Source organism: Microcebus murinus, chromosome 18, assembly GCF_040939455.1.
Source record: "Microcebus murinus isolate Inina chromosome 18, M.murinus_Inina_mat1.0, whole genome shotgun sequence".
NCBI lineage: Eukaryota > Metazoa > Chordata > Mammalia > Primates > Cheirogaleidae > Microcebus > Microcebus murinus.
This window is the reverse complement of record NC_134121.1, coordinates 14,942,587-15,056,575: the sequence shown is the minus strand read 5'-3', so window position 1 is coordinate 15,056,575 and position 113,989 is coordinate 14,942,587. Positions and strand designations below refer to the sequence as shown.

At 49.8% G+C, this 113,989-nt stretch overlaps 8 protein-coding genes across 23 annotated transcripts; 3 read left to right on the top strand and 5 right to left on the bottom strand.

Moving 5' to 3' along the window:
• Nucleotides 1–9,931: 9,931 nt before the first annotated feature.
• Nucleotides 9,932–16,710, top strand: CHRNE (cholinergic receptor nicotinic epsilon subunit). The gene is made up of 12 exons (XM_075994199.1): nucleotides 9,932–11,160; nucleotides 12,310–12,621; nucleotides 12,747–12,791; nucleotides 12,914–13,023; nucleotides 13,152–13,307; nucleotides 13,608–13,708; nucleotides 14,091–14,291; nucleotides 14,366–14,480; nucleotides 15,773–15,887; nucleotides 15,957–16,143; nucleotides 16,231–16,337; nucleotides 16,431–16,710. Exons 2-12 carry the CDS (start codon nucleotides 12,358–12,360, stop codon nucleotides 16,626–16,628), a joined length of 1,599 nt encoding a protein of 532 aa, XP_075850314.1. The 5' UTR covers nucleotides 9,932–11,160; nucleotides 12,310–12,357; the 3' UTR covers nucleotides 16,629–16,710.
• C18H17orf107 (chromosome 18 C17orf107 homolog) lies at nucleotides 14,601–15,755 on the bottom strand. The gene is made up of 4 exons (XM_075994197.1): nucleotides 15,525–15,755; nucleotides 15,177–15,386; nucleotides 14,805–15,083; nucleotides 14,601–14,723 (listed from the first exon to the last, which is right to left on the bottom strand). The coding sequence occupies exons 1-4, from the start codon at nucleotides 15,588–15,590 to the stop codon at nucleotides 14,625–14,627; spliced, it is 654 nt and encodes a 217-aa protein (XP_075850312.1). The 5' UTR covers nucleotides 15,591–15,755; the 3' UTR covers nucleotides 14,601–14,624.
• A 551-nt stretch (nucleotides 16,711–17,261) lies between the features above and the next one.
• MINK1 (misshapen like kinase 1) lies at nucleotides 17,262–74,241 on the bottom strand. 11 transcript variants are annotated; one of them, XM_012779393.2, is made up of 34 exons: nucleotides 73,952–74,238; nucleotides 34,746–34,811; nucleotides 32,962–33,018; nucleotides 32,746–32,871; nucleotides 30,963–31,073; nucleotides 30,417–30,507; nucleotides 29,842–29,972; nucleotides 29,470–29,524; nucleotides 29,255–29,333; nucleotides 28,825–29,000; nucleotides 28,320–28,389; nucleotides 27,706–27,919; nucleotides 26,049–26,165; nucleotides 25,537–25,623; nucleotides 25,111–25,329; nucleotides 24,718–24,891; nucleotides 24,129–24,389; nucleotides 23,155–23,240; nucleotides 22,892–23,002; nucleotides 22,641–22,753; nucleotides 22,299–22,387; nucleotides 22,054–22,077; nucleotides 21,767–21,930; nucleotides 21,270–21,375; nucleotides 21,049–21,186; nucleotides 20,733–20,841; nucleotides 20,119–20,286; nucleotides 19,870–20,013; nucleotides 19,511–19,645; nucleotides 19,216–19,316; nucleotides 18,983–19,132; nucleotides 18,737–18,896; nucleotides 18,487–18,626; nucleotides 17,262–18,118 (listed from the first exon to the last, which is right to left on the bottom strand). In XM_012779393.2, the coding sequence occupies exons 1-34, from the start codon at nucleotides 74,006–74,008 to the stop codon at nucleotides 18,035–18,037; spliced, it is 4,113 nt and encodes a 1,370-aa protein (XP_012634847.2). In that variant the 5' UTR covers nucleotides 74,009–74,238; the 3' UTR covers nucleotides 17,262–18,034. The 11 variants fall into 11 exon arrangements, with proteins under 11 accessions (XP_012634847.2, XP_012634848.2, XP_012634852.2 ...); XM_012779394.2 differs by having other exon boundaries at nucleotides 21,270–21,372; XM_012779398.2 differs by having other exon boundaries at nucleotides 24,129–24,329.
• A 4,217-nt stretch (nucleotides 74,242–78,458) lies between these two features.
• PLD2 (phospholipase D2) lies at nucleotides 78,459–91,040 on the bottom strand. Its single transcript, XM_012779409.3, has 25 exons — nucleotides 90,607–91,040; nucleotides 90,300–90,406; nucleotides 90,080–90,210; nucleotides 89,837–89,979; nucleotides 89,345–89,450; nucleotides 89,187–89,252; nucleotides 89,003–89,061; nucleotides 88,770–88,862; nucleotides 88,526–88,678; nucleotides 87,914–88,063; nucleotides 84,757–84,840; nucleotides 84,544–84,622; nucleotides 83,670–83,780; nucleotides 83,319–83,489; nucleotides 82,838–82,964; nucleotides 82,529–82,647; nucleotides 82,324–82,437; nucleotides 82,085–82,189; nucleotides 81,806–81,894; nucleotides 81,584–81,697; nucleotides 81,376–81,425; nucleotides 80,964–81,098; nucleotides 80,587–80,740; nucleotides 79,495–79,609; nucleotides 78,459–79,238 (listed from the first exon to the last, which is right to left on the bottom strand). Exons 2-25 carry the CDS (start codon nucleotides 90,403–90,405, stop codon nucleotides 79,014–79,016), a joined length of 2,799 nt encoding a protein of 932 aa, XP_012634863.1. The 5' UTR covers nucleotide 90,406; nucleotides 90,607–91,040; the 3' UTR covers nucleotides 78,459–79,013.
• Nucleotides 91,041–94,213: 3,173 nt separating this feature from the next.
• Nucleotides 94,214–95,332, top strand: C18H17orf114 (chromosome 18 C17orf114 homolog). Its single transcript, XM_075993932.1, has 2 exons — nucleotides 94,214–94,295; nucleotides 95,039–95,332. Exons 1-2 carry the CDS (start codon nucleotides 94,223–94,225, stop codon nucleotides 95,203–95,205), a joined length of 240 nt encoding a protein of 79 aa, XP_075850047.1. The 5' UTR covers nucleotides 94,214–94,222; the 3' UTR covers nucleotides 95,206–95,332.
• Nucleotides 95,333–98,236: 2,904 nt separating this feature from the next.
• Nucleotides 98,237–100,660, bottom strand: PSMB6 (proteasome 20S subunit beta 6). Of its 2 annotated transcripts, none has more exons than XM_075994195.1 (6): nucleotides 100,497–100,660; nucleotides 99,993–100,060; nucleotides 99,521–99,652; nucleotides 99,277–99,406; nucleotides 98,576–98,720; nucleotides 98,237–98,472 (listed from the first exon to the last, which is right to left on the bottom strand). In XM_075994195.1, exons 1-6 carry the CDS (start codon nucleotides 100,596–100,598, stop codon nucleotides 98,408–98,410), a joined length of 642 nt encoding a protein of 213 aa, XP_075850310.1. In that variant the 5' UTR covers nucleotides 100,599–100,660; the 3' UTR covers nucleotides 98,237–98,407. The 2 variants fall into 2 exon arrangements, with proteins under 2 accessions (XP_075850310.1, XP_075850309.1); XM_075994194.1 differs by having other exon boundaries at nucleotides 98,237–98,452; nucleotides 100,497–100,658.
• Nucleotides 100,661–107,520: 6,860 nt separating this feature from the next.
• GLTPD2 (glycolipid transfer protein domain containing 2) lies at nucleotides 107,521–109,136 on the bottom strand. Of its 4 annotated transcripts, none has more exons than XM_020281222.2 (4): nucleotides 108,954–109,136; nucleotides 108,799–108,863; nucleotides 108,372–108,538; nucleotides 107,521–108,275 (listed from the first exon to the last, which is right to left on the bottom strand). In XM_020281222.2, exons 1-4 carry the CDS (start codon nucleotides 109,057–109,059, stop codon nucleotides 107,738–107,740), a joined length of 876 nt encoding a protein of 291 aa, XP_020136811.2. In that variant the 5' UTR covers nucleotides 109,060–109,136; the 3' UTR covers nucleotides 107,521–107,737. The 4 variants fall into 4 exon arrangements, with proteins under 4 accessions (XP_020136811.2, XP_075850306.1, XP_075850304.1 ...); XM_075994191.1 differs by having other exon boundaries at nucleotides 108,372–108,472; XM_075994189.1 differs by having other exon boundaries at nucleotides 108,799–109,136.
• On the top strand, nucleotides 108,115–113,093 carry VMO1 (vitelline membrane outer layer 1 homolog). Of its 2 annotated transcripts, XM_075994193.1 has the most exons (5): nucleotides 108,137–108,245; nucleotides 111,013–111,134; nucleotides 111,995–112,203; nucleotides 112,297–112,412; nucleotides 112,711–113,093. In XM_075994193.1, exons 3-5 carry the CDS (start codon nucleotides 112,018–112,020, stop codon nucleotides 113,006–113,008), a joined length of 600 nt encoding a protein of 199 aa, XP_075850308.1. In that variant the 5' UTR covers nucleotides 108,137–108,245; nucleotides 111,013–111,134; nucleotides 111,995–112,017; the 3' UTR covers nucleotides 113,009–113,093. The 2 variants fall into 2 exon arrangements, with proteins under 2 accessions (XP_012634880.2, XP_075850308.1); XM_012779426.3 differs by lacking the exon at nucleotides 111,013–111,134 and having other exon boundaries at nucleotides 108,115–108,245.
• The last annotated feature ends 896 nt before the right edge of the window (nucleotides 113,094–113,989 follow it).

Genomic DNA, 113,989 nt, shown 5'->3' with positions numbered 1-113,989 from the left:
TCACCCAGGCTAGAGTGCCATGGCGTCAGCCTAGCTCGCAGCAACTCAAACTCCTAGGCTCAAGCAATCCTCCTGCCTCAGCCTCCCTGGTAGCTGGGACTACAGACACATGCCACCATGCCCAACAAATTTTTTCTATTTTTAGCTATTTGGCTAATTTCTTTCTATTTATAATAGAGACGGGGTCCTGCTCTTGCTCAGGCTAGTCTCGAACTTCTGACCTCGAACGATCCTCCCGCCTCGGCCTCCCAGAGTGCTAGGATTACAGGCAAGAGCCACCATGCCCGGCCCTGGACCATAGCTCTTTAATTTTCTTTGGTTCCTTAACCTGTCTTTATTTTTTTATGGCTTAGACATTTTTGAAAACTATAGTCCAGTAATTATGTAGAATGTCTCTCAATTTGTCTGCTGTTTCCACAAGATAGGATTTGCCTTACATTTTTCTGGCAGGACTATTATGTAAGTGATGTTGTATCTTTCTTGGAGCATTGTATCAGGAAACATATCAATTTGGTCCATTACTGGTGATGTTAATGGTCACTTGGTTAAGGTGGAATCCACCTCATTTCTCCACTGTCAAGATTCTATTTTTCCTTTTGTGACTAAGAAGCACTTTTGTGGGGAGATACTTTGATACTATGTGAATATCCTGTCCCTAATCAAACTTTGGCCGATAGGTAGCGGCATGATTGATGATTCTTGCCTGAATCAATTACTAGGATGATGATTAAAAAACTGTCTTTCTTTTTTAGGTGATTCAAGTTTATTCCTTTTTCCTTATAACCAAAAGTTCCAAACTAAAACAAAATTTAGAATCAGAAGTGGGGTTTTAGCCAGGCATAGTGGTGCACACCTGTAGTCCCAGCTATTAGGGAGGTTGAGGCGAAAGGATTGCTTGAGCCCAGGAGTTCGAATGTTTCTATCCAGTATTTACATGGCAAAGCCACCACTTAAGCTGTCACCTTGGGTCTCTTGGATTCTAAACATGGGTGCTCTGTCAGTGAGGCTTTGGTGGATTGGTGGCTCCAGTTCTGGATCAACTGCAGGAGGGAAATTGTACTTTGAGCTCTTTAGACTGGATTAGTTACTGTATTATAAATTCCTACTGCACCTTGCCAAAGCTATTGTGATACTTTGTTTTAATGTCTGTCTGTCGCTCTAGATGGGAGACTTTGGGACAGCAGGCATTCAGAAACATAGCCCATGATCCAAGGGGTGGAAGCTGCTCCATGGATCGAAAGAGGATTGAAAACATTAAATAAGATACCTTAAAGATACATTAAATAAGATACGGGCTTCTCTTTATGTGTCTCACTTTTATAAGCTTTCCTCTAATGTCTTGTTATTACAGTCTTACAATGATCCTGCCAAAATACTACTTTTACATTTATTGAGAAGATGCTACTTTTATTTATTTATTTTTTATTTATTTTATTTTTTTTTTTGAGACAGAGTCTCACTTTGTTGCCCAGGCTAGAGTGAGTGCCGTGGCGTCAGCCTGGCTCACAGCAACGTCAATCTCCGGGGCTCAGAGATCCTACTCCCTCAGCCTCCCGAGTAGCTGGGACTACAGGCATGCGCCACCATGCCCGGCTAATTTTTTTGTATATATATATTTTTAGTTGGTCAATTAATTTATTTCTATTTTTGGTAGAGACGGGGTCTCGCTCAGGCTGGTTTCGAACTCCTGACCTTGAGCAATCCACCCGCCTCGGCCTCCCAAAGTGCTAGGATTACAGGTGTGAGCCACCACGCCCGGCTGATGCTACTTTTAGAAGATAAGCTACCCCTGCTCTGTTGCTCAGCAACGCCAGTCCAGGATGTTTCTGCAGGGATCACAGTATTGTGTGCCTTGTTCACTGTGGTAGCTCCAGTGCCTGACATGGTGCCTAATAAATATTTCTCAAGTGAGTGAAACAATGTAAGCAGAGTAGGCAAACAATAGTGGGAAAGGGGCTGTGTGATGTCTTTGGTTAAGCAAAAATTTTTAATTTTAATGTATTCAAAGCCATCAATGTGGTACTGTTTAGTAAGTGACAAATAAAACAATGAAACTGAATGGAGAGTGCAGAAACAGCCCACGTACATATGGAAGCTTGATACAGGATAAAGTAGCATGACATCAGTGGGCAAAGGTTCGATTAGCCGGTAGAGTGAGTCGTTGCCTCACTCTATGGAGAAAAAAGAAATAAAGCTGTATCCCTACCTTGCACCATATGCAAAAGTAAAGTCCAGATGAATTAAAGACTCTCAAATAAAAGGCAAACCCATAAAGCTAACAGGAGAAACATTGTGTTTATTGTTGTTTGTTTTCTGTGGCTTTTGTGATATGTTTTAAGATCTGCAAGGTGATTCCTTCCTCTTTTCTTTTTCAAAACTGACATGGCTATGCATGGACCCATATACATTTTAGAATAAGTTTGTCAAGTCCTTAAACATTTAATTTATAGATTACTTAAGGGAGCACTGACATCTTTGCAATATTAAGTTGAACCATCCAAACAAATATCTATTTATACTTTTATGTTGTCCTTTAACAGTTTCAGAGTTTTCTCCACAAACGTTTACAATATCCTTTATTACTTTAGTATCCATTCAAATATCCAACAGCTGCAAGGAGAGATATTTGATTACCACTTCACCTCTAGCTATTCTTTGAAACTGCTTCTTTCTGCTTTGGTTTATTGATACTGCCTCCTTTTTTGTATGTATAAAGTAGCACTTCTCTTTTTTTTGAGACAGAGTCTCACTCTGTTGCCCAGGCTAGAGTGCTGCTGTGACGTCAGCCTAGCTCACAGCTACCTCAAACTCCTGGGCTCAAGCGATCCTCCTGCCTCAGCCTCCCAAGTAGCTGGGACTACAGGCATGTGCCACCATGCCCGGCTACTTTCTTTTTTCCATATATATTTTTAATTGGCCAATTAATTTCTTTCTATTTATATATTTTTTTTTTGGACGAGGTTCTGGGGCCCCAAGAGCGGGGCCCCGGAAGTCGCCCACTTTCTATTTATAGTAGAGATGGGGTCTCGCTCTTGCTCAGGCTGGTTTCGAACTACTGACCTTGAGCGATCTGCCTTTGCCTGCCTCAGCCTCCCAGAGAGCTAGGATTACAGGCGTGAGCCACCACGCCTGGCCAGCACTTCTTTTTAACAAACAAATGGATAACATATATCACACAATTGCCTATATGCATCCAATTAAAGAGAAAAATAAAATAAAATAAAAATAAAGAAAAAAATAAACAAATGTATAATAAGCCCAGCCTTGGTATAAAACAAAAAGAATTTCCTTTTTCAGATTTTTGCTCAATAAAGCCTCTCATCATCATTAGATGCTGGGAATAAAGAAATCATAATCAAATATGGGAATATGCTTTCTCTATATTTAGACCAGATCAGGAAAATTAATGTAACTTTGATCATATTCTATTTAGACCATATCAGGAAAATTAATGTAACTTTGATCATATTCTTTTTTTTTTTTTTTTTTTTGAGATAGAGTCTCACTTTGTTGCCCAGGCTAGAGTGAGTGGTGTGGCATCAGCCTAGCTCACAGCAACCTCAAACTCCTGGGCTCAAGCAATCCTTCTGCCTCAGCCTCCTGAGTAGCTGGGACTACAGGCATGCGCCACCATGCCCAGCTAATTTTTTTTCTATATATATTAGTTGGCCAATTAATTTCTTTCTATTTATAGTAGAGACGGGGTCTCGCTCTGCTCAGGCTGGTTTCGAACTCCTGACCTTGAGCAATCCGCCCGCCTCAGCCTCCCAGAGTGCTAGGATTACAGGGGTGAGCTACCATGCCTGTCCTTTAATAGACTTTAAAGTTTTTGTTTGCTTGTTTGTTTTTTAGAGAGGTAGTCTTGCTGTGTTGCCCAGGCTAGTCTCAAACTACTGGCCTCAAGAGATCCTTGCTTCAGCCTCCTCAGTAGCTGGAATTACAGGCAGAAACTGCCTTCTCCACTTACTTTTTTTATTCTAGTGACCGGACTGGAGCACCATGGCGGGGCCCGGCCTCCACTTACTTTTTTTTTTTTTTTTTGAGACAGAGTCTCGCTTTGTTGCCCAGGCTAGAGTGAGTGCCGTGGCATCAGCCTAGCTCACAGCAACCTCAAACTCCTGGGCTCAAGCGATCCTCCTGCCTCAGCCTCCTGAGTAGCTGGGACTACAGGCATGCGCCACCATGCCCGGCTAATTTTTTATATATATATTAGTTGGCCAATTAATTTCTTTCTATTTATAGTAGAGATGGGGTCTCGCTCTTGCTCAGGCTGGTTTCGAACTCCTGACCTCAAGCAATCCGCCCGCCTCGGCCTCCCAGAGTGCTAGGATTATAGGCGTGAGCCACCGCGCCCGGCCTCACTTACTTTTAATATTAATAATATGAATAAGTATTGGTAGCAAGAGTATGAAGTTGGCGAGCCTGTAGTCCCAGCTACTCCCTTGAGCCCAAGTGTTCAAGGCCAGGCGGGCAATATTGGGAAACCTGTCTCCTTAAAAAAAAAAAAAAGTCAGTAAGAGTTTAGGAGGATGAACCACTGGACCTCACATCATTTTATAATTCCTTCTTGCATCTTTTGTGTTTGGGGATTCCTACCTCATCAAGCTGTTTAGGAAGTGGGAGTTCTTAGCAGCTTTTTCTCTGACTCTGAATCCTTTTCTCCTAGACTTTCAGGATCAGCCGGATCCTCGAGGTGGTGTTTATAGTCGTGTCACCTTCTCCACCACCATCTTCTCACTTCTCACTTGGCTTCTCTGCAGCCGAGCCCTCAACCTCATGGAAACTTCCCGTGAATTCTGCTGATATGGAGACTCCCCTTCCCATCCATTCTCTTGTCTTCTTCCTCTTCTGAAGTAAGAAGTTGATTTGAGATCTTTTCTAACAAGGTGACCAGTATGACTTTCTTTCCTGTACTGGTAAGTCCCAAGGACTTTTGTTTTCTTTCTTCTTCACCCAAGTTGGTAAAGAGATTGCCACCACGTGGGGAGGGGACACTTCGCCCTGGGCCTGAGGACTCCCTGGCTGCCTTCAGCATCACCATGCCCCTCTCTCTTTGAAGTTATGAACTTCCATCATTTTTGTTCATCTCTTTCCTGGGTGCCAGCCACCCTTCCGGCGGGCTGTTTCCCTCCAGAACCAGGACTTCCTCTCTTCCCCGGGGAGGTTTCTCATACTTGACAACAGTGCGTGTATTGATACATTTGCTGCTCTCTAGATTTGCGTTTTGAGGAAGGAACCAGCAGCCCAGGTTGTTCACCATGTTGTCAGTTTTTTATGGCTTTCTATGAGCACTTTATATTTTATTATTTTTTTAAGGGATGGGATCTCGCAACTATGTAGTCAAGGCTGGTCTCCTGGATTCAAGTAATCCCTCTGTCTTAGCCTCCGGAGTAGATGAGACTACAGGTGCTCGCCACTGCCCCCAGCCCTATAAGGACTTTATATTTGCGGTCCCCAACCCCCTGGCCAAGGACCGGTGTCATATGTTAGGAATTAAGCTGCACAGCAGGAGGTGAGCAGCAGTGAGGCAGTGAAGCTTCCTCTGTATTTACAGCCATTCCCTGCCTGAGCCCCGCCTCCTGTCAAATCAGTGGTGGCATTAGCGTCTCATAGGAGTGCTAACCCTACTGTGCGCTGCGCATCCAAGAGATCCAGGTTGTGCGCTCCTTGTGAGAACCTACTGTCTGATGATCTGGGGTGGGGCTGAGGCGGTGATGCTAGCGCTGGGGAGTGGTTGCAAATGCAGATTGTCATTAGCAGAGAGGTTTGACTACACAATAAATGTAATGAGCTTGAATTATCCCAAAACCATCCCTCTGCCCCTCAGTCCGGGGAAATATTGTCTTCCATAAAACCAGTCCCTGGTGCCAAAATGGTTGGGGACCGCTGCTTTACATAATAAATAAAGGAGGTAAGCCATTGGTTGCAGATATTTTTTTCCCAGCTTGCCATTTGCTTATCTTTGGCTTTATATTTTTGGCCCTTCAGAAATTTTATATATTTTTTTCTTTTTCTTTATGGTCTCTGATTTGGGGCTCTAGGGAAGGGAAGAAAGGCTTTCTTATCTCCGGAGATAATGAATAAGCACATTGATCCTTGTTTTGCTCTAGAAATTCTTTGGCTTCATTTTACATTCAAATATTTGGTCCTCCCCTAAAAGCATTTCTACTAAAAAAAAATAATACAAAGATGTAGAAAATAAAAAAAAATTAAAGAAAATTTTTTTTTTTTTTTTTTTAGACAGAGTCTCACTTTTGTTGCCCAGGCTAGAGTGAGTGCCGTGGCATCAGCCTAGTTCACAGCAACCTCAAACTCCTGGGCTCAAACGATCCTCCTGCCTCAGCCTCCCAAGTAGCTGGGGCTACAGGCATGTGCCACCATGGCCGGCTAGTTTTTTTTTTTTGTATATATATTTTTAGTTGGTCAATTAATTTCTTTCTATTTTTAGTAGAGATGGGGTCTCGCTCAGGATGGTTTCGAACTCCCAACCTCGAGCAATCCGCTCGCCTCGGCCTCCCAGAGTGCTAGGATTACAGGCGTGAGCCACCGCGCCCGGCCTAAAGAAAAATTTAAAAAATAAAGCAAATATTTGGTCCACCCAGTGGAAGTAGAGAGATGAGGGTTTGCTTACTATTTTTATGATTGGTTTTCCAGTTGTCCCAACAGTATTTATTTAAGCATTATTTTCTACATTAATGTAATATTTTATCTCCATTGTATAGCCAATTCTTATATACTGGAATAACTATTGTTTTGTTCCATTTATATAAAGAGGCAGTTTTCCAAAAAAATAAATATATATGGTTAGTACATCTGTTCTAAAAAAAAAAAAAAAACTCAATCACTCTCATCAAGATGTGTAAATCAAAATAATGAGAAGGCAGTTTTCACCTATCCTTTGGCAAAATTAAACAGTTTGACAATACTCTGTCCTGGGGAATGAGGAAACAGGCAATCTCATACTCTGTGGGTGTGAATGTGAGTGAGTGCACGCTTTTTGAGAACAGTTTGGCAAAAGGTGTCCAGGTTTTTTTGTTTTTTTTTTTTAAATGCATGAACTCTTTGTCCCAGCAATTTTATTGCTATGAATTTACACTATGGATATATTTGCAAAAATATGCCGAAGTGAAATACATAAATATGTTCACTGTTGTAGAGTATGTAATAGCAAAACCCCAAATGGTTGCCATCTGAAATGTCTGTGTGTTGGGAAGAGGATAAATTAGCTCAGGTGCCTTCATGCAATGGAATACTATGTAACAGTTAAAAAGAATGAGGAAGATTTGTTGCCTGATATGGGCCAATCTCTACAATATATTAAGTGAGAATAAGTTGGAGAACAGTAAACACAATCTGATGCTTTTTGTACACACACACACACACACACACTAGATCTCAGTCTAGAAGGATTTACAAAAAGCTATTAATCTTTGGGGAGAGGGACTGGCTGGAAAGAGGAAAGCTTTTAATTTTCATTGTGTCTTCCTGCACTCTTTAATTTTTCTAGGGATAGCAAGTATTACTTTTTTATTGTCAGAAGGATTTTTCTGGGTATTGTGTTATGGGACATTTTTTATTGTCTTTATGCTATTTTCTCTCCTAAAAATCCTAATATTTTTAAGCCAAGAAAAGGTTTTTCTTTTTCTTTCATTCTTTTTTTTTTTTTTTTTTGGTTTTGTTTTGAGACAGTCTTGTGCCGTTGCCCCAGCTAGGGTGCAGTAGTGTGATCATAGCTCACTGCAACCTCAAACTCCTGGGCTCAAGCAATCCTCCTGCCTCTTCCCTCCTACCCTCCCGAGTAGCTGGGACTACAGACGTGCGCCACCACACCCAGCTAATTTTTCTATTTTTGTAGAGATGGGGGTCTCGCTCTTGCTCAGGCTGGTCTCAAACTCCTGAGCTAAAGTGATTCCCTGGCCTTGGCCTCCCAGAGTGCTAGGATTACAGGCGTGAGCCACTGTGTCCAGCCAAAAGGGGGATATATTTGAAAGATGCTGAGGTACATCATTCAGTCAAAGGATGTGCCGGGCAACTAGCCCGTAGAAGGAATCGAGCACAGCTGGATCTCCGGAATTTCTGGGACCAGGTCTGGAATGCTGAAGGCCCTTTCTTGCCTCTACTTGTCTTTGCGTATCAACTGCATTCTCTCTCACTCCACATAAAAGGCAAGGAATGAATATGGCTGCCTCATGCATCTAAATTTCTTATCTTGTGGTAGCAGAGAGAGACTGCCTTCCTGAGTTCCTGCTTGAGAAAATTCCTGGGAAGGACTTTCTATGGCCTGGCTTGGTGTCCTCCTCAAGACCAGTCAACTCTGGCCAGAGGGCAGGGTCTCTAAGTACCTGGTAGGTCCTATGGGGCCACATGACTGGAGAACAGTTCTCAGTAGGAGGGAAGGTGCTGGAAGATAAAGCACTCATTCCTTCATTCATTCTTTCGTTCATTTGTTCACTATTTATCAAGCATCTATTATGTGCCAGGCTGTGCACTATGTGCCTTGAATGTAGACCAGCAAAGTTTTAGCAGTCAGCTTGGGTTCCTGTGAGAGAGGCAGTCTAGAAATTAGTGACTACTATACCTCCCTGTCCTGGCTCGGCCAAACCCACTTCTGTTCACGAAAGGAAGAGCAGCTCTTTGTGTCGAAGGCAGAGGGGGCCCTCAGCAGGCCAGCCTGGGGATATCTCCACCGCGAGGGTGGAAGGCTAAGACTCAGCAGCCTGGCAGCCTGGCCGCTGGGGGCGGCTGCAGCTGTTCCGACGTGCTAGCCAAGAGCCAGTAGGTGAAGGGAGTGGCTTCCTGTTGAGCCGAGCTCTTTGGGTCGCGCCTGTATGTCAAGGCGTCCCCAGAAAAAAATTTGTCAGGCAGCCTGCTAAGGTTCTGTGGAATTTCCATTATAAAAGTACAAAACCCAGGCCTGCCTGCCTGACTCCGCCAACGGGGCAGGAAGCCTCAGCCTCCCAGGCATCCTCACTGTGGGCAAACCCGACCCAGAAAAGATGGTGTCTCAGCCCAGCTCCCAGCACTGGCGGGGGCCGGGTGGGGGTGGGTAAAGCCCCTCCTGGAGACTCCTGGGGGAAGGATTACTGATGTGCTGGCTCTGCAGGAGAATCCCGTGGGGTCCACTGGTCTGGGCGAGACCTCCACCCGCAGGTTACATCTCCAGCCAGGGGCTCCGCAGCAAGGTGCTCACCTGTAGACTGTGATCCGTGCCTGGGACCATGGAGGGATGAGGGTTTCTACTCGCTCTACCCCCCACCCCGAACTTCTTCATGCAGGTTGTTGGTCCAAATGTAGTTTTGCCCACTGCTGCATTTTTGCATGTGGTGGTGGTGGTGGGAGTGTGATGGATTCTTTATACATGATGTCCTGATGTGGTTTAAGTGAGGATTTACTAGCACTCTGGGAGGCCGAGGCAGGCGGATTGCTTGAGGTCAGGAGTTCGAAACCAGCCTGAGCAAGAGTGAGACCCCCGTCTCTACTATAAATAGAAACAAATTAATTGGCCAATTAATATATAGAGAAAAAATTAGCCGGGCAGGGTGGTGCAGGCCTGTAGTCCCAGCTACTCGGGAGGCTGAGGCAGGAGGATCGCTTGAGCCCAGGAGTTTGAGGTTGCTGTGAGCTAGGCTGACACCATGGCACTCACTCTAGCCTGGGCAACAAAGTGAGACTCTGTCTCAAAAAAAAGTGAAGATTTAGCCCATCATTTGGAGAATGAATGGAAATCACATCTGGGCAAGACTGTACTTAAACTAGAAGACCCTGGACTCTGTGTTAGAGTTTTTTTGAAGGGCCCCTGCCACAATCACTTTTGGAAGCAAGATTTCAAGTTTCAATCCTGCTGGGGAAGACATGGTGAATTTTCAGCTGTAGCAGTGAGCATGGGATCATGACGGGGTGTCCTGGGAAGTAATTACGTAGGAGGTGGGCTGGGTTGGTAGGGGATGGTAGGCACCGGACATGTGGCCAGTCATAGGGCCTGCCACACCCCACCACCCTTGGTAAATGGGACAGTCTCAGGCCAACCCCATGACCCTTCAGTGTTTGCACCCCCAGCCTTCATGGCATGGGGCAGGTAGCGATGGGAGCAAAGCACATTGGGTGCATCTGCAGAGAGAAGGCAAGAAGTCCATTTGGGGCAAACATCATGGTAAAATGAAGCAGAAATGACACAGTCAAAAGAGGACACACAAAGTAGAGAGAACAGGCATGCTGGCCGGTAGTGAGAGGGCAAAAGAGCAGCAGATACAGGAGAGGTGGGGGCAGCTGGTCCCCAGGACGGCCCTGGACATTGGTCCGGCATGTGCCAGTCCATATGGAAGATTCCAGGAGACCTCTCTTTCCTGAAGACAGATCTGAGTGGATCTGATTCCCCTGCCTGTAGCTTCCACAGCTCCTGTGTTCTAATCTTTTCCCAGTTCTGGTGTCACTGGCTGTTTATGGGTCTTCCTTATTAGATAACTCCTTGAGGCCCATCTTGTTCATCTCTGTAACCACAGCACCTGGCCTGTGAGGGGAACCTTGTTGGTGCTCATTAATGTTTGAATAAACATTTGTGTTTATCACAACTCTTGACCCAGTGGCTGTGGAATGAGTAGCAGCAAAGATTTGAGAGTCAATCCATGTACCAGCCACGTGCAAGGAGGTGAGCTGGGTCAAAGAGATCCTTTCTGGGGGTCTGGACTGGAAGACATGAGATGACAAGGCAGCTGGCAGTGGAAGCAGAGCCTTCAAGGACGTGTGGGAAATGGACAAGGAGCTACGTGGACACTCTGGTCTTTGGTGTTCTCACTAGTAACATGGAGATGATTACGTGGCACCTCACAGGTAAAGACAGGAGACCCCAAACTGATGCACATGTTTTGTGAAAAATGTGTAAAATGAACACAGGTGTACATGATCGATATAGTTGATTGATAAAGCTCATGAATTATTGCCAACTTACGTGTGTGACCTTGGACTTCACCTTAGAGTCCTCTTTCATGCATTCAGGACAATGATAATTGCTTTGCTGGATTGGTGTGAGGAAGTGAAGTGTAAGGCATAAAAAGTGCTTAGTCCAGCCCTTCCTACCCCATGAGTAACACCTGGGTAGCTTCCTAAAAATACAGATTCCAGTCTGAGCAACACCGTAAGACCCTGTCTACTCGGGAGGCAAAGGCAGGAGGATCACTTGAGCCCAGGAGTTTGAAGTTGCAGTGAGCTATGATCACGCCAATGCACTCTAGCCCACATGACAGAGCAAGACCCTGTCTCCAAAACAAAAAAACACCCGATTCCTAGCACTCCGTCTCCCTAAATCCGGATTCTTTGGGGATGGAGCCTAGGAATCTCCATTTTAAGTAAGGACTCAAAGTGATTGATTAGAGTGATTCAAGAAGACTTTGAGAAACACTGAAAGGGTCAATGGGGGGAGATGGTCAATGTGTTTTGGGCAGTGGGGTGTGGAAGATAGTATTGTCATATGTGGCCACAGGGTGGCAGCAGGGAGCAGCATGGAGAAACAAGTGTGCCAGGTGTACACACCTAGAGGGGCCGACAGGCAGATGTGGGGATCAGGTGGTGGAAGGAGGTGAGCCCTGTACTAAGTGTGGTGTCGTTTGCCAGGCGGAGTCTGCAGGCTAATCCCCTGTGGCCACCTGTCTTATTCCCAGGTCTTTATAGAGACTGCTTCTTGCCAAACTCTGCCAACGGGAACGGCATTACTGTGACTTGGCCGGGCTGCGGCTAGTGACAGTGTGTATTCCACATGGGTGAGTATGGGACGCAAGGGGTGTGTCACATCCCCAGATATGTTCATCAGGCAAAGCCCTTTCCACAGGCAACTTACTCAAAGGACACCAGTGCATGTTGAAAGCAGTGTCCCCATTCCCCGCTGCCGGGCTTGTGGTCCCAGGTGCTATTAAAGGCCTGCTTTTCTCATGAGGATCAAGTCTGTGGCTGGGGAGCTGGCTGAAGCCCAGGCAAAGGATGCTGGGATGGGGTGGGGGCAGGGGACAGGGAACTCAGGATAGGGCAGCTGCCCCTTGAAGCAGCCAAAATGTCCCCAGTTGCAGCGGAGGTGGGTAGAGGATTAGGTGACAGTCCCCTAACCCAGCCCGGAACTAACACCCTCCTCCCCCTCACACATGCACCCTGGCCTGCCCCTCCAAGCCTGCCAAAGCTCAGAATAACCCTGAGAACCAGACAGCAGGATGGCGGGGGTTCTGCCTGGTGCCCTGCTCCTCTTGGGGCTCCTTGGTACGGACAGGGGTCAGGGGAAGCGAGTAAACACACAGACAGTGACATAAGGGGACAAGGAGAGCAAAGACAGATCAAGGCGTAATCTGGGACAAGATATTTGGTCCCCAGGACAATATGGTTGGTTCAGGAGACAGACACAGAAAAATACACAGCCTCAGAGCCCGGTGCAGTCCCAGAGGAGGGGCGCTCCAGCCCCTTCAGCTCCAACGTCCCTTCCTTCTCGACCCTATCCCAGGCAGCGGCCAGGGGAAGAATGAGGAGCTGCGTCTTTATCACCATCTCTTCGACAACTATGACCCAGAAAGCAGGCCAGTGAGGGGGCCTGAGGACACTGTCACCATCACCCTGAAGGTCACCCTGACGAACCTCATCTCACTGGTAAGATCTCCCACCCTCACCCCAAGCCTAAAATCCCACTTCTGGCCCCAGTCACTGAGCTCTGTCCTCAAGCTTCCTTCCCGCAGTGAAATCCCACTTCAGTCATCCCAATCTCCCCTCTGCAGAATGAGAAAGAGGAGACTCTCACGACTAGCGTCTGGATTGGAATCGTGAGTCAAAGCTGGGGAACAGTGTGAGGTCCCGCCCAGGGGACCCCTTTCGCCCGGACCTCTCCGGGGTAGCATCAGGTGGGAGATGCAGGGCGACACCTCCTTCCACCCCCGCCCCTTAGGATTGGCAAGATTATCGCCTCAACTACAGCAGGGACGACTTTGGGGGCATAGATATCCTGCGGGTCCCTTCGGAGCTCGTATGGCTACCGCAGATCGTGCTGGAAAACAAGTGAGGACCAGGCTGGACGCCAGGCTGGAGGGAAGCGGCCCGGGGGGCTGGGCTGGACCTGGTTGGGGCAGCAGGTGCTTGGAGGAGGTGCGGGCCCGTGCAAAAGCTCGGTTTCCCCGAGCCCACAGTATCGACGGCCAGTTCGACGTGGCCTACTACGCCAACGCGCTGGTCTACGAGGGCGGCGCCGTGACCTGGCTGCCCCCGGCCATCTACCGCAGTACCTGCACCGTGGAGGTCACCTACTTCCCCTTCGACTGGCAGAACTGCTCGCTCATTTTCCGGTGGGAAGAGTTACCCAGAGGCCTGGACGGTTGTGGGAGGGACCCGGGGCGGGGGCGGGGCCAGATGGGAAAAGCGGCATCCCTGGGGCGGGGCTTCGCGCTGGAGGCGGGGCTTCGCGCTGGAGGCGGAGCCAGGCCTGGGAACGGGTTCCAGGCAGGGGTGGAAAGAGGCGTGCAGGCTGCGCCTGGGTAAAGGCGTGACGCCTCATTACCCGGCAAGGTCCACGCTTCCAGGGCTGGGCTTGAGGCTGGGGCCCAGGTCCGAGCTTCTGGGGTGGGGCCCGGGCCCCGGCTCCGCAGCTCTCAGACGTACAATGCCAAAGAGGTGGAGTTCACCTTTGCCGTGGACGACAATGGAGAGCCCATCAACAAGATCGACATCGACACTGCAGCCTTTACTGGTGAAGCCCCCTGCTGCTCCTAAAAACCCGCTTTTAGATGGGGTCCAGAGAGGGGAATTTCAGAGTGGGATTGCTCCAGACCAACGATACGGGGATTGACTTTGGCAACCGGGCTTTTTTAGCTTGCCCCTTTCCTGAAATCATTCTCGACTGTCACTCTAGTCCTCCCTTCTCGCTCGAGGTCTTTCCATACCCTCACCAGGAATGCCCTTTTCTGCCCCCGCCCCTCCACATTGAGGGCCCGTGGCCCAGGCAGGCCACCCTGGCCCAGACTGCCGCAGCCCAGAGCTACAGGTGTGCGCGGTCGGGTGTGCGGCCAGAAAGCGGCGCAGGGCGCCACCTCCGGGGCGGGCTGACCGCGCTTCCCCCTTCCCTCCCGCAGAGAACGGCGAGTGGGCCATTGACTTCTGCCCCGGCGTGATCCGCCACCACGACCGTAGCTCTGCGGACATCCCCGGGGAAACCGACGTCATCTACTCGCTCATCATCCGCCGGAAGCCTCTCTTCTACATCATTAACATCATCGTGCCCTGCGTGCTCATCTCGGGCCTCGTGCTGCTCGCCTACTTCCTGCCGGCGCAGGGTGAGGGGCCGCCCCAACCCCAAGCCGGGCTCGTTCCCGGAGGCGGGCCCGCTCTCACTGGGCGCTCCCTCCAGCCGGCGGCCAGAAGTGCACTGTCTCCATCAACGTCCTGCTCGCCCAGACCGTCTTCTTGTTCCTGATAGCCCAGAAAATCCCAGAGACGTCCCTGAGCGTGCCGCTGCTGGGCAGGTGAGGGCGCTGTGGGTCCCGGCTGCCACGCGCGGGGGCGTGGCCAGTGTGGAGGGCGGGGCCAAAGGGGTTGCCCGCGGAGGGGCGCCGCCGAAACCAAACGACTCTAGGAACAGCTCGGGCTGTCTCGTCCCCTCCTGGGCTTTATTTGGACGCGGGGTGGGACTGGGAGGGTGATGGGTCTTCCGGTCCCCCGTCCTCTGCGCTGTTGCTGGACGCCACCTCGAGGTCTCCCGAGTTTTTCTGTTGGCGGGCGGTCCGGCTCAGCCCCTCCCAGCCTCGCTGCCTCTGGCCCCCGCAACAAACCCCCCATCCTGAGCTCACCTGTTCCCCGGGGATTCCGAGGCCCAGCTGCCGTCGCCACTGCTGCAGGAATGAGGCAGACCCCTGCAGGCCCCGTCCACACAGGCACAGCCTCGCCCCCTGGACGAGGAGCCGGGCGCTGGCGCCCGCCGAAGCCCCAGCGTGCAGAGCCCCCTGCCCGGCGGCCTGGGCTACCCGGGCCAGCGCTCTACCCGGATCCCCGGCGTCTGGGGCTGGGCCCGGGCTGCCGTCGTCGCCGTCCAGTCGCCGCGCCTTCTGCTGCAGCCACAGGGCTGAGATCTGCATTGGGGGTACAGGGGTTAGTGGAAGTTCGGAGGTTCCTGCTCCCCCTGCCCTAGCCCCCCTCCTGGTCTCCTTCTCTGCCCGTCCCACCTCTAATAAGGTGGCGCCAAAGCTCACGATGCTGGCCGCGGCTTCTCTTAGCACCAGCCCCAAGGTGGGCTTCGGGGCAGGCAACTTCCCCGACTCCTTCGGCTGCCGGGGCTCCAGGGCCCTCAGCTCTCCGAACCTCTGCTCCAGATACTCATGGGCTGCGGCCACGGAGAGTTCCAGGGAAGACAGGAGCGGGGGCTGGAGAGCCACCTGGAGGAGGAGCGGGGGCAGTGGAGCCATCAGGTCACAGGGCAGGGGGCACGGCGCAGGGAGGAGGAGGAGCGCTGGAGACCTACCCAGAGGGTCTCGCGGGGCCGCCCTTGCGCGGGGCCGTTGGCGGAGTCTCACCTCGGTGGAGCTGTGGAAGTGGTAGACCCACAGCAGGGTGTCCAGGGAGCTGGGGGTCCCCTTCATGGCCGCCACGGGTGGTAGGACGGGCAGGAGGGCCAGGGGGCGCGTCTGGCCTCGCCAAGGGTCAGCAGATGGGGGCGACCCCAGCCCTGGCGGAGGTGTGTCTGTGAGCTCAGACGACGGGTGGCGCCCTCTGTGGCGGGCGGAGTGGGGAGCTGTGACGTCACGCTCTCGGGGCTACGCAGGTACCTTATCTTCGTCATGGTGGTTGCCACGCTCATTGTCATGAATTGCGTCATCGTGCTCAACGTGTCTCTGCGGACGCCCACCACGCACGCCATGTCCTCGCGGCTGCGCCACGTAAGCGCGGGGCGGGGCGGCCCTGGGGGTGGGGGCGGGGCTTCGAGCTAATCCCCGCCCCGACCCCAGGTTTTCTTGGAGCTGCTGCCCCGGGTCCTGGGCTCCGGGTCGCCCCCAGAGGAACCCCGGGCCGCCTCGCCCCCAAGGCGGGCGTCATCAGTGGGTTTATTGCTCCGCGCGGAGGAGCTGATACTGAAAAAGCCGCGGAGCGAACTCGTGTTTGAGGGGCAGAGACACCGCCACGGGACCAGGGCCGGTGAGCACAGTGGATGCAATGGGCCAACAGGGGCAGCTGCAGCGGGGGAGGCTCCTACTGACCCATCCTCGGTGTTGCCCCTGCCAGCTGCCCTCTGCCAGAGCCTGGGCGCCGCTGCCCCAGAGATCCGCTGCTGTGTGGATGCCGTGAACTTCGTGGCCGAGAGCATGCGAGACCAGGAGGCCGCCGGCGAGGTGGGCACTGCAGAGGCCCCCACGCTCCTGGGCCTGCTGCTGGCTCTTGCAGCTGCCCTTTTATGGACTCAGTTTGTGCTATCCCTTCCCCAGGAGGTGTCCAACTGGGTGCGCATGGGGAAGGCCCTTGACAACATCTGCTTCTGGGCCGCCCTGGTGCTCTTCAGCGTGGGCTCCAGCCTCATCTTCCTTGGGGGCTACTTCAACCAAGTGCCGGATCTCCCCTACCCACCCTGTATCCAACCTGAGCCCGCACCTTCAATTTCTCCACCCATTTCCAGTAGGAAATAGACTCTGAAAAAAGCTGCTGCCACCACCGTATTATGATCCTTTCCCACTGCTGATAAATTTGTATGTTGTGAACTTCCCAAGAGCAATGGTGTGTGCTCATGTGCATACGTCTGGCCCTAGGCCAGAGGTAAACAGTGGCCCTAGGCCCAGGGGTCAACAGGAGAGGGCAGATGGTGCAGGTGGGCTCTTGGGTAACAATCCTAGAAAGCAAGGATTGCCCTCCTCAGACACAGCCCTGCCCCCAGGTGACTCTGGAGCCCGTCGGCTTCTAAGCTACTTTGTCCATTAGATAGCCAGAGAGGACAGACCTCTTTGCAGGGCTTGCACACAGGGAGGCTGGAGCCAAGAAGCCCTGTCGTCCTCTGGCTTGGCCCTGCTGGAGTGAGTGGGGACCAAATACCCTTGATGCAGGTGGTCTTCAGGCCCAGAGTTTAGGGCTGAGGATGCCCTGGCCCTCCTGAAGTCATTTCTTATAGGTTTTCTTGGTCCAGCACTGCCCACCCCACTCCACCCCCATAAGACTCACTCACTGCAGATCCCACCCTGCCCTGCCCCTTTCCTCCCACTCTGCAGGTTCTCTCTGGCTAGTATCCAGGATTGTAAGAGAAAATAATACAATAGGGTCTGAAAGGGTAGGAGCTGGTTGAATTGTCTTTATTAACAAACGGGATATCCAAGGCCACTACATTGAGGAGGGGTGAGGGAGGGAGGAAAAGGGCTACTTGCTGCTCACACTATATACAGATGCAAGCAAGAGGGGGTGGAGGACGAGAGCATCCTGCTTCCTCACTCCACCAGGGAAGGGCAGAGGCAAAGAGGAGGGGAGGGGCTTGGGAAGGGGGGAATGTTTTGGCTGGCGGGGTCCCCCCTCCATTCCCTGGGGTTTGGGGGGAGGGGAATCATTAAAGTGCTTTCAGAAAATGAAGAAATGGTCCCTGCCCCTGGAGTGGCTGGTGACCCCCCAAAGACCTAGGGCCCAGTGACCCCCCCCAGGGTCTGGTACATTCAAGGGGGGAGCCGGCTCCCCTGACGTGCAAATAAAGGGGTCCAGGGCCCTGCCCAGTCAGCAGCAGTGGGGTAGGGGGTCCAAGCCCCCAGCACTCTCCTCCTCTTAAGTGGAGAAAAGGGGGGAGGGGCTAGGCCCACTCGATTCCTGGTAAGGGAAAGCTGTGTCCCTCCCCAGAAGTTGGGGACAGGCACAGTTTTGGGGAGAGAACATGTTGGGGGGAGAGGATGGTCACGTGATCACAAAAGCATTGGGGGTCAGAGGTCACGTTCCCAGCAGGCTCCAGTGAATCAAACCAGTAAAAGCAAAAGCCCAGGGAGGGGAAAGAGGGGCGGCCCGGGAAGTTGGCTGTGGGGGGAGAGCTGGGTCCAGTGTGGGACAGCCCCAGCCCAGGGCCCCGTCACCAGTTCATGATGCAGTTACGGTTCAGAGTCATGAAGTAAACTTGGCTGCTGCCCCCAGAGCGGACCGAGGCAAAAAACACCTGGGTAGGGTGTGAGAAGAAGTCAGTGAGGGTTGGGCTCTCAATTAACCGGGCAAGGGAAACTGGGACAGAGGGAGTAGGGGATAGAGAGAGAGAAACTGTAGAATGACCCTCAGAGTGCCTGCCTCATCCCTGTGAAAGGCTGAAATGTTGGGGAAGAGAGGACACACTACCACACCCCTGGGGTGAAGGCATCTGCAGAGTTCTCAGGAACTGAAGGCAGGGAAGGGCAGAGGGGTGACTGCACACTGCACCCCCTTTCAGGAAGATACCACCACCACGCCCTCGCCCCAACCCTGCCCCGGGGCCTCGGGTCATAGGAGCCAGCACAGCACAGGGGCCCTTTCAAAAGGGAAAGAGCCTCCCACCTTGTCATTCCGCTCACACAGGAACTTGAGTCTCTGGGCTCGTTTGTGCATGAAGACCCCGTCCAGGTGGCCTGTCTCCACAGAGCGGATCTCAATGGCTTTCTCACCCCAGCCCATTATCTGGTTGGAGCAGATGTAGGCTGTGGGGAGAAGCAGTTGAGGGCTGAGGGGCTGCAGCCCAGCCCCTCTCCCAGGATGCGCTCCTGGGCCACCTCAGGGGCACGTGGGTCCGTGGCGGCACATCACTCACCCACAGAGGTGGGCATCTCTCCCCACTGCAGCACCACGTCTTTGATGATCCGCCCGTACGTGTTGACGTAGACGCCCTCGTCCTCGTAGCACAGCAGCATCTCCATGCCGTCGGTGTTGGGGAGGAAGATGATGGCATGGGGCGTGATCTGGCTCTGGATCTGGGCAGGAGAAGGTGGGCTGGAGTCCCCTCATCTGGTGCCGAGACTGGGGGGCCCCACCCTCCCTGCAGCCCTGCCCAGCTCACATGCACAGGGATGTAGATGTCATAGCTGTTCCCCGAGTCAACGTCCACTGCGTGAAAGCCAGCACTGGAGCCGTAGATGACCTTGAGCCGCTGCCCCTCCTCTACCGTCAGGTCGACCAGCAGAGGGCGGTGAGGGAGGTCAGCAAAGGACTGCAGAGGAGAGAAGGGCTCAGCGGGGACAGGGAGAGGAGCTGAACCTTGGGGCAGGGCTGGCAGGCTGAGGCTGGGATTACCTTGAAGGCCATGAATTTGTGGTAGGGTTTGGGGGCCCAGGCGTAGACTTCCACGGAGTTCTTCAGGGCAATGACCAGGAACTTAATACGCTCATATTTCACTGGGGACAGGAGAGAAGGAGGATGCAAAAGCTGCCCTTCTCGGGCTGCCAGCCCCTCCTGATGGTCATCACCACACTGCCCCATCCCAGGCCCCAAGTCTCTGGCTTCAAGGCTTTCTTAGCTATTCGGCCCAGGACTGCTTTCTCCTCTCATGAACCAGCAAGCCCTGGCCACCCTTTTGTGGCGTCCTCACCGACTCGGTAGTGCCCGCAGCCCTCCATGTCCCCCACGGTGGTCCAGCCCTGCTTCTTCTCCACTTCCGGGTCATTGTGCAGAATCTTGTTCCGAAGCCATGACAGGTAATACACCCGCAGTTTGTTTCTTTTCCCTGAGGGACAGACAGACAGACAGACACACACACACACACTCTCATCTTCATCAGAGGCCCAGCTGTTGCCTTCTGGCCATCCTGTCCGCATACCACAGGGGTGAGACAGTGTGGCCCCCCACTGCCCAGCTCCTGGACCAAGGCTGCCCTCCTCCCAGGGGGAGATGGTGACACAATGCCAAGGAGCCGAGCCCCTCCCTGCCCCGCACGCTCCGTTCGTGTACCTGAGATGGTGATGAGCAGGTTGAGCCCCTCCAGCACATCCATCTGCTGGAAGCGTCGTCGCCCAATGAGTCCGTACACCTTGCCCTGCCCGCTCCGGTCCAGCAGCATCAGCCCGTTCTCCGTGCCCACCAGCAGGTTGACCCCTGCAACAGGAGCCCTTTGGCAGGTCAGAGGCCAAGCCAGGCCTTCACCTGACCAGGAGGGTGGGCGTGCGCCAGACCCCTCTCACTGTCCCAGCCCCAGCTTACCCCAAAGGGCTGCACAGAGGATCTCGGAATTGAATCGCTTCTTGTACTTGCGAATCTCAGGGGTTTCACTGTGGGCCCGGGTGTTGGTGGGGTTCACATTGACCACAGAGCCCTTCCGCACGTCGTACTGTAGCTGATCGAGCCGAGTACCCTCTCCACCCACTAGGGCTGCCAGGAGGAAGAGGAGGAGGGAGGATAGGCTGCAGCCCTCTTACCCGTGTCTCTCTTTACCCCCATCCCCCTCCATCTGGCCTTCGATCTGAGTAGTCTCAGAACACTCAGAAGAGAGGGGAAAGACAGAGAACAGAGGAGGTGCAAGGAAGATACAACAGAGCACTGGACTCCAAGTCAAAGGTCTGGCTCAAGACCTAGTTCTGTCAGTTATTAGTCTTGAATCTTTGCCCAGGTCCCTTGGCCTCTCTGAGCATTTTTCCACTTTTGCCGAGGGATCTCACAAGCCCTTCCTCGCCTCTGTGCCAGGGCAGGTGCTAAGGCCCACAGGAGAGGGGCTGTGCCTGCACTTTGTAAAGCTATGTCCTCAGAGGAACACGTGCTCCCCCTCCAGGCTGCCTCTGGATCCCAGCCCCACAGCACATCTGTCCTCCCAGCCTCACCTGTGATGGGGATGGTGTCCCCACTGCCTCCAGGCTGGTAGATCCCTAGATCCACAAACATCGTGAACGAGCTCTTGACTGGGGCCTTTACTAGCCCACGGGACTGGTACTGTAGGGAGGGCAGCAGTCAGGCAAATCAACGTGACCCCAGCCCGTGGCCCTGCCCTGCTCTTGTCCCCAGGCCCCAGCTCCCCCACTGGAACCCATGGCCGTGCAGCTCAAGGTGCTCTGCCCCCCCCCACAGGGGCCCAGCACCCCGATCCCCTGCACACTGCTGGCTCTTCTCCCCCCATGGATCTGCCTCCAGCCCACTCACATCGCCGCCTCCATCCTTTGAGGGTGGGCTTTGACCTTTGTTGTTCTCGGTGGGCGAGTGGCTGGGCTGGACCACGTCAGGCAGGTTTGGGTAACCATTGCTGTCAGCGTGCAGCAGGCTCCGCTCCTCTTCAGGGGTCTACAGGACAAAGGGCAGGCTCAGCGCTCGGGCTGAGGAGGGCACACCGCAGGCACGGGGCAGGGGAGGGGAGGCCCACTCACACGCTGGACCACCATGGTGCCGCCCCCATATGGGGGCTGGGTCCCGGGGATCTCCTCGACGTCGTGGACCACCATGGTGCTAACGCTGTCTGTGTCGCCATCGCTGCTGTGGGAGAGAGGAAGGTGAGGGCCCTCCAGGTCCTGCCCGCCACACGAGTGCCACAGGAGGCAGATGACAGCCAGAGACTAAGGCTTCAGCCTCTATTCAAAACGTGACCTGCTCAGCCCTCACCGAGCAGCCCCGCCCTGCTCCACTGTGAGGTGTGGCCTGCATGGGGCGCAGGCCGGGTTGGCACGGGGCAGACAGGCACCTGAAAAGGTGTGCTCCACAACAGGACGGCGGGAGACAGGACACCAGCACCCTCACCCCATTCTCTGGAGAATGGGAGCTACTTTCTTCCAGACTTGCCCACGGCCCCGTCCCCCCTCCTCTGCCCACATCCTTCCTCTCACTAGGCCCCGAGCAGGAGGGCCCCGTCCCCAGGACGCTGCCATACCGGCCCCCAGGGGTGTCTCTGCTCCCCTCTGATGGCTCGCCATCGCCTTCCTCCTCCTCCTCTTCACTGCTCTCCACTTCCTCACTGGACGACGAGTAGTCCATGGCCTTCTTGGGAGGCCGGGGGGCCTCATCCAGGGTCCGCTCTTTCAGCAACACGAAATCCTGCAGGGAAGGAGATGCGTGAGGGAGGGCAGAAGGCGGGCTCAGGTGGGGGCGGTACGAAGGAGAGGAAACCAGGCAGGGTAGCAGGAGAGGGCTCCCACCAGCAGGCCCCACCTCACTAACCTCACCGATCGCTCGCTTATAGCTCTGGCAGGGGCCGCGGGGCAAGAAAGGCAGCCGGAGAGGCAGGAGAGAGGTTGGAAAGGTTAGTGGTGTGAGCAGTGCCAGCCCTGCCAGCCCCACAGTCCTTCTCAGCAGATTAGTGGGGGCCCTGCCCCTGCCTCCCAGGGGCTCTGGAAGCTCCAAGTCCTGCCCCTAAGCCCTGAACCAGCATAAGGCAGGGCCACGCCTGCCACAAGGGGACTCACTGCGGGCCGGCCTGGCCGTGAGCGGTGGTCATCAGGCTTGGCTTTGTTCCCAGGGGACAGCACTGGGGAGCTGTCCAGTTTGGAGGAGGCTGGACAAAGTAGGGAGGGAGAAGGGAGGTCACTGATACCTGGACAGGGGATGGTCTCAAGCCCACACCTGAGTTGACCTTCCCTTGATCCTGAACCCCAAGCTCAGTGCCATGTTCCATGCCCTCCCAGCTCCTCCCTGGCCCTGCACCTGCAGGGTGCAAGTCCTGGTCCAAAGCCACCAAAGGCAGGGTCCATCCTGATCAAGACCACAGCCAGGCACAGAGTGGGCTGCCCCAGCCCTGGCTCACGTACCTCCCACACGGTTTCGCTCCAGCGAGCCAGCCTGGGGGAGGTGCCCGTGAGAGGCCGGGAGGACACTGTCCGAGCGCTCCCAGCCAGGGTCACTCCTCCTGAGGTCGGGGTTACTGTGGGGGGGCAAAGCCAAGGTTAGGGGACAGGTGCTCCCCTCCCAGGGGCATCACGCTGCACTGCAGAAGGAGCCATCACCAGGGAAGCAGGTGGCAGAAGTGAGAGGTGGGCCTGAGTGGGGAACACCCCATTACCTAGAGGCGTTGGGCGGGCCAGGGGGCTGAGCAGGGGGCCCTGGAGGCTTGGGGGTGCCCCGCTCTGCCCGCCTTTGCAGATAGATTTGCCAGGCGGAGTTGCTGCGAGGTCTGTGGAGCGAGCACAGGGACGCGGGGGGGGGGGCACGGGGGGCTGCGGTGATTGGGTTGGGGCTTGCCCACCGCTAAGTGAGTAACCTGGTACAGTACCCCATACCCCGCCAGACTCCCTAGGCTGCCCCCGGACCCCACCCAGGCGTTACCTTGCCCGGACAGCCTGGGCTGGCCGGGACCCTCCGGCCCCACTGGTGTTAAGGGCAGTGGCGATAGATGAGGTCCTCTGAGGTACCTGAGGGGAGGAGGAAAGAGAGAGGTCAGCGTGCCATGTGTCAGCACTGTGCCGGGCACTCCCTGCACCTCTAGAGGTATAATCCCCCATATTTATGGATGAGCAAATTGAGGTTCAGAGAAGTTAATGAACACGTCACGGGTCATGAAGCTGGGAAATGGCAGAGCTGGGACCCTAACCCAGAGAGCCTGCCCCGTAGCGCTCCTGACACGCCCTGGGCCTTCTTCCATCCCTCACTGCCCGTGGGAATCCGGGCACCCCCATCCACTGCTGGGCACCCCTGCAGGGCAGGCACTATGCAGACACCTTAGCTTTTTCCTCCCTTCCCAATCTGAACGCTGTCTCCACCTTCCCTGCCCCTCCACTCTCCTTCCTTGTCCTCCTGTTACTACCGTGTTTCCATGAAAATAAGACAGGGTCTTATATTTATTTTTCCTCAAGAAGACACCCCTAGGGATTATTTTCAGGGGATGTGGTATTTTTTTTTAAGTACGGTACAACAATCTACATTATTCAAATAGAGTTAAGTTGTCTTTTTTTGGAACATCATCATAACTCTCCAAACCCCGAATTCCATCCTGAATTTCTTGTGACTCTATTTCCTTTAGAACCATTGGCCCCAATCTTTCATGTCGAGGAATAGAGCTCTCATGGGGCAGATGAGAAGGGCTGCTCGTCTTCTTTACTGCTCCGAAATGAGATGCACGGGTTGCACAGATACGCTGCGTAGCCACGCCCATCACTAGGTCTTATTTTCGGGGTAGGGCTTATACTGCGCAAATGCTTAGAAATCCTGCTAGGGCTTATTTTATGGGTAGGTCTTATTTTCGAGGAAACACGGTATTAATATTTCTCCATTTTTTCCTGGTCCCTCAGGGCTGTTCTTACCTTGGGTGGGGCCTCACTGTCTGGCCGGACCCAGGCTGGGGGGTTCGGGCTGGGACCAGGCCCTTCAGAGGTGGGGTCTGAATTCTGGCGGATGACAGCTCCCCGGGCACTGGGCGTGGCAGTGGGTGTGGGGATGGCAGGATCAGGGTCGTGGGAGGCTGGGAAGGCAGCCAGGTTTCGGGTGGGCTGGTCCTGCAGGGACTGGGATCGGGGTACAGGTGCTGCATATGGCTTCAGTGGGACCCGGTGTGCTACCAGGCTCTGCAGGGAGAGACCAGGGAGGGTGGGCTGCCCGCTCCATGGCACATCCCCACCTGCAAGTCGGGGTCTGGGCTGGGAGGGAGAATTACTTGCCCCTTCCTCCATCCAAGGACAAGGGATTCCTAGAGCCCAAGAACAGGTAGGACGAAAGAACAAACACATGCAGCAGCAAGCAGGTGACTATCTCTGCCCACGTATCCTGTGGTCCCCAGTCCTGGCTAAGAACTGAGTGAATGTGCGTGTGTGTACGTGGACGCACACAAGTACCTGTGCTTTGAGTGAAGCTCCCTATGCCTATGAGTTAAGACGGGAATGGGGAGACACTCACCTTGTGCGGTCCCTCCTGGGGCTCCACGGGCCTCTGCATAGGAGGAGTTTGGGAAAGAGGTCCTGGGGGGCCAGGGGAGGCTTGGGGGATGGAGGGCTCAGGCCCTGCGCTGCTTGGCTTGGTCTTGGCCAAGGGAGAGTTCTGCTGCTTGTTCATCCTCGTTCTCTCTTCTACCTGTGATGCAAAGGGATGCCAAGCAGGCCAGTTCTTGCCTCCCTGTTGTCAGAATTTAGGTCCCCGCCTGCCCCAACCACACCAGCCCTGCAGCCTGTGCCGTGTGCTGCTTTCGCCTTCTCGGGGCCTGATACTGTGGAACAACAGCTTCTTGCAACTCGCCGGGACTCGGGCAGTGGATTGGGAAGACGGAGTGTTGGCAAAGGAGGCAGTGAGTACCTCTCGGGCCCAGGCTGGCTTGTCGGCGGGATTAATGCCCCGACCGTAATGATACAGGGGCTTCCTATCCCCGGGCAGGATCTGCTGCTGCTGCTGTTTCTGAAGCTGCTGCTGCTGCTGCTGCTGCTGCAGGGACTTGAGGTAGGCATGCTCCTGCTGCAGCTGCCTCTGCAGACGTTCTGACTGCCGCTGCTCCTCCAGCTGCTTCCGCTTGTATTCCTGGGCCCAAGGGTAGGGAGAGAGGGTTCAGCAGGGTGTGGCCCTGGGAGTCAGAGCAGGCATGCCCTTTCTTTTCTCCAACTGCCTAGAGAGATGTCTTCCCTTGATGGGCTTGGGTGAATCCCTTCCCTTGACGTGTTCCCATCCCATTCCAGCAAAGCAGCTCTGGAAAGCATCTTCCCAGAGGATGGCGAGGGACCCCGTTACCAGCAGCAGGGCCTGTTCCTGGAGCAGCTGTTGCTGAAGGATCTCGAGCTGTCGCTGCTCCTCCTCTAGCCTGTGACGAATATATTCCTGGGGGACGGGGGTGGGTGGGGGGCAGAGGGCAGGGAGAGAGGAAGAGGCGGAGGAGGGGGGCAGCAGCAGCGAGTTGGAGTTGGAAGAGGGTAGGGGAGCAGGGGAGAGTAAGAGAGGGGGTGGGATGAACCCCAAGGGGGCAATGCGGCCCATGGGGAAGCCCAGGAGGAAGGAGGGTGGGGCCGTGAGGGAAGGGCAGAGACGGAATGAGGCACAGAGACAGGAGGGCGGGAGCCAGGGTAGGGGTTGAAGGGTGGGAGAAAACAGAGAGAAAGAGTGAAGCTAGAAAAGATAGGAGGAATCTGGGAGTGGGGAGAGAAGGGGAGGGCACTGGGCAGCAGGGGAGGCAGGCAGCAGGAGCGGGCGGGCGGTGGCAGCGTGGCCGGAGTGCTGAGTGTGCGGTGCGGGGCTGTGCCGGGTACCTGCTCGCGCTCCGCCTGCCGCCGCTCCTCCTCCCGCCGCAGGGCCTGCATGTCCTCCAGCCGCCGCTGCTGCTCCTTCTCCTGCAGCTTCCGCTGCTCCCGCTCGCGCCGCTGTTGCTGTGGGGAGAGGCAGGTGGGCTTAGTGACTGTCCCAGGCGCTGAGACTGCACAGCCCCGGAGGGGGGCCTCCGTGGGCAGTGAGGGCAGCTCTCCTTGCTCCCTAGGGAGGGTGGCGAGAGAGGACGGCTTCAACTTGGTTTCTGCAAATACACCCACCCCAACAAGAGAGCCCACAGGCAGCTGGGGACGAGAGAGGTTGCCAGGTGACTGCTGCCCTTGGAGTGGGCTGAATGAGACAACACCTTCCCCTACTCACACTCCCACAGACCACAAAACCAAGGGTCAACAACAAACCCACCAACACTTGTGGCCCCAAATCCACCTCTGCTTAAGTCCGAATAGAGTGGGCTGTAGTGATAGTCTTTGGCCACAAGAGGGCACCAGACACCTGCCTGCTGCACAGCCTTTGGATTTAAGGAAACTTAAAAAAGACATCGTGGCCCCTTCCTTGTCAGCCATCGGTGCCCAGGGTGCACTTTATTTTCACCATATTTCTGACCAAAGAGTCTGCCCTCTAACAACAACAACAAGCCCTGCGGGGGCCTTACATTTGAAGGAACTTGCACCTATTTCTGTGAAGTTGCTGGTGGCAGGCCTTCTCCAGGAAATGCCTAGTTAGACATGACTATTACTCTGCTGTCTGAACACTGTATTTATTTTTTTAAAAAAGCTCACACAAGGCTCTTCTGAAGTAGGCTCTCTTGCAAATTATTCTTTGTTCAACAAAGATAGGGGCCTACTTTGGGGAGCAGCAGATGGACAGTGTGGATGCTGGGGTCTAGTGCCTTATTATTCAGACAAATTTTTTGTTAAGTCCAGCTCATGAACTTTCAAAATCATGTAATTGTTTCAATAAAAATACCATAATTTAAAGCCATTTAATAAAAACAATCAATACCTATCCTTCCCTACCATGCCCTCCTACAAAATAAACTTTAAATATATATATCTGTATACATATATATATTTTTAACTGGTGATATTTAAAAAAGAAAAACACACTTATTTAAAATAAGATTCTGAATTAATTGAAATGACTTTCTTCCACCCACCTCTAATTAGTCCAAACTGACAAGACTGTACTTTACCAAAATCTGAGCCAAAATCACCAAAAGTAAAAGCAGGGTGTTTAAAAGGATCTTTCTCGCATGCAGGCCAGACAGCTGCTTGATGGAGCCAGACGCACAGGTGCACTGAAGCGTCTGCGCACAGATTCCCCGGCTACGGGGACCACAGGCAAGGGAGCTGGAGCAATGCGAGTGGAGGTTTATACGCAGAAACCAAGACAGGGACAGTCTTGTGATGGGGAATGGAAATGCCTCTGCTCTCAAGGGATGCTGATGGCACAACCACGCACACAGCTGGGTGGCCAACCAGGGCCTGGGGAACCGACCCCCGGATAACAGAGGCCTTTCCATAAAAGCCTGAAAGACAGCTCGCTCCCTGTCTCCCCGGGGCCCTGATGGGACCAGCGATGGGCCAGGTCAGCAGGAAGCTGCGCCAGCCCTGGGCCCAGGCCCTTCCAGGACAGCCCCACCTCCTCCACACGCCGCCGCTCCTCCTTCTGCTCCTCTATGCGTCGCTGCCGCTGGTGCAGCAGGTGTTTGATGTGTGCCTCAGGGTCTCGCTGCTGCTGCTGCTGCAGTTGCTGCTGCTGCTGCTTTAAAGCCTCTGAGTTGCTCTTATTCTCCTGCTGCAGCCGGAGAAACTCCCGGCGCAGAGTTGACTCCCCCGGCACGTTCATGATGGAGCTGGGTCAGAGTGGCACAATGAAGCGTGGGGTCAGAGCCCTGCTGGTTCCCAGTCTCATCCCTGGGGCACCCACCTCAGTGGGTGTTGTAACTGGACCAGTCTGCCCCTGGCCACTCCCAGGTGGCTGGAGATTTATCCTCCCTCTGCCCAGTCGTCGGCCTGCCCTCTTTTGATATTCTTGCCCGCACCCCACCTTCAGCCCTGAATCACCCTCTCCCCACCTCTGGCTCATTCATCTACCCCACTTTTTAGCACTCGGGGATTTGGTTTATACGGGTTTGTTGCTACCCCTCTGTGCCCACCACCCAGACTGAGAGTCCCCAGAGCTGAGGACCAGTGCTGTCCCCTCAGACAGTGAGTGATGGCCCTCACCCTCCCACCTTTGTCTCCTAAGCCCACCTTGGCTCTCCTTCCTCCCCGTGGCTGTCGTCTTCCTCCTCACTGCCGCTGTACTCATACTCTGTCTCCTCTGCAGGGGGGAGATCAAGGCTGTTTCTTCACCCAGTGCCCGAGACCCCACCCCGGGCTAGAGAAACCTTAGCTGGGGATAACCAATAGGGTCCATCTGGATGACCAAGTGTGAGGGTCACCACCCACCTCCTTAGAGCAATTGGAAGACAGTGGGTCTCAGGTTTGGGCCTGGACAGAGACTGGGACTCAATCCCATGGGAGGAGGGATGCGGCAGCACAATGCACGCACTTACAGACATGCGCTCAATATGGAGCTTCTGTGAAGATGTGAAAAGGCGGCTCTCACCGGGAAGGCCGACTGGGGGTTGGAAGTGTAGGAAAGGAGATCTCCTTGTGCAGGGATAGGTGGGAACCAGAGAACTCAGGGGAGCCACGTGGGGCAGGGCTAGAGGAGGGGGCCTGGCCAAAGTGTCTCCTAAGACTGCCCACTGACCTTTCTCGCCCCGCTTCTTCCGGGACCGGTCGATGTGGTCCTTGAGCTGGATGCGGACCTGCCGCTCCGTGGGCTGGTCTCGGATGAAGGGAAACTTCAGCAGCTGCTCTGTCGGTGGGCGGCTCAGGTAAGTCTTGATGAGACACGTGTCGATGAAGTCAATGAACTTCTTAGACCTGTAAACAGTGGTGGCTCACACTGGGAGGGCCCCCCTCAGAAGGGGGCTTGCAGGAGGAAGGGTGGATCATTCGTCCAAAAGCCACCTCAACTTCCCTCCTGTCTTCGCCATATCCCAACACCAGTCACCACCCCCAGCCCCCCGGCACCTCTTCTATGGTGCAGATCCAAGCCTGAACACAGACGGCATTAAGGTGAGAGTGGCCTTGTCCAGAGGCCTTCCGTCCCAGAGACCAAACTCTCAGAGACCTACCATTTCTTGGACTTGAGCCTGGGTGGAGGGTTCCGAGGGATGAGGAAGAGGGCTCGCATGGGGTGCATGTCACACAGAGCTGGGCACAGAAGAGACGCCATCAGCCCTGTTCACCACGCTGAGAGCCAAAGGGCCCCTCCTCAACAGGACCTCCCTGCAGCTGCTCTCTGGGCCCCCCTTCTCTCCCATCCTACCCCAGCAGACTCGGCACTTACGGGGGGCTCCCTCTGCCATCTCGATGGCTGTGATTCCTAGAGACCAAATGTCACTCTACAAAGGGGAGAGAAGGGACAGGTGAATATTTCCAACAACTCTGCCCAGTAACCTCTCTTCACCCAGCATCCCTGGCTTCTCCGAGACCCCTTGCTGGGCCACACCTGTTTCTGAGGCCCCCTCTTCCCACCCTGCACTGTCCTCCAGCTCACCCCGTCTTCCCACCCACACTTTCCTTGCCATTAAATGCTCCCCAACCCCATTGGCTAACAGGCACTAGACCTCCCTTTGTTCCCCAGCCTGCTCAAGCCCCGCCGTCTCCCTCTTGCTAACTGCCCTCGGCGGTCCCCATGCTCTGACTTTCCACTTCATACCCTGTAATCGTAGGTGGCGTCAGGGTTCTCATCACAGGCGATGACCTCAGGGGCCATCCAGTAGGGGGTCCCAATGAAAGTGTTCCGCCTGCCCACCGTGCGGTCCAGCTGAGCACTCACCCCAAAATCCACTGTGAGGATGTGGAGCAGGGTCAGTGCGGGAGTCACGCTGGCCCTGGCCTCATGCTACTGCATGAATGCGCACGCCTCACCTGAGGCAGCTGAGGTCCTGCCCCACCCAGACACCCCCGCATCCTCTTCTACCCCATTAACATCCTGAAGAACCTGATCCAGTCTTCCTATATCTTGGAGAAAAACCAAGGGGCAGCATCCCAGGCAGGAGGGGTCATCAGATCCCACCTCCCCAGAAGGACCTGCACAGCACCTGGAGCACAACAGGTGGCAGGTACAGATCCTGCGGGATTTTCAGCAGGAGAAAGGACATCCCGGGGGAGGAGAAGGGAAAGGGAAGGGAGGAGACCTCCGCAGAAGGCAGGTAGTTGGACTTGAGCCACCAGAGGGGAAAAGGGGCCCTTTATTCTCTGTCCCGTTGGCCTCAGAAGGAACCAGCGCACCTAGCTTGACCTCGGCATTCTCTGTCAGCAGCACGTTCTGCCCCTTAATGTCTCGATGGATCACCTTGTGGGCATGGAGATGGGCCAGCCCCTGGGACGGAAGAGTAGGGAAAATTAGCTGCGGTGTGGAGGGAGTGGGAAAGAGCAAGGAGGTGGGAGTGGGTTGAGAGGAGCAGGAGTGTCAGTCTGGACAGGGCTGGGACGAAGGAGCAGTCCCTTCCCACCTGGAGCCCAGGTCCAGGCTGAGCTGTCTTGGGGGAGCTTCCTCCAGCAGAACAGGGTTACAAGTGAACCCCCAGCAGATACAGGGTTACAAGCAGAGAGGTAGCAGAGCTTGAAAAGAGAGGGGCTTGTTTCCTCCAACAGCCTGAGAATTCCCAAAGTTGGGACCCTGTCTCCACCCGTTGCCCCATCAACCTTGCTGCTCCCTCCAGAGAGCAGCTGCATCTCCTCCCAGGTGCAGCGAGGGGCTCTGCCCGAGGAAAAGCTTCGGCCAGTGCAGCCCAGGACCAGGACATGGGGAGACGGGGAGGGGCCGGAGCTCACCCGGAGGATCTCCCTGCAGATGTAGGCAATGCAGTCCTCCTTCAGGGCGTTCCCCTTTGTGTTCTTCACCAGGTCGGTCACAGAACCAGCACCACAGAACTCCATCACCAGCTACAGCCCCAGGAAGGTACCGGAAGGGAAAGTATCAGTCAGGCAAGGCCTCCCTATCGCCTCACTAGACGCCTGGAGGAGGAGCAGAGGCCTTGGGGCTAGACCTGGCATGAGCTGGGGAGCAGGGGCCACACGAGCCCTCACAAAGGCCACAGGACCTCTGAGATCCAGAGAGAAAGGAAAAGGAGGTACAGCAGGGGAAGAACTGGCAGGGTCTAGAGTGTGAGTCCAAGGAAGCCCTGAAATTGTAGACAAAATGATGTGGGTATGTGCATTCTCCTTGAGGAAAGTCTAATGCTTTCACCAGATTCTCAGTGGGACCCGAAACCCCAAAATGTTAAGAACTATTGCTCTGTATCAAGGGCCAGCAAATGACAGCCACCCAAAGGCCTGCTTTTGTACGGCCAGCAGGCTGAGAGTGGTTTTTACATTTTCAAATGGTTGGAAAAAAATCAAAAGAAGAATCATATTTCATGACACATGAAAATGATACAAAATTCAAATTTTAGTGACCTAAGTAAAAATTTGGGGATACAGCCAAAGTCTTTCGTTTATGTATTGTCTATTGCTGCTTTCATGGAACAACAGCAGAATGGAGTAGTTCTGACAGAGCAAATATGTCCTGCAAAGCCTAAAATATTTACTACCTGGCCCTTCACAGAATAAGTTTGCCAATCCCTGACTCAGAGGCAAGAAAGGGACAAAGAATCAGCACTTCTCCAGGCCTGCTAGAGACAAACAGAGCATGGAGTCTAGACAGCTGCAGACCTGGGCAGGCCTTGGGAGAAACCACTCAAGCACAGAGAGTGATAAGGCCAGGAGGGGAGGAGAGCTAAGGTTTGCAGCTCTAGAGAAGAGCTGTTGAGACCCAGAGGCTGGGGCCAAATGGGAAGATGGCTCCAGCCAGTCTCTCCGAAAATCAGCAAGCCTGCCCAAGTTTTCACTAAAGCCACACATCCAATGCAGGAAAAAGCCGGAGGGGACATATATTTGCATATGCAATAGAGTAATTTGTATGTGCCTGCTCTTTGGACAACACAGCACAGTGGGAGGAGGGGAGGACTGTGCCCAATACATCCAGAAGAGGGCGCCCGCTCACTGGCGCCTACCCTCTAGCCCTCAAAGATCTCCCACTGCACACACCCCGCAGGTAAACCCACCTGTTATTCGTGTGTGTGTGTGTGTGTGTGTGTGTGTGTGTGTGTGTGTGTGTGTGTCCCCCAAAAGCCTAAGGGCCTTGGAGGCTGGGACCATGGCTCGTGTTTATCTGTGTGGGGTATACAGAAAGCGCTTAATAAGTACTTGTTGTTTGCCATGAGATCCTAAACTCCTGACAGCCACTGCCACCCTCCCTGCAGCTCTCTCTCCTCTGGCTGGGCTCAGTACCACAAAGGGTGAGGCTGGGAGAATCTGCTGGCACCAAGGCCCAGGCTAGGGAGGGGAATGACTCTTATGAACATTTTGGGCCAGGAGGAATTCAGGGGAGGCCCAAAAGAGCTACAGCAGGCCCTGCTTTGAATAAGCATCAGAACGGTGTGCACTGCAGGGAGGGGGTCTGGCAGGAAAAGGGTCTGGGCACTGACAGACATAGAACTCGGAGGAATCCTCCGAGTTCCTCAGGAGCAGCCTGGACACAGGGAAGTGTGGAGAGGGCAGACGGGGCATCTCTCACCCAGAGCTGGTCGTCATTCCCAGGGGGGCTCTTCTTGATGAAGGCTCCATAGTAGGTGGCAATGTTTCGGTGGTGAGAATACTTTTTCAACATGTTGATCTCCTGCTTGATCTCTTCCTCCTCGTCCTAGGTGAATGGCAGGAGCTGAGCCCTTAGGCTCCCCCCACACCCCCCTTCCCAATGCTCCCTCTCTCTCCACCCAGCTCCGCTCCCTACCTCTGTGACATCCATGACCTTGATGGCAGCCAGCTGCCCAGTCTTGACATGCCGACCCTGCAGGACAGAGAGCCGAGCACAGAGGGATCTCAGGGGGCAACACACAGAGGGCTTGATTCTGGGAGAGGCCTCGTCTTTTGGTCATTTCCTATCTTAGGAAGTGCCCATCACTGTGGCTAGACACCTTGGTCTATGTGCTGGCCACAGGAGGGGACCGAGGGAAAGTTCCTGAGCCATCATGGCTAACAGAAAAATGACCTCAGCTGGGCTTCCCAGCTATAAGCTCAATAAAGATGAACAGGATACATTAAAAACTTTCTGCTTCCATAAAAAACTTCCATAAAAATTCAAGAGAGGCCGGGTGGTAGCTCATGCCTATAATCCTAGCACTCTGGGAGGCTGAGGTGGGAGAATCACTTGAGATCAGGAATTCAAGACTAGCCTGAGCAAGAGTGAGACCCTGTCTCTACCAAAAGTAGAAAAAATTAGCTGGGCATCGTGGCGCGTGCCTGTAGTCCCGGCTACACAGGAGGCTGAGGCAGGAGGATCGCTCGAGCCCAAGAGTTTGAGGTTGCAGTGAGCTATATGATGCCACCACTGCACTCTACCCAGTGCGACAGAGTGAGAGTGTCAACAAAACAAAACAAAAACACAAAACAAAAAAATCTCAAGAGAGACAAGTGAGGAAAAGGGTCTGGGCACTGGCAGGAAAAGGGTCTGGGCACTGACAGACCTAGAACAATTATGTTCTGTACCAGAACAATTATGTTCTGTTCCAGCCCCCTCGGCTTGGACTTTCTACAGCATGAAAGTCAGAGTGGGGAGTAAAAGATACTTCTCCATCCTGATGGAGGCTGGAGGGACAGAGGAGGGGCACGGGGACTTCTGCCTCTCTCTCATCTCCTAAGCAAGACAAAAACACCGAGCGCTGTAGACAGGAGGCCTCTCCCACAATCAACCCTACCCCCAAAGCCTTTTATTGTTGCCAATATGGGAAGAATAGAGACAGAGCCGAGATTTTAGGGAACTCGGAGAAACAGAGGAGCCGCTGACAGTCCTAATGAGAAGAAGCTTCCACTTCTTGAGTGTGTCCCTGCCATTCCCCACTCCCCCACCATCCTTCTGCAATTCCTAGCAGGAGCCATCTAAGGCATAGACAGGAAAGTCCAAGCCTTCCTGGGGAAAGCAAGCTGAGGGAAGTCAGCCCCTTGTGGGGGGGGACCTGGGTTTTGCCAGCCCATGGATTATTTTTATCCTCAGCAGCTATTCAAGACCCCAAGCCCAGAGAAGCAGGAGCACACAGAGCTACTATTTCCATGGTAACAACTAGGCAAGAGATGGGGGGGAGTGCCTGTTTCCCCAAAGCTCACAAGGGAAGGAGGGTAGCAGAAAAGCGAGTGTCCCTGGTGATCCAGGAAACACAGGGCCACAGAGACGCAGGGGACTTGTGAAGATAACAAGCACTGTGTCTGGAGATGGAGAGGCAGGCTGTGTGTTCTAGGGGGCCTCCACCTCAGGGGCAGCACCCACTTCGAACATCCCCACTCCCTGTTGTGGTCACTTCCCCCCATCCAAGTGTGAGCAGTGGTAAGGCCACGTGACAGGGCTGGGCCAGGGTAAAAGCTATAATCAGTGGCCGAAAAAATGTCACTTCTGTGGAGTAGAGAGGCAGTCTTAAAAGCAGAAAGCCTGAGCTCTGGCTCCAGCTCTGCTGCAGGCCAGTCGCAGGAGCTCAAGAAAGCCACTCTCCTCTGCAGAAGGTCCCACCACCACGCGAGTCTCACCTTGTACACCTGTCCGTAGGTTCCATTGCCGACCACTTCCACCAGCTCAAAGATCCCAGCAGGGTCCTGCGGGGAGAGGGTGGGAGGGAGACAGAAAGAATAAGGCATCAGGACTTCGGAAAAGGATTATGAAGCTGGAGGGGAGAAGAGACGTGTTCAGTCAGTATACGAGAGCGAACACTAGTGTATTAGGAGGGGGCTTGCAGTAGGAACCCCGGTGGCCAGCTGCTTTTTACCTACATTGGTTCAGAGTTAATGCTCTATGGGAAAAGTTGGAAGGAGGTGAGTAAACATAGAAGTCAGAGCCCAGATGGCTCTTCGAAGACATGTTTTAAACTTGCTGATAAACTGTGTGTCTGTATGCTCATCTGCAAAGTGAGGATTCCCCAGCACCTGCCTCTGTGGTTCATGTAAATTTTAAGTGAGGAAGTGACCATAAAATGCTTAATGGTACCTGGCACAGAGCAAGTGCTCGATAAAAGTTAATTACCATTATTATTATTTTTTTAAAAGCAGAGATGAGGAAAGCTAGCAAGGAACAGGAACTTAAGAGCCACCATCCTTATGTCCTTCTCTGCCCTTCCCAATCCTCCTGAGATTGAGGGCTTTCAGGCCAAGGTTTGGGGGCAGCAGGGACCTCCAGGGAGGGAGAGACCAAGTGATGGTGAGAGAGGGCCTCTGGGAGAGCAGAGGAGAAGGGAGAACTTTACGTTCCTACTGAGCCAAGCAGTGCCAGGAGGAAAGGCCCTGAAGGGCTTGAACAAAGCCTCTAAAGAGGCTCATCCTCCCACTGGGCCACGAGCAGGCAGGCCTGGCCTCAGTAACACAGCTGCTGTCAGGAAGCCACCCACACCCTCCTGGCGAAACTTTTTTTTTTTTTTGAGAAAGACAAGTTGGGAGGTAGAGTTGCAAGCTGGAGAGAGGCATGGCCCCAGTACTGTCCACGCTCCTGCACCTCTTACAGAGTGACAGTTCTGGCATTTCATAGGGCTGGCCCCCTCCCCCCCAACTGCTGGGACAGAGAACAGAGGCAGAAAGTGACGAAGGCACTTAGGAATAAACTCTCCAGGCCTCTGTACTGATAATCCTAAAGGCATATCTAAAATCCCTTTCTCCCTGATGCTGAAAACCAATACAGGATTTCTGGGCACAGGAGAAACCCACAACCAAAAACCCCCACAAACAAGCCAAAAAACTTCCTTCGTTCACTGAAGTAAAAGCACATAGAAGGTGACTTGGGAATGTTGGAGACCAAGGAGACACTAGCCCAAGGCTTTTTAAGAACATCTTCACTGAGCACGGCCTGCCCATTTCTCAGAAAGGAACTGGAGGACGGGAAACGTACCCCGGCTCCCTGTACACGCCTTGTCTGAGCATGTATCACAGTGCTCTGTGATTGTACACTGACTTGTCTGCAAATGCCCTGGAGAAAGGGACCGAGCCCTCTTTGCTCATCAAGTACGTCCAGCACCTCACCCAGGCTGGGTGCACAGCAGCTTAAGAGCGCATCCCAACCTGCTCGGAAGGCAGACTCGGCAGACTGAAGAGAGGTTCCCTCTGTGTGCGCCCGGAAGAGGCCTGGGCTGACCAGACCAAGAACTTTGTGGGTTTATGTTCAATTATTCATCTCCAGCTGAAGCTACTAAAAAAAATCTTCAATAGGCCTAAAAAAACCAGTAGGACCCACAGGAAAGGGCGGCATTGTCACTGCAGGCGGGGCTAATAAAAGGCCTGTCTGAACCTGAGAGCTGCAAGGAGGCTGGAAGAATTCATCTTGTCTATGTGCAATTCTAGACTGAGAAGCTCAAAGACAACAGAGTTCCCTGAAGATCTCCCCAAAAGAAGACCTCATCCATTCTGGGGACTCTTAACTCAGACTGTTGGAAAGTCTTTTCTTGGATCTAACTTTAGTTCATTCTGAGATGGAGGGTAGACAGAAAAGGGATTTATGGCCATGACTTTGGTCCATCTTCTGGATGCTTCCTAAACTACAAGGGAAAACATGATGAGCCTATTAGAGTCATAATGATCTGCCACTATCAACTCAAATCACTACAAATACATTTTCATTCTGTAACCTTAACTCCCAGTCTGTCTCCTTCCTACATGCTTGGGAGGGATGAGAGCATCATCTTTGAGGTCAGGCACACTGGGTTCATATACCGACATCTCATGGGTTTCAAGCCCACTTCCTGACCACACCTCCTTAAAGGGCGATTCGGGGAATCACTCTGTGGTCATGGTACCTCACACCCTCCGCAGACGATGCCACACACAGGCCCCACCCTGCTCTACTCTGCAGCAGCACCATTTCCCCATCGAACTCCTGCCTCTGCATCACCCCTGTGCTCGTCCTCCTTCCTTCTCCCATCACAGCCACCCTGTCCTTTCCACCTTCAAAATGCACCTGCTCCACCTCTCCTTCTGAGTACCAGAAACCACTGGCTCAGCCCAATCCCTCTGTCTCCTTCCTAGAGTTCCCACCTCATCACATCTTCCTTCTGCTGCCACTGCTTGATTGGACCCTCCTACAAACATGCTTTCTCCTGGCCAAGAAGCTGCATGGCTCCTGATGCTTAGAGAACAGAGTCCGAACTCCTCAGCCTGATATTTAAACTTGCCCCAGCATTAACCAACCAATAAATACCTTCTGAGTGCATGCCTCCATTTGCCCTATAACAGGGTCCGCTGTAATAAGGGACTATCTATCAAGCAATCTCATTGTGTTTCATCCATCTCTTAAGTATCTACTGAGAGCTAACTATGTGACAACTCCTGAACTAGACACAGTGGGGAGCTCAATGATGAATGAGAAACAAATAACCTTATCATTTTATGGATAGGTCAAGTACCCAAATATGGATATGCAGGAGTGTATGATTATACATCATAAGAACAACTGAAAGCACTAAAGCCATTAAGAAACTGCTCGGTATGGTGGAAAGAACATTGGAGAGTGGTTTTCTAGTGAGAACTTTGGCATTAGTTGTGTGTCCCTGAGCAAATATTTAACTGTTTGGGGCCTCATTTTTCTCCCACAAGCTGAGAGGAAGCTGGATTGGGTAAAACATCCATTCTATAGTTTCAGGGGACAGAATGACATTCTGGGTGGGAATCTCAGGCAGGCTCCCTGGAGGAGATGGTGTTGGAGCTGGTAAGTTTCTACCTGGTGATAGAAATTTAAGAGTGAAGAAGGCCATGCCCTACTGAGGGGCAGCTGTTTGGGTTTAGATGTTGAGTTGGAGATGCTGGGTGGTGCACAGGAGTACATGTCTATCAGGCAGTCAGAAGTAAGGATCTGGAGATCAAACTGAGAGACATTCATGAGTGTGAGTGGTGGAGACACAGACAAGATATTCAGGGAGAGTGCACAGAGAAAGCAGAAAAAAGAAGCCAAGGTCAGCCTCTGAAGGGTGGCCATATGCCACATGTTAGAGGGCAAGAGAACAGACATCAAAGGAGGAGATGGTCACAAAGGCCATCCTTCAGGAAGGACAAGGTGATGGTGGCCTCAAATGCTGCAGAGTGATCAGAGGGCACTGAAACAATACCACTGGCCTTAGCACCTAGGAACCCACTGGAACCTTTGTGGGAACTGCAGTTAGGAGAGCAGAGGGCAGACAGCAGGGGCTTGGGGGAGACAGGGGTGTGATGAGGAAGAGGAGGCTTTGGGGGAAGCACCCTCGCTGGAGAAGTCTAACCTTGAGAGGAAGTGGGGAAATCAGATGATGGCCAGAGGAGACAGCAGGGTCAGACAAAGGGGTTTTCAAAATAGGGAAGATCTTTTACTCCTGTGAAGGGGAAGAAGCCAAAACGGAAGGAGGATGTCCGAGGAACTGATTTTTTTAATAATATATATGTATATGTGTATATGTTTTTATTTCATAGAATATAAACTATGTCTTCCACTGGTTTACAGTAGTGATAAAATACAATAGGGCCTATTTCTATTATACACATATCCGAGAATTCAGAATGCCTAGAGATATGTAACACTGTTCCAATGTGACTTGTGCATTGATCTGGCACAAATATGGGCCCTTCAAATACTGTGTCTTTGTTCTTGGTCACCCTCAAAGAGCCGCCTCCAGAGGGAGGTGCTGGGCCCCTGGGGAGCCACGGACGGTCCTGGCACAGCTTTGTAGTACAGTGTTGTAGGCCTTCTCCGGCTCTTCCTCATGGAGCTCAAATTCTTTGTCCTCAGCAGTCTGGTTCTTGTCCAGCCAGCTGCTAGAAGATGGAAAGGGATGGAAACAAGGGCACAGGTAAATAAAGACAGGAGGGAGAGAGGAGGACAGGAAGAGATGGAAACAGTGGTCTGTTGAGGTAAACAGGAAGGAAGATGAAGGAATGTAATAAAATACTCAATGACCTTGACTTTGATGATTAAGTCAGAGGGAAGATCATCTAATAAGTAGGAGTGGGGTCTGAATGAAGTGGCAAACGTTGGGAACAGACGCTATACGGGGTGCTTTATGGTGGTGGCTCTCAAACTACAGGGTACCTAAGACTCACCTGGGAAGCAGACTCCTAGGATCTGCCTCCAGAGAGAGATTCTGATTTAGCAGCACAGTTCTGTGGTGAGGAGCAGGAATCTTTTTATTTACCAGATATCCTGGGTGATTATAATGCTGAGGGTCAGTGGACGGACCCACTTTGAGCAACTGCTCTGGAGAGTTACTAGGCAGGTGAAGGGCAGGTGTAGGACTACCCAGGAGCACTGGGCATCTGCGTGAAGTCCAGCAGCCTGAGAGCGGCAGGCTGACAAGCGCTACTGGCCAACCAGCTCTGGGTGATCGACTACTACTCTTCCCTAAGGCAGTTCTATAACACTTCTGTGCTCACTGACTCCTTTCCCAGGCACACGACTCATGTCCATTTTTTTCTACATTCATGTGACCAACTCTGCTTAAAAATGACCTCTCTCCAGTCAGCCAGGCCAAAGCTTCACTGTTTTTCAGGAATTATCCCCTAGCTACTCTAGTCCATCACAAGCTATCTTACTCATAAATTTCCACCTCAATTTTACATATTAATCTCATCCTCATCATGAGTTTAAGTTTTTTAAGAATAGGACCAAGTAGATATATTTTTTAAAATAATCTAACGACAAGACAAGAATGTCCACTCTTGCCACTTCTATTCAACATTGTATTGGAGGTGCTGGCTAGGGCAATTAGGCAAGAAAAACAAATAAAAGACACATGGTTTAGAGACGAAGGATTTCTATCTCTATGTGTACATAATATGATCTTTTTTTTTTTTTTTTTTTGAAACAGAGTCTCGCTTTGTTGCCCAGGCTAAAATGAGTGCTGTGGCGTCAGCCTAGCTCACAGCAACCTCAAACTCCTAGGCTCAAGCAATCCTGCTGCCTCAGCCTCCCGAGTAGCTGGGACTACAGGCATGCACCACCATGCCCGGCTAGTTTTTTCTATATATATTAGTTGGCCAATTAATTTCTTTCCATTTATAGTAGAGACAGGGTCTCGCCCTTGCTCAGGCTGGTTTTGAACTCCTGACCTCGAGCAATCCTCTCACCTCGGCCTCCCAGAGTGCTAGGATTATAGGTGTGAGCCACCTCGCCCGGCCCATAACATGATCTTGAATGTAGAAAATCCTAAGAAATCCACTAAAAATCTATTAGAATAAATGAGTTCAGCAAGGTTGCAGGACACAAGATCAACATACAAAAAATCTACTATATTTCTATACACTATAGTGAATAACCCAAAAGTGAAATTAAGAAAACAATTCCTAGCCAGGCGCGGTGGCTCATGCCTGTAATCCTAGCACTCTGGGAGGCCGAGGCGGGCAGATCATTTGAGCTCAGGAGTTTGAGACTAGCCTGAGCAAGAGTGAGACCCTGTCTCTACTAAAAATAGAAAAAATTAGTCGGGTATGGTGGTGCATGCCTGTAGTCCCAGCTACTTGGGAGGCTGAGGCAGAAGGATCACTTGAGCCCAGGAGTTTTAGGTTGCCATGAGCTACGAAGACACCATGGCACTCTAGATGGGGCAACAGAGTGAGACTCTGTCCAAGAAAGAAAGAGAGAGAGAGAGAAAGAAAACAATTCCTACTGCAATAGCATCAAAAAGAATAAGTTTAACCAAAGAAGTGTTAGACTTGTAAACTGAAAACTACAAAACAATGTTGAAAGAAATTAAAGACCTAAGTAAATGGAAAGCTATCCCACATTCATGGATCAGAAATAATATTGTTAAGATCTACAGAGTCAATGCACTTCTATCAAAATCCCAGCTGGCTCTTTTGCAGAAATTGACAAGCATATTCTAAAAATCATACGGAAATACAAGGGACCCAGAAGAGACAAACAATCTTGAAACAAGAACATTGGAAGACTCATACTTCCCAATTTCAACACTTACTACAAAGCTACAGTAATCTAGTGTGACAACAGCATAATAATGGACATATAAGGCCGGGCATGGTGGCTCATGCCTGTAATCCTAGCACTCTGGGAGGCCGAGGCAGGAGGATTGCTCAAGGTCAGGAGTTCGAAACCAGCCTGAGTGAGACCCCATCTCTACTAAAAATAGAAAGAAAATAATTGGCCAACTAAAAATATATATACAAAAAATTAGCCGGGCATGGTGGCGCATGCCTGTAGTCCCAGCTACTCAGGAGGCTGAGGCAGTAGGATCGCTTGAGCCCAGGAGATTGAGGTTGCTGTGAGCGAGGCTGATACCACGGCACTCACTCTAGCGTGGGCAGCAAAGTGAGACTCTGTCTCAATAAATAAATAAATAAATAAATAAATAAATAAATAAATAAAGGACATATAGATCAAAGGAATAAAACTGAGAATCTAAAAATAAACCCTTACTTTTATGGTCAATTGATTTTCAACAAGAGTATAAAGATCATTCACAAATGGTGCTGGAATAACTGAATATCCAACAAGCAAAAAAAAAAAAATGAAGTTAGATCTCTACCTCATACCATATACAAAAACTACCTCAAAATGAATCATAGATGTAAAAATATAAGAGCTAAAACCATAAAAATCTTAAAAGAAAACATGAATATTTGCTTATGGTAGTTCTCAAGAAAAAAAAAAGAAAAATTAAAATAAAGAAAAGAAAAAATTGAAAAAAAAAAACACATGAGTAAACCTTTCTGACCTTGGATTAGATAATGGTTTCTTTTTTTTTTTTTTTTTTTTGAGACAGAGTCTCACTTTGTTGTCCAGGCTAGAGTGAGTGCCGTGGCGTCAGCCTAGCTCACAGCAACCTCAAACTCCTGGGCTCGAGTGATCCTTCTGCCTCAGCCTCCCGAGTAGCTGGGACTACAGGCATGCGCCACTATGCCCGGCTAATTTTTTTTTTTTATATATATATCAGTTGGCCAATTAATTTCTTTCTGTTTATAGTAGAGACGGGGTCTCGCTCTTGCTCAGGCTGGTTTTGAACTCCTGACCTTGAGCAATCCGCCCGCCTCGGCCTCCCAAGAGCTAGGATTACAGGCGTGAGCCACAGCGCCCGGCCTAGATAATGGTTTCTATTTTTTTTTTTTATTTTTTATTTTTTTTTTTTTTTTTTGAGACAGAGTCTCACTTTGTTGCCCAGGCTAGAGTGAGTGCCGTGGCGTCAGCCTGGCTCACAGCAACCTCAATCTCCGGGGCTCAGCGATCCTACTGCCTCAGCCTCCCGAGTAGCTGGGACTACAGGCATGCGCCACCATGCCCGGCTAATTTTTTGTATATATATTTTTAGTTGGTCAATTAATTTATTTCTATTTTTGGTAGAGACGGGGTCTCGCTCAGGCTGGTTTCGAACTCCTGACCTTGAGCAATCCGCCCGCCTCGGCCTCCCAAAGTGCTAGGATTACAGGCGTGAGCCACCACGCCCGGCCTAGATAATGGTTTCTTACATGTGACATCCAAAGTGGAAGCAACAGGGCGTGCGTGGTGGCTGACACTTGTAATCCTAGCACTCTGAGAGGTCCAGGCAGGTAGATAGCTCAAGGTCAGGAGTTCGAAACCAGCCTGAGCAAGAGCGAGACCCTGTCTCTACTATAAGTAGAAAGAAATTAATTGGCCAACTAAAAATATATAGAAAAAATTAGGCCGGGCGCGGTGGCTCATGCCTAGTAATCTTAGCACTCTGGGAGGCAGAGGCGGGCAGATTGCTCGAGGTCAGGAGTTCGAAACCAGCCTGAGCAAGAGTGAGACCCTGTCTCTACTATAAATAGAAAGAAATAAATTGGCCAACTGATATATATAGAAAAAATTAGCCGGGCATGGTGGCGCATGCCTGTAGTCCCAGCTACTCGGGAGGCTGAGGCAGAAGACTGCTAGAGACCAGGAGTTTGAGGTTGCTGTGAGCTAGGCTGACGCCAAGGCACTCTAGCCTGGCAACAGAGTGAGACTCTGTCTCAAAAAAAAAAAAAAAAAAAAAAAGCAACAAAAAGAAAAAAATTGATAAATTAGACCTCATCAAAATTTAATACTTTTGTGCTTCAAAATACACCATCAAGAAGGTAAAACAACTGTAATCCTAGCACTCTGGGAGGCCAAGGCGGGCAGATTGCTCACGGTCAGGAGTTCAAAACCAGCCTGAGCAAGAGCGAGATCCTGTCTCTACTATAAATAGAAAGAAATTAATTGGCCAACTAATATATATAGAAAAAATTAGCCGGGCATGGTGGCGAATGCCTGTAGTCCCAGCTACTCGGGAGGCTGAGGCAGGAGGATTGCTTGAGCCCAGGAGTTTAAGGTTGCTGTGAGCTAGGCTGATGCCACGGCCCTCATTCTAGCCTGGGCAACAAAGCAATACTCTGTCAAAAAAAAAAAAAAAAGAGAAAAGAAAGAGAAAAGAAAAGAAAAGAAAAGAAAAGAAAAGAAAAGAAAAGAAAAGAAAAGAAAAGAAAAGAAAAGAAAAGAAAAGAAAAGAAAAGAAAAGAAAGGAAAACAACAACCCACAGAATGGGAGAGAACATTTGCAAATTATGTATCTGATAAGGGACTTGTATGTGGAATATAAAAAGGATTCCTACAATTCAACAATAAAAAGACAAATAATCCAATTAAAAATGGGCAAAGAATGTGAATAGATATTTCTTCCAAGAAGATATATATACAGTGGCTGGCCAGGCATGGTGCATCATGCCTGTAATCCTAGCACTTTGGGGAGCCAAGGCAGGAAGAGTGCTTGAGGCCAGGAGTTGGAGGCTGCAGTGAGCTATGATGACATCACTACATTCCAGCCTTGGTGAAAGAGTGAGACCTATCTCTATAAAAGTAAAAAAATAAAAATAAAATAAAAGGATATATACAGTGGCCAATAAGCACATGAGAAGATGTTCAACATCATTAGACATTAGGGGAATACAAATTAAAACCACAATGAGATACCACTTCACTTCCACTAGAACAGCTAGAATCAAAAGATAGGACAATAATGAGGGTCGACAAGACTGTGGAGAAACTGGAATCCTGATACACTGCTGATAGGAAGGTAAAATGGCGCAGCAACTTTGGAAAACAGTTAGGCAGTTCCTTAAATGCTAAACAGAGTTAGTACATGACCCAACAAGTCCACTCCTAGGTAGACACTCAAGAGAATGAAAAACTTACGTCCACATAACAATCTGTACATGAATGTTCACAGCAGGAAGATTCATAGTAGCCAAGAGTAGAAATGACCCAAATGCCCATCAACTAATAAATAGATAAATGTGGTGTATCTACACAATGAAGTACTATCGGCAATATAAAGGAATGAAGTGCTGCTAGATGTTACAACATGATAGAAGCTAGTCATAAAAGGCCACATAGCACGTGGCTCCATTTATGTGCAATGTCCAGAATAGGCAAATCCGCAGACACAGAAAGTAGATTAGAGATTGCCAGGGACTAGGTGGAGGGGGGAATGGGTTATGACTGGTAATGGGTACTAGGTTTTATTTGGAGATGATGAAAATGTTCTGAAATTGGGGTGATGGTTGCACAAGTCTGTGAATTTACTAAAAATCACTTTAAAATACTTTAAAAGGCCAAATTGTATGGTATGTGAATTACGTCTCAATAAAGATATTATTAAAAATAATAATCCTTCAACATCACGAATCATGAGGGAAATGCAAATCAAAACCACAATGAGATATCATCTCATTCCACTTAAATGGCTATTAGCAAAAAGCAAAAAAATAACAGATGCTGGCAAGAATGAAGAGAAATGGGAACTCTAGTACATACTGTTGGTGGGAATGTAAATTAGTATAGCCATTATGGAACAGTATGGAGGTTCCTCAGAAAACTAAAAATGGAACTACCATATGATCAAGGAATCCCACTGCTGGGTAAGTACTCCAAAGAAAGGAAATCAATATATCAAGAAGATATTTGGGCTGGGCGCGGTGGCTCACGCCTGTAATCCTAGCACTCTGGGAGGCCGAGGCGGGCGGATTGCTCGAGGTCAGGAGTTCGAAACCAGCCTGAGCAAGAGTGAGACCCCGTCTCTACTATAAATAGAAAGAAATTAATTGGCCAACTAATATATATAGAAAAAATTAGCTGGGCATGGTGGCGCATGCCTGTAGTCCCAGCTACTTGGGAGGCTGAGGCAGGATTGTTTGAGCCCAGAAATTTGAGGTTGCTGTGAGCTAGGCTGATGCCACAGCAGTCACTCTAGCCTGGGCAACAAAGTGAGACTCTGTCTCAAAAAAAAAAAAAAAAAAAGAAGATATCTGTACTCTCATGTTTATTTATTTTTTCAATAAAGCCCTTTGTAAAGCATGATGGCATTCCCACGTTTATTGCAGCACTATTCACAACAGCCAAAGTATGAACTCAACCTAAATGGCCATCAATGAATGAATGGATAAAGAAAATATGGTGTATATATATGATGGAATATTATTCAGCCATAAAAAAGAATAAAATCCTGTCATTTGAAGCCACATGAATGAGCCTGGAGGAGACTATGTTAACCCTTTCCACTCGGATGTCGAGTGTGGATAATGTGGAGTGGATAATGAGAAAAAAGCAAGCGAGTGCAAAGGGTTAAGTGAAATAAGCCAGACACAGAAGGGCAAATATTGCATGTACTCTCTCGTATGTGAGAGCTAGAAAGAGTTGGTCTCAAGAAGGTAGAGATTATTCAGCAGGCTGAGGCAAGAGGATGACTTAAGCCCAGGAGTTCAAGGTTGCACTGAGCTATGATTGCTCCACTGACATCAGCCTGGACAATAGAGTAAGACCCTGACTCTAAAAAAAATTAATTAATTAAAATAAGAAGGTGGAGAGTAGAATGGTGGTTGCCAGGGTCTGAGAAGGGTAGCGGGCAAGGAAAGGTCGGTCAATAGGTACATAAACACAGTTGCATAGAAGGAATAGATTCTAGCATTCCATAGCACAGTAGAGTGACCACAGTTATCAATAGTTTATTGTATATTTCAAAATAGCTAGGGGAGATGTGGAATATTCTTAACACAAAGAGATGAAACATGTTTGCAGAGATAGATATCACAATTACCCTGATTTGATCATTACACATTGAATACATGTATCAAAATTACATATATCCCATAAATATGAATAATTATGTATCACTTTTTTTTTTTTTTGAGACAGAGTCTCGCTTTGTCGTCTAGGCTAGAGTGAGTGCCGTGGCGTCAGCCTAGCTCACAGCAACCTCAAACTCCTGGGCTCAAGCGATCCTTCTGCCTCAGCCTCCCGAGTAGCTGGAACTACAGGCATGCACCACTATGCCGGCTAATTTTTTCCATATGTATTAGTTGGCCAATTAATTTCTTTCTATTTATAGTAGAGATGGGATCTCGCTCTTGCTCAGGCTGGTTTCGAACTCCTGACCTCGAGCAATCCACCCACCTCGCCCTCCCAGAGGGCTAGGATTACAGGTTTGAGCCACCGCGCGTGGCCGATGTATCACTTTTAATAAAACATTAAAAAATAATCATAAGAGCACTTACCACAGTACTCAATAAACTATTGTTGATTAATGACAGCTTCACTCTAAGAAAGCTACCCTAATAACATGAAAGGAAACCTATAAAATGTTTCTGGACTAATAACATATGAAAGAGACAAACATGGAAAATAATAAAATACAATAACTCATATGACTAAGAGTCAGATCAATTTGGTTTATTTATTTATTTATTGCCTCTGCTGCTAGCAGGCTGTGTGTTTTGGGGGCAAGTCACTTAAATTCTTTGAGTTCCTGTTCAACAAGATAAGGAAACTTTCCAATTCAAACTCTATGACTCCAAATTCTCAGGTCCACACTCCATGAAGCTGCCAACCTAATGACTATTTATTTATTCCTTCCTTATTGTGTGCCAGAAACTGTGCTGGGCTGGGGAATAGAACAGCAAATAAAATGGGGCAGTCACAGCCATGCTGCTGTTTACATTCTGATGGGAGAGGCAGGCATTAAATAACTCTACAATTAATTGTTTAATTATAGCTGTGGCAAGTCTTAAGTGGTACAGAGAAGTATAGGGCGCCAAGAGAACACACGCTTGACCAAGTCTGGGGAATCAGGGAAAGGCTCTTCTGAAGACATATGTAAGGGGCAGTCTAAAAGCCGTCTCAGCACCCTCCTGTGAACAACGAGTGCCATTGTGTGTCCCTTCCCTCTGGCCCTATCTTTACTATCTTAGGAGACATACCATATCGGTGTCTCAGAGATCACTCCCATTGCCCACTCTCCCACAGCCCCTTAATAATTACAATAGCTAGAAATTGTTTTTATCATTTTCTTTGCTCCTGGTACTGCCGAGCACTTTGGAAGTATAATCTCACAATAAACTTTGAGGCAGATACTACTGTCAAACTCATTTCACAAGGGAAGGAAATATACAGCAATTACATGACTTGCCCAGGGTTACACACAGCTTGGAAGTGGTGGAGCCAAGATTTGGCCTAAGAAACTTGACTCCAAGGCCTGCAGTGTGCTCTGCCAGACTCATAGCTCCTGTTACCTGAGGGATCACATTTTCAACTATTTGATCCCCTTTCTTGCCCCAGCAAGAACCCAAGAGATGGGGTCCTGACCCAAGGCAGCCAGTCCAAGACTGAAGGGAAAAGAGGACCCAGGGCACATATCCCCTTCAGCCATTCCAACTAAGCGGGAAGATGCCAGACAGTGAGTACATGGAGGGGCAGGGGTGGAGAGGCCATTATCTCAGGTAAAGGAAAGAGGAGCCTTTAGGGAGCAGAGAGGTCCAGACTATTGACAGAGAACACAGCAGACACGGAGGAGAGGGGATGAGAGCTGCAGAGGAGACAAAGCGTGAGAGTGACTGACTGACTCCAGCCATCCCCTAGTATTACCATGAATCCAGAACCATCTATGGTTCTAGTTCCAAGGAACTATCTATGCTGTAGTTCCGGTGCCCAGATTCCTACAAGAATCTTGACCTTAAATAAAAAAATAATATTGATAGCCAGACACTGTGCTAAGTGTTTTACACATACCAACCAATTCAATCCTCACATAACCCCATGAGGTAGGTAACTATTATTCTTCTTTTGATTCACAGTCTCACTTTGTTGCCCGGGCTAGAGTGCCGTGGCATCAGCCTAGCTCACAGCAACCTCAAACTCCTGGGCTCAAGCGATCCTTCTGCCTCAGCCTCCCGAGTAGCTGGGACTACAGGCATGCGCCACCATGCACGGCTAGTTTTTTCTATATATATTAGTTGGCCAATTAATTTCTTTCTATTTATAGTAGAGACGGGGGTCTCGCTCTTGCTCAGGCTGGTTTCGAACTCCTGACCTCGAGCAATCTGCCCACCGCGGCCTCCCAGAGTGCTAGGATTACAGGCGTGAGCCACCGAGTCCGGCTGGTAACTATTATTCTTCTCACTTTACAGATGAGGAAACTGAGGCTCAGTGAAGGAAAGTAACTGACAGAGCCAGGATTTGAATGCATGTAGCCGGCTCCTGAGTCTGTGCTACAACTATTCCTTTATTTAACTAGCTAGAGCAGGTTCCTTGCAGTCAAGCAAGCCAGACCACAACATCACTACTTGACTTTTCAAGTGATTATGTTTCATCTCCCCAAGTAGAGCAGAAGCTCTTTAAGAGGGGCAGAAACCATGTCTAGGTGGTACCTGGGTAATACATAGCATAAGAGTTATGCAGTCTTGGACTGAGATGGGTGCCTGAATGAAAACAGCAGTATTTTTCTAAATCTGTTACATACACAAAACTACTCTTGTTGCACAGTGAACATGTGGGGTAACAGTCTGTGGCTGCTTTCTTTCACTCACTAAGCTTTTCTTATCTTCCCATATTTTACATATATTAAAATTTTATGAAGCCTGTTGTCGATGGAGAAGCTTTGGAAGGCATCATAAGTGTTGGGCGCGGTGGCTCATGCCTGTAATCCTAGCACTCTGGGAGGCTGAGGCGGGTAGATCGCTCAAGGTCAGAAGTTCAAAACCAGCCTGAGCAAGAGTGAGACCCCGTCTCTACTAAAAATAGAAACAAATTAATTGGCCAACTAAGAATATGCAAAAAATTATTTATAATTTTAAAAATTAGGCCGGGCGCTGTGGCTCACGCCTGTAATCCTAGCTCTTGGGAGGCCGAGGCGGGCGGATTGCTCAAGGTCAGGAGTTCAAAACCAGCCTGAGCAAGAGCGAGACCCCGTCTCTACTATAAATAGAAAGAAATTAATTGGCCAACTGATATATATATAAAAAATTAGCCGGGCATGGTGGCGCATGCCTGTAGTCCCAGCTACCCGGGAGGCTGAGGCAGAAGGATCACTCGAGCCCAGGAGTTTGAGGTTGCTGTGAGCTAGGCTGACGCCACGGCACTCACTCTAGCCTGGGCAACAAAGTGAGACTCTGTCTCAAAAAAAAAAAAAAAAAAAAAATTAGCCAGGCATGGTGGCGCATGCCTGAAGTCCCAGCTACTTGGGAGGCTAAGGCAGGAGAATCACTTGAGCCCAGGAGTTTGAGGTTGCTGTGAGCTAGGTTGATGCCAAGGCACTCTAGCCAGAGTGCCAGACTTTGACTCAAAAAAAAAAAAAAGTCAGAGATGTTACCTGGCACTGTGCTCTGCACCACATGATGTCGTTTACAATGTATAATTACTCCTGTTGTTTTTTTCAGACGTGAAGAGACAACAGTGATGTTAACTGTAAAAACTCTCTTGCAGACGTAACTCCACATACCCCATGTGCAATACGAGACCACGTCTCGCACGCACATCTAGTCCCAACCAGCATGTAGTCAGCGACGTGCAGCTCCTTTGGGACCTTATCCTCGCCTCGCTCAGGAACTGCCTGTCATCTGTTCCCCTGTTTCCCTTGAAGCTCTGGGTATGTTTCCAAGTATATACGAGGTACTCAAATGCTCATCAATTTAATATTTAAATGCTAGATGGAGCAAGGTAGAGATCAAGGGCTTGGTCAGGGAACCTTTTTGGAAGAAGATGAGGCTCATGGGCTGGAGGGAGAGAAGAGGCACAAAGCTGGGCACGGGGAGAGGAATCCTGCGACCTGGGCGGGTAAGGGACAGGAGGGCATGAGCTATCCCCTCAGACTCTGCTCCTGTCTCAAATCCCCCTTTAATTGTTTCAAGTGTGTGAGTCCCCCAAGTGACAGCCCCCCCAACTTCCTGAAGGCACTGCCTTATGCTTCAGAATCTCCCAGCATTTGGGGCCTGACTGGTGCTGAACAAGGATTAGGCACAGCGCCTTGATCCCTCCCTAGATACTGACTTACACCCTCACTATGGACTCTGCTCCCTAGAAGTGACCAGGGGAGAACCAGGCACAAACCAGACTTGAGTACTTTCTTCCTTGCTGTTGGCCCTCAAGGGATCCTTGGACTTTTTCCATAGTCACACTAGGAAAAAGAAAAAGCTCTATCCCTGATGCCTGGGGCCCATCAATTAACATTTTCCTTTCCCTTCCTTGAACTAAGAAGTCATTTGAATGCAATAGTAAAACAGATTAAGATTAGAAACAAAGGCTTTGCCTATTTCCAAGAGAAAATGCAAGTGGGTTTATGGATACATTGTTTTCAGACTACCAAAACAGTCTGGGCTAGAGGCTGGGATAGGGTGGGGATGGAGGCTCAGTGCCCAGGAGCGAAGGTTGTAGGACCAGGGTAAGAAAGGAGGAGAAAACCCCACGACACCCTCACAATGAGCATGTGGAAACCTGGAAATGCATGGGAGAGGGCTGGAGTCATAGTGGACTCTGGGTTGAAAGGAGTGGATGATAGAATGAACAAAAGGAGGCAAGCACCTGAGGTTTGGGGTAAAATTTCCTGAAAGTGGCCCAGAGTTGATAGGTTGGAACTCTAGTTGCCAGTCCTCATTCCAGTAACAATAACTCCTCTAACAACATGCCCCTTCCCTTCGTACTCGATTGCCCGTCTCCAGATGGTGAAGGTAATACCTGCTATGTTGGCTTTCATGTAGATGAAATCCCTTGAGGGGTAAAGTTTTTTTAAACAAATGCAAACTGTTTTATCAATATTAGCCAGCATCTTTATTAAATGCCTGACAAAGGACACCTTCTTAAAGCCTGGCTCTGCCTTCTGGGCACTTATAAATCAGACACCAACATAAAGAAAAGAGAATTAACATCCTAAGCTGCATATGCTAAAATATAAAGGGTAAGATTGCTTGTGAAGCAACTGCAGGAGAAGCAGATAGGTTAGGAAAATGTATCCCCCATTTTTTTTTTTGCTGACTCATGAGTCTTATAGAATTGCAGAGCTGGAAGGGTACATTAAACATTCCAGGAGATTCTAGGAAGCTGCTAGATGGTAGAAAGAACTGGGACCACAAAGCCTGGGGAACAAATGAAAGTCCTTGGGCAAGAAACATAAAAAAGCCAGTGGTAACAAGGGAAGGACTGGTCTCTCCTGTGCTTCGAGCCCAGCAATGATTATTCATTCAGATATGCCCCGGCAGGTCCTGCTGCTGCAGCCAGGCAAGGTGCCATCCTACCCCAGATGGAGGAACAGTGCCAGGAGGCGCGGCTGCCCTGCGTGTGGGGGGATAGGAGGATGAGGCAAAGTAAGCCAACTGCCAGGCTGAGACCAGACTGGAGTTGGGGGGACCCTCCTATCCTGGGAAAGACCCCTCCTCTCCCATCTCACACTTACAAAAGGCAGACTTCCTCTTATTACCAGCCACACAAGGACCACACATAAGATGAGAGAGACTCAGAGAAACCTGTGACAGAGAAAAAATGGGGAAAGGGAGAGAAAAGAACTAGGGGGGCCACTAGGGAAAGAATGGGAACTTGTGGTCTAAAGAAGGAACCAAGAAGAGTTGGCATAATAAAGTCCCAAGCCAAACAACTCCCTTGCCCTGGAGGAGCAGGGCTGCCAAGGCCTTGGAGCCTCTATTTATCTGGTACCATTTCAGAGGAGAGTGAGCCTGGGCTGGGCGCAGAGGCCCTCCCTCCCTCCCAGATGAAAACAATGGGCCTGTTTCCTGAGCTCTTCCTGTAATCCAGAAGGGCCCACACAAAGAGGAAGAGGGGGGCAAAGGCAGGCCAGTATCAAGGGACAGCTTGGGGGAGGGGGCTCCAACCTCCCCTCAACTTACCAGCTCTCTCAAAGCCACCCCTACACACTAACAATCTGAGTACTAAAACAGTGACTGCCATGCAAATGCAGCTTTAAAACCCATCCCTTAGTCCCATTACCAACCAGATTACTAACCCTAAACCCCTTCCACAGGGTGGGGGTAAAGGATTTCCAACAAGGACTCAAGTCCCACAAGGATGCAGGCCTTACCCAGTACTGGCAGAGATGTGGAAGGACGGGGTGGAGTCTTAGATATCCTTCGATTAGATGTAAGTAGCTAAAGGATATGTGTGTGTATTGCACACGCACACACACAAAAAGAAGGGAGTGTGTGTGAGGGAAAGACAGAACGTGAGTGTGTGTGTAAGAGAGAGAAGATGGGAGTGGGGATAGGGAAATGGCAGGAAAAGATCATATCCTCCTTCCTACCCAAGCAGGGATACCAGCACAGCCCCCAAGAACCCACAGGGAAAGTAGATAGCAGATGCAGGCTTTTCTCAACAGGAGGTGGCCCTCCTAGGCCTGAGGATGTCTCCATCTGCCCCAAAGCCAAGCAGGAGACAGATTAAATACTCCTGTGGTGAGAAAGGAAGGAGCAGAGGGGACCATCAGAGCACCTTTTCATTGAGCCAATAAACCCAAAGAAAGAGAAAAGAGGTTGAAACCCTCATCAATTCCCTATTGTCGGCCTGGTGCTGTAGCTAACACCTGTAATCCTAGCACTCTGGGAGGCTGAGGCGGGAGGATTGCTCAAGGTCAGGAGTTTGAAACCAGCTGGAGCAATATGGAGACTCCGTCTCTACTAAAAATAGAAACAAATTAATTGGCCGCCTAAAAATATATAGAAAAAATTAGCTGGGCATGGTAGTGTGTGCCTGTAGTCCCAGCTACTTGGGAGGCTGAGGCAGGAGGATCAGTTGAGCCCAGGAGTTTGAGGTTGCTGTGAGCCAGGTTGATGCCATGGCACCCTAGCCTGGGAAACAGAGTGAGACTCTGACTCAAAAAAAAAAAAAATTCCCTATTGTCCATCACATCCCATAATAAATTGGACTCTCTTTTTTTTTTTTTTTTTTGAGACAGAGTCTCACTTTGTTGCCCAGGCTAGAGTGAGTGCCGTGGCGTCAGCCTAGCTCACAGCAACCTCAATCTCCGGGGCTCAGCGATCCTCCTGCCTCAGCCTCCGGAGTAGCTGGGACTACAGGCATGCGCCACCATGCCCAGCTAATTTTTTGTATATATATTTTTAGTTGGTCAATTAATTTCTTTCTATTTTTGGTAGAGACGGGGTCTTGCTCTTGCTCAGGCTGGTTTCGAACTCCTGACCTTGAGCAATCCGCCCACCTCGGCCTCCCAAAGTGCTAGGATTGATTACAGGCGTGAGCCACCACGCCCGGCCTAAATTGGACTCTCTAATAAAGCCTCCAACAAACTTTTCCCCAGCTTTCCTTACTCTCTAAAACTGACTCCATCAGATCCTTTCATTCTGATTCCACACTGAGAAGTACTAGTCCTGTTTATCGACTGCTATCCATGTTTTGAAGTGTTTTTACAGGAATGAAGCACAGAAGGGGAAGAAATCAAGCAGATTCTACGAGTAGAGGGGAGGGAAAGAAACCAGGGAAGATATTCATGTACGGGGAGGAGGGGGAGTTTATGACTCGCTCCTCCTGAGTCTCTACGCCAGAAGGATGTGTGAACACGCACACACAGACCTGCAGATACACGCAGAGGCAGAAACGAGTTAGGACATGACACATCCATGAACACAAATACCATTCTCATCAGAAACCCGTCAGAGCAGAGGAGTTGGGAATTATTCCCCTCCTCCTTCCACAGGTTGATTTTGCCACCTCAGTGTCTAGGTTCCCCACAGATCTGGCTGCCTCAGACAGGGCCCTGGGCTGGTGGCCTGATCCAGCCTAGAGGCCTCCAGAGATGGAGAGGCCTATAGAAGGTGGGTAGCTGACACACGGAGGGAGCTAGATGAGGTGCTGGGGTGCAGAGCAGAGGAAGGCAGGCAGTGGGGGAGAGAGGGAAGAAGAAGGGACCAGCATTGAGCAGCCTTGCACTGGTTCTAAAATGGCCACAGGCGAGGCAAGGGACAGATGGTCCTTTTCTGATGCTGAGCCAGGGAAGTGGGGAAAGGGAAAAGGAAAAAATAAATACCACCACAGCCAGAAATTTAAAAATAAACTGAACAACCTAAAAGATAAACAGCTTTCTTCTGAGTTTCCGCCTGCCTCTAGAACCTTCTAAGGGAAAATAGAGAGCTGCAGGCCTGGAAGGGCAGCCCCAGCCTTGGGTCTGAAGACTGTTAGAGGTCATACTAGCCACCCCAAACCCCAGCCAGAGGACCCTGCAAAGTCTTATAGGCAGCTGAGGTAGTATCTAGCCTTTACCTCCCCCATGCTCCTTCCCAAGTCTCACCTGAGGTAAGTGTAAAGCTGTAGCTTTTAAAATGTTACACATTGTCAGAGTGATTCCGTCTCCCTCCTCACCAGTCAGTTTCTGTCCACGGTCAGCAGAGGCAACTGTGTCCCCTCACGGCTGCTGCCCCCCTGCCACCACCCAGCTGCTCAGCACTTTAGTCTACAGGGTGCTTTCACAGCAGTCATTATCACAGTTGCACCTCAAACCCCCAGGGAAGCTGGGCAGGAATTATTACCCCATTCCACAGATGAGAAGACCAAGGCTCTGACAAGTGACATGTTTGTCAAGGTGAAGCTAGAACTCAAGCCTGTTTAGCCTTGTGTGGCACACCCCTCACTGCCCCCCAACCCCAAGCTTTGTTCCCTAGATTCCATTATGCCATCTGTGGGCCAGAGAGATTCTTCCTCAGGCTTAGATGTGACTGCCTTACAGCTGATTGTCCCAAGTGTGATTCACCTGGAGCCTTACCAATTCACCTTGGTGCCCTTTCGTTTCTTGCTGGTGTGGGAGCCAGGCAGAGGGACAGGAGCCCTGCACTCACTGGATTCTCTTGGTTCTTCTAATATGCCACACCCTTTCTCATCCTTCCAAGTTCACTGCTCCCCTCCTCTTTAGCTGGATGCCTCATGCCCACCCCTCCAAACCTCAGCTTAGACATCAACACCTCCAGGAAGTGCCCCTGAGTATCCTGGGCTCCCACAATAACCTGTACTGACCCTTTCATGACACCAATTACATTTTCGTGATTGATTCTCTAATTGTCTTAAGTTATTAAAGGTGAGGGTACCACTCAATACCTGTCTGTGGAATGAATGAATATACAATTGAAAGTTGGTGTTACCTAGAAAAACCTTCTTCATTCCTTAATGCAGTGGTTCCTCCTTTTTTTTTGAGGCAGAATCTCACTCTGTCAACCAAGGTAGAGTGGCGTCATCATAGTTCACAGCAACCTCAAACTCACGGGCTTAAGCAATCCTCCTGCTTCAGCCTCCCAAGTAGCTGGGACTATAGGCAAGTACTACCACGCTCGGCTAATTTTTTCTCTTTTTAGTAGAGATAGGGTCTCACTCTAGCTCAGGTTGGTCTTGAACTGAGTTCAAGCAATCCTCCAACCCCAGCCTCCAAGAGTGTTAGGATTACAGGTGTGAGCCACCAGGCCTGGCCTGATGCAGGTTTCTAACGCTAGTTTTGGATTATCTCCATCCTTCCAAAATGATCCCTGAATATTCACTTACGTGCAATGCTTTAAGGGCAGCTACTAAAAGTGAATCTTCATTTTTGTCATATGAATCAGCACCCCATAATTTATACGCTTGATAAATATGTTTTACCAGAAAGTGGACTTTCTTAAAGCAGGGGAACTCCTATATAATCAGCAAAAACCAAACAGGAAGACTAACAAGGGCCCAAAGGCCATAACAGGCAACAGGGCAAGAAGAGATGAAGGGAACACTTCCTGGAGAAGAGAGTTCAGCATTTTGGAAAGGAGACAGAAATGAGCAGAGGCTGGGTTGGGTGAGAAGAGCAGAAGGTGGCCCAACTCAGTTAGAAGACAGCTTATAGGAAGGTTTGAAGGTATAAGAGGATAACTCAGGGTAGGTTTTCTTAGCTGAAGCAGAAAGGAAGCCAGGAGTGTGGTGAGACGGACTGAAATGGTTACTGTTTAGTGCACTAAGAATCAGAAGACCTGAGCATTGGCTCTGATTCTTGTTTTTTGTTTTTTTTTTTTTTTTTTTTTGAGACAGAGTCTCACTCTGTTGCCCAGTTAAAGTACAGTGGTGTCATCACAGCCCATAGCAACCTCAAACTCCTGAGCTTAAGCGAGCCTCCTGCCTCAACCTCCCAAGTAGCTGGGACTACAGGCACATGCCACCGTGACCAACTAATTTTTCTATTTTTTTGTAGAGATGGGGGTCTCACTTGTATTCAGGCTGGTCTTAAACTACTGGCCTCAAGTGATCCTCCTACCTTGGCCTCCAAGAGTGCTAGGATTACAGGCAGGACCCACCATCCCTGGCCTGATTCTTTTATGTAATCAAGGCAAATCAATAAATCACTTAACTTCTTGGAGCCTCTTTTCCTTACCTGCCCAATCCCATCTGCCAAGAATTCATGGATGTAAAAACATTTTGAAATCCATAAAGTGCTACAGATTTGCACAGAGTCATTATGAAGAAATTGTCTCCCACAGAGCAAGGAAAAAGTGTGGCAAAAGGTGATTTACCAAGACTGTTGGTGTTACTGGGATTTAGAGTGAGGAGTGGCAGCTCAGGAGAGAAGAAACAAGATTTAAAAAAAAAAAGAAAGAAAAAAAGAGTACAGTTGAGAGGAGGGAGGTCCCTGGGAAGCAGACACCCAGAAAGCAAGGAGGGGCACAGTGTACAAGCAGGAAAGGAGAACCAGGCCCATCCAAGCTCACGGAGGAGGACAGCGCTGGTAATCACGGGCTGGGTAATGATAAGGCTTCTCACTGCTGGTTTTCAACTGTAGCACAAACAAATCATTTTACCTCATTGCCAGCCTCCTTCTGTGGGAGTCAAGTGTCCGCAAATCCAAGGGAAGAGATTGGGGAAGTTTCATGATCAAGAAAACCTGTGACTTGTCTTACCCCTACATGGCTTCTAATTCCAGAAGACCAATGAGATGTCATGAGAGAGAACTTGGGAGATATGCTGTGAAAGACAGGGGACAGAAAGAGAGACTCTGGAAGGAGGGGTAGAGGGTGCAAATCTGAGTCAGCGCTAGGAAGAGCAGGTGGAGGGTGGGGCCAGCAGGGAGGGGAAGAAGGACTGTCTGAATCACACACACTCTGAAAGGAAGACCAGGGTTACGCTCCAAAGGGTGGGGACCAAATCTTCTCCAGCTCCACCAAGGACCAACCCAGAATAAATTACAGTTGAAGGGATATAGGTGAGACCAGCAGCATGGAGCAAACAAGTTCACCCAGCTTTTCACCAGGCCTGTTTCTCCTCTTTCTCCTAAGAAATCTTCCCTGACTCTTTTCATGCCAACTCTAGGACCCAATGAACCAGTTAAAGCATTCATTCAACACTGAGTGTGTCTGCTGTATACCAGGCACTGCTAGATACTAGAAAGTGGCAATGAACAAAACAGAAATGGTCCCTTTCCTCATGGAGCTCACAGTCTAGTCAAGGATCCAGACATTAAACACATACTTACACAACACCTGTGAAAGACTCTAAGAAAGTGTGGAGTGCTATAAGAAATACTCAAGGGAGATCATGATGAGGAAGACTACTAGGAAGTGATGTTTAAGTCCAGACCTAAGGGACAAGCAAGAATTAACCTCCAAAAGGGCAGGGCTGGGGAGGGCCCAAGGCTCTAAGCCAGAAGAGTCTTTGATATCCAGGTGAGGCCGTGTGCGGAGCCAAGCCCTTAAACCACCCAGCCCTGACTCTGTGCCTTCCACAAAACTCTTCATTTTTGTGCAAGTGTCTAGTCTCTCACATCCCAACAAAGCCCAGTATCCCCATCAGAACACCCCAAGGGTGAGCCACAGGGTTCCCCCTAGGCTGAGTGCTTCCTATGGGTGGGTCTGGAGCTTTTGCACAAAGCACTGCAGGGTTAATGTGACTGCCCAGAGATCGCTGGAATTCCTGACTCAGGGGGCAGGACAAACAGGAGTTTCATGTTTCGATACAAGATTTTGAAGTCACTCTTTCTTCCAGTGATGCTGGGAGACTGTAAGGCAATAGTAGAAGGCTCTAGGACAGGGATAGGGGAGCCAGGCTCACAGAATTCCAGGCCTATACCTGGGGCTCAGTGACTCACAGACAGCCATTAAGATTGAAATCAATAGGCTGGGTGGTTTTCTCTTTCTTAAACTAAACACTAAGTTAGGAAGAGAGGAATGCTAACAGAACCCCAGGAGACACCCTCTCTGGGCACTTTCTTCAATAAGAGCAGTCGGGCAGCTACCACCTATCTAATGAGCATTTACCAGACTAAGCACTTTACATCACTTGTTTAATCCTCTCAATATCCCTGTTAGGTGAGCCTCCTTTTACAAAGGATGAAAATGAGGCACAGGGGTTTTAATTACTTGAGAAAGATCACACAATAGGTGACAGAGCTAGAATATGAATCCAAGTCTGTCTCCAGGGCCTCAGCAGCCAGTGATGGTGGGGAAGGCCCCACCTACTCCAGGTCCCTCCCTGATTTCAAAACCCAAGAGAAAATTCCCTATCTTCCCATGTTAATCCTCACTTGGTTCGGACAACTCTTCCTCCTCAGCATTAACAGATTCAGGAAACAGTCTTGGAAGTGTACATATTTTGAAGGTCATACTTCAAATAGTCCTTCAGACCTTTTTCTGAACTTTTCCTTTATTTTGTGTCCTTCCCACAGACGCTTGGCCCCATGCTCACACTCCAATATCGCACCAACCCTGAGATCTCCACCCAGTAGGACTGATGTTTCCCAGACCAGCTCTGAGACACCACTGTCCCACCCTGGCCAGCACCCCACCCCCCATCATTTCTCTCAACTCCTCCTTTGCCCAGCTTAACACAAAATCACGTCATACGTGCATCTTTCCTTATATGTAGAACATCGCAAATCACATATGATCTATTCATATGTATAAGTCAGTGTGTGAACAGTGTACCACATAGTAGGCACTCAAAACTTTTTAGGAAGGAAGGTAGGAAAGAAGGACTCCTGTGCCTGGGATCTTAGTGATCATCTGGTCCTGCAGTTCTCAGCAGGAAACCTGCATCAGCTCACCTGGGACAGCACACACACCAGGGCCCCACCCTGGATCAACTGAATCACCTCCCGGGCAGAGCCTGGATATGTGTAGGTCTAAAAGGCTACTCAGGTGATTCTGATTGAGGGGAACTTCTACTATAAAGCCACTGAGTTCCTATCCCCTCGTTTTATGGGTGAGGAAACCAAGTCCCTGAGAGATGTAAGATGGAAATGGAACTCAAACTAAAACCAGATCTCCCAGCCCCCAATGCCATGTTCACTCCATGGATCATGTTGCCTCAAAGCAGCTACCAAAGCTGAACAGCCCCTGGCATCAGCAGGCCTTCAACTGACAACTCTCTAGAGACGGTCAATTTTACCCACCTGAGGAGGTTATGAGGTTTGGGCAGGGAATCTGGGTAACAGCAGGGACATTCATTTCACTTGTGACACACGCCTAATCTGTAAAGACTGCACTTGAGACCCTAAACTGACGGATCTCACGTGAGCTCGTCGTTTCTGGTGAGGACTGGGCAGTACAGCAGAGTGATTAAGCACAGGAGTATGGGAAGTCAGCTCCAACTAGCTCTGAGACCTTGGCCTACTGCTGGCAACTTTCAAAATGTAAGATGGCCCACAGATGCTTTGCTTTACAGCACTTACATCACTTTTTACTTTTTTTTTTTGAGACAGGGTCTGCTCTGTTGCTGGGCCTAGAGTGCAGTGGCGTGATCATATCATGGCCCACTGCAACCTCAAATTCACGTGCTCAAGCAATCCTGCCTCAGCCTCCCAAGTAGTTGGGATTATAGGCATACATCACCACACCCAGCTAATTTTTTAATTTTTTTGTAGAGATGGGGGTCTCACTATTGCCAAGGCTGGTACCTTTTACTTTTATTAGTGATGGTGATGATAACAATATATAGGCATAATGCCAGACTATAGGATAACACCAAAGACGTTAATGTTCTTAGGATTCAGCAAGTGGAACATTCTTTCATTTAAACTTTGAGAACCAGGTTGGGTAGACTAGCCCAGACCAAAGGAAACAACTGACACCAATTCATACCTCCCTCAATCTAAGGGAAAAAAGTAGACTTTAGATTGCAGTGAGAGGAATTCTGGTGAGAAGGACCATTCAGTATTGGGTAGCCCTGGAAGGTAATGTTAAATACCTGTAGCTTCCTCTCAGGTTGTGAACAGAAGACAGAGGACCTCATGAGTCCTCAAGCTTTCCCTCAATCCTTGGAAACTGACACTATTTTGAGGAAATGCAGAGGTTTCTTTTTCTTTTCTTTTTTCTTTTTTTTTTTTGGAGACAGAGTCTCACTCTATTGCCCTGGCTAGAGTGCCATGGCTTCAGCATAGCTCACAGCAACCTCAAACTCCTGGGCTCAAGCGATCCTTCTGCCTCAGCCTCCAGAGTAGCTGGGACTACAGACATGCGCCACCATGCCCGGCTAATTTTTCCTATATATTTTTAGTCGGCCAATTAATTTGTTTCTATTTTTAGTAGAGACGGGGTCTTGATCTTGCGCAGGCTGGTTTCGAATTCCTGACCTTGAGCAATCCACCCACCTCGGCCTCCCAGAGTGCTAGGATTATAGATGCGAGCCACGGCATCAGAACAGTGTACCCTAAGATACTACCCCAAACTTGCCAGCTAGAGGCCTCTGTGGTCTGGATTTTGATCTCTAAGATAGGGGCTCTCCTACATTCCCTCTTCCTAGGTCACCTGAATACCAAACCTGTCTCTCTCTCCTTTTTCCCTCTTCCCCTGTGAAGGTCAATGAAGAAAATACAAATGGTGTGGATGAGGGAAACTGAGGAGGCCAGGCAGGCCATCAAACTGGTCACCTCTGTTCTAAAATATCCAACTCAGCTAGCTATAGTAGCATGCACCTGTACAGTCCCAGCTACTCAGGAGGCTGAGGTAGGAAGATCACTTGAGCCCAAGAGTTCAAGGCTGCAGTAAGCTATGAATTTGCCTGTGAATAGCCACTGCAGTCCAGCCTGGGCAACAAAATGAAATCCCATCTCTCTTTTTTTTTGAGACAGAGTCTTGCTATGTTGCCCAGGCTAGAGTGCCGTGGCATCAGCATAGCTCACAACAACTTCAAACTCCTGGGCTCAAGCAATCCTGCTGCCTCAGCCTCCCGAGTAGCTGGGGACTATAGGCATGAGCTACCATGCCCAGCTAATTTTTTCTATATATATTTTTAGTTGGCCAATTAATTTTTTTCTATTTTTAGTAGAGATGGGGTCTCGCCCTTGCTCAGGCTGGTTCCGAACTCCTAACCTTGAGCCATCTGCCTGCCTTGGCCTCCCAGAGTGCTAGGATTACAGGCATGAGCCACCAGGCTCGGCCTGAGACCCTATCTCTTTAAAAAAAGAAAACTCCAATTCAGTTCTAGGTCATGCTTTGGTCTGTCCAGGGGTGTAGACATCACAGAGGGATATAGAGCCTGACCTGGCTCTAAGCTGTCCAGACCTAGAGGTCCAGGAGGGTGACCCCCCTCCCTTTAACACATGTACCCCTCACATGCAGGTATGAATGCAGAAAGGCTGTTAATTTTTATTGTCTTCATCCCCTAAATGACCTCCTTTCCAACTTCTTCTAGCACCTGCCCACCAGCCCCCTAGGATGAAATCAAGTAAGAGGCTGAAAACAAGCAAGATGATACATATAAGCACAAGAGAACTAGAAAGCAACTCATAGCTGGAGGATGGCAAAAGGAGCTGAATACGGAAGAGAAACCCTAACTTCTCTTGCCCAATTCTCTTGTGATTCCAGGCAGCCATTTCATTTAAAGTCCCTTTCAGAGGCCAATCATCTTGCATTAGAGCCAGGAGGGAGGGGTGTGTTCTAGGTTGGCTGATGACACATGGAATTCTGAGAGGTTCGCCTCACCTGACTTGACGTAGTACCTGCTACGTCAGACCCTCTGCTCAACTCGGCACACACAAAAAAGGATGAGATGCAGAGTGGTGGGCACCAGGGGCTGGGGGAGGAGTGAAGGGGAAGTCAGCGTTTAATGGGTACAGAGTTTCAGTTGAGGAGGATAAAAAAGTTCTGGAGATGGATGGTGATGACGGTTGCACAACCACGTGAAGTTACTTGATGTCACAGAACCGTAACTTAAAAATGGTTAAAATGGTAAGTCTTATGTACATTTATCCACAATAAAAAAAATTTTTAAAGGGTAGGGGGAAGATAAGACAGCCTTCCTCTCCTCCTTTGGAAGATCAGGCTTTCTTTTGAATTATTCAACTCTCTTTCCTCCAGACTAAATCTTCTGAATTCTTTTGCATGTCCTTCCTTTCTTGTCATCAGAGTGCTCTGCTCAGCAGCCGAACATTCAGAAATCCTTATCAGTTCTATGCACAAGCCCCATGGAGCTTTGTACTCCCAGTATGTGCCCACCAATGACAGCCCACTAGCAGTTTCCAAAGGCTTGGACTGAAGTTACCTACTTTCTCTTACCTCAAAAAAAGTCCAAGGTATAGAATGAAACCTGTCTACTATCAAGACATAGATCTAGGCCCGGCGCTCACGCCTGTAATCCTAGCACTCTGGCAGGCTGAGGCGGGCAGATTGCTTGACGTCAGGAGCTCAAAACCAGCCTGAGCAAGAGCAAGACCCTGTCTCTACTATAAATAAAAACAAATTAATTGGCCAACTAATATATATAGAAAAAATTAGCCGGGCATGGTGGCACATGCCTGTAGTCCCAGCTACTCGAGAGGCTGAGGCAGAAGGATCGCTTGAGCCCAGGAGTTTGAGGTTGCTGTGAGCTAGGCTGACGCCACCGCACTCACTCTAGCCTGGGCAACGAAGTGAGACTCTGTCTCAAAAAAAAGAAAGAAAGAAAAAAAAAAAGACATAGATCTAGACCATGTGCTCCTGGAGGGCGCAGCTATTTTTCATATAGGCTGTCTCCAATCCATGAAACAGGCCGTATTCTACAAGTCATCAAATACTTTACCAGGAAACATTATGGATGATGTTATAGCCCTCAGCCAACCCAAGAAGCCTGTTTACCGCAGGTTACAGAAATTACACATTTATAATTAAAACAAGCAGAAAACAATACCAGTTGCACATAGTCTAGTATGCTAGCTAAAGACTGCCCTCCTGCCCTATCCTCATATATACTTTGTCACTTGGGAGCAGATGGGTGAACACTGGTTCTGGAGGGAATCAAACTTGAGTCTGAATCAGGGCTCTGCCACTTACTGGCTGTCCAACTTTAGGCAAGTTACTTAACTTCCTAACTTTAGGCATGTTAACTTCTCTAAGTTTTGGTTTCTTCATCTTGAAAATGAGGAAAATACACTATACCTCAAAGGGTTACTGTGAGGGATAATGAGATTACATAAGGAAAGAACCTATTACATAGTAAGTTTTCTTTTTTTTGTTTTGTTTTTGAGACAGAGTCTCACTCTGTTGCCTGGGCTAGAGTGCCATGGCATCAGCCTAACTCACAGCAACCTCAAACTCCTGGGCTCAAGCGATCCTCCTGACTCAGCCTCCCAAGTTGGGACTATAGGCACATTCCACAACGCCCGGCTAATTTTTCTAGTTTTTTTTAGTAGAGACGGGGTCTCATTCTTGCTCAGGCTGATTTCAAACTCCTGACCTCAAGTGATCCTCCTGCCTTGGCCTCCCAGCCAGGGTGCTAGGATTACAGGCATGAGCCACCATGCCCAGCCATGCATAGTAAGTTTTCATTACTGTTCTTATTCCAGCCCCCAAACTTGCCTTCTGAAATGAATCCACGTTATAATAGAAATGACTTCTATCAGAGCAATCTTTGTTCCAAACCAAAGACAGAAAAAAGAAGGGCTTACTAGAGGTCTAGAAGGATAGAGAACCAACCAGCTCTGATCCACATAGCGATGTTCCTCCTGCCCTACTGACAGGTAGTTCCACAGTGATGAAAGGCCTTGCCAAGGTCAGAGGGACCCTCTCCAGCTTCTCCGCACCTTAACTAGACGAGGCCAGGGGCCTATCAAGTTCTGCTCTCCTGACTCAAATTTGGAGTCAGTGAGACGTGAATAGCACCTCGGCTGTGCACCTTTGGCGTGTCCTCCTTAGCTGCTCTGCTCCTAGCCACTGCCCACCCCCAGTGGATACACTTGGGCAAGGTGTCTTCTACCTTCTGGTCACTCCCCTGCAACATGAGTAATGACATTCATTCTCCACACCTCTGTCTTTAAAAGGACAACTGTGGGATGAAAACACCCAAGAGAAGAGACAAATGTGCTGGCCCCTCTCTCAAACCCCGCATGTACATGCCTATATCTGCCTCATGCTGCTTACAGGCATTGGAGTGCCCTATCCAATTGTTTTCTTAAAGACTCTTCCCAGAGTCACTGTGAATTAAAGACCAAGTACTGCATGCTTCAGCTACTTTCTTATAAATGTGCCTTGAAAGAAAGTGGGTGGGTGGTGAAAAGAGAACATGAAAATCTTCCTTACAGTCTGGCTGGGAGCCTACCCATTTTACCTTCGGAGGTATGCTGGCAGACAAATAAAAGCTGTTAGAAGAGATATGTGCCATGCACAAAAGTAATTTAGAGCCTACATTCCTCTCTCCATCCAGAAAGAAGTAAACAAGGGGGATTGGGAACTACCTCCTATTTTATGGGGGAAGCCTGTCTAGTCCCTCTCCCGGCCTCTCTCCCATGTCCATAACAAATTCCCGGGAGGCACTACTGGCAATCCAGATGGAAAAATCTTTAGTGCACTGTCCCAGACATTGCAGGACAGTTGCCATCCCTGATACCCAGTGTGCTAAATGCCATCAGTACTCGCCAGACATTATGACAGTTGAGCCTCCCCCCCCAACATTTCTCAACACCCCCTGGAGGGCGGTGCACCCTGGTTGAAAACCACTAAGTCGGTGGCTGAACTGGTTTGTATCCCATTGGGCCCAGCATACACTAGGCATCCTGTATTGCTAGGGGACTGATTCTAGCAGGAAAGGACCCATCACAGAAATACTTAGATCTATGTGCTCAGCATTTTTATTGGCACAGCGAGGGATCAATAGAAAATATGGATCACAGTCCCTATACATAAGGAAGTGGCAGGAAAAATTATAGACTGTAAGACATTATTCAATATAAGGCAATAGATAATCAAATGCTAAATGGTAACGTCTGTGAGAAATTGAATCAGGCGATCAGTGAGGGCTGGCATGGTCAGGGGAGGCTTTGTGGAAAAAAACCCAGAAGTTGAGGTGGCTCTTAAAGGAGGTGGAATTTTCTTCACCCAGCTCTACTGATTCTCAGGCTGTCCCTGCAAGTGGCTCTTAAAGGAGGTGGAATTTTCTTCACCCAGCTCTACTGATTCTCAGGCTGTCCCTGCAAGGACCGCTAGTCATGGAAAACTCCTCTAAACCTGTGGCTCCAGGAGCAATTCAGCAATCCAGGCCTTTCAAATCACACCCTCAGATGACTCCTGGCAGAAAAGCATTTGAGAAATTTCCCAATCCCCCTCAGAAGACCGGCCAATATCAAGCCTGCATGCAGGAAGCCTTCTCATCCCAAAGGCAAGGTGGAAGTACCCAAGACAGAACCAAAAAGCATTCACTGCCACATGCACATACAGAGTCACAGACTCTGAATGATGGGGCTTCCCAGCTGTGACTACAGAAACTCCCCACCTCACCTGTCACCTTTGGCCCTGAAAGAGTCTCCTGCTGTGGGGACATGAACTCCTCAGATGAGTCTTCTTGCCTCCTTCCTTACCAAACATCAACGTTTTTCTTGGGCAAATGGCCCCTACTCCCTCCATTCATCTCTCTCCAGCCACTCAGGCTCCTCCCACAGGCTGTGCCACCAAACACTTCTCACAGCCCACCCCACCATCTTCTACGTTGCCGTCCTCCTGACATTCAAGCTGCTCCTGGAGTCTGGCTCCTCCAAGAAGCCTAAGACTTGTGGCTTCCCCAACCCGTTTCATTTCAAACATGCAAAATCAGTAACACTCCCCCTACACACCCCACTCATATTTTACTTGTATACAATGTAAATTGAGAATCTTAATCTATTTATATAGAGGATCTATCTAATGTTAGAAAGAATCCCACTTCCCACAGACCACAAGAGCTAAGCCCAGGGTTGGGCCTACTTGCTCTTACTTCTGTGAGACTTACCTTCCTTCCAAACCCTAGCCACCATGTAGGTTAATAACATCTAGTGGTACACTATTCTCCCTCATACACCCGCCCTCTGCTCAGCCACATGTGAGTCCACAGACCCTCCCCACAAATAAGTAAAACTGAGGGTTATCTGAGTCATATACCCTTTCCATATACATGTCCTTATCTTTTAAAACAAACTATTTTTCCCCTCCCACAGGAAGGTTCAGAAGAAATCCCTCTGGAAGTTAAGCCTGGAGTTTCCACCCCATCCTCAGGCTCCTGGCCCTTGGTTGTTGACTAAATGCTCCAACCTAAAAATGGCCCCATTCCAGAGTCTCCCAATTCTGGCCATTACCAAACCCTACCTGCTGGTTCACCTCGATCTATTCTTTCTGCAACAACGCCAGCTTGGCTTTCTGACATATAATTTATGTCTCTCTCAATCAACCAACCAAATATTTTTGTCTTATAAAAAGCAAAAGTAACATGTGCTCATGGCATGTTATAGTTTTCTGCTACAGTCCTTATCGTGGGTTGCAATTATATATATATACACATACATATGTATATGAATGATTATTTTGTTAATGTCTCTCCTCTCCAATAAACTGTAGGAGAACTGTATCTGTCTTGTTCACCACTGTGTCCTCTGTACCTAGTTCTAAATCTTTCCTCAAACAGAACATGAAATCCTACCCACAGTTAGCAGGTACATCCGCAGGCTATCTGGCCACTGAACAAAATCTCCAGGGGCTCCCTTGGGTCACCTTCTTCTCTGCCCCCTCTACCATTCCCCACCCTTAGTAAGAACAAAGAGCCTCAAGAACCTTTTCAACTACCCTCTAGAGCAGCGGTCCCCGGCCTTTTTAGCACCAGGGACTGGTTTCATGGGAGACAATTTTTCTACAGACAGAGGGTTGTGGGGTGGAGTGTCATGGTAAGGGGGAGGTGGTATGGCGCTCAGACGGTGATAACACAGCCCGTTTCCTAACAGACCATGGACTGGTACTGGGCCTTGCCCCAGGGATTGGGGACCATAGCTCTAGAGGAACTTCCCATAGATGGTAGAAGCCCAGACTCAAGGACTGGTTGGTTGGGAGGAGAATGGCAAGAAGAACTGGACAGAGGAGAGAATGAATGTGAACTGTGGACAAGGTCTAAATCTTCTACCAAGTAATGTTTTTGTATTTTTCTGTATTCCGTGGGTATTCAAGAAATACTGTCAGAGTTGACTTATTAACCCAATTACTTTTCGTTCTATTTCTTCAAACTAGGGAGGAAAAGACTGAGAGGGATAGTAGTATAAAGTGGATGCTGAAGGGAGCGGGAACTGAACATCAGATTTCAAGAGGAATGTTCAAGGGGAATGGCTTCACACCTAGTTTCTTGACAACAGACAACAGCATAACAGAAAATGAGTGTAATTCATGGCAATCAGATTTAACAAAAACATCCCAACCTTCAGGGTTCTAAAATATTGAGGAAAGCAATAGCAGTGAAGAAAAAGAAAGCATGAGTTTGCAAAGGCATTTCTTAGGTGGATGCTCCCAGAGTTCTGGCTAAATGGCTTTGTACAGTATTAAGCACAATATTACCTTCTTCCTGTAGTATCATGTGACCTTGAGGCTGCAGGTTCCCCAACCCTGACACAGACTGACAACCTTTGGTGACTGACTTACAGGAAAAGATATTATTGATAATTTTCTCTGATTCAACTTTGCCTGGTGACAGAAAGATTAGGTGGACAGACTCTTTTTGTTTGTTTGTTTTGAGACAGAGTCTCGCTTTGTTGCCCAGGCTAGAGTGAGTGCCGTGGCGTCAGCCTAGCTCACAGCAACCTCAAACTCCTAGGCTCAAGCAATCCTGCTGCCTCAGCCTCCCGAGTAGCTAGGACTACAGACATGCACTACACCATGCCAGGCTGATTTTTTTTTTTTTTTTTGAGACAGAGTCTCACTTTGTTGCCCAGGCTAGAGTGAGTGCCGTGGTGTCAGCCTAGCTCACAGCAACCTCAAACTCCTGGGCTCGAGTGATCCTTCTGCCTCAGCCTCCCGAGTAGCTGGGACCACAGGCATGCGCCACCATGCCTGGCTAATTTTTTATATATATATCAGTTGGCCAATTAATTTCTTTCTATTTATAGTAGAGACAGGGTCTCGCTCTTGCTCAGGCTGGTTTTGAACTCCTGACCTTGAGCAATCCGCCCGCCTCGGCCTCCCAGAGAGCTAGGATTACAGGCGTGAGCCACCGCGCCCGGCCTTGATTTTTTCTATATATATTAGTTGGCCAATTAATTTCTTTGCATTGACAGTAGAGATGGGGTTTCGCACTCCTGACCTCGAGCAATCTGCCTGCCTCAGCCTTCCAGAGTGCTAGGATTACAGGCATGAGCCACCGCGCCCAGCCAAGTGGGTAGACTCTTAGATGGCTTCTGAGGTGCACAGTCCGAAACTGTTTTATGTTTCTCGGTTGAGAGGTTACTGTTTTCCTTATTTATAGACCTATGCCAGAATGCAGTCTTATCAAGAGCAGTTGCACAGTTCCTGCCATCTTGTACCCTAAATGACAAACAAGGATGCTCTACATTTCCAAGCATAGGTACACAGTTCAAAGTTGAGAGGAATGGAGGCCAGATTTAAAATCAGCGTTTTTTTGTTTTTTTTGTTTTTCTATATAGCATAGTGTTAACTGAGCTCTTGGGACAAGAGGATGGAGGTGGACCAGCTGGCTCTTGCTGATATTCTTACTGTTACCTTAACTGCCAAAACCTCACTTTACCAAAGAACCTCCCTCCAAGTATATCACTAAGGACTATGGCAATCTGTCCTATCCCATAGCATAAAAGATGGGGGCGTCTCACACCTTGTTTGGGGAATGGCTTAACACCTAGTTTCAGCAAAGTTCTCTGTAAGCTCTCTTTTATCATTTTGCCAAAGCAGCATGTCACTTCACTGCAAATGCCACAAGCTACCCAAATGGCCCCAGCTCCCACTTGCAGTTCTCCAGGAAAAAAAGTCACTACATAATGCCCTTACTTCTGCATTATGGAGGAGGTCAGTCTTCCCATTCCCCTGCCTAAGGCATCTGTCGTCAACATTTGGACAGCTAGCACATCAGAACACAGCAGCAGTCCCACGTTGCTCAGCAGCTTAGAAATGCATGCCCAGAACTGCCAGCTTTCCAAGTGGTGCTGGCTCCATAGCCACATGAAGAGAGGAGGAAGGCGAGGAGACTTCTCCAAAGAACAGACACAACACAAAATATCATTTGAAAAAGAACATCTCTGTCAGCAGTTACCACCTAGCAACAAGTCCTTCTTGAATACGCTCCATATTATTTCAAGACAGCAACACGAAGCACAGCTCCATAGTTTCAAGGACACTGCAGTCTAAAACTTCCAGCTAGTCTGACAGTAAAAAGAAGCTGTTTGATTTATGAAGTGGGTCAACCAAAAGGAGCAATGCAAAAGGAAAGTAGTCAGCCTGGGGTATGCCCCTCCTTGTCCCAACCACTTCCACTGATACTTATCCTTCGTGAGAAGCCAAGAGTTCCAAGTCAGAAGATTCTTCTGGAATATAACCAAGCTTGGACACAGAGACAAGGTTTGAAACAAAAGGCCCACATTTTTCTCTTGGATGATCCTAACTTTACTTCAAGGGCATCACTCAGATGGAGGCTTCCAGAACCCTGTTTACTACCAGACAAGGTCTGATTCCAAAAACAGCTTGGAAAAGAAATATTCTTACGAGTATGTATATAAAAGAGGGGCAAGAGGAAGCCTAAAAAGACTTACATTTATTGAATACTTTCTCTAAGCAAGTATTGTGCTAAGAGCTTTCACTTACAAACTTATTCAACAAACATCTGAGGCCCCATTATGTACAAAGACACTGCAATGGGCACTAGGAATACAAAAATGAACAAAACAGTTAAATTCTTGGCTTTCACTGAACTTACATTCTAGTTGGTGTTGACAGAAATAAATATATATGTCAGCTGGTGATAAATACTATGAAGAAAAGATAAAGCAGACTAAGAGAATGCTACATAAAATTTTATATAAAAATAAAGTAAGGGTCGGGTGCAGAGGCTCACATCTATAATTCTAACACTCTGGGAGGTCAAGGTGGGAGAATCACTGGAGCTCAGGAGTTCAAGACCAGCCTGAGTCCTGAGCAAGAGTGAGACACCTTCTCTACTGAAAATAGAAAAAATAGCCGGGCATGATGGTGCATGCCTGTAGTCCCTGCTACTCAGGAGGTTGAGGCAGGAGGATTGCTTGAGCCAGGAGTTTGAAGTTGCTGTGAGCTAGGTTGATGCCACAGCACTCTAGCCCCAGCGACAGAGTGAGATTCTGTCTCAAAATAAATAAATAAAGCAAGCAAGGGATATTTGCTATTTTAGATACAGCTGTCCTGGAAGGCTTCTCTGATTGCAATTTGATAACAAACGCAATAAGGGCTACCACATACATGATCACTATTTGCCCAGAACTGAACTAAGCACTTAATGTATAGTTCATTTAATGTAATGTAATGTTCATTTAATCCTTAGGAACTCTGAGTTCAGTACTACTGTCATACCCAATATATAGGAGAAAATGGAGCTTAGAGAGGTAAGACTCTTAGCAGAATCTGCAGTAATGAGAGCAAGGCCAAGGTTACACGGTGAGGAAGCCAGGACTTGAACTCAGGAATACAACTCCAAACCCCATGCTGCTTCTCACCATGCCATAGTTTCATGCTGGTAGAGAAAAGCCTCAAAAAGGTCAGGAGTGGTTGTGGCCACAAAGCGGGCAGGTTCACATGGCTAAGAGATTGATGTAATTCAATCTTCCCTAATATCAGACTATTACTCTCATCACCAGCTGAAAACCAAGCCTTATCCTGAAACAACAGAAAGACACTTTGGACTCTTTAAGGCCAGCTAATAAATGCTGAATATAGTTTTCTCCCATCCTCCTCCCCAGCCTGCAATACAAGATGGTTTAGTAAAGGGAAACATCATTTCTCACTGGAAAACAGACAGGAACAGAACAAAAGATGACTGAGCTAGTGCTTGACAGTGCCACAGCAGCCCTCTGAGACGGAGTGGAGGGGATAGGCGCCGAGAAAAGGTCAGCAGCAAGGAGAAAGCGGGCCCTCTCTAGCCCATTTCAAAGAAAGTACTTCTCTCTCAAGCCCTGGAGTACTGAGGTGGAAGCAGGGGACACAGAAAGATTTCTTAAGAAGCATAAGGCAGGACAGACAGAAGTACTGGGAGCAGGTCACCCAGCTTCCTGAGTGGGGGAGGAGGAGGAGGAGAATAAGGCAGGAGGCAATTGAAGATGGATACTAACATTGCTTCAAGCTGAGAAGTCCAGAAGGGAAACACCATATCCAAGGACAGAGAGTATTTACAGAATTGCTGGAAATCCCAGGTTGAGGGTCCAGGCCAAACTACCAGAAGAGACTAAAAGAAAAGAGAAGCCCAAGCAGAGTTCCACAACGTTCAAACCAAAGGTCATGGTTTAGACCCATGCATTTTTTTATTGTATTTCAGTCAACACAGACACAGGAACCTGTAACCAGAGTTAATCAAAAACCAAGGTAGGAAGGGAAGGTGAGGGTTCATCCCAGAGTGGAGCACATTAAGGGACTTTACTCAGAGTTTGTTATATATATATACATATTTTTTTTATTTCAGCATATTATGGGGGTACAGATTTTAAGGTTTCAATAAATGCCCTTTCCCCCCTTTACTCAGAGTTTGGATGTCCATCTTATATCCCAACCGACTTGAGCAGCCCAGTTTAAGCCCTGGCTATGCTGACCTTAAGAATCTCCCTCCTAAAGCCTTCAGACCCTCTGCTCATCAACACACACACAGAAATTCAATGCCTAGTCTCCTTCCCTAGCCTCTTATCACCTTATCTCCAGCAAGCCAGGTCTCATAGCCCAACATTGCACCAAACAAATTATGACCTGAATGGCAAGAAAAAACTGTGTCACCTAGAGAAACCCAATTAACAACATGACTCTGCTCTCTCTCTGCAATTCCCCTCTCCCCTCCAGTCTTATCCGGGGCACCTGTGTGGCTGACCGCCTTTTCCCGCTATTGGCCATGTTCCCTGGCTAACTCAAAAGCCAGAAGACAATTTGAACGGAGGCCTCCAGAAAAGCTGACCTAGAGCTGGGAAATCCTGCTCTCCCCATATCTTGGCCTGTTGAGAACTGGAAGGGCACAGGATTAAAACACTACCTGGGTGATGGTCTGGAGTGTTCACCTTGAAATCACTAAGTTGCCCCTTAAGCCAAAGCTCCCTGCTGAAGAAAAACACACAAATGCTGTGAAAGCTCCTAAACCAGAGCATGTAAGTGCCCCAAGAGGGACAATAAATGGGTATTTGGAAGAAATTCCTGCTGCAGTAGTTTCCTCTCAACCCCTTTCCTAATCAGCCCCTCCCCTGAGTGATCTCCATTGTTTCCACCCCTCAGCTAACATACACATACCCACTGCTTTTCCAAACCTCCCGCCGGACCACATGCCTGACCACATGCAGCGTGTGTTTTGTGTGTATACATATACAAACATCCTCTTCCGAGTCCGTGCTAGAGTTTTGAATAGAATAAATGCTTCCCCTCCTCCCCCAGTGCACTTGTCTACCCTCCCAGCCCCACACTGCTGCAGAGTTGGTAATGTAATATTCAGGGACCCTGAGACCGGAAATGCCAGGTTCTAGACTGCTGCACTTGAAACAGGAGAGAAAGGTTAGGAAAAACCAAACGTGGGATTGAGGGTGACAGCAGGAGGGGTGGGGTGGGGTGGGGAGATTGAAATTCCGACCAGGGAAGGGATACAATTCAAGGGTGGGCGAGGAAGAGAAAGAGGGATGAGGGGGAGGCTGTCAAGACAGTTACAAAGTCAAAATTCCAGGAGCCAAGAAAGAGGGGGAGGAAGGAGATGGAAGTAAGGGCAAAGGTGGAAACTGGGCCAGGAGGAGGTGAGGAGCCACAGCAAAGATTTTTGCAGGCGATGGTGGGGGAGGGCCCAAGTTTAGGGAAGCCAGAAGGTGTGCCTCAAACACCTCGGAGAAGGGAGTCCCGAACCCCAGAGTAAAGGTAGGGGTGGCAGGGAAGTGTGGGGGCGGGGCACCACAGGGTGGGGACCGAACTGCCTCCCAGAATCTGCAGCGAGTGGAGAGAGAAGGGGAGCAGAGGGCGGGCGCCCAGCAGCGCCGGGAGCCCAGGAAAGGGGCATGGGTTGCGGAGGGGAACCAGGCTGGTGGAAGGGGTGCCCAGGGAGCACGTGAGGCGTGCAGCCACCCCGCTCCTTCCCCTGCGGCGGGGACGGGAACCGGGGCGAGGCTGGGGGGCGGCGCGCTCACCCGCAGGGCGGACAGGTCGATGTCGTCCAGGCTGCGGGCGGGGGCTGGGTCGCCCATGGCCTCCGCGGGGAACGGGGCCCCGGGGCCGTTCACGCTCCGGTTCGATTATTCCACTGCCGCCGTCGCCGCTTCTCCCCCATCGGGGACCCTGGGGGCGGACTCCACCGCGCCTCCCCCGGAGACCTGGGAGGAGGAGGGCCGACGGGAGGACCGACCCACCGCCTGACAGGAGCTATCGCCCCGGAGCCTGCAACCCGAGCCTCCCGACTCTCCTGCGCAGGCGCAGAGCGGCGATACACAGGGAGGGTGGAAGAGGGAACGTGACGTGAGCGCGCCGGGTCCCCCTCCCCCTAGGCGCCGACACCTGCGCGCAGGCGCAGAACAGACGGCGAAAGGCGCGCGCGAGGACCAAGCGACCGCGCGAGCCTGGCGTGAAAGTAGTGGGCGGCGGCCGAGGCGGCTGCGGAGCGCGCCCACCAGCTGGCGCGCGTGCGCACACGCGTTTCCTTCCCCTTGCCTGTTTTTTGCCCTGTCTCTCTCCTATTTCCTTCTTGGATCTCCTTTGACGCCTTTCCTTCTCTTTCCCTCCTTCTTTCGTGTGCCCAGCTGCCAATCAAGCCACCCACCTCTCTATTTGCGGGGGAAGGGAGGCGGGACCCAACCCCCTCTATTACTAGGGGAGTTGTTATGGTAACTCCCCACGCGAGGGCTGGGTGGCCTCCAGATAGGACGGGCTGTCCACCCACCCAATTGCCATGGCAACAGTGGAGCCGCTGAAGGAGTGGCCTCCCTGTGAAAACTTGGCTAGAGAAACCACGTGGGCGTGGGGGTGCGGTGGAAGGGGGGGTACTGGCTGCCTCAGGAATGCCCTTTACTCACTCCCTTCCCTAGCTGGAATGGGGAGTACTGAGGAGGGGACCTCAGATCTCTGGTTAGGGAATCCCACCGCAGACTGTAATCACTGCACCTCTCTTAACAAAGTGTTCTGCACAAAGGAACTGTTTCAACAATTATTTGTTGACCGATCCCTGGAATGGTGCATGGGGGAAGGGGCAACAGAGGGGAAGAGGAGAAATCTGTGTTCAATCCCTTCAAATCTTGCTTGGGTCACCTTAGATCTAGTCGTGTTGGCACAGCCCCCCTAGCCATTAGCCTCTGTGGAGGCTGGGTAATGCTGTGTAAGAACAGGAAGTCATGTTCTGCCCCACATGCTGTGCGGTCGCACATGCTGTGCGACCTCCAGCAAATTGTTTTGCTTCCCTGGGCTTTTCTTTTACTGTGAAGTTGAGGAGGAAGACTGTATAACCCTCAAGATCTCTTCCAGCACCAACAGTATCTGAAAGACTCCACCACCAGCTTTTATCAGAGTTTGACTGATAGGTCCTTGGAAAAAAGCTGAACACCCTCCCTTCTGGACCTTTCTTAGCATCTGGATGCACATTCAATCTTGCTCTCCTTCCTGCCAATTCATTTTCCTCACCATTGTCCTAACCAAGTCACAATCCCCACTTTACTCCATTAGATATCCTACTTGGCCTTCCTACCCAACCCCCTCAAGTCAATTCTTCATATCCAGAATGATTTTCCTAAAATCCAAATTTGATGTCACTCTCCTGTTTGTCAACGGAAAATAACTCAAATTCTGTAAAATAATTTAAAGAGGTTTATTCTGAGCCAAATTTGAGGACCATGGCCCAGAGGCATGCTCAAGAATACTCACACAAGTAGACTCCGTTGGGTTACAGTTTGGTTTTACACATTTCAGAGACAGGAACTACTCCTAAGTCAATACACGGAAGGTATACATTGGTTTGGCTCCAAAAGGTGGGACATCTCAAGGGAGGGGGACCTTCAGGTTATAGGTGGGTTTAAAGACTCTTTGATGTGTTATAATTGGTAAAAAAAATGAAGCTTTGTCTAAAGCCTTAGAATGTTTTAAGTGAAGATAAGGAAGTCTGTTAATCAGAGATAAGCCACAGGCCAAATATCCAGACTCAAGTGATTTGTTATGTAAATTGAGGACCTGTAGATTTGTCTTGCATAGCCTTAGGCCTGTTAATGAGTTAGAGGGTAGCTACAAAAAGGGAGGAGGGCAAGATGAGCAGTGTCTGACCACCCTTCCCATGGCCAAGTCAGCTTTTTGGTATTTCTAGGGTCCTCTTGGCTAAGAGGGGGTCCATTCAGTCATCTGGGGGAGCTTAAGATGTTATTATAGCTCACACTCCTTAAAGGCAGGAATGATGTTGGTTTTGTTCGAAACAGGGCCTGGCACCCACTAGAAAATCAGTTAATGAAGGCATCTGTTGTCTAGGTAGGCACAGTATTAGCTCAAGGTTAAGATCTTGGGATAGTAGGAAAAGCATGGAATTTGAAATTAGGGCTTCAGGCAAATCATTAACCTCTCTGAGGCTCAATTCTATCATTTGTAAAACAGAGATAATATGGAGGTTAGGATAAAATAAAATTATGTATGTAAAGCACTTAGCATATACTGGGTCCTCAGTAAATTTACTAATGCTTGACTCATAGAGTGTTTAATAGATACATACTAAATGAGTGAATTGCAAATCAAGATCACAAGGGTGGGATAAATGGCCACCCAAGTCCCAAGAGGCAATATAATCTCAGGGGTGGGGAGGAAAGAGAACAAGACTGGCCGGGCTGATAATTATTGAAGCTAGAGTAAGGATATGTGGAAATACATGGAGACAGGAGAGTTCATTCTCTCTCTCTCTCTCTCTCTATATATATATATGTATATATACATATATATATATATAAGTTGTCCATAATAAAAACTTAAGAAAAGACAATGTGGTAGAGGGAGCTCTGGACCATGCTCTAAGAGAAGTAAAAATATTAAAAATAAGACATAAAAGAGAAAAACTTAAAAAAAGAAAATAAGACAAATTATAGGATCCCTGGAGGCATAGGCACAGTGACCCTCAGGGCCTCCCATCAACCCTGGGAGACTGGACTCTTTCCATTCTGGATCTAGAGCCAACTGTTCAGATTCTAAGCCCTCTGCTTTGTCCCCCTGCACTGTGGTTGGCCTCCATTCAAGAAACTGCAGGAAGAGGGAGGGAAAGGCAGATGGACAGTGTGGGGCAGAAGCTCCCCTATCCCCTGGCCCAGCCTGGGGCAGCTGCTGCCTCTACCCCACTCCTTTAATGAGGTAATGGTCCCCCTAGGGAAAAGGCAGTTAGTACTGACAATGAGGCTAATTAACAAATTAGTACCAGAGAGAGGAGAGATGTGGTATATGTGGGTGGGGGATTTCTTGCATGGAAGTGGCTTCTTGAGAGGACTGAGGGCTGGAGTTAAAAGGAGAGAACAGGACAGGGCAACAAAATTCCCTCTCTTCACATCCTCACCTACCCCGCACACCCCGCTTCCGGGAAGGCTTCCTAAAGTCCTCCCTCTCCTCCTGTTGGTTTCTCCTGCTTCTGTGGTCAATTCTGAGACTACAGGAGTGAGGCTGGGAGAATGAACGACAAGAGTCAGGACCTGTGCTAAACTCTTTTCTAATTGTGAAATATTTTGGACTTGCAAAAAGTTATGCATGTGTGTGGGGTGTATATGTAAATCCATATACTTAATCATTCAGCTTAAGAAACGCAAGTTACCAACTGAGTTGAAGTTCTCTCTGTGTACCCCTCCTGGAAGGTAACTATCCTCGATTCAGTGCGTGTGCTATGCACCTTCATAGACTGTGTCAGTTATTCTGTCTCTTCCATCTGGAGCAGTGCTGTCCAATAGAACTCTGAGCAGTGATAGAAACAGCCACTAGCAACAAGTGGCTCCTGACCACTTGAAATGTGAGTATGAGTGAGGGACTAAATTTTTAATTCTCATTTCAATGTATTTAAATTGGAACAGCCAAATGTGGCTAGTGGCTACTATACTGGACAGTCGAAACTCCAGAACATAAGTGCCACAATGTTGAGCCTGGCAAGCAACAGGTACTCAGTAAACATTTGAGTCAATGACTGAGTCTTTTCAGCAAGCCAGTCATGTAAACATTATTCCCATTTCCCTGAGACCACCAAGGCCCAGAGAAGTGATGTGACTTAACAAGGTCACCTAGATTCCAACTGACAAGTCTGCGATTTGGGCCTAGTTCTCCTTAACCTCAATCCTATACCCTTAACCACTCCCAAAGGGACTTCCCAAAGCCTCCACCAGGGCTATCCTTTGAAGGAGAGGTGGCCTTTCCAGGCCCTTCTCATTGCACACCTCCCTCATCTGCAGCTGCAAGGTCAGCTCGGCATTTGTCCAGGCGCCCTGGTTTGGCCCTGCTCTTCCTTCTCCCAGGTAGCACTGTATGACCACCTCTCAGGAGCCAGGTGGCCCAGCTCCCAGAGCCACAGACAAGTAGAACAGAGATGGGGACAGGAGAAAGAAGAAAGGAGTGGGGTGGAGATAAGGTGAAGGCGACTAGTGCCCTGTGTAGGCAGGGAGGGGAGGCTGAGACCAGCACTCAGTTCCTTCAAGGAACAGGCACGGACCTTTTCTATACTTTTATTTATGAAATGCTTACCAAACGGATACAGAGTTAGTGTCTGTCAGCGGGTTGGTACAGGGAGTTAGTGTGCCCCCCTTCCCATCTCTAGTGGAGGCTGAAGCCAAAAGTGGCTTCATCCTTCCCTCCACCTTGGCAGTACTAGGCTAGGAGAGGCCCTGGGGCAGGGAGGGGGTTTAGGGGCAGGAGGAGGAAGGGGAGATGGGGAAGGCCTAGGGCAGAGTCCACTCCTCCTGGAATAAGAGGCTTGACCCTGATCACCCTGGCAGGAGTTGTGCTTCTCCTCTGTGGTAGTGGTTTGAACTGGGCAGCAGGGAGGATGAAATTCCTTTGGACTCTCTCCTGCCACCCCAGCCCTGCGTTGGGAGTGCCCTCTTTGGCTCCTTCTCAAGTCAAGGTCTTCTGTGACTTCTTCTCTAGTCCCCTTCAGGGATGCCTGTCTCCCCAGAGGGCACTGCCCTCTGACCTCAGGGTTAAGGTAAGGGAGCCAGATCTGGTGGACCCCAGCAGCTGGTGACCTCTCCTCATCTGGAGCCTCAGCTATGTCCACACTTCTAGGGGTATCATGCCCTCCTTACTGCCCAGGGGGGGCAGCAAAGACTCATCCTCTAGGAACTTGAGGGGGAAGTGTACCAGATGGCCCTGGATGTGGGTGAGCTCAGACCGGGCCAAGGGAGGGCTGACTGTGGCCAGGGGCTCCACAGTCACATACTCTCGGAGTGTCCGCAGGGAACGTGTGGCATTGGACGGCAGGCAGCGGAAGATCTGTGGGCAAGGGGGCACAGAAGCCAGTAAGGCTTGGGGAGACTCGCCCAAAAAGCCAAGCCCAGCTGGGCTCCCCCATCCCCACACCATCTCTGACACCCCCACACCGCCCCCGGCCACTGAATCCCTTGGCAGCAAATGCCCCCCAGACTCTCATCCCCCTTCTAAGAATGACTGTGTGGAGGGGCTTCGCTCCATCCCACCCTGAGCAGGATAATCTGTAAATTCCCCCAGGCCATCCCCACTGAGCTCGCACCTGCTCATAGATATTGGCATTTCTCTCAGCTGTCTCTTGCCACAGCTGGAAGAAGTCATCACAGACAGGGTCTCGGAGATCCAGGTCTGGCCGGGCATCTGCCCCAAGAATCACACTGAGGGAGACAGGGGTCCCAGCAGGGCCAGGTTAATCCCACAAAAACCTGAGTACCAGAAGTTATATTGTCCCTACTCAAGTAATCAAAATAAATGTAATATAAAAGAGTAAAATAAGTATAAAGGAGTCCAACAGACTTTGATGCTCAAAAAAAAATTAATTTTTAATTTTTTTTTTTTTGAGACAGAATCTCACTGTCACCCTGGGTAGAATGCAGTGGCATCAGCCTAGCTCACTGCAACCTCAAACCCCTGGGCTCCAGCAATCCTCCCACCTCAGCCTCCTGAGTAGCTGGGACTACAGGCACATGCCATTGACACCAGCTAATATTTTCTATTTTTAGTAGAGACAGAGTCTCACTATTGTTCAGGCTGGTTTTGAACTCCTGACCTCAAGGGATCCTCCCACCTCAGCCTCCCAGAGTGCTAGGATTACAGGCGTGACCCACTGTACTGGGCCCCGGACTATTTTTTTTTTTTTGAGACAGAGTCTCACTTTGTTGCCCAGGCTAGAGTGAGTGCCGTGGCGTCAGCCTGGCTCACAGCAACCTCAATCTCCAGGGCTCAGCGATCCTACTGCCTCAGCCTCCCGAGTAGCTGGGACTACAGGCATGCGCCACCATGCCCGGCTAATTTTTTGTATATATATATTTTTAGTTGGTCAATTAATTTATTTCTCTTTTTGGTAGAGACGGGGTCTCGCTCAGGCTGGTTTCGAACTCCTGACCTTGAGCAATCCGCCCGCCTCAGCCTCCCAAAGTGCTAGGATTACAGGCGTGAGCCACCACGCCCGGCCTATTTTTTATTTTTTAAATATTTTTTTCTCATTTTTTTGGTGTTCCTGCCTTGTTCACCCCCTAAGCTGGATGTCTGCCTATTGGGAATCCAGTACTACTTCTAAGCAGCCATCACGTCTGGCTCAAAAGGCAGACCCCCCCAATTGCCCCCCACCTGTGGCACCCCTCCCAGGCTCTACCTGAAGCAGTGTTTCCGTAAACTCGAGGCAAACCTGCCCGCCTGATACTCTGCCCCATCCATGAGGGATGGTTCCATCTCTGTGTCCTCAATCAGCACAGCCAGCTCACTGTCCCGCTTTCCCAATAAGCTCCGGTCATTGATATTTGCAGAACCTGGGGTCATGGGGGGCATACTATGTCTGTCTCGGCCCAGGGGAACCACCCCCATGCCCCATCACCTTTAGCAGGGCACTGGCCTGAGGGCAACACCCTCTTTCACCTCCACCCCCAGGGGAAACTCAGCCTGCAGACCCTGTCATCCTGTCATCCCACTCCCTCATCCCCCTGTCCCTCTCCACCCTCCTCTCACTGCCAGGGGCCCAGATCCGGCTCTGACCAATGATGACTGTCCGATCATCCGCAATAAGCAACTTGCTGTGGATGTAGATGAGCTCTGAGACTGGGTGCCCGCCCAGCTCTCCGTGAGTGCGAAGCCCGCAGATGGAAATATAGTCCCGCCACGCGGTCCCCACTGCGCAGGAGAGAGATGGGATAGGAGAGAGGGGAGTAGGGTCAAGGTACCCCCTGTGTGCAGATGGGGGCCTGTCCCACCTCTCTTCTCACTTCAGGAGGCCTTCCTAGAGTCTGGTCTATATGATTCTCCCTGCAGTGAAAGGCCACCTGTGGTCTGAGTAGCCTTGGAGGCACACAAGGATGACAGCCTCCTTCCCCACATTCCCAGGCCTACAGCTCCCCAATCTCCCTCTCCCCAGGGCCCAGGGCTTGAACCCCCAGTTCCTGGCACTCACTGGCTGCTTTGAGGCGATGGAGGATGGAATACTCCCCACGGCACAGGCTCCTGAGAGAAGAAAAAAAAAGGGTGAGGACGGAGAGGGAGGAAGAGGTCAGGAGAGACATGGCCCTCAAAGGTCCAGCAGGGAGGAGAGATCAGGACAGAGTCAGGAAGGGGCACAGGGGGTGGACATTGAGAGGCAGAGTCTGGCAAGGGGTCTGTACCTGTAAGTAAAGTGCAGAATGGCCTGGATGGAGTTGCCACCACCTGTGGAGATGTCACCCTCAAAGCCTGGGAGCAAGGGCAAAAGCACGTAGACTCGGAAACACTGCCCCTGTCTGGGGAGAGGCTGGAGTCAGAGGTGTGACCGGTCCCTCGACCCCCACCCCCTCCAGTGGGGCTTGAGCCACACTCACGGCCCCCACCTTCCGGACAGTCCACCTTACTTGTGGGCCTTCAGGATTCTGTCCACGATCTCATCGCCCACCTTGTTCAGAACCGTCCGCCCATCTGAGCAGCTAATGAAGAACTGATTCTATGGCAGGGACCAGAGACAGATATCAGCAGACACACCCAGCCCCTGCCCTCAGCTCCCAGCCCTGTCCCTGCTCCCAGGCTCCAGGCATCTGCTCCTGTTCCAGCCCAGCTACGGCCCCACTGACTTCCCAGGCCTCTCTCTTGGGACATCCCATCCATTCTCTCCTTCTGCCCTCACCCAGCCAGACCTCAATGTAGAGGAAGTGCTGGCTCTCTCTGATGGTGTGCAGGTAGGCATTGAGGATGGAGTTCTCCAAAGTTCCCGCTGACCAGCGATCCACTGACCGCAAGACCTAGAGGGACAGTGAATAGGAAGTGGTTCCAGTCCCAGGAGAGGAGGAGTCTGGGGGACTTGCGCATCAGGGAGAGTAAGCTGGGGCGCTGGGTTGAAGGGAAGGGCGGTGCTGGCTGAAGTGGGGAGCCTCACCTGCACAGTGGTGCACTGTCCCCCTGGGAGCGTGAAGGGGAGCTGGTTTGCAGTGCTGGTGGACTTGGGCAGCAGGTAGGGGTACATAGGTATCTTGTACTTGGCCTTGGTGGTCTGAGGTGGAGGCATGGCAGAGTCAGCAGGAGGTGGCAAGCTGACCCTGCCTCCCTCCCCTACTTCCAGCCCCCACTGGAGGGGTGAGCACCTTGGTGAAGTTCCAGCGCTGGATGAAGTGCCGGGAGAGGTCCCGGGCAGGCAGGCCATGGACAATCACCCCAACATCCCGCCATGGCATCCGGGGTGTAGTATCCCTGTCAATGAAATCTGGGGGTCGCAGGATAGTCAGGGGAGTGGCCAGAGCTGGTCTCTCGGGGACACTTAGGGCAGGGAGGAGGAGGAGACTGCTGGAGGCAAGGCTGCACTCCCCTTGGCCCCTCTTGTTCCATCCTCAGTCCCAGCCCCAACTTCTGCCCCCGCTCCCAGCTTTTGGGGGCTTTGGAAGAGAGGGGCTCACCTTCAAAGGGCTTGTCCAGCTGCACCCAGTCCTTGGTGATAAGATTGCTGTAGTCCTTGCCCAGCCAGAAGAATTGGTTGTGAGAGAGGTCTGGGGTGGCCAGAGAGTCTGGGCACGGGGTGGGAGGCTGTAGGGGGAACATACCCAAGCCAGGGGCAAGGGGAGGTCATGGGGCCAGCCAGGGCCAAGGCCAAGAGAAGATAGGAGCACTGAAAGAGTGTGAGAGAGACAGAGACAGTGAGAATGACAGAGACAGTTTCATTCCTCAGCCCTCCCCAATGACTGCGTTGGACATCCAATATCCTTAGATGGCACTGGGGTGTAGCATTTTCTAAGTGAGTTCTTGCAGTCCCAGAAAGGTTAAGGAACGCTGAGGTGGGCATGCCTGCAATGACTGGAGGGGGAAGGCTGGAGCTGGGAAGGGGTGTGGATTTGGGTTATCTGAGTTTGGGGGCGCTCAGGAAGGCCTCCGGGGAGCTACCTGTGAGGCGGCTGACTCAGAGGAGTCCCCGAGGTCAGTCAGTCGGTAGTGCAGGTCATCCCAGCGGCCATAGGCAAGGTCCAGCCCGCCCAGGAAGGCCACTACTTGGTCTACCACCAGGAGCTTCTCATGATGGGCCCACAGCGTCACCTGGTCTGGGTGGCGCATCACCTGGAGCAGGTATGGACATGTTCATGGGGGGGTTCAGGTGCGGGAAGACAGAAGAGGCAATGGGAGGGAGAACAAGAAGATGGAAGGATGAGACCTTCCGGGAGAGAGAGGGCTGGGGGCTGGGAACATGTGGTGAGGAGGGTTCTAGTGTGGGAAGTGTCTCCAAGGTCAGACAGTCACCTTTATGTTGGGGTGCAGCAGCATCAGAGTTCTCTTGCTATAGCCACTGTTGATGCCCAAGGCTAATTCCACTTCCTTAAATAGCAGTATGGACACACGGACACCCTCCTCCTGGTGGTGAGTGAGGAATCAGATCCTTGGAGAACAGCCCCTTTCCACCCTCCCAAACCCCTCCCCATGCTCGGGATTCCTGTATGTCCCTCCACCCTGCCTGGGAGGCTCTGCCACATACACACTGCTTTGCTGCGTGCAGCAAACTTAGATTGAATGTCATCGGTCTGCTCGCCCACTCATCCACCCATGCATCTAGCCACATACCCCACATTATCTCTCCATCCATCTCCCAACCGTTTACTCATCCCCTCCTCTACTACCTATCATTCACCCATCCATCTACCCTCACCCTCCTGTCCCTCCACTTTTCCAACTCATATTCTCCCATCCATCTCCCTTTCTATCCTCTATCCATCCACTTGCCGCCCACCATCCTTCATCTGTGCATCCTTCCTCCCATCCATCAACATCCACAGAGGCCCGCTGCGTGGCAGGCACTGTGCCTTGGACTGCAACTAGTGATGTTAATTAGTCCAGTGAGAGAGTAGACATGGGCACTCCCGGGTAACACAGTAAAGTGCTCCGCGTACTGGGAGAGAAATCCCTGCCAGGCGGAGGGGAGCATGAAGAGGAAGGTATCAGCACTCCTCAGGGAAGACGGAGAGGGAGGAGGTGATGTCTGACAGGCACAGGGCCAGGACGGGCACTCGCCCTCCCTTAACACCTTAGGTTCCCTCCCTTCTCCCACGCTGCAGCCCTTCTAATCAACCGCCACCCACAGACAACCCCGAGCCCCCTCCAGCCTGACCACTCTCCTCACCGCCTTCCTCTTGAGCATAATGTCCAGTCTCCAGTCGTCTGAGTGGGCCGGACGCTTCAGGTAAACCTCAGGACTCAACCTGGGATTCGGAGCGGGGTATTCAGGGCAAGCTACACCCCCAGACAACCGGCCTCGCCTCCCCCTCTCCTCCCATCTGCTGATGGGCCCCAGCCCCAATCCTGTCCCTTCCTCCGTGAGCCCCTCCCCACTCACCACCAGTCTGTGATGAAAATCTCCTCTCGAGCTTGCAGGATGGCATCTGCCACAGCAGCAAAGTAACCTGCCCCATTCACAAACCTGGGGGGAGCCCAAGCCAAGGAGGTCAGGGGAGCCAGAAGCCAGAAAGCTCTGGAGAGTGAAGACCGGAGGACAGCCATGGGTCAGAGGTGACAGCAGGGTCAAAGATCAGGAATGATCAGAGAGGACAGATGGGATTGGATATATCAAAATGGGGACGGCCATTATGAGCTAAATCAAAATAAAAACTACAAAAGACGCAATAAATTAAAGACACTGAAGATTGAGAGAACTAACACATCACATAAAGGGAACACCAACAAATCAATAAGAAAAAGACATAGCCAACTGAAAAATGAGCAAAGAATAAGAACTGACAGTTCACAGAGGAAATTAAAATGGTCAATCAGGGGAAATGATGTTCTGTTTCGCTGATAAACAAGGACACTGAAACTAAAATGAAATAACATTTTTTAAAAAATCTACCAGATTATCAAAATTAAAATCACTGGTAACATTCAATATTAACATATGGGGAAGGAAGTATTCTCACAGACCATGGGAATATATATTGATTATTTAGACCTTTCAGAAGATAATTTGACACTGTCTATCAAAATATTAAATGCACATACCCTTTAATACCATTAAATACAGTAATTTTTTTTCATTTTTTTTTTCTTTTTTGGTAGAAAGGGAGGGGAAGGGAAGGAGTCCATAGTAATTCTGTTTTTAGAAATTCACCCTATAAAATGCTTAGACAAAGATTGTATTTACTGCAGCATTGTAAGAGTGAAAAATGGGAAATAACCTAAATATCTAATCTCTAACACATGTGTTAACTGAAAAAAAAAGGCATGGAAGAGGGTATGTGATCTCATTTACATCAAAACAAAAACATGTGCATGTGTATATAAAAATATGCATGAAAAGATCTAGGTCCTAGGTTCTAGGAGGATAGATATCAAACTACTGCCAGCTTTACTTTCATGAAGAGAAATGGAGTTGTCAAGAGGGGGTACAGGGAAAGAGTAGGGGGGTACATGGCTGTGTGATGAATGGGAACTTTAATTTTCTACTTAATGTGTTACTGTATTATTTTAATTTTTTATAACTAACAATTTAGTATGGTGGTTAAGAGCACAGTCTTTTTTTTTTTTTTTCTTACGAGACAGGGTCTCGCTCTGTTGCCCAGGCTGGATTGCAGTAGCTTAATCATAGCTTACTGCAACCTAGTACTCCTGGGCTCAAATGATCTTCCCATCTCAGCCTTCCAAGTAGCTGTGAGTACAGCCACACACCACCATGGCTGGCTTTTTAAATTTTTTTTTGTAGAGACAGGGTCTCACTCTTGTTCAAACTGGTCTCAGACTCAAGAGATGCTCTTGTGCACTCTGGGAGGCCAAGGTGGGTGGATCGCTCGAGGTCAGGAGTTCAAAACCAGCCTGAGCGAGAGCAAGACCCCGTCTCTACTATAAATAGAAAGAAATTAATTGGCCAACTAAATATATATATATATATATATATATATATATATATATATATATATATATAATTATCCAGGCATGGTGGTGCATGCCTATAGTCCCAGCTACTCGGGAGGCTGAGGCAGGAGGATTGCTTGAGCCCAGGAGTTTGAGGTTGCTGTGAGCTAAGTTGATGCCATGGCACTCTAGCCTGGGTAACAAAAGTGAGACTCTGTCTCAAAAAAAAAAAAAAAAATCCTCTTGCCTTGGCCTCCCAAAGCTCTGGGATGACAGGTGTGAGCCACCATGCCCAGTCAAGGTTATATAAGGTATATAACCTCGGGCAAGTTCCTTAACCTCCCATTGCCCATTTTCTCATCTGTAAAGTGGAGATAACTACTGTACCTGCCCAGTAGAACTGTTATGAGCATCAAATAGGTTAATACATGCAAAACACTTTGTTCCTGGCACATAGTAAATGCTACATAAATATTAGCTATTATTACTTCTTATGTTTAAAAATATATATATTGGCCGGGCACAGTGGCTCACGCCTATAATCCTAACACTCTGGGAGGCCAAGGCAGGTGGATTGCTCGAGGTCAGGAATTCGAAACCAGCCTGAGCAAGAGCGAGACCCCATCTCTACTAAAATAGAAAGAAGTTAATTGGCCAACTAAAAATATATAGAAAATATCAGCCAGGCATGGTGGCGCATGCCTGTAGTCCCAGCTACTCGGGAGGCTGAGCCACCAGGATCTCTTGAGCCCAGGAGTTTGAGGTTGCTGTGAGCTAGGCTGATGCCACAGCACTCACTCTAGCCCGGGCAACATAGTGAGACTCTGTCTCAAAATAAATAAATAAATAATATAATAAAATAAAATATATATATATCAACAGCACCACTGAGAAAAAATTCCTTCCATGACTCCCTCTGCCTATGATAAAGTTCAACCCCCTCAGCTTAGCCCACTAATCAGGGTGCTGCCAACTCCCAGACCCTCCTCTGAGTGCTCCTCCTCACTCTGCAACAACAGTCAGTCCTGGTGGTGCCCAAACACGCCAGGCTATTCCTATATTCTCTGCCTAGACTGTTCTCCATTTTCTTTATCTTGCTAAGGCAAACCTCAGGGTTACCTTCTCCTGGACACCTGTCCTGACAGCCTCACACTGGGGTAGCTGCCCCACCTCTGTGCTCATTACCCTGTGTCTGTCACCAGTATGGCAAGTCCATATTGTCTCATTACAAGATCACCCCCTTCCCTAAACCAGAGGAGCTCGTGTCTATTGCCAGCACTTATTCTAGCCACATAGTACCTGCTCAGAAAATGTTTATTAAATGAGGAATAAAGGAGAGATTTGAGATCATAAGGAACAGAGGGTCAGTGTGGTAAAGGGGGTAAATGGGGCACTCTCAGAAGAGGTCAAAAGTCAGAGTAGATTACTGAATTTGGGGGTCAGAAAGGTCAGAGGGAAACCAGAGAGATCAACATGGTTAAAGAGGTCAGGAATCAGGGAGATTAGAGAAGTCACGGGGGGGGGGGGGGGGGGGGGTCACTGAAGTCAGAAGGGGTCAGAGGACATAAAAGAGAGGATCAAGGATTCAGAGAATATCAAGGGGCCAAGAAGTTCCACAGACAAGCTCAGAAGGGATGTCAGTGTCTCACCACCGGGCTAAGGTCCCAGGCCTGGGCGGGGCGTAGCTGTCATGCCGGTGTAGTTGCAGGAAGTCTCTGCCTGGGCCCTGTGCCAGCTCAGTGATCTCCTGGCCCCACCACCGTGCCTGCCGGTAGCTGCTGCACTTGAGAATCAGGGACCTGGGCAGGAACAATAAGAAGGACCACTAATCCTCACCCTCCACACTGTGGCCTTGCCAAGAGACTCCACCCTTCTTTCCACTTCCTCCCTTAGTCCCTAACCACAGCTCCACAGGGACAGGGCAAATACCTCTGCCTCATTCACAGTTGGATCCCCAGCAACTAGTATTGTCACTCAGGTTTGTGGAATGAACAAATGAAAGAATGGAATTTCCTTTTCTTTTATATTGGGAGCTCCACCCCCAGGCTTCTACTAACCCCCTTTCTCTGGGTCCAGACCTAAGAGCAGTCTCAAGCAACTGGCTGGCCCCGCTCCCAGGTTCAAAACTATGGCCATGGCCAAGGGGGTGGAAAAGTGTTCCTCTCTCCTGTGGTCTCTGCTATTCAACTCCCCTCAGGGCCGTGGTCTGGGTGGTCTGGCTCTCCACGCCCCAGGTGTCTCTCACGCCAGGGAGGCCTTACCTGTGGGAGGTGTCGATCCGCACCCCATACCGTGTCTCTGTGCTCCTTTTCCCCACCTGCACCTCGAAGCCAGGGTCAAAGAGCTGAACAAATGAGATGGTGCCAGTCTCGAGGCACATGTACAGCAGGAAGGAGTCCTTCACCACCAGCCACCTGGAGCAGAAGGGCTCCATGCGTTCCTCCCTGCCCTTGCCATCTCCTTCGTCACCCACCCACTGCCCAGCTGCTCAGCCCCAGCCCTCACCTCTTGGACCAGCGATAACAGACTTGGTCTCGGCCACAGCAGGTGAGGCCAGGAACACGGTGGCCGCCTGAGCGCTTCCGGATCACCCCCTCCCTGTGGGGACAATTGGGACAAGGTGCTGGATGAGGACTCCAGAGCCCCGGCCCACCCTGCACTGCTTGCCCCATTCTCAGGCAGGGAGAAATCGAGAGTGATGTCTACAGACACCTGGGTGAAGGGTGTCAGACACTCACAGTCCTTTGGTGCCCAGGTCTGGAATAAAGGACAGCTGACTGACTTCCAGGAACTCTGTCTGCAGAGGAAGACAAAACCTCAGAGGAGAGACCTGGCTTTCAGCTACTGGCCCTCTGCCCCCCTGAGGGTCAGACTCTCCTGCTCCACCTCCAAAGACCCAGGCATCCAGTCCCTGGACCTTACCATGGCATGGTAGTTGCGGTAGAAAGACATGGTCAAGAGGCGGTTGAGGTAATTCTCCAGGTATTTCTGAAGTTGGGATGGGAGAGAGGGAGACACAGATGGGACCAGAGCCATTTCACACCAAACGCCTTCCCAGAGGACACGGTGTCTGGTCCCACCTGTTTGCTGGCTGCATGTCTGGTGGAGCCCTCAGGACCTGATCGGGGCAGAGAAGGCATGTCCCTGTTGGCTGCCTCTCTGGTGGGAGAATAGGGAACGGCAAAGCTGTGGAAAGGATGGAGTGAGGGTCAGGGAAAGGCTGGGAGGCTGGGAGCTTGGGTCCCGAAGCACTGGAGATGTGGTCTTGGAGGAGGCCTAGAGGCTGGCGGAGAGAAGGTCCCCTACTTTGGAAATGGAGACAAGAGAAGGGGGAGGCTGCCAAGGGCATTTTGGGCATCCAGCCCAGCTGAGATATTGGCACAGAACCATGGACAGGGAGAGCTGAGCAGGGAAAGTCTCCTAGTAACCAGGGTCAAGGGAAGGGGGCCCAGTGGCCAGAGTCGGGGGAAGGAAAGTGCCTGGGGCAGGAAGGTTGTGGCTGAGGGGGAGACAGGCAGAAAGGAGAGTGAGTGGCACCTGCCCTTCACAGGAAGCAGTCTGGTCCCCCTCACCGAGCCAGAGGGAGCAGACTCATCAAGACTTTGTGTCTCATGAGGTCCCGATGCAGGTCCTGGAAATGACGGAACTTTTTCTTGGTTGTCCAGGTAAAGTCGCCATGAGTCAAGCGGACAGAATACAGAGTGCAGGTTCCCACCTGGGAGTGTGAGGAACTGCGTTGATGTCCCCTGGTTGGGCCCCTGCCCCCCACTCTGGCCAGCCCTCCCTTTCCCTCCTCTCTGGTGCCAGCCAGCCACCTTGGATCCACTGGTGTATCTTTCAGTGCCCACCACCTGGGCTGTGACAGGAACACCAGTGGCGAACACCAACGGGTGCGCTTTCAGAGGTTTAAGGTCATAGATCGCCAGAAAGGGGTGCATCCTGTCAGCTGGGGGGAAAGAAAGCCCATGAGCGTTGAGTCCAGGAGGCTCCATCCTCTCCCTCCCCTCCCGAGGGCCATCTGTACTCCCTGTGTACCTGGGTCCTCTCCCTCCTTCAGAGTGTCCACCTCATCCGACTCCATCTGTAACTGGCTGGAGTCCAGGTCATCCCCGGACGGGAAGAGGTTCTCAGGGGACTCCATCCTAGGAGCATGCGGAAGCCTCAGCGGAGTGGTGTGTCCTGCAGAACCTGCACCCAATCCTAACCCCGACACGTCCTCCATCTCCCACAGGTCCTCATCCTCCCCTCCCGCCTCGCTCCCACTGACTCCTAACCTCTCTCTGTTTGCAGCCCCACCTGTCTGCAAGGCCCCGCTGACACCCCTCTAATCTCTATCCCTTACCTCAGTCCTTCATCCAGAGTCCCTCAGTCCTGGCCCCTGGCCCGTAAGCAGAGCCCGGGGGACACCAAGCCAGGCCGGGATGGCCCCGAGCTGGGGCCGCGCCGAAGCCGGGGGTGGTCGAGAGGGGGCGGGGCTGCCAGGGCTCCGGCCGGGCCGGGCGCGCTGGGAGCTGGGGTCCAGGCGGGAATGAGGAAGTTACGCGCTCCGGCCCGGGCGAGAAAACCCGAAATCTGAGCGTGCGGCTGAGTCAGGCGGCCTCGCGGCCCCAGCCGGTTCCCGTCCCCGCCCGATTTCCGGGGCCCGGGACCTCGGCGGCGCCCCTGGCCGGCCCCCTCGCCCTGGCAGCTGGAGCCGGAGCCCGCGCGGGCTCCGGAGCAAGGGAGCAGAGCGGAGCGCAGCCCGAGCCCACACCCCAGCGGGCTGGGGCGGGGCGAGGCCGGGCGAGGCCGGGGCTCAGGGCCTGCCCTCGGGGGCGGGACGGCCCCCCGGCCTCACCTCCGCGGGATTCTCGTCTGTCCTGTCCCGCCCCCGCCGCCCGCGGCCCGCCCGGCGTCCCGCCCGCAGCCCTTGGCCGGGGGCGCCCCCCGCCCCGCGGGGCTCGCGGCCCGCTCAGTGCGTCTGGCCGGCGGGTCCGCCGTCTGTCTGTCCGTGGTCAGTCCCGCGCGGTCGGGCCGAGCGTGCCTTTCCGCCGCCGGGTCTGCGCTCGGCGCTGCGCACGGACGCGCCTCCGCAGCCCCGACCTGCCGAGGCCCCTTCCCCGGGCGGCCACGAAGCACATCGGGCCTAGCGCTGAGAGCGCTAGTTCGAGCGAGGAATGAGGGAATAAAAGGCCCGAAGGATGATGACTACAGATTCATTAATGTATGAAGGCTTGCATTCTTTCATTCATTCACCAAACGTTAATTGCGCACTTACTCCGTGTCAGACACTGAGCCCATGTAGTAAATAAGAGAGACACACGGAACCTGCTCTCCTGGAATTTACAACCCAGGGGGGAACGAAATTATTTCAGTTACTAAAAGACATTTCAATCTTTTTTTAAAAAGCAGACTTTTTTTTCTCTCTAGTTTTGTCTATCGTGGGTAAAGCTCCTATAAACATTCCTATATAATAAGTCTTGCTGTGGATATATGTGTTCATTTCTCTTGAGTAAATAGCGAAGAGTGGAGCTGTCGGCTCATGTAAGTGTATGTTTAACTTGTCAGAAACTGCCACGCCGTTTTTCAAAATGATTATTCCATTGTACAGTTCCAAAATCAATGTATGGTAGTTCCAGTTATTCCACAGCATGGCCAAGGTTTGATATTGTCAATCTTTAGTGTTGGCCATTCTAATAGGTGTTTTTTGGTACATCATTGCCATTTTATTTGCATTTCTCTGGAGATTAATGTTGACCATGTTTCATGTGCTAATTGGCCATTGCTATATCTTCTTTTAGAAAGTGTTCAAGTCTTTGTCCTGATATACACTAGAAAAATCGAGGCAAATAAAAAAAATAAATAAAAGTAAAAGAATGTGTTCAAGTCTTGCTTTTTTTTTTTTTTTTTTTTTTGAGACAGAGTCTCGCTTTGTTGCACAGGCTAGAGTGAGTGCCCTGGCATCAGCCTAACTCACAGCAACCTCAAACTCCTGGGCTCAAGCAATCCTTCTGCCTCAGCCTCCCGAGTAGCTGGGACTACAGGCATGCGCCACCACGCCCGGCTAATTTTATATATATATATTAGTTGGCCAATTAATTTCTTTCTATTTTATAGTAGAGACGGGGTCTTGCTCTTGCTCAGGCTGGTTTCGAACTCCTGACCTCAGAGATCCGCCTGCCTTGGCCTCCCAGAGTGCTTGGATTACAGGAGTGATCCACCACGCCCGGCCTGAATTGTATATTTTAAAAGGGTGAACTTTATGATATGTGAATTATATGTCAATGAATCTATTTTAAAACCACAAATAAAATTATTAATAAAATGTTAATACATACATACAAGATGGATGAATTTCAAAACCATTATGCTGAAAGAAGCTAGACACAAAGGAGAAATACAATAAGATTCCATTTATATAAAGTTCTAAAACAGACAAAACCAGTCCATAGTGATGGAAATCAGATCAGTAGTTGCCTGTGGCAGGGTGTGGGGAATAGATTGCTGGTAAAGGGCACACAAGGAACATTCCAGAGTGATGATAGGACTTGTGATTGCATAGGTGTATACACTTGCCAATACTCATGGAAGGGTACATTAAGATGTGTGCATGAAATTGTATGTATATTTTTACTTCAGTAAAGTTCATTTAAAGAATAAAAACCAAATGTTTCTGTCTAAGTCAGGCAGTCCAGCAGAATCAACAGTGCATCCTAATATTTCCCACATGGTGGCACCCTTAGGGAAGTACGATAGAGCATTTGCACAGCTTTACTTGAGGGTACTTAGAGCCTTTGGCTAGGGTGCTTTCTGGACCTGAGGCTCCCAGCCTGGGCTCTGGCCACCCCAGACCTGGCTGAGGGCATCCATGACTATGGACATGCTTGGGAAGTTCACTGGGAAGAGCGCGGACTCTGGGGTCAGATTGACTCAGTGTGAGCATTCTGAGGGGGTCATGGTTTCTGTTTGGATGATAACTGTGTGATTTTGAGCAGATATCTTGCAGTGCCTCCCTTTCCTCATTTGTAAAATCATGGTAGTAATAACAGTTACCTCAAAAGATCACTGATATGATTCAATGATATGAGATAACATGTCATAGCATAATTAATCAATTACAACTATCTTCATAATGGGAGAAGAGCTATCAGACCATTTAATGTGAGCATAAACATTTCCTTGGTTAGTAAAGTTTCTCATCTTATAAACATATTCTTTAGGCCGGGCGTGGTGGCTCATGCCTTTAATCCTAGCATTCTGGGAGGCCCACGCGGCAAGATTGCTCAAGGTCAGGAGTTTGAGACCAGTCTGAGCAAGAGTGAGACCCTGTCTCTACTAAAAATAGAAAGAAACTAATTGGCCAACTAAAAATATATAGAAAAAATTAGCCGGGCATGGTGGCACGTGACTGTAGTCCCAGCTACTTGGGAGGCTGAGGCAGGAGGATCGCTTGAACCCAGGAGTTTGAGGTTGCTGTGAGCTAGGCTGATGCCATGGCACCCTAGCCTGGGCAACAGAGTGAGACTCTGTCTCAAAACAAAAACAAAAACATATTCTTTAAAACTTTACATCTTGGGCACTTCAATTCTCATTCTAAAAGACAAACAAATCTCCAGCAGTGTCAGTCTGGCACCAAGTTGTCAGGTATTCCTGTGCTGAATTTTCACTGTATCTGTCTGTCACAGCACCTCTGTGTCTGTCTCTGCCATGCCACCCGTCCCAATCTTCTGCTTCTCCATGGGGACCAGAGAGAACCTCCCAATTAAGGGGGTATAAAAGAATAGGTGTTTGAATGGGAAGATCCCCCCACCTCTTCTCTCCTCCCTCCTCTCCCTCTTCCATCCCCTGGCGCCTATAATCACCAGGCGGTCTGAGGCTAAGTGGTAGTTTTGCCCATGGTGGGGGGACTTGGAAACCACACCCCTCCCCCTGGGGCCCTCCTGGCCATTCCTAGCAACTCGGTCTCCTCCACCGTTGAGATGGGTCTGAAGGGGGCTTGGTGTTTCCCATGGTGTGGGTGCCGGAGACAGCGGGGGACTGAAAGAGGCACAGGTACGGGATGTTCTTACGGAAAGGGGGCTGTCAGGCAGATAGACAACTGCACTGGGGAGAAAGATAAATGCTCAAACCAGCAAAGGGAAAGAAAGGATCATCTTTCTCCCTGGGGGATGGGAGCTGGAATACTCAAGTCTTCACAGGACTGGCTAAGTACTTCATAGGGCCCAGTGCAAAATGAAAAAGTGGGGCCCCTTGCTAAAAATGTAAGAATTTCGAGATGGTGAAAGCAGAGCACTAGGTGGGGTGTGGTGGCTCATGCCTATAATCCTAGCACTCTGGGAGGCCGAGGCAGGAGGATTGCTTAGGTCAGGAGATGGAGACCAGACTCAGCAAGAACGAGACCTTGTCTCTACTAACAGTAGAGAAATTAGCCAGACAATGAAAAATAGAGAAAATTAGCCAGGCGTGGTGGCTTGCGCCTGTAGTCCCAGCTACTTGGGAGGTTGAGGCAGGAAAATCACATGAACCCAGGAGTTTGAGGTTGCTGGGAGCTAGGCTGACCCTTCTGAATAGGGGGGACTGTGTGCAACTGCACAGGTTGCCTGCCTGAGAGCCAACCCTCCTTGCTGGGCAACATCCCTTCTCCCTTTCCCTCTCCCTGCTGCTGCCACCAGCACTCCCACCACCCCAGGCGTCTTCCCTAGCTTCCTTCTTCCTCGGCTCTGAGTAGGGGGATGAGGGAGAATTGAACCCTAACCCACAACTTCCTTCTTCTTCCTTGGATCCCTCCCTTTTAGGCCTGGATCTTGCTGCCCCTCCAGATCCCAGCCCAGCTACAGCCCCCACTGTAGCTGAGGGGGGGTTACCCTTGGCAGACGCTGGTGCCTACTTCAGCAGGAAAGCCCGCCTTTCCTTCCGCCACCAGCTGCATGACATAGCATCGGCCAATGACTCCACGATGTGAAGGGGACAACCAAGGGCTGAAACTCCAAGAAGGCTTGGCAACCCTCCTTCCCCCATTTCTGTGATCCCAGTGTCTGGCTCCCCAAGTACCTTATAACTCTCTCATTAAATGCTTTCAGAGCTGCCAAGTGTTGTATGTGTGTGTGTGTGTGTGGGGGGAGTTGGGGAATAGATTGAGGGGGTGTAAGGTGCTAGTATTGGGTTATGGGGCTGAGATGGGAAGTGTTGCATGGGGTGGGAGTGGCAACACAGGAATGGTGAATACCAGGCAGCTGATCTAATGCAGAGCCCAGGTGTGGCTAGGAGGAAAGTAAGAGTTTGCTGAAGTCAAGCTTCAGGGTTGACTGCAGTGAGAAGAGTTTGGGGAGGCTGGGGCTAGGCAAGATGGCAGACGGGGTTAGGAAGCATATTCATTCAATAAATATCGAATGCCCACACCCTGCCAGGCATTGAGGATGTATCAGTGAACCAAGAAGAAAGAATTTTGTCTTTTCACTGAGTTTTATAGAAGGGGGAGGGAGATAATATAAAAGCAAACAAATAAGCATGATAATGTGAGATAGTAATAAGTGCTGCTCTGAAGAAAACTAAACAAGGTAATGTGAGAGTGGTACAGGGAAGGGTGACGTTGCTTTAATTTCAGGTGGTCAGGAAAGGCCTTTCTGATGAGGTGACATTTGAGCTGAGACCTGAATGATGAGTAGCCATGTGAAAGCCAGGGGATGGTGTCAGCATAGGTCCACCAGTTCTAAAAAATGTACTGCTCTGGTGCAGGATGTTCATACTGGGGGAGGCTGTGCATTTGTGGGGACAGGGGGACATATGGGAAATCTCTGTGCCTTCCACTAAATTTTGCTGTGAACCTAAAACTGCTCTAAAAAATAAAGTTAATTTAAAAAAAAATCATGGAAGAACAGCCCCAGTCTGAAAATATAGCAAGTGTAAGTGCAAAATCCCAAAGATTCTAGGAAATAGAAAAAAAAAAAAAAAAAACCAGTGACCAGAGTGTTAAGATTAGGGAAACTGTTAGGTCTTCTAACCTAGGCCATGATAGGGAGCAAAAATATTATTCTAGGTGGAATGGCAAGACATTGAAGAATGTTAAGCAGGGTAACATGGCCTCACACAAGGAACACTTTGGTTGCTGTATGGGAAAACGTATATAAAGGCAAATGTGCAAGCAGCAAGGCCATTGAGGAGGTTGCTGTCATCTTCCAAGCAAGATATGATGTTGGCTTGGATAAAGACAGTGGTATGGAGATGGTGAGAGGTAGATGGATTCTAAATATACCTTCAGAAAGTTTTTAGGACGTACTATCCTGATTGAATGTGGAGTACAAGGCAAAAGAGGAATCAAAGATGATGCCTTGCCAGGCGTGGTGGCTCACGCCTGTAATCCTAGCACTCTGGGAGGCCGAGGTGGGCGGATTGCTCGAGGTCAGGAGTTCGAAACCAGCCTGAGCAAGACCCTGTCTCTACTAAAAATAGAAAGAAATTAATTGACCAACTAAAAAATATATATATATATACAAAATATTAGCCAGGCATGGTGGTGCATGCCTGTAGTCCCAGCTACTTGGGAGGCTGAGGCAGGAGGATCACTTGAGCCAGGAGATTGAGGTTGCTGTGAGCTAGACTGACGCCATGGCACTCACTCTAGCCAGGGCAACAAAAGTGAGACTCTGTCTCAAAAAAAAAAAAAAAAAAAAAAAAAGATGATGCCTTGAGATAGGACTGAGGGAACAAGTTTTGGCACAAAAATAAAAAGTTCTGCTTATTTAAGTTGGAGGTACACATGTTTGGGGGCAGAGATCCTTTTCTGCTCTTCTTGATTTTTTTTTTTTTTTTTTTGAGACAGAGTCTCACTTTGTTGTCCAGGCTAGAGTGAGTGCCGTGGCGTCAGCCTAGCTCACAGCAACCTCAAACTCCTGGGCTTGAGTGATCCTTCTGCCTCAGCCTCCCGAGTAGCTGGGACTACAGGCATGCGCCACCATGCCCGGCTAATTTTTTATATACATATCAGTTGGCCAATTAATTTCTTTCTATTTATAGTAGAGACGGGGTCTCGCTCTTGCTCAGGCTGGTTTTGAACTCCTGACCTTGAGCAATCCGCCCGCCTCGGCCTCCCAAGAGCTAGGATTACAGGCGTGAGCCACAGCACCCGGCCTGCTCTTCTTGATTTAATCCAGGAGATTTAATCCAGGAGTTCTCTACCTCCTAAGGAAGCCTCTCTCCTACCCTCTGAAACCTCTAGGGTAGGATTATATTCTACAAGGTTTTCAAATGTGGCTCCCACAGTTCCCTGATCCATAGAGTGAAGAAAATAAAACCGGGGCTGAGACTGGATCATCATCAGTGAGTACCACTGAGCTCCTTTAGGTGCCTGGCTTGAGAGAAGACAACTTCAGAGGGGCCAGACAGCCTCCCATCCAAGGGGCTGAGGACTGACTTTCTTACTATTACATCCTCCATGGGAACGGCAGTTTACAGAGCTAGCCAAAAGCACTCCTAGTGGCTTCTCTCTGCCACCCAACATTCACCTTAATTCCATTTGCAGACAAGGCCCACCTTTCTCTCAAAAGCCAAGGAAGTCACACTGCTGCTCTGACCACAGATGAGGTGACAGAGGTTAAATGTGCAGAGAGAGGACCATGAGGCTGGGTTGGAGAAGAGTCCTTTAGTCACTCATGGTGACTGGCAAGAAGCAGGCTGAGGGGAGGTTCTTCTATATCAGTCATAATCCTGAGTTCCACCTTAGGCTTGAAAGGGAGAGATGTTGGTAGCCTCACATCAACCACATTCTGGTGGCTCAAGGAGCTGGATATGGCGGGAAAAGAAGTTTGTAGGAAGGTGGTCTGGAGAAGAGGTTTGAAAACCACCCACATAAAGGCTTAGTGAGGAATGAAGCATTCAAAAACTCCCTTCATCTCCTCTCCAACTTTCTCTGAGCTCAGTGTGCAATGGTCTGTATAGACAGGAGTGGGCCAAATAAATTCATGCTTGAGGTGAAGAAAAGAACTCTAAAGCACAGATTCTTTTTGACAAACTTTATTAAATCTTGTGTTGGTATGGGGTATCTCTTACTGCCTTCTACAATCCCGGGATTCAAGGGGGTGGTAAAGTGGCAATAGTGAATTTGGGTATCTGGTCTCCCAAAAGTACCTGCCGCTCTACCCCTGACTCTGCAATGGCTGCCAGGCGGATCACCCCTCCACTGGAGCCATCCCGCTCCATGGCCAAAGCGAGAGCTGTGGATAAAAGGAAAAAGGTGGATTCATAGTCAGATGCTAAGATCACTGGAAGGCCTGGCTTGGGGTGGGGGTGAGGAGGTGGGGTTTGAAGCTCAGCAGCCCAGAATCATACATTCTTACCATTGGCAGTGAATTGCAGACACTCTTCCTTGGTCATGCCTTCCCGGTAGGTAGCATCAACATAGCCATAGATATAGGAGCTCCCGGAGCCGCCAATGGCAAACGACTGCCGTACCATCATACCCCCCATGGGTACTGAATACACCTACCAGACAGAGAGAGAATAGTCATTTGTTGTACCTTCCCTCCAACACATGTATATTCATCTTTCTTTTTTATTTTGAGACAGAGTCTCACTTTGTTGCCAAGACTAGAGTGAGTGCCGTGGCGTCAGCCTAGCTCATAGCAACCTCAAATTCCTGGGCTCAAGCAATCCTCCTGCCTCAGCCTCTCGAGTAGCTGGGACTACAGGCATGCGCCACTATGCCCAGCTAATTTTTTCTATCTATATTAGTTGGCCCATTAATTTCTTTCTATTTATAGTAGAGACAGGGTCTCGCTCTTGCTCAGGCTGGTTTCGAACTCCTGAGCTCGAGCAATAGATCTGCCTCTGCCTCCCAGAGAGCTATGATTACAGGCGTGAGCCACCGCGCCTGGCCTATATTCACCTTTCCATTGTGGCACTGGTCTGGGGAGAGTTAGTAGTAAGAGTAAGTGATGTAGAGACTGGAAAGCGAAATAGAAAAAGGATGAGGAGAGAGGATGGAAGGCACGGTTCCAGTTCTTAGGCAGGGGGTAGGGGGAGGAGAAGAGGGTCTGACCTGCCCTCCTTCTTGAGGATCCCAGCCAGCAACAATAATTCCCGCCATCAGGTCTTCCCGGTATCGGTAACACATCTCTTTAAAGAGGCTGGCTGCTGTGTGCACCAGTGGAGGCTCATTCAGTTCAATGCTAGATGGTGAGAGGAGTCACAGAGAAAGAAGTGTCAGGACCTGGGAGACAGGCCATTTAGCTTCTCAGGTCCAATTGCCTTCAGATATGTGTTCCTCCCCTACCCCATAGCACCTGTGGAAGCCAAGCTGGTAAGTGACAGCATCAGCTACAGCTTGGGTATCAGCTGCTGAGCCTGAGCGGCAGCAGAAAATTCGATCATGAATAGGAGTCAGCTTGTCAGTCACTCGATTGGCGATGTATGACCTGCAGGATGGCAGAATAGTGATGGAAAGACCCCACCTGCCTCCCACCTCCATCCCATCACTATCCACTTCCTTAGGGCCTAGGGATAGGAATTCCAGTATTGCCTATTTGTTCTCATCCAAACTGAAACAGGCAGGATGGAGAACAGACAGACTTTTGCAAGGATTTCACCAAATGGTGAGCGGAACTAGAAGTAGAGTAGAAGCTGGGACAAATCTTTATCTCTAGAAAGAGAAGAAACATCCCTTCCCATAGTGGTCTGTGTTGGATAAGGGTGGGCCGGCAGGCAGGGAGGGAAAGGAAACCTGGGAAGACGTTCCACGATCAGTCCTGAGCTCACCCAGTGGTTGTTCTGGAGTCCGCCCCCAATACCACGCCCCCGTCAAATTGCACGGCCATGATAGTGGTCTGGGAAAAGGGAGAAAGGAGTGAGTTTGGGTCTTTCCACATTCTCCAGCATACACAAACCCCAAAGATCCCTCTACTCAGTTTCCAGAATACGAAATTCGTGCGCCGCCGACCCACTTTCAAATCTTATAGGGGCCTCAACACCCTCAGAATACCAGAATCCCAACCCTCAAATCCCAAAAGACTCATCCCGTCCTTAAGCCCAGGGGCTTCACTCGCCCCCCAGGCTTCCAGAATTCCACGTTTCAGGACACCCTCCCACTCCGAACGTACCACACCACCCCAGCATCCTCTGGACACCTCTCCGGGTCTCGAGCACAACACAGTCCACCTCCCCGCCATCACTCCCACCAAATCTCTCAACCCTACTCAGATTTTTATCGTTCCATCGCGTAAGGCTTTGAGCACATGTAATGAACTCCGACTCCTTCCTCACCCCCGTTGAGACTTCACGGTTTTCCCAGTCTGGAGTGATGGCCTCCGGCCCCCAGGCCGGTGCCGGCCCCACTCCCCGAGCTGCTACCAAGGCGGCCGCCATCTTCCTCCTCCGGTGCTGCCTCAAAGCAACTGTCGTAAAGCGCTCTGTCACTCTCTTTAGCTGCGCGCTGAGGTCTTGTTGGAGTGAAGCTACGCCGCGGTTGACGGCAGAAGGGAAAAGAAACAAGTACAGTACGGCGTAGGTACGGTTCTTTTGCGACAGTGAGCACTTGTCGGCAGTGTGGCAAGCAACAACAAAAAAGTCTGAAGAGAACATTCCTGTTGGCCTGCTCTGTACTGATTTTATTGGAGTTGCAGTTCAAAGGGCCCACAAGATAGACTTGAGGGTCTCTGAGTTAGAATGATTACACTATGTTTTCATTTCTGTTGGGTATATACGCTAGCAGTGGAATTGCTGCGTTCTGTGGTAACTGTTTAACATTTTGAGGCATCCACAAATGTTTTCCATGGCAGCAGCACCATTTTACATTCTCACCAGCCACATATGAGGGTTCTGATTTCTCCACATCCTCACCAACACTTGTAACTGTGCATCATTTTGATTATAGCCATTCTAGTGGGTGTGAAGTGGCATCTTAAGGTTTTGATTTGTATTTCCCTAATGATTAAGTGATGCTGAGCATATTTCTGTGTGCGAATTGCCACTTATATATATATTCTTTGGAACAATGTCTATTCAACTTCTTTTTAAATTAGGTATTATTTTATTTTCTAGAGAAGGAGGTCTCACTTTGTTGCCCAGGAGTGCAGTGGCATTCACAGGATGGATGATGACCATAGCGCACTACAGCCTCCAACTCCTGAGCTTAAGCCATTCTCCCTTGTAGCTGGTACTACAGGTGTGCGTCACTCTTTCTTGCCCAGCTCTCATTGTCTTTTTATTGAGTTGTAAGAGTTTTGTTTTTTGGTTTTTTTTTGTGACAAGTTTAGGTGGAGCAGTTAAATGTAAGAGTTCTTTTTATATTTGGGATGCTAGAAACTTATTAGTTATATGATTTGCAAATATTGCTCTCCCAATGGATTATCTTCACTTTTTTTATTGGTGTCCTTTGAAGTACAAATTTTTATTTATTATTTATTTATTTTATTATTATTATTATTATTTTTTGAGACAGAGTCTCACTTTGTTGCCCAGGCTAGAGTGAGTGCGGTGGCATCAGCCTAGCTCACAGCAAACTCAAACTCCTAGGCTCAAGCAATCCTCCTGCCTCAGCCCCCCGATTAGCTGGGACTACAGGCATGCACCACCATGCCCAGCTAATTTTTTCTATATATATTAGTTGGCCAATTAATTTGTTTCTATTTATAACAGAAACGGGGTCTCACTCTTGCTCAGGCTGGTTTCAAACTGCTGACCTCAAGCAATCCGCCCACCTCGGCCTCCCAGAGTGCTAGGATTACAGGCGTGAGCCACCGTGCCCGGCCAGATTTTTAATTTTGACGAAGTGCAATGTATCTGTTTTCCTTTGGCTATTTGTGCTATTGAAGTTCATATCCAAAAAACCATTGCCTTAATCCAAGACCAGAAAGATTTATACTTTTTTTTTAGAAGAGTTTTATAGTGTTACCTCTTACATTTGTAAGTCTCTTATCCATTTTTTTTTTTTTTTTTTTTTTTTTTTTTGAGACAGAGTCTCACTTTGTTGCCCAGGCTAGAGTGAGTGCCATGGCGTCAGCCTGGCTCACAGCAACCTCAATCTCCGGGGCTCAGCGATCCTACTGCCTCAGCCTCCCGAGTAGCTGGGACTACAGGCATGCGCCACCATGCCCAGCTAATTTTTTGTATATATATTTTTAGTTGGTCAATTAATTTATTTCTATTTTTGGTAGAGACGGGGTCTCGCTCAGGCTGGTTTCGAACTCCTGACCTTCAGCAATCCGCCCGCCTCGGCCTCCCAAAGTGCTAGGATTACAGGCGTGAGCCACCACGCCCGGCCTCTCTTATCCATTTTGAGTTAATTTTTATGTGTGATGTGAATGAGTCCAAATTCATTCTTTTGCATGTGCATAGCCATTTGTTCCAGTACCATTTATTGAAAAGACTATTCTCCCCCCATTGAATGATCTTGGCAGCCTTGTCAAAAATCAGTTGGCCACATATATATGGGTTTATTTCTGTAATTTGTTTTATTCCAATAATCTATATATCTATCCTTATGCTAGCATCACACTGTCTTGCTTACTGTAGCATTTTGTATGTTTTAAAAATGAGGTGGCCAAGCGTGGTGGCCTACACCTGTAATCCTAGCACTCTGGGATGCCAAGGCGGGAGGATTGCTCAAGGTCAGGAGTTCGAGACCAGCCTGAGCAAGAGCGAGACCTCCTCACAACTAAAAAAATAGAAAGAAATTAGCCAAACAACTAAAAATTAAAAAAAAAAATAGCCAAGCATGGTGGCACATGCCTGTAGTCTCAGCTACTCAGGAGGCTGAGGCAGGAGGATCGCTTGAGCCCAGGAGTTTAAGGTTGCTGTGAGCTAGGCTGACACCACCGTACTCTAGCCCTGGGTGACAGAGTGAGACTCTATCTAAAAATAAAAAAATAAATAAAATAAAGTGTACAATTCAGTGTCATTTAGTATATTTACAATGTTGTGCAATCATAACCACTGTCTAGTTACTTTTCTTTTCCTTTTTTTTTGAGACAGAGTCTGGCTTTCTTGCCCAGGCTAGAGTGAGTGCTGTGCCGTCAGCCTAGCTCACAGCAACCGGCAACCTCAAACTCCTGGGCTCAAGCAATCCTGCTGCCTCAGCCTCCTGAGTAGCTGGGACTACAGTCATGTGCCACCATGCCCGGCTAATTTTTTCCATATATATTAAATGGCCGATTAATTTCTTTCTATTTATAGTAGAGACAGAGTCTTAATCTTGCTCAGGCTGGTTTTGAACTCCTGACCTCAAGCAATCCACCTGTCTTGGCATTGCGGAATGCTAGGATTACAGGTGTGAACCACTGCACCTGGCCTACTTTCTTTTTTTTTTTTTGAGACAGAGTTTCATTTCACTTTGTTGCCCGGGCTAGAGTGCTGTGGTATCAGCCTAGCTCACAGCAACCTCAAACTCCTGGGCTCAAGTAATCCTACTGCCTCAGCTTCCCAAGTAGCTGGGACTACAGGCATGTGCCAGTATGCCCGGTTAATTTTTTCTATACATATTAGTTGGCCGATTAATTTCTTTCTATTTATAGTAGAGATGGGGTCTCGCTCTTGCTCAGGCTGGTTTCAGACTCCTGACCTTGAGTAATCCTTCCCACCTCGGCCTCCCAGTGTCTAGTTTCTGAAAGTAATAATTTCTAAAATCAGGAAGTGTGAATCTTCCAACTTTGTTCTTCCTTTTCAAGATTGTTTTGGCTATTCTGGGTCCCTTGCATCTCCCTATAAATTTTAGGATTAGCAACTCATGAACATGTGATATTTTTCCATTTATTTAGGTCTTCTTTATATTTTTTCTATATATATTTTTAGTTGACCAATTAATTTCTTTCTATTTTTAGTAGAGATAGGATCTTGCTTTTGCTCAGGCTGGTCTTGAACTCCTGACCTCAAGTGATCCTTCCGCCTGGGCCTTCCAGAGTGCTAGGATTATATGTGTGAGCCACCGCGTCCGGCCAAGCCCAGGAGTTTGAGTTTGCTGTGAGCTAGGCTGATGCCATGGCACTCTAGCCCAGGCAACAGAGTGAGACTTTGTCTCAAAAAAAAAAAAAAAAAAAAAGAAGGGGCCTTGCTTTGTTGTCCAAGGTGAAGTGCAGTTTAGTGGCCCGATGATAGTTCACTGCAGCCTTAAACTCCTGAGCTCAAGTGATCCTGCTGCCTCAGCCTCCCAAGTAGCTGGGTCTACAGGCATGTGCCACCATGCCCAGCTCATTTTTTAGTAGAGATAAGGTCTCATTATATTGCTCAGGCTGGTCTTGAACTCCTGGCCCCAAGTGATCCTCCAACCTTGGCCTACCAAAGTGCTGGGATTACAGACATAAACTACCATGCCTGGCCAGCTGTGGGTTTTTCATAGATACCCTTTATCAGGTTGAGGAAGTTCTCTTTTATTCCTAGTTTGTTTATTGTTTTTATTAAGAATGAATTTTGGATTTTGTCATATATTTTCCTGAGTTTATTGAGATGATAGTGTTTTTTTCTTTTATTCTATGAATATGATGTATTACATTGCTTTTCATATGTTCAACCAATTTAGTATTCCTGACATAAATCCTACTTGGTCATGGTACACAGTCCTTTTTATATACAATTTGCTAATATTTTTTGAGGATTTTTTGCATCTATCTTCATAAAATATATTGGTCTTTTTGTTTGTTTCTCATGAGATCTTTGGCATTGGTATCATGGTAATACTGGCCTGATAGAATGAGTTAGGAGGTATTACCTCCTCTTCTGTTTTTGCAAGAGTTTATAAAGGATCTCATTCATTCTTTAAATATTTGGTAAAATTCATCAGTGATGTCATCTTGTCCTTGGCTTTTTTTGTATGGGAAGTTTTTCTTTAAATATTAACTCAAGCTCTTCCTTTGTTATAGCTCTAGTCAGATTTTCTAATGATTCTTTTTTTTTTTTTTTTTTTTGTTCTGGTCAAGTGGAACAGTGGGAGTGGAGAAGGAACAAAGGATGTAACTGGTTGTGATCAATTAGTTGTAAACACTAATTATTCTTAAATCAATTTCTTTTTGAAATTTCAATAGAGTTTTATTTTGAAAGCAAATAATCAATTTTGCTAGTTTATGTCTTTCTAGGAATTTGTCCATTTTATCTAAGTTATCATATTTGTTGGCCTACAATTGTTTATAATGTTTATTATAATCCTTTTATTTCTGTAAGGTCAGTAGTAATGTCCCCTTTTTTCTTGTCTTTTCTTTCTTTTTGAGACACAGTCTTGCTCTGTTGCCTGTGCTAGAGTGCAGTGGCATCATCAAAGCTCACTGCAACCTCAAACCCCTAAGCTCAAGTGATTCTCCTGCCTCAGCCTCCAGAGTAGCTGGGACTACATGCACATGCCACCACACTGGGCTAATTTTTAAATTTTTTGTAGAGATGGGGTCTGGCTATGTTGTCCAGGCTAGTCTCAAACTCATGGGCTCAAGCAATCCTCCTGCCTTGGCCTCCCAAAATGCTAGGATTATAGACATGAGCTACTACACCCAGTCCCCTCTTTCTTTCTTGATTTTATTTATTTGAATCTTCTCTTTTTTCCCTTAGTCTGTCTAGCTAAAGCTTGTCAATTTTGTTGATCTTTTCAAAGAATCAACTTTTGGTTTCATCGATTTTTCTCTATTGTTTTTCTATTCTCTGTGTGGTTTATCTCTAATCTTTATTAATTTCCTTTCTTCTCTTTTCTTTAGTTTAGTTGCTCTTCTTTTTGTAGCTTAAGGAGGGAAGCCATTTGTGTATTTGAGGGAAAACCATTCTGGACAGAGGAATGGCAAGTGTAAATATCCTGAGGCAGGAGCATGTCTGGCATGCTCAGTGATTACTGAGAAGGTCAATTTGGCTAGAGCAGATAATGTAGGATCCTTACAAAGCATTCTCACTAAAAAATATGATCCATACAATCTGCTTAAACTTTAAAAAAATTTAGTCTGAGTGCAATAAGAAGTCATTGGAAGATTTTTTTTTTTTTTTTTTGAGACAGAGTCTCACTCTGTTGCCCAGGCTAGAGTGCCATAGCGTCAGCCTAGCTCAGAGCAACCTCAAACTCCTGGGCTCAAGCGATCCTCCTGCCTCAGGCTCCCAAGTAGCTGGGACTACAGGCATGCGCCACCATGCCAGGCTAATTTTTTCTATATATATTAGTTGGGCAATAAATTTGTTTCTATTTTTAGTAGAGACAGGGGTCTCACTCTTGCTCAGGCTGGTTTCGAACTCCTGACCTTGAGTGATTCACCCGCCTCGGCCTCCTAGAGTGCTAGGATTACAAGCGTGCTAGGATTACAAGCGTGGCCCATTTGAAGATTTTGAGCAGGGAAATGACATGATATCACATACACTTTAAAGGTTCATTTTGACTGCTTTATTGAAAATACATTATGGGGAGGGAGGGGGGCATGGGCAATATAAGTAACCTTAACACTTGTACCCCCATAATACGCTAAAAAAATACATTATATGAAGGGAAGGAATGGGCAGAGAGACAATTAGGAAGCTATTACAATAGTCTAGCTGATATATTAGGTGGGCTTGGACAAGGCTAAGAGGAGTGGAGAAAGTGGGAAATGGTTAGGTTTTCAGAGATTGAATGTCAGTGTGATAAAAGAGAAACAGAAGAGTCAAGATGAAAAAGTTTTTGTTCTAAGGACGTGGAAGAATGGAGTTGTCATTTACGGAGCCAGCAAAGACAACGGAAGTGAGCTCTTTGGGGGTAGGAGGTATTAGAAACTTAGCTTTGAACATGTTACGCTTGCTATGTCTAGTTGGCATCCAAGTGGAACTGCTGACTAGGCAGTTGTATATGTAGGATTCTGGAATCCAGGAGAAAGTGGATTGGAGTTATGATTTGGGAATTATCAGTGTATGAAATGGTCAAGCTCTTTCATGTTCATTATTGTTATGGGAGTGGCCAAGGGATCATTAAATAAACATACTCTATCTGAGCACCTGCTCGGTGTGAGGCATGACGCATAGGTTTTAGGGTTGGGTAATTTAAGGGAGAGGTTGCCATTTATTAATATTTACAGAAACAGGGGACAGAGGAGGTGGTGCAGTTCTGGGGGGAAGTTGGCAGGATCTATGTTGCACATGTTGCATTTGCAGTGTCTGCAAGTGTCCAGGAAAGAGTTGACTGTGTAGGGGTGGAGCTCAGGGGACAGGTCTGGGCTGGAGACTTGGGAGTGGCTGAGATAGGCCAGGGGTAGCATGAGTCTCTCGGCAGCTGGGAACAGGGATGACACATCTTCCCATATTCGTTTTATTTCCCTTAAGCGCCTGCTGTCATCACACAAAACGCTCTTAAGTCGACAGCTGCCAAATAACACTTTTTATTCCTCACAGCTCCTCCCATCTTTCTGAGACTGAGGACAGAGGGAGGAACTCAAGATCATGCCCCGCCGGGGGCGGGCCTCAGCCGTGGTGGCGTCACTAGAGAGGCGGGATATCTAGGCCGCCAGCCTGGAGCCTGGGCGTCGCTGGCCCTGCCCCTGGGCGCTCCCTTCCCGGCCGGTCCCCTGCAGCCGTCCTCCTCAGGCCAGCTGCAGCAGGCCGAGCTCGGCCAGCATGCCTTGGGTGCGGTTGTAGACATCCTCCAGGGTGCCGGCGGCCTGGGCCAGCGCGGTCCGCGCCTCCGCCTCCGTGGTTCCTGGACACGACAGCTCGAGCAGGCGGCCGCGACCCGGGAAGGCGAGGAAGGCGAGGCGGGCAGCATGACGGATGAGCCAGGGGTGGTGCGGGGCCAGGGCCGTGCGGTAGGCGTCGCTGCACTGCGCGCCGGCGTCCGGGCCTCCGAGCGCCCCGGTCGCCACCCGGTGGAGGCAGAGCTGGGACCAGCGCAGCGCGCGGTGCAGCAAGAGCAGCGTGCGTGAGCCCGAGGGCCGGGCCGAGTCCCGGGGGACGGCCCCGGGCCGCCGCAGCAGGCCGGCCCGCCGCTCCCACGCCACCATGGCCGCCAACGAAGTGTAGTGCTCTGCGTCTGGGCCGCGCAGCCGAGCCTCGAGGGCCGTCACCTTGGTGGAGGCCTCGCTTGTGGCGAAGGTGAAGATGGAGCCCAAGGGAGTTAGGAGCCTGTGTGTTTGGTGGTGGGATGGGAGAGACCATTTGGGAGAGGCCGACGGAACCACAAGGAGGAGGGGACTGGCTTGCGGGAGGGAGACCACTCACTTGACTAGTTCCCTCCATCCTGCCAAGTACTGCGACAACTCCACATCCCCTGCGGGGTTCAGACTGGCTCGGAATGGCCTCATCATGCGGCCCAGCATCCCCTGAGGTTCCAGACAGGAAGGCTCTTTCCACCGTTGGGGCACCTGGGCTCCCAACTCTTGCTGGCCCTGGGGGGTAGACAGGAGAGGAAGGGGGCGGGGAGCAGAGCCTCTAGGCTGCCGGACCTACTAGCTAGCAGCATAGTCGGACTCTGAAGAAATTGTTCCTAAGGTCTAGTTGGTGTCCTTCCTGCGGTACCCTCAGCTTCGGATGGGAGAGGGAAGAGGAGGGGGAGTACCGCCCTTCCCCAGATGCTCAGCCTGGCTCCACGTCCCCCCTTTCAGGGTTCCATCTGAAGCTCCCACGCCTAGCCTTGCCCTGAACGTACCTGGAAAGGTGGCGGTCCCTCGGGAATGCAGGCTTGTGCCCAGGATCCGCAGCCCAAGAGGGCGCCTGAGGAGAGGCGGATCATTGAGCACCTGAGAAGCAGGGCTTGGACTACTGAGTTCCTCCGGGGAGCAGCTGAGGGAAGGGGACACTCACCCAGGATCCGAGCACTGAGATAAAGAAGCAGCAGCAGGAAGATAGTGATAGGAACTGAGTGGCGGAAACAGTGCTGCCGGGCCAGGGGACGCCCGGCGACCCCCATGGCTGCGGCTGGGACCACCAGCCCCTGGCCAGTCTGGGTCCCTCTGTCTCCAGGAGGGGAGAGAAGCCTGTGGTGCCCTGAGGCTCAAAGGGTTAATAATTAACCTCCTGGGGCCCCCCCTTCCCTGTGCCCTTTGCCCTAGAGGGCAGCTACCCTGCGTGTGAGGGACCAGATTAAGGGAATTTGGGGGATTCTGTGGTGGCAATGACAGGTCTCTGTATTTCCCTTCCCTGTAGAGCCGGCTATAGTAAGGGCAGCTTGGGTATTGGGAAGAGAGGCAGGGATCAGAACCAGCTCCCTTAACTGAGCAATGGTGTGGGCCCTAAGTTAACTCTGGCCTTGAGTTCCCCCCCATTGTAAACTGAAGATAATAATAGGTGCTTTGCAAGCCTGGAATGAGGATTAAATGACAATGTATGTGAAAACACTGTGAATGAAAAGGCTGACCACAATTGCCCTATAAATCTTACTTATTAAACTTCAAGCACTGGGGGACCTCCAGGATCCAGGGAACACCCACTTCCAAATTCCCATATCCCTGGGGTGCTTTGTCTTGATTTGGATACATGACCTCTCAATCATCTACTTTAGGCTTTATCCTTTTACATTTTTGTGGTTTAATTTTTTAAACTCCAGATTGGCTCCTCAATCATTCATTATTATACCAACCTATAACTACTGCCACAAGCCAGGCCCTGTACTACACCTCAAGAATACAGAAGTGCCTTCAGCCAGGCATGGTGACTCATGTCTGTAATCCTACCACTTTGAGAGGCTGACCTGGAGGATCACTTGAGCCCGGGAGTTTGAGGTTGCAGTGCACCACACTCTAACCAGGGTGACAAAGTGAGACACTGTCTCAAAAAAAAAAAAAAAAAAAAAATGCCTTCACAGAGCTCAAGGTCCATTGGGAGAGAATTTATCATCTGTCTTCCCTCCTGGAATGTGAGGTCTCATGAAGACACTGGCCTTGTCTTTCTTGGTTCCTTACAGCACTTAGAATATTGCTTAAGCCAAAACACATTATTGATAAATAAACATGTACTGAATGTATTGAATCAAAGGAATGTGTATGAGGGGCAGGTAAATCAAAGGTGGTGGCCCTGTCAATTTTAGCCAGTTTTTTTTGGTTTTTTTGTTTTGCAAATTAGGAGTCCACCTAGTGGTCATGCGGGGAAGGCATTCTGGGAAAAGATACAAGGGTACAGAAAGCAATGGAAGAAACAGCATCATCTGGGGTTTTTTTTGAGACAGAGTCTCACTCTGTTGCCTGGGCTAGAGTGCCATGGTGTCAGCCTAGCTCACAGCAACCTCAAACTCATGGGCTCAAGCAATCCTGCCTCAGTCTCATGAGTAGCTGGGACTATAGGCATGTGCCACCATGTCCAACTAATTTTTTTTTTTATTTTTTTATTTTTTTTGAGACAGTCTCACTTTGTTGCCCAGGCTAGAGTAAGTGCCGTGGCATCAGCCTAGCTCACAGCAACCTCAAATTTCTGGGCTCAAACAATCCTGCCTCAGCCTCCCAAGTAGCTGGGACTACAGGCATACGCCACCATGCCCGCCTAATTTTTTCTATATATATTAGTTGGCCAATTAATTTATTTCTATTTGTAGTAGAGATGGGGTCTCACTCTTGCTCAGGCTGGTTTTGAAATCCTGACCTAGAGGGATCCTCCCGCCTCAGCCTCCCAGAGTGCTAGGTGGCTAATTATATATATATATATATATATATATATATATATATATATATATCTTAGTTGTCCAGCTAGTTTCTTTCTATATTTTTAGTAGAGACAGGGTCTCGTATTTGCTCAGGGTGGTCTCGAACTCCTGAGCTCAAACCACCTGAGCTCATCCACCTGCTTCGGCATTCCAGAGTGCTAGGATTACAGGCGTCAGCCATCACACCCAGTCAGCATTATCTGTCTTTTTTTTTTTTTTTTGAGACAGAGTCTTACTTTGTTGCCCAGGCTAGAGTGAGTGCCGTGGCATCAGCCTAGCTCACAGCAACCTCAAACTCCTGGGCTCAAGCAATCCTGCTGCCTCAGCCTCCTGAGTAGCTGGGATTACAGGTATGTGCCACCATGCCCGCCTAATTTTTTCTCTATATATTAGTTGGCCAATTAATTTCTTGTTTTATTTATAGTAGAGACAGGGTTTCACTCTTGCTCAGGCTGGTTTCAAACTCCTGACCTCGAGCAATCAGCCTGCCTCGGCCTCCCAGAGTTCCAGGATTACAGGCGTGAGCCACCGCGCCTGGCCAGCATTATCTGTTCTTAAGAATTCTTAGTCCCCTGTCCCTGAACTTCTTAGAATTGTTTCTTTCTCTCTGTGCAAATTTTCTTCTGGGGGTGGGAAGACCCTCCAGATTCTCTAGGAGTCAGGGCCCCAATCTCTATGAAGACCCTTCTCAGCTCCTACAGTTCATGGATTCAGGCCCTATTCCCACTCTGATGCCTCTTTACATACTGGAGGTCCCTTGCTTCTGACCAGTCCTGTCCCTGGAGGGGATCCCGTGAGATCACTTCTATTCCTAGTCCTGGTCTCTGCTCCCAGAGCTGGAATGTTTCCAGGCTTGTTGGCTGTAACCTCGGGCAAGTCGCTTGTCATTTCTGAGCCCCCAGTTCCCTCAACTACAAAATAGGAAGGGTGATTCTCACCTCCTAAAATTGTGCGGATTAAATAAAACACGGCTGTGAAGCGCTAACCACAATTCGTGGCTATAGTAAACCTCAGTAGGTGAAAGTTATTTGAATTCACCTGCCTTCACTGCCCCTCCTCCCCTAGCACTTGGAGCCTAGGCCTCCTCGAGCAGGAAGTGGAGTCTGCGGGGTTCCAGCGGCGGATTAGTTTTGGGTGTCACTTAATCCGAGAGGTCCTTCCGCAATCGGAGCCCTCGTAGGAGCCGAACTGATATACACCTGCTTAACAGGCCTGGTTCCCAGCCGCTGAAGGATGGAGCGGGGCGCGGGAGCCAAGCTGCTGCTGCTGCTGTGGGCGACTTGCAGCAGATTTGCACAGCCAGATGGCCCAAGCGGTTATACGTCAGTAATCGAGGTGACCAACGGGGGTCCCTGGGGAGAATGGGCCTGGCCTGAGATGTGTCCTGTCGGATTCTTCGCCAGCGGCTTTTCGATCAAGGTGGGGGCTCAGGCCTAGGGCCTGGAGGGGGCAGAGGTGCGCGGCCCCCCCAACCCAAGGATGGCAGTCCCCTGACTCCTCCTCACCACCCAGGTGGAGCCCCCCCAAGGCATCCCTGGCGACGACACAGCTCTGAACGGGATCCGGCTGCACTGCGCGCGCGGGAATGCCCAGCGCAACACGCATGTGGTGGAGTCCCAGTCTGGAAGGTGGGGACCAGGGGTCAAGGATCCCCTAGGGTGACGGTGTGTCCTTTATCCCCTGTCACACGCCCCCCCTCCTGGCAGGCAGGCTCTTCCAGAGCTACAGGGCAGTTTAGACCTGGGTTTGGGGGACGGGTGTGAATGGAAGACCTCTCCCCCCCGCACGCCCCCAGCATCTGGTGGCCAGATCCAACCCTCGGGGTCTTGTAGCACCTGGCTTGGAAAGTCCCAAGGGCCGGATCGGTCTGGCGGTGGGTGGGGGGCGCCCACAAATCGATCTATCGCGTCTTCCTTTTTCTTGCAGGTGGGGCACGTGGAGTGAGCCGCTGTGGTGTCCCGGCGGCGGCTTCCTAGTGGCCTTCTCGCTTCGCGTGGAGATACCCGCGACCCCCGGGGACAACACAGCAGCGAACAACGTGCGCTTCCGCTGCTCAGACGGCACGGAGCTGGAGGGGCCTGGGCTGAACTGGGGAGAGTTTGGAGACTGGAGCGACGCCTGCCCGAAAGGCTCATGCGGCCTGCAGACCAAGATCGAGTCCCCTAGAGGCCTCCGCGATGACACAGCGCTGAACGACGTGCGCTTGTTCTGCTGCCACAGTTGACTCCGCCGGCCGCCGCCGCCCTCTCCCCTGCCCAGAGGCTAGTCCCGCGTCCCACGTCCCGCTATTAAAGCTCCTCGGTCTTGGCTTTGGTCTTGCCTGTTTTTTTTTTTTTTTTTTTTTTTTTTTTTTTTGAGACAGAGTCTCACTTTGTTGTCCAGGCTAGAGTGAGTGCCGTGGCGTCAGCCTAGCTCACAGCAACCTCAATCTCCTGGGCTTGAGTGATCCTTCTGCCTCAGCCTCCCGAGTAGCTGGGACTACAGGCATGCGCCACCATGCCCGGCTAATTTTTTTTTTATATATATATCAGTTGGCCAATTAATTTCTTTCTATTTATAGTAGAGACGGGTCTCGCTCTTGCTCAGGCTGGTTTTGAACTCCTGACCTCGAGCAATCCGCCCGCCTCGGCCTCCCAAGAGCTAGGATTACAGGCGTGAGCCACAGCGCCCGGCCGGTCTTGCCTGTTTTAAGGATGGGAAACTGCGTCTCCTTTTTCCCTCCTATCTAGCATTGGGCGAGGCCTACATTCGGGTTTGGTCTCAGGGGTCCGTAGTCCAGAAAAATGCAGTTAAACACAGACTTTTTCAGACAGGTGAAGGAGGTCTCTGGCTTTCTGAGCCCACCTGCAGATACCCCGCCCCCAGTAAGGGCCCAGGTTGTCGCCTTTCTGAACCTCCAGTGACCTCAGATTAAGAAAATTCTACCAAATTAAGATGTGGCAAGGCTCTAAGGTTTCCTTTTCTAGAGTTTAAAAGGTTAAAGTGTCTTTTACATAATTGCCCTTATTTTCTCCTCCCAAACCCAAACAGTGGCTTTTATAAATACTGATTCCCTTTTAGTACCTTTGTGCTTGCTGTTCTCTTTGCCTGGAACCCTCCAGGTATCCAGGTGGTTAGCGAACCTACTAGCTGTCAGCTCAAATTTCGCTTTCTCAGACTTCACCTATCATAAAAACTAGTCCCTCCATTAGTCAACCTCTGTCCC

Coding starts and splice junctions, on each gene's coding strand:
- CHRNE (XM_075994199.1), top strand. CDS start 12,358: ATGGTTGGTTCAGGAGACAGACACAGAAAAATACACAGCCTCAGAGCC. Junction 12,622..12,746: donor TGACGAACCTCATCTCACTG/GTAAGATCTCCC, acceptor TCCCCTCTGCAG/AATGAGAAAGAGGAGACTCT. Junction 14,292..14,365: donor CTACTTCCTGCCGGCGCAGG/GTGAGGGGCCGC, acceptor CGCTCCCTCCAG/CCGGCGGCCAGAAGTGCACT.
- C18H17orf107 (XM_075994197.1), bottom strand. CDS start 15,590: ATGAAGGGGACCCCCAGCTCCCTGGACACCCTGCTGTGGGTCTACCAC. Junction 15,084..15,176: donor TTGGCGCCACCTTATTAGAG/GTGGGACGGGCA, acceptor CCCCCAATGCAG/ATCTCAGCCCTGTGGCTGCA. Junction 14,724..14,804: donor TCGGAATCCCCGGGGAACAG/GTGAGCTCAGGA, acceptor GCCCGCCAACAG/AAAAACTCGGGAGACCTCGA.
- MINK1 (XM_012779393.2), bottom strand. CDS start 74,008: ATGGGCGACCCAGCCCCCGCCCGCAGCCTGGACGACATCGACCTGTCC. Junction 33,019..34,745: donor CCTACGGACAGGTGTACAAG/GTGAGACTCGCG, acceptor TCTGTCCTGCAG/GGTCGGCATGTCAAGACTGG. Junction 18,627..18,736: donor AGAGATGCCCACCTCTGTGG/GTGAGTGATGTG, acceptor TTCTCCCCACAG/CCTACATCTGCTCCAACCAG.
- PLD2 (XM_012779409.3), bottom strand. CDS start 90,405: ATGGAGTCCCCTGAGAACCTCTTCCCGTCCGGGGATGACCTGGACTCC. Junction 81,698..81,805: donor AGAATCCTGAAGGCCCACAA/GTAAGGTGGACT, acceptor GCCTCTCCCCAG/ACAGGGGCAGTGTTTCCGAG. Junction 81,426..81,583: donor ATTCTGCACTTTACTTACAG/GTACAGACCCCT, acceptor TTCTTCTCTCAG/GAGCCTGTGCCGTGGGGAGT.
- C18H17orf114 (XM_075993932.1), top strand. CDS start 94,223: ATGGGTCTGAAGGGGGCTTGGTGTTTCCCATGGTGTGGGTGCCGGAGA. Junction 94,296..95,038: donor GGGGACTGAAAGAGGCACAG/GTACGGGATGTT, acceptor CCTCCCTTTTAG/GCCTGGATCTTGCTGCCCCT.
- PSMB6 (XM_075994194.1), bottom strand. CDS start 100,598: ATGGCGGCCGCCTTGGTAGCAGCTCGGGGAGTGGGGCCGGCACCGGCC. Junction 100,061..100,496: donor ACCGTGAAGTCTCAACGGGG/GTGAGGAAGGAG, acceptor CCCTTTTCCCAG/ACCACTATCATGGCCGTGCA. Junction 98,453..98,575: donor TCTGCAATTCACTGCCAATG/GTAAGAATGTAT, acceptor TTTTATCCACAG/CTCTCGCTTTGGCCATGGAG.
- GLTPD2 (XM_075994189.1), bottom strand. CDS start 109,059: ATGGGGGTCGCCGGGCGTCCCCTGGCCCGGCAGCACTGTTTCCGCCAC. Junction 108,539..108,798: donor AGGGACCGCCACCTTTCCAG/GTACGTTCAGGG, acceptor TCTACCCCCCAG/GGCCAGCAAGAGTTGGGAGC. Junction 108,276..108,371: donor GGATGGAGGGAACTAGTCAA/GTGAGTGGTCTC, acceptor CCAAACACACAG/GCTCCTAACTCCCTTGGGCT.
- VMO1 (XM_012779426.3), top strand. CDS start 112,018: ATGGAGCGGGGCGCGGGAGCCAAGCTGCTGCTGCTGCTGTGGGCGACT. Junction 112,204..112,296: donor CCAGCGGCTTTTCGATCAAG/GTGGGGGCTCAG, acceptor CTCACCACCCAG/GTGGAGCCCCCCCAAGGCAT. Junction 112,413..112,710: donor GTGGAGTCCCAGTCTGGAAG/GTGGGGACCAGG, acceptor TTTTTCTTGCAG/GTGGGGCACGTGGAGTGAGC.